This window comes from Sander lucioperca, chromosome 2 (genome assembly GCF_008315115.2).
Source record: "Sander lucioperca isolate FBNREF2018 chromosome 2, SLUC_FBN_1.2, whole genome shotgun sequence".
Classification (NCBI taxonomy): domain Eukaryota; kingdom Metazoa; phylum Chordata; class Actinopteri; order Perciformes; family Percidae; genus Sander; species Sander lucioperca.
The window spans coordinates 3008720-3152898 of record NC_050174.1 but is presented as its reverse complement, the minus strand read 5'-3'; the positions used below and the strand labels follow the sequence as shown (position 1 = coordinate 3152898).

Here is a 144179-nt window from a genome sequence, read left to right as displayed (position 1 = left end):
AAAAACTCCTACCTAACAGATATGAATAAAGACAATCAAGGGCTCTCCCAGAGATGCCCACCCAGTCTCTGAGCCTGTCTATCATGATGCAGTGATCAACAGTATTGAATGTTGAGCTGAGATCAAGCAGCACCAGGACAGAACAATTTCCAGTATCAGAGGACATCATGATGTCACTTGTATTTCTGAGAAGAGCAGTCTCCGTGGAGTGTTTCTGATGAAAACGTTACTGGAATTAATCGAGTATTTTATGTTTGTTTAGGGCTTGGGTAAGCTGATTTGAGAGAACCTTTTCTAACAGTGTGGATATGAAGGGGAGCTTTGAGATAGGTCTATAATTGCTGAGTAGAGATGGATCCAGGTTTGTTTTCTTAAGGAAAGGCTGAACAACAGCCTGCTTAAAATAAGAGGGCACACGACCAGATTCCAGACAGCAATTGACAATGGAGACCAAACAAGGGCCTACTGAACTGATGACATTTTTCAACACAGACGTTGGTAAAACGTCCAGAGGGCTAGAGGAAGACTTCATAGAGCGCACTAGATCAGTTAAGTCTTGCAGAGAAATAGGTGAGAAAAAACTGAGGATCGACAAAAGGGGAGGAGGAAGAGGAGGAGGGGATGATGCCAGACCTAACATCAGCGACCTTACCCACAAAAAATGATAGAAAATTACAGCAATCCTTATTTGAGTGAATAGGTACAGCAGGAGGGACCGGGCTGACGATACTGTTGATGGTGTCAAAGAGGACCTTGGAATTTCGCTTGCTCGACGAGATTAGATTAGTGAAATAAGATGCCCTTGCCTCATTTACCATGGTTTTGAATTCCATTAAAAGCTCTTTAAAATAAATACGATGAACCTGTAATTTAATGGATTTCCACAGGCGTTCCATCTTCTGGCATTTACGTCTAAAACAACGAATATCATCATTTAACCAAGGGGAGGAGTTACCAGAATGGACAGTCTGTGTTGTCAGGGGAGCAACTTCGTCTAAAATCACAGAACAGTGAGAATTAAAAGAGCGGATTATGCAGTCAATGTTGTTATCTGAGGACAGCACCACTTTGCTGTCAAAAGCGGCACAGAAATTTGCAGCAGTGAGGCGATTTACTATGCACAAGCATTTAACACGGTTATCAGTCAAACACTCAGTTTTAAACGACAAATTAAAAAGAACACAATCATGGTCTGTCAGTGTATCGGCCGCCCATAACACAGCTAGTGGTCAATATTCTCAGACCCAAACAAAGGCTCCTACCTGAACACAGTCAGTGTAAATTCATAGCCTTCTTAGAAGCATTTCATACAACTGACATACATGACATAAGTGCATATGTATGGATGTGTTCATTCATACATTCACTTATTCATTTTACGTCACAAAGTTGGCAACCTGAGAACACATTCGGTTTTACAGTTACTGTTGATGCTTTCAAAGCATCACAACTTTATATACAGTTTCATTTAAGAATCTACTTATAGTATGTCACTATAGATTTGTCCGATGTGGAACACATTTAATGGCTGATGAAATATTACAATACATTCTTAGATTGTATTATGTATCTTAATACATTAAAAATGCAGTTTAAGGCTGTCATGTCTAAGAAATAAGATATAGATGTTGAGCAGTCAGTGGTTAAGAGCCTAACTTACGTTTACCTTGGTTATGATAATGACACAATTATACAAACACGAGTGGCTGGTATATTCAAAGCACCCACTTGTCTAATGGAAAGCATTGCTTTTTCACTTTTACCACTCAGATGTAGCCTGCCGGTCTTAGAATCATGCTAGACAAAAAGCCAGCTTCTCTGATCTATTATTGGCAACACTCCCTATAACCATGATGAAATCAGTGTATAGACCATCTTGAAACAATGTGAACTAATGAATTACAAATGCAAACGTTCTAAGTTTTGTCACAAAAGATGCAATTCTCCAACAATTTCAAAGGTACGAATAATTTACGTTATATGCACACGTAGTCTGGCTCAACGCATGTACATTGATCCTCCTCTCTGGCTATCTCTGTCGCCCAGAACGTTTGATTGGTTTAAAGAAATACAAACAAGCCAGAGCTTCTTTTTTCCCCCCTATCCCAAAATAAATAGCTGGTTTAGCCAGACCATACAGCAGCGCTGACAGTGCTGTGGAGCTAGGTCTGGCAATGCGAGTGTGCACTAAGTGACTGTATATCAGATGGTAGAGTGGGTTGGATCCTGTGATTCAGCAGGGTCAGTGGTTTGATCTCTGGCCCCTCCAGTCCACATGCTGAAGTGCCCATGACATTGAACCCTTAGTTTCTCCCAGTGATTGTGTGTGGGAAAAAAAAAAGTTGCTTTAAACAAAAACATCTGCCAAACAAAATCAATGAGATGTTAAATACATGAGTGGCTAGTAGGTCTGAGGTAACTGCCAGCTACTGTGCCTGTTTGACCAAAAACATAATTTCCCACGCTGGTTATGACACTGTTATGTGTTTGCTTTTTCAATTGATTTATATATTACATAACCTTAGACATTCTGGCCTAAGTACCCTCGCAGATATTTTTCAGTGCCCATGCATGTCATATATTTCCAGTACACAACATAGCATTGTGCATTAGTGCACCATATCCATTGAATTGAAGTGGCCACTGTGTAATTTAGACCAAGCAAGTGGGTGTTAGTCATTACTCACTGCTGGGGCTGCTGTTGATTTTCTCTGTGTGGGTAGGGGATGTATATTATGAGATTACTGCACTGATCCTCACATCTTCACAGTTATAATTAATGCAGGACTGCAGGTTGGCTGAAAGCTTGCTGGTTTTTAGTCCATGCAAACTCTCTCATGTACCCTTGGACAAGGTACGTTATTATGCTTGTTCTTTGTCTCATGAGCCTCCTGAAGTCAGTGCTAAAGTCATTAATTATCAAGCTTTGTTTTGGTCTTAGACATCCATCAGCATGAAAGGTGATTTGATGTCCTAAAATTCAAATGCAAAAGTGAGCAATATACAATATCTGTGAAAATACACCAGCTTCCACCATGCATTTAAACATGTATCAAACACCGTAGTATTGCCATCACGACATAGCTGTGTTTAGTCTGACTGTTATGCTGGAGGAATAAGACTCAAAATAGGGGACGTTTTGCTTAGAGGACCAAGACAGATTAACTGTAGATATGTGCATGTGCCTTTTGAATCAATATTTTACATTATTCCCTTATTTTTTTTATAGTTTTGGCCATCATTTCTATTTGTTATTAAAACATTATACTTGCCAAAGTAAGAAGGAGTGATGGCCAAAACTATACAAATATGACCCAGATTGTATAAAACTGGAATTTGTCTTTGATGTGCAAGCATATAACCCTGTATACTGTACAAAATTGACTGAAGATGAAGCTCAAGAAATGTCCAAGTAAAAGCAGTCTTCTGCGACGCCACTTTGAGACCAGACAGCAGAGCCAGTACACTCACAGGTTGGTTATAACTTTCACATTGGCTCCTTGCCCCTTTATTACTTTCCTCAGCTTCAGCCCTGCCAGGTAAGTATGGTCTCAAAGCAAACAATACACATAAATTTCACAGGAGAGCTCCGCATGAGAAAACTGAAAGTAACTTGCAACAGACTCTGTTTGAGGTGGCCTTGTCCATCAAAATGACACATGTTACACAATCATAAAATTCCCTCATGGTTCAGGAGACAGTTATGGGCTTGGATTTCAGTATATGGCTCTATACTGCCTGACTTGCAATCAGAAATGGCTGTATCTATTTATCATGTTCTTTTTTTTTTAACTTGTGTGTCTGTTTATTTTAAGGTAATGAGTTTTTATAACCCCCCCTTGGGTTATTTTGTATTTCTTCTGCGTAATCTGTACTTTTTTTCTTTCTGTTTTATCTTTTTCCACATGTGCACATAAATAAAAGCTCAAATCACAACATACTGGAGAGCTGTGTAAAGAGCCAGAGTTGGAATTAAAGTTGACCAGGACTTTAACAAAACAATCATGATTTCTTGGGGAGAACCAGTCGGCGTCTCGCCTCAAAAGGGAGTAACTTTGGAATTTGAATAATACCTTTCTTCTGTATATGCACACAAACATACAGTTGTGTTCAGAATAATAGCAGTGAAAAAATGTGAAAAAATGTCTCAAAGGTTTGCTTTACTTTGAATCACTGCACTAATATTTAGTTGCATAACCATTATTTCTGAGAACTGCTTCACATCTGTGTTGCATGGAGTCGACCAACTTCTGGCACCTGTGAACAGGTATTCCAGCCCAGGACGATTGAACTACATTCCACAATTCCTCTGCATTACTGGGTTTTGCCTCAGAAACAACATTTTTGATGTCCCCCGACAAGTTTTCTATGGGATTGAGGTCTGGGGATTCGGCTGGCCACTCCATAACATCAATCTTTGCTCGCTTACTGGTGTGTTTTGGGTCATTGTCTTGTTGAAAGACCCATTTCAAAAGCATTTCCTCTTCTGCATAAGGCAACATGACCTCTTCAAGTATTTTGATGTATTGAAACTGATCCATGATACCTGGTATGCGATAAATAGGCCCAACACCACAGTATGAGAAACATCCCCATAATATGATTTTTGCACCACCATGCTTTACTGCCTTCACAGTGTACTGTGGCTTGAATTCAGTACATGGGGGTCATCGGACAAACTGTCTGCGGCCCCTAGACCCAAAAAGAACAATTTTGCTCTCATCAGTCCACTGAATGTTGCCCCTTTTCTCCTTTGGCCAGTCAATGTGTCCTTTGGCAAATTTCAACCTATTCAGTACATGTCTTTTTTTCAGCAATGGGACTTTGCGGGGGCTTCTAGCTGATAGCTTTGCTTCACATAGCCTTCTTCTGATCGTAACAGTACTCACAGGTATTTGATTTTTGTTGAGAGATACTGTACAAAGATGTCTTTTTTCTCAATCTGATGCTTTTGAGTAAAAGACTAGCACCAAAGGCAATTTATTCAGAGGTTCGTCTTTCTACATGGACAAAAACACAGCATGGGTATATCTGATGAAATCAAAAATCAACATATTATAATAAAAAAAATAGCATTTGTATAGTCAAAACACAAATGTGATACTATTACTGCATTTTCTGACACATACATGAGTCAAACAACATGTTTACACTCTTCTTGGATACTTAAAGTGATTATATATCTACCCACAGCTGTCTGTCCTCCATCCCCTCTTGCTGCTGTATTCTAATATCTCATTTGTCCACTGCGCCTGTCTCTTCCACTCCAGTCTTGTCAGCGAAAGGTCACTCTGGCCCTCCAAGCACAGTGCACACTTTCTCCAGGGAAATTAATGGTTTGAGCCTTCAAATGCTGCTTCTCTCTTTCTTTGTAATTTGCTGGCATTGACTTGGAAGATGCCTTTAAAAGGTAAACGTACACTCGGCCATGGATGGGCACTGGAAACAGATGAATTCCGAAATTAGAGGGTGCTTCTTTTTCTGTTTCTGTCTTTTTTTTTAACAGTACCGGTCAGTAAAAGGAGCAGGTGGAACAGATAGAGCTTTGCCAGATAATCTGTTTTTGTGTGTGTAAATCTTGTAATATTGCATTTGTGTGTGAGAGAGACTGTGTGTGCACATGCATCAGGAGCAAAGTGATTCCTTTTGATTCGATTTAATTTCACTGCATCCCGCGGAGGTGTCAGTGGGAGGTTTGTGTAGCCGTTGCGACAGCCAGCCACCCGCTTTCTAACGTTACGTTATTGATGATGTTCTCATCCTCCCAGACAATCACCGGGGATACATGGACAGACGAGGGAAATATGTCTTCATTCTCCTGTCAGGAAGGTTTACGGCAGTTGATGTTCAAACGCCTGGCATTGCCTCCTGAATGGAGGATCAGAAGAATGGTGCAGAGTTGTGGGAGTTTGTGATGAGGGCTGGTCGACCTTTATAGAGGCATAAATGTGGTGTTTTATGTTAATCAGCATGTGATAGATTGGGACACAAATGTCAAGGTGACACTTTTATACCTAAAAACGTGCACATAACAATTACACTTATATATATAACAATATCAACTCTTAATTGGAAAATGAAAAACAATCGCACATCTTGGAGCACAGAGTATACACATTGACATGAAAGACCCCTTTCTCCTGGAGAACATTGTCTTCTTCTTTTGCATTTTTTTTCTTCTGCTGTTCAGTTTAGTTATCTATTATATCAGGGCTAAATACAGCCTTGACTGTCCAGTTGTTACATTACACCTCAGCGGAAGTCTCCCCGGATCTAATAAATCACACATGCAGATACTAATGGAGGTCTTCGGACCATTTATAAACCATCCACTGGCAGGGGGAAAAAATAAAGGTTGATATATGTTCAGGGAGACTTGTTTTCAGACCTGAAAAAAGAGATTTTAATACAATTGAGAGCAAAGCGGTCAATTAGGCATCACTCAGGGAGAGTTGGGTTTCTGCCAGAAGCAAAGTTTTGTAAAAGGAATGAATCAGTCCCAAAAAGGCTCTTTCTGTCCAGGCAGTGCTGAAAGGGAGCAGTGCCATTGCAGTGTGTTAATACGCGGGGAAAATGTGGTTTTCACAACGGCTGGATTTTGAACATTTAAGTACATGGTCGGTATCCAAAGCAATACCAATAACCTACGTATCTGGAGTTTGAATGTCTGAATGAGTACGCAACTGTGAAATGTTTGGGAAACACTGCTATATTTCACATACTAGTGTTGTTTTTACTTCAATTTTATGAGCTCCAAAATGCACTTTGAACAAGTTGCCAAGTCAACTCTTTGTTCAGGATGAAGAAAACCAAGCAGAGAGTAACCATACACATTTACACCAACACTTACAATTTAAGAGATTGAAATGACTTGTCTACAGTTTAAAATAATAAATTCAGGAATTTGAATTTACGTACTTCGGATTCAGGGAGCTCCAAAAGCTTGCCCTAAAAGTTATAGCAGCATCTTGATCATGTTCTAGCATTGATAAATGTCGCTACAGATTTGCCATGTGGCTAAACCCCGCTTTTCCCCGCGTGTCATATTATTTTTTATTTTTTCCACACTTAAACTTAATCTGACTGCAATCTGAGAAGCACAAGGCTTCAATGGCCTGGTGATGGGGTCAATACTTGTGATGTGTGCAGTGAATCCAACATGGTGCTGGATGGAGGGAGTCTGTCTCTTTGTGGCTGCAGGCGAGATATGATAGATTGGAGACCAAACCGCAGGTCCTCTCAGGTCTCTGCTGGGTGCCTGGGGCATCTACAGTTCAAAGTCCACAGCACAAAGACATTTGAAGAAGACACAACGCTGGATGACTGAGATGCTATTTAATGCGTGTGAAAGAATCCACAGGGATATAGGGTTGGAAAGGTGAGGAGGAATGGAAGGATTGAGATAAGGATAAAGAAAGTCCATGTCTGTTAGAGAGCAGACTGTCAGAAGGCTCAAGAGCCAGTAAAGAAAAAGGAGGCTGAGTGAAAATGCGTCATCTTTTCATCAGGGTTTATGAGTTGTGCTGTGTGACAAACATCGTTTTTACACAACATGGACAGTACACTTGAGAGAACGTGGAGCCTGTGAGATTACAGTTTGCTCTACTGTGATTATATGGTGGAGAAATCCACTAAAGTGTCCCACTTCTGGGATAGAGATTAGGGATTTGTAAATAGGAAAATGTGAGTGAACCCTTTTGATCAGATGCGAAACAGTGGTCTCTGTGTAGAGGGCCATGTACCTCAGTGCTTTTTCCTGGTGTTGATCTGCTCCTAAGTGGATTTAATACGTGAACCTTACCATCCCCTCCTGTCACTTTGCACACACCAACACACATGCATGCACACAGTTAATGCAGAGGTTGTGTGCCACGTAGTCTCGCTTTGCCAGACCTTCCTGCACAGCGCAGCGGAAAACTCAGATTGGACAGATAGTCTAGCCAGCTGTCTGGATTTACCCTGCAGAGATCTGAGGAGCAGTTAACCATAGTCCTCATAAATCCACCGTTTTTACAGTTACAACACAAAGAAAGCGGAAGGTAACGGACATCTGGCCGAAAAGAGTGACATCCGGCGGAATTTCCGGCGGCACCGAAGCAATCCCGAAAGTGGAACGTTGTGGACATAGACTATGTGTCATGCAACACCAGGTTTCAACCCCTCTCCTGATAAACAGTACTTTCCCCCGACAGTAATCTCAGTTTCTCTAATCTGCCTCTTGGCAGGTATTGGAAGCTGCGACCAGCTATTACCAATATGCTCCCACATTCCCTTTCTCTTTCTGCAGTTAAAAAGCTGTAATGTAATTAATACTGCTTTAATGTGCTTCTCGGTCACAGTGACATTTCCCCTTGTCTGTATTCCATGCAGTGTATAGCTCTTTCCCACTCATGCCAACCTCAAACGGTCTGTATGTATCATGTCAGTACTTGTATCATGCACCGGCTGCAAGCCACTAAGCTGATAATCTAACTCGCAGCAGCAAATCCTATTGTAGCCATGCGATTGTAAGGGACACAAGTGAATATGCAGTGAAAAGTGACCTCTGTGTACTCTGTTTTGATAGTCATGGGGCATCAGTGATCAATAGTAGGCTAATCCTGAGTGCGGTGCCAGTCTTTGTTATTGACTGTGTAATGGAAAAAGTCTAGACAAAAAAAGCTGCTCTTGACCTCATTTTGGTGCACTGCAGTACATTTTGATAGCTGTAGCCAAATATGAAAGTTTATATTTAGATACAGAATGTTGTGCAAAATATTTCTACCGGAGAGGGCATGTACCTCACCTCTGATACATTCAAAAGTCATTGCTTGTATCAGCATGTTCCATTCTATACAGTGTATTGTTTAGGACAAGGGAACAGCATACAGCATTTGTCACTGAAGTGTCACTGGTGTATAACAAGCTGTGCTAACTGAAATCCCTCCTGCGTCAAAGTCTATGTTGGTTTAAACCTGTTCCACACTTGTCACCTTCTAAACAACAACCCTAATCTCTTTGAATAGAATTTCTTGACATGTCTCACTTATGTAACACAAAAGTCTTTGCATTTTCTTTTCTTTCTCACCCGTGTCTGATGCTGAGGTGGCAAAAGTGCAGACATTTGTTATTCTTTTTTTGCAATATAATTTAGTTGAAAAGAGAAGGTGCACTGGCGATCAATAGCAGGTCAGCCAATGATGGATGGCAGTGCGATTACTAATTTCAGTGCGAGACAAATAACTCTGTGCTCGGCCCTCAGAGCTGAGAAATGGAGAGAGAAAATGGCAGACCAAGCTACGCTGGGAGCTTCGGCTCCACAATCCACTTCCCTGTTCACACGGCCATTCATCTCCATTGCTTCTGCACTCCCAGCTTTCACTCTCACTCTCTAAAGTATCATAATGACTGCTCGGGTAATCACATGTGGGAATCTGTGTGTCTACCATCGCTGCACAGACTTTACCACGACTTACGCAGCTTTATCTTTAGTAGCTACAGGAAATAAGGTCAGCCCAATAGCATTTGATTTTCACTGTGCTGTGTGTTATTGATGCACAATAATGGGAAAGGTTAACAATGAGGTATCTGCATTACCTGCAATGATGAGACAGCCATTGATCCAATATTGGAAACCAATAATCCACTTCAGTTTTTGCACTGGTCATACATTTCAATTGGTATTATTTAACTGTTCAAAAAAAATCCCAAAAGAGTGACATCACAAATACAAACCAAAGATAATCTTTATTTACCTTCAAATCAGATTGATAGATGCAGGAGAGGATGAGAGGAAGGGTGGGGGACAGGATAGGTCAGGAGAGAAAGAGATGATGGGACGTGTGAAACTTTCCGGGTCTCTCAACGCTCAGATGAACTCATTAGAAGTTAATTAATCACATGTATCGATCCGTTGTCACTCTTCCAAGGCTCCACAGGGCTCGGGTTCTGCTCAGCCAGTTGAAATGCTGAGTTCCCTTGTCTCCCTGCCTTCTCAACTGGGCTGTGGTATTCGTCCTGGCGCCGTGCTGTGTGGCAGCGTGTAGCATGAGATGGCAGATCCATGCCTGCGATGTGGGACGACCAATAGGACTGAGGTCTGGTTAGGGTGAGACCTTAATTGAGTGTTAATGCAGTATAGATTTCCATAGTGTATCACATCATTTTACACCAAACAATCCATATTTGCCAGTCATCTATTGGGGGAGCAACAGCAGTTTACAGAAAGAAAACGCACCCTCTGGTGACAATAATGGACGTCCTGTAGTCTCTACAAATTTCAATAAACAATTTATTTCTGTGTTGTTGTTTTTTTTTTTTATGAGAACTGATTCTTTGATTTGACTAGCTGCTGGCTTTTCAGCATTAACAAGTGTACCTTCTCCTCATCTGTTTCTTGGTATAAATTAAAATTTAAATAATTGTCGATTGACACTGACAATTGTTATCCATCAACAGTGTCTGTTTAAAACAACGCTCCAGCTCCAATTGACGTTCACAGAGCAGAGTGTGTGGCTGAGTCTAAAAGATGTCAGTCCTTTGACTCCAACAAGCTTGGGAGTCAGATTGTGTAAGTCTAAACTAAACTAAGTCAATTGTACATAATTCACAACATAAGTCAGATGAATGAATCATTAGATAAATTCTCAATTGAGGCATAACACTCAGCTACTTAAAAAAAAAAAGGGCTGGCATTGCATGCATAATAAAGTGCTTACTTCTGTACTAACTCATTGTAGGTTGTTATATCTGCATTTTATACAGGTTATTTCTTAGCTAAAAAAAAAGATAAATGTGGGCAGCTTGTGCAGTGCAATCTTACCAAAACAGATAATATTTATAATAATATAAGAACTGTATCTTCCCTGGTAAGCAAATATAAAATGACAATAGCATTGCTCAACATCCTTAAAAATGCAATGTGCAGCTGTCTAAGGGATTATGTGTTAGTGTTAGTGATTCAATAAAAATACCATCCAAACAAACATCCCTTTACATAATTCACAAATGCCTGTCACTGTATTTCTTAAGAGGTAATAAAGTTATGTTTGTCTCAGTTCTCTATTGAAAATCCAATCCTGTCAATTTTATCAAGATGTTGCCCTCAGGTGTAAATACCACTTTAAACTGGTTTCCTTGACACTTTTTGTTAAAATATGAGCTGTGAAATTTCATTTTTAAACATAATAGAAAACTGGCAAATAATGTACCCGGTTAAATGGTCTTTTTATCCACGTAACCGTCATTGATTTGATTAAACCAGGCAACTAACAAGTTCAAACAGGAGTTCACATTATTCACACCCTGCAGTTTTTTTCATAGGTTATTTGAATTATTTTCTAATGTGGCGTGAATAAGATACACATAATTTACCAGTGACTAAATAATATATTATATATGAATAATACCTTGGGCCGGGGTTGTTCCGGTTAAGCTGCACCATGCCAATTCAAACCGTGAAAACATACGTTTTCACTACAGCCTGACAGCTGGGAATGGCAGGGCCAACCCATGACAGCCTCTTTTAAATATTGCAGGCAGAAAAAGTACAAACAGAAACAACCACAGTGACCTGAAAAAGGCTGCAGGCAACAGACAATTATATTTTTGACTGGAACAACTCCAACACACCATCAAGGTAAACAACTTTACCTTGCTGTGTGGTGAAGTGAAGTGAAAAAACACTGACACTATGACAGCACGGCTGCACTTTTCGAGACCCTGAAAAACCCTTTATCCCTCCACTAGCTTATTTCCTATAGGAATTGCTGTTGATCAATCAACCTACAGGGAGGTTTCACTTCACACTGATGTGCAGTCACATGCAGCTGATTAGCTCATCAGTGGTTAGAGGTAGAAAAGAGACTCAGGCAGTTTTCTTTTGTGCCAAATCAACTAGGCAACTTGTTTTCCCCAACACTACAGCCTACTGTTTTGTACATGTTTAGTCCTTCAAGATAATAAATGTTGTGGGTGCTGCATACATGGAAGTATCAAATGCAACTTACTATGTTTTCAAGTCCTCCAGAGCACACAACCATATACGTTGTTTATTCCCACCCTCTAACACGACCCATAGGAGCATTTCATTATAATTATCTCCCCTAGCAGTGGCAGAAAATTAACACGTTGTGTTGTGAAATGGTTGCTGTTTGGTTAGGTCTAGGCACAAAAACTACTTAAGTTGAGAAAAAGATCATGGTTTTGGGTTAAAATCAGTACATCTGTTACATTACATCACTTCCAGTTATTCACTGGGCCGCAGAACGTGACGAAGTTCTGTAAGTTTAAAAACAACTGAGTTTACTTTTATTTTCAAACGGGACACAAACCCTGGTCTCCTGGGTGAAATAGTGTCTTATTGTGTTAAATCCACAATTACTGAAAAAAATATTTTAATGTAATTCTGTTTAGCATTTCAGAAACTAGACAATCATTGCATTACTGAACTAATAGCCTAACTGCTAATCACTTACAAATTCTGGTCTGGATTATGTTAATAGCCGACTGAAAGTTAAATAAGATATTATAGGAGTGCGGCACAAACGAGACAGAGAAGTTAAATTCAGTTGAGTCTGTTTACTCCCACTTTTAATTCACAGCTTACAGCTTCAGGTTACATTTCCAGGTTACACAGCTAACGCTCACAAACCACACAGCCTCAAATAGTGTCCCCACAACACCCAGTGAGCTCTCTACTTAAAGGAGAATTCAGGCAAATTTTTACATTAATCTTGATCGCTATACTGCCCTACAAAGGCAAAAGACCTTAACTCGCCAGAGTGTGAAACTGAGAAAAATGACTTTAAAGTTATCTTAATGTCCCGACAATTGAGTTATAGGTATAATATTGTAATCTTCACATTTTGTAGTGTATACCTGTATTAATCTATCTTCAAAAAAATTTGAACTCAAATTTGACCTTTGACCCTTTTTCGGAAGTTACTGTATTCTGACTTAGCATTGCCCACAAAATGATCAATCGGTCATACCAAGGCAAGAGACCTTAACTTCTATTTTATAGCACAATGTTATGATAACAATGATAATTTTTACTTAAAATGTAAGCAATATTAATTCTATTGGACTCACTATGATAAAAATGGCTTCACATTTATCAACACCATATGAAAATGATATATCAATACGTTTTTTTCTGTATTTCATACTCATACTACCACACAGGCAGTCGCATGATTGATTCACACACTCTGACAGACGTCAGTATTAAGCATGAGAGTGTTTTGATGTTTTAATGCATATAAAGCATGTTCTTCTGTTTGGATATGAGGCACTAATTTAGACTCATTGCAAGAATGAAGACGTGAACATAAAGATGCCATCATTCACGTGCATATTAAATAGCCACGTTGGTTTGTTCTATTTCGTATAGGCTTCGCCCTCTAAGCCACGCTATTGGGTTTATCCCTTCGTGCATGCGCAGTCGTGAAGATTTTCTTTCCCGCCCTAGCGTGCCGCTCGGGCTTCAACTACGTCCGCAAATACTGTATATAAACAGAGCGGACCCGTAGCTCTGCTCCCACTTTTTCTTCAAGCTAGCAGTATGAAGACAAGCTCGACTTCCAGCGGTGTTCACCTCTGCCCCACCTGCCGGACTGGCTGCATCCTGCCGCCGGACCTCCATCCCCGCTGTGAGACCTGCCTTGGCGTCGCTTACGCCTCTTGCCAGTTCTGCATCCGCCTGCCATCTAAAGAGCTTAACCGGTGGGCGGAAGCTTTCTGGAGTGTCAGGCTCTCACCGACGCCTCCTGCCAGGAGCCTCCCTCCTCACGGGCCCCACTCTGGCTGCGCTTCACGGAGCTTCGGCCGTTTGTGGAAGAGGCGCTCTCCCAGCCCGGGAAACTGAAGGCTCCCGTCTTTTGCTACGCCCCGTTTACCCGGGTTCAAGGCGACACAGAAGCGGGCTTCCCTTCGGTCCCCCCTCTGGAGCAGAGTCTGATGTCCATCCTGCTTCCGAAGGCCACTTTTTTTTGGCCACCGGAAGCCTACGCCTCCTTCGCCCCATGGATCAGGTATGTGCTCAGGTCACTGACCGGTCACACCAGTGTGCGGCGCCTCCGCCATGGCCATTAGCCTACTCCGGGAGCTCTTCCTCCGGAGCTAGTCACGGAGATTGGCAAAGCTATGACCGCGATCCTCACCCTGACCACGGCGTCCACGGTGGCGTTGTCCAGAGTCATGGCGTGGCAGACTGTGGAGCCAGCGAAACATCTGGCTCCACATGACACAGCTACCCACTGACATCAGACGCAAGCTTCTGTACGGCCCCATAGCTCCTGATGGACTATTTGGGCCCCGCCTACAGACAGCCAAGTCCCATTTGCACCAAGCGGAACGATTTCGAATGCTCGGCTCTTGGAAGGCGGCTCCTCCACAGCAGCGCCGTCGCCATGACAACCGGCATGAAAGGAAGCGCGCCACAGCCTCTGCTGCGGCTGCGTTTCCCAGGCTTCGAGCTCCGCTCCTCCGCCCGGCCCCCCTCCGCAGCGACTGCCGGCTCCACATGACCAGCAGGCCTCTCGGAGCCGGAGGACCATGAAGGCGGCCCCCACCTGGTCTGACCCACCCCCGAGCCCCCCAACAAACAGCGGTGTCGGGGCGCGGGAAACGTCTGTCCACATACAGTTGAGAGATGGAAACACAACGGCCCTTTTAAGGGCCACCCACACCCATCTAAAGAGCAGTTTCCCCTCAGCCAAGCAGCCCCTGTTCCCATTGAACAGTGCGCTGACAACATGACAGTCGTTCCCCACACAAGTGCACACCAGCCCACCGCTGCACGCGGAGCTCCAACGCTCTCTCACTATGCAGACAGCGAGAGCGAACGCTCATTCACTATGAACGGTGCCGCTCAGTCATCCCTCTCCCCCCGGCCATGCCAGCGGGACGAGGAAGACAATGACCCGGTGACCGCTCCCGCCTCTCACGGCGGTGACCGGCCCTTTCGTCAAACAAACAAGAATGGCATGTCCCGCAGCACAGAGTCCATCAGCCTCTGGAATGTCTGTGCTGCTCCTTTAAGTCCAAGCGGCACCCTCAGAAAGTCAAAAAGTCCAAACGGCGTAATTACTGCTGTCTTGGGCACGTCAAGTCCACCTTGGAATAAATGCTGGTCCCTGCCAAGTGAGCAGAAAAATCCTGAATATGTGGAATTGGGTATCGGTCGGGGCGTTGTTCAGGCAACGAAAATCGCCACAGGGGTGCCAACTGCCATCCGTCTTAGTAACCATGTGGAGGGGAGAAGCCCAGGGACTGTCGGAGCGGCACACGATGCCCAGGCACTCCCTGACGATTGCAAGCTTAGCTGAATCAAGGCGCCGAGCATGTGCATAGACTGGGGATCCGGTGGTAGTAATATGGTGCTCTACCCCATGCTTGGCCACAGCTGCTGAAAACGTGAGTGTGGTGAGGTCAGGGAACTCTGCAAGGAGGTGTTGGTACACATCCCCTGCAGCAAGCACGTTAGACAGGCCGAGTGTCTCTGCCCCTCCTAGGATGCATGGGTATGTAGCAAAAGAGACGGCATCAATTAAGCGGCAGTTTGTAACATCCACCAGCAGCCTAAATGCACACAGAAAATCCGCACCCAGGAGAGGAACAGATACAGCGGCCATAACAAAGTCCCAGCCGAACCGCCGCCCGCCAAAACACACCTCCACATACCTGGTGCCGTAGGTCCATATAGGCGTGCCGTTAGCGGCATCCATTGGGGGGCCACGTCCCTTGGCCATCTTATCCACAGTCGCCGCAGGCATGATGCTACACTGAGCGCCGGAATCGACCAGCAACCGACGGCCCAACAAGAAGTCCTTAATAAACAACAGCTTGCTGTCCCCGCCAGTGCTCACAGCTGTTAATGAGCGCCGGCTTTGGCGTTTCACTGGGAGACAAAACTGCATGGCGGACGGCACTGCTTGGCCTTGGCTCCAAACCTGTTGTGGTAATAGCACAGTCCATTGTCCCGTTGGCGACAAGCGGCCACCGCAGCCGAGGTGCCAAACGTGTCCTCCAAAGGCGGAGGGAAAGTCTGTGCAGGAAGCAGCAGCGCATGCACAAACTGCTGCCGGTTTGCGAGGAAAATCCTGTCCACCTCAACAGCCAAGCCCCGGTAATCTTTGGTGGATGAGAGGGGAGAGTTGGCCAAAGAGGTACGCACAGGAGCCGGGAGCTGTCGTAGAAAAACATGCGTGAACAGGAAAGCGGGGTTTGCCCAGCCCAAAATGGCTAACATCCTCTCCATCAGCTCAGACGGTTTTCTATCTCCCAGGCCGTTACGTGTCAAAAACCGATCTGCTTTCTCCATCTCTGACAGCTAAAAAAGGTTCAGCAGGTACAATGTCAGCTCATTGTACTTGCCTGCAGCCGGTGGAGCCTCCAGCAGCCCCATTGCCCAGGCTGTCGTCAAGGCATCCAATGCTGCCACCACAAAGTATTTCGTAATGTCCTGTGTTATTCCTCTCAGCTGGAACTGGGCTTCGATGTGTTGAAACCAGGGCCGTGGGCTGTGGTGCCAAAACTCTGGCAACTTTACCGTTGTGGCATACATTTTTGCGCCGACATTAGCCTCCTTGTTAGCTCCGCTCGGTGCCGGAGCCGGCCCGGCCCCAAAGCTGTCAATATTGTCTGCTGACATGATCACGGCTCACGTCAGTGTCACCAATGTGGGAGTGCGGCACAAACGAGACGGAGAAGTTAAATTCAGTTAAGTCTGTTTACTCCCACTTTTAATTCACAGCTTCGAGCTTCAGGTTACACTTCCAGGTTACACAGCTAACGCTCACAAACCACACAGCCTGGAATAGTGTCCCCACAATGCCCTCTCGTCCCAGTGAGCTTCCTAGTTAAAGGAGCCACAGTCTCCAGTGAATGTCTCTGTATTGTGGGTCACAACAATATTACAGTTTTCTAGTGATGCATTTCAACCATTTTGAATGTTATATCTTCATTGAATGGCCGTTATCAGTGGTTATCAGCCTCATAGATACGGGTTAGAAGGTGCCTGCTATACCTAGTAGGTTCGGAAGGCAACACAACTACTTGGTTAAGTTTAGGAAAAGATTGTGGGTTGGGTTAACATACTTACATTCGTGCCATTCGTTTAGGAAGTAACGTAAGAAAGTTAACTTACGTAGCCTATGTCATTTAAAAAAAGGGTCATCGTTAACTTTTGGTTTCACACAGAACATGAACACCGGTCTCCAAGGTGAAAGTCCTGTGTTTGTTTAACACATCAACCACCCCAACCTTTCTCCTTCCTTCCTCCACTCTTTATACTATTCCCTACGATTGTCACTCTTCATACTGTGCCATCTTGCAGCGCTGCGGTCAAGCAGTTGCTTTAAGCGACTAATATTTACACGGATGGATGGGTGATCCAGTTTAACATGATGATGGCCTACTAAGGGCCCGAGCACCGACAGCGGCGAAGGAACTGAAGGAATTATTATTTTCTGCAAATGAATTGGCTTTTTGAGGGGCTTAACATATTCAAAAACTCACCAAAATTGGTGGTTGCATCAAGTCTCCTAAAAATGTACGTATTTTAAGGGTTTCAGGAATAGCCACACAAAAATGGCTCGCTAGCGCCCCCTACAAAACTTAACAAATTGAGCCCCTGCAGTGCGTTTATCGTAGACTCACAAAACTTGGTAAGCGTATGTAGCATGTCAAGACGTACAATACAGCTCATTAGAGCCATACCCTAAACCCAACAGGAAGTCCACCATTTTGAATTGAAAGTTTGAAATTAGTGCGATGTTGGCCATTTCCACATGTCGTACTTTAACGAACTCCTCCTAGAGATTTCATCCAATCAACTTCAAATTTGGTCTGTGCCATCTTAAGACGTTAAAGCGCGCCCATCAAAACAGGAAGTGGGTGTAACTTGAGTGTACATTGTCCAACTGGCTCGAAACTTTTCAGGATTCATAAGACTTTTTTACTGACATTTACTGGACAAAATTTACTCAAAGTAATAGCGCCCCCTAGTGGCAACAGGAAGTAGGCCAAAACGTCAAGGTGCTATACTTTAACGAACTCCTCCTAGATATTTCATCCCATGGACTTCAAATTTGGTCTGTACCATCTCAACACCTTAAAGATGAAAAGTTATTAAAAGAAAAACTTTTGTCAGATGGTGTGGACGTGGCGTGGTGGCCATTTTGAGCATTTAGCGATGAAAGAGAAAGTGGCTGTAACTACAGTGTACATTGTCATATCTGCTTGAAATTTCCCACAATCAACAAGAGTCCAGGCCTGAGGACATATACAGGCCAATATTGAGTTTTGGTCATAGTGCCCCCCGCTGGCAACAGGAAATAAGCCTTATATGGCAAACATCATCCGATTTACATGAAACTTATAATGTGTGGTCTACATGTGATACTGAGCCGCCCCCTATACTTTAACCATGCCCACTTACTCAGGCCACGCCCCCTTTCATAACATTTGAACCGTTTAAAGTAGAGTCTTGTGTGAGGTGTCATTGAACTCAGCAGAGCGTTCCTTATTCATTGGTGATGGTTTGGCCCGCCCCCCTGTGCTTAGCCACGCCCCCTTCATAAATGGTGACCCATTTAAGGTAGAGTCTTATGTGAGGTATCAATGAACTCAGCAGAGACTTCCTTTTTTATTGGTAAAGGTTTGGCCCACCCCCTCACTTTGACCACGCCCCCTTTTACAGCTAATGAACTGTATGACGTAGAGTCTTGTGTGAGGTATCATTGAACTCAGCGGGGAGTTCCCTTCTCATTGGTGACGACAGAGGCGCGAGGGCCTGTCCATCGCTGCTTGCAGCTTTAATTATTATTATTATTATTATAGCTCTCAAAATGAGAAGAGACAATTTATGCCAGATTTAGCTATTAGTTTATTTCCATTACACACAGAACAATCACCAGCCACTAAAAAAACATTCATTTACATGCAACACCATTACATAGTCTCTATCACACTAACAATTATACAGACAAATGTACAAGCAAACATCAACATATACATACCAGCACGTTAATCCAGCACAACTATAAAACCAATTTAAAACATGAATCATGGTCAAATTAATGTCGACCTTGGTTGTTCACCATGGGAAAAGACTGCAAGTGTGCAAGTTTTAAGCTCAGCTGGAAGCATATTCCAAGGTTTGATACAAGCAGATTTCCTGCAAAAGCAGTCTGCTGCAGTAGGATGTTTAAGTCTGAGTTTAGAGCAGATCATGTGATGACAATGGCTGGTTTTCCGTTGTTGAAAACCAGGATTGTGTGTGTATGTGTGGAGTGTGTTTTTGAAGGGGAAATTGCTTTTGTCTGCAGTCTGACCTCGCCTTGGTCCAATTCGCCTCAAAGATTTGTCATCTCTGTACAGACTGCAAATAGGTTGGGGTTTTGCGTTTAACCCCATTGTACTGAACCCAATAGTACACCACACATGCACACACACAATCTGGAGCATGAATGTATTCATCAGTTCGATTAACCATTCAGCAGTGTGTAATCTCTTGTCTTCGGAGGCTGCAGTGGGCAGGTGAGGGTCATTGTTCAAATTGTAAACAAACACAATATGTCCGACTGCTTTAGCCACTTAATTTGCTTGACATTCTGGCAAGGAGGGATGCACATTTTTTGCTAACGTTCTGTTGCACTGGGATAAAACTGAGTCTCCATCTGAGTGCATGTGTGAGTGGATGTGGCTGGAACTATGTGTGTGCTTGGTGCCCTTGGTGCCCTTGGTGCAAGAGCCAATAAGATTTCTTCTTTCCTTTTTCATGCCACTAGGAAAAACTGAATGAGTGAATGAAAACTTAATCTATTATTTGGTTTGGTTTATTTGGTTTTGCAACATAAAAAGGGACTAAGGCACCCAGCAGATGGTTTGAATCATGACAGGATTTAAAAAAAAAGTTAATCATCCATTTGTATTCTATTAAATGTTTTCAATACCAAATTGAAACATTAAGGCAGAAATAAATTGGCCACCTTTATTCCTCTTTCATCTAGCATAGCTATATATTGAGACCGGGATCTGTTATCTATTGGGCTTGTGATACCTTAAATGCTTAGTCACGTGTGCAACAGCAGCTGTACATAATTCATAATTTACACTAACAGTTACTGAGTGTCTTATTTAACCTGACCTAGCTCAAAATATATGTAGTGGCAAAACATGCTGATGATCACATATGGTTGTTGTTCATAACTGGGACTGCTGTTTAAGCGTTTAAGCACCTGTAGAAAGGCCTTGCTAAAAAAAACAATACAAGCCGATACCATTCTCCTTTACCTTGTGATCTATTTCAAAGTGTTCTCATGTCCACAGCGCTGGTTATACTTAGTGACTCCCAGAAGTGAGAGTGAGGGTGGAAAAGTGCTGAAAAAAGATATAATGTGTGATACATCCACCTTCCCTGAAAATAACACAGAATAAATGTTTCTTCAACAGCCTCAGCCCTAACTTGTATTAGTTATAGCATTATGTAAATAATAATAATTATACTGGCTTATGTCAGCTTATGTTATCTGAAGTCTTATATTAATATTGACAGTAGCCCACCAGGATATGTATTTTTTTCGGCTCCCTGCAAATTCCTTTGCATGTTAGTTTGTATTCCTGAAAATTCAATTTTGACAGCCCTAACAATCATTTTTACACCATACTGTATAGAAGAATGCACAAAAACAATTTGGGGAGTTGTTTAATTAAGTCTGATTTTTGACCACACATTTTCTTTGTTTTTCTTTTTTGGCTGGTTGGCCATCTCTGACCTTTTGTATGCTCAGTTACTTGTTCATTTAGGATAAAACCCCATCATACATTTGCACTTTGATTGCACAGAAATCTGACTGTAGTTAAAGTGTGAGATATGGTCTTGCTGTCTGACCCCGCGGTCTCATGCACTGTGGCATTATAGGAGAAGGTAAGAGATCTCAGCAGTTGTGGCCACCTGTGCTTGGCTTTGGGGGGTAGAGCCCTTATCATACTCCCAAGGGTGTGATTGAACCTCTCAACAGCACCATTGCCCATAGGGTGGTATGGAATGGTATGCGACTTTTGGACACCAGCCACAAGTAACATCTCGGCGATCAGACTGCTTTCAAAGTTGGCACCCTGGTCTGAATGTATACGTTCAGGGAAGCCGTACACACAGAAGAAGTTGTTCCAGAGTTGTTGAGCAACAACCTTAGCTGACTGGTTGGGACAGAGGTAGGCCTGAGCCAGCTTGGTAAAGTGGTCAGTCACCACAAGCACATCAAGGGATTTATTAGAGGAGTCCTCAGCTGACCAAAAGTCAATGCAAACCAACTCAAAAGGTCTGGATGTTGTGATGCTCTCAAGTGGTGCTCTGGCTTCAGGCTCAGGGGACTTGCTAAGCACACAGCGACGACAGCACCGCACATATCCTCTTATGTCTCTCTCCATTCCATGCCAGTAAAATCTCTGTCTTGACAGGTAGAGTGTCCGCCTTTGGCCCTGATGACCGGCCTCGTCATGCACACCTCTGAGGACCTTCTCTTTCAGCGCAGAGGGCACGACATACTGGTAAGTCTTCCTCTTTGTAATAGCATCCTTTGAGACAAGATAGAGCACTCCAGTCTTGATGGTAAGCCTAAACTCACGTGGCTGGATGGACTGTTGAGGCAGGAGAAAGGCTTGGGGAGGCGGGTGTTCTTGGTTCAAAGAGCGCCCTAGAACAGCAGATACTGCCTCTTGGGAGATGGACAGGCTCAGGGGTCCCGCCACAGCACTTCGGGAGGCCACAGTCGAGAAATGGGGCATCTGCAGCATGGCTTGTGGGTCGCAGGACCGCCGAAAAGCATCCTGCACACATTCAGGGTTGAAGGCGTTGGCCTCCTCCATCAGCGCACCGTAAGGGACCTTCGTGAGACGGCTGAGGGCATCCGCAACCACATTCTTAGGGCCTGGAATGTACCTTATTTCGAAGTCAAAAGGAGCGAGCTTCGCCACCCATCTCTATTCACAGGCGTCAAGCTTTGGCTTACTAAGAATGTAGGTCAGCGGGTTGTTGTCAGTCCACACAATGAACGTGTGGCCCCTCAACCAGTGGCTGAACTTATCACAAACGGCCCATTTGAGCGCCAGGAACTCCAACCTGTGCGCCGGGTAGCGGGACTGGGCGTAGTTTAGAGATTTGCTGGCGAAGGCAATTGGACGTGCTACATCATCACCTTCAGACAGTTGAGATAGCACTAAGGCCATTAGAGAAGGCATCGACGGAGAGCAGGAAAGGCCTACTGAAGTCCGGATGAGCCAGGGTGGCATTATCCAACAGAGCCTGTTTCAGTCTCCTGAACGCTTCACTGCACTCTGGCGTCCAGTCAGCAGAAGTGAGTTTCCTGGTCACAGGTGGCCTCCTTTTTCCCTTACTGTATCGTGGCTTCTTCGCTCCAGAGGTCAGGGCAAAGAGGGGCTTGCTGATGCTGGAGTAGCCCTCGAAGAACTGCTGGTAAAACCCGACCATGCCAAGGAATGATCTTATCTTGGAGGGAGATGGGATGTTGTTCAACAATGGCCCTGGCCTTCTCCGTGTCAGTGGAGATGCCATCTTTGCTCACAAAGTGGCCCAAGAACTTCACAGATGGCTGCATGAGGTGGCATTTTTTGGGCGCTAACTTCAGGTTGTGCACCCTCAGTCTCTCAAATACCATCTCCAGTCTTTGCAGCGCTAGCTGTTCATTAGGGGCAAACACAAGGATGTCGTCCAAATAGCATCTCAAAGATTCCGCAAGTTGAAAACATTTTAACTTAGGTCAGAAATTAATATGTTGGTTTAAACAACAAAAGTATAAAACTTCAAGGTTACAGTCAGGATTTTTTTTTCCTTCTAGGTACATGTTTATTTAGGATCCACACAAAGGGGTCTACATTTTTTTGAGTATGAGTATAGGCATAGCCCTCTAAGAGCTATTGCTACTGGGTTTATCCTTAGCGCATGCGCAGTCGTGAACATTTCTTTTGTGCCCTTGTGCCCTGCACGGGCCTCTCTTACGTCCGTAGTTGATGTATATTACAGCTGCGAGACCAGAGATCTGCTCCCAACATCAGCATTTTTCTTCAGCCAATGTTAGTGAAGCAGTGGGCCTGGATCTTAGAGGGCTATGCCTATACTCAGAATCTGGAGTTACAATGCGTAACTATCGTTCTATTTTGTATAGGCTTCGCCCTCTAAGAGCCGTTGCTATTGGGTTAAGGGGGAAGCTGATGTAGTCAATGCCACCTGTGACACCAAAATCCACAAGCAGATAGCATAGACTAGCTCCTCTTCCTTCTCACACTGTACAGTTTTTTTATGTAGCAAAATTATATTGTTTGCTTAAAATCCTGATAAGCTATCTCTATGGCTGGCCTGCTTAATGTTGTGAGGCCCTACAACATGGATTCTGAAGATGCTTCAAAATTAAGATTAAAATCATCATTAATTAATGCAAAACACATTCCTCATGGACACTCTGGTGCAGGAGGATGGAGACATGGCATACCAGATCTAATAGCGCATCACATGCCGTTAAGTGAATCATGGAGACACATCGCCAGAGGCGGCGCCAGGGAGGGGCTAGGGGGTGCTGTAGCTACCCCTAGGATTGCCATATCACCCCCTTAGCACCCCCAAGAAATTGCTGTGGTTGATTTATAAATAAATAAAAAATCGTTAATGTGTAAATAGTATAATTTATATTTGAAAAACGAATAAATACATTAATAAAACAAACCGATTATTTTTAGGCTAAAAAACACAGGTGATCGTATTCGGCCAAAGGGTGCAGCACACATTGAACTTTTGACCTTACTTCCGCAGTAACGTATTCACAAAGAAGAAGAAGAGCTCAATATTTGGAGCCGTTAGGATTACAGAAGTGATTCTAACGCTAGCAATTTATAGTTTTTTACTCCCTAAACGTCAAAGTGTGGAGACTTTATCAAAAGAGATATGGTGAACTTGTCACCAACCGGGATGAAGAAAAGCGACCAGAGGAAGGTGATCTGACCACGGCTGTGATTGCTGCTGAGGATGCTTAACGTCACCCTGCTGTACATGACATTAGACCAGGGGATTGCACAGCCAGGCCACAGTGGGTGAGTCAGCTGATAGGGGTCCATGCATGAACTTTACTCTTATCTCTGTCTCGTAGAAGAACATTACAGTGAACATGTGTTTTACAGAAATGTGGATAAATGGATCACCGAAAGTGATACAGTGCACTGGACATCGGTTTAATTTTAGCCCAGAAAACGCGTTCACCCTCAGTGGCTTATTTAGATATATTAAGTCACTACAGATATGACTACATTATTTTGACCATACGTGCATGTGTGAAAACTGTGTGAGGATACATGCGCGTGTGTGTTTAATGTGTGTGCTTGGCTATGGGTGGTGTATTTGGCCTGCTGCATTAATCTTCTGAGCCACAGTATGAGAACTGCAGTAATGATTGTTTGAACCCGGCTTGTTGGCTGGTATTTGAAATATGTTTGGTGGGCTAATCAGAGTTCTATGGTGCTGTTGTATCGGCAACTTTAAATCAATCTCTCTCGCATCTACGCGAGTGTGTGTAATGTTAGCCTATTTGTGTCAAGGGAAACTCAAAATTTCAGAGCACCCTCACTGAAACGTCCAGCAACCCCAAAGCACCAGCAAAAGAACATCTCTGGCGCCGCCACTGCACATCGCGCAATGAAAGCGGATGAAAAAAGGCACGGAGATGCCCAAGACGCTGTTGCGCAGATGACAGCCACTGTCATACCTCTGAGGAGGGCCGTGGGTGCTGATAACGCTCTCGTGGAGCGTGGCCGGATGCCACTCCCTTTAATACTAAAAGCGTGGGTGTTAACCTCACACAGCCGGTGAGACAGCCACTGTTACGAAAGAGCCGCGTGAGTGTTATATAGTGAACGAACAGCTGCTCTGTCTGATGTCTGCCGTGCGTAAAACATACTGACATAACGCACACACTGGGCAGACTTGGTGAGACGCTTATTCCGCTTCTCTGTTATGAGGCGAAAGGAAGAAACCCTCAAGTTAAGAAATTCTCGGCCGAAAATAGTTTGTTTTGACTTTCAGCATGAATGAAGGTTTTGGCTGTAAAGTAGCCACGCTCCTGTCCTATCTAATAGAAAAGCAGGACGGTGAGTCCGACAGCGCGCATAAGTCACTCACTCTCCTAGCTGACGTCAAGGCTATGAGGAGCGCTGTTGTCAGGAACATTGTTGTCACGTTGTCATTCTGAGAGAGATTTGTGCCAGAGGCTCAAAAGGGGAACCCCCGAGCCTGGAGGACTGGGATTAAATCCCATAAAGGTGCTAGCACAACAGATTTCTGTCGTCTGATCCCCTTCAACAAAAGCTTCACTAAGGGATGCGCAAAAAAAACATCTCTCTCCACAGTCCTTGTGGCACGACGAAAAAAGGCTGCAACATCCGCTTTAAAAACAGCCAAGTCATTATCCAGCAGTGTTTGAGGGTAGGTAACACGAGAGGCAGAGGACACAAGGTGGTGTCCGAGCCTTTCTCCACACACCGCGCTGGAAAGCGGACCGCCGTCAAGTGCAACACGCTGAATGAATAAGGCCGCTAGTCATTCTGTGACTAAAGATCCATGAATTCACATACAGCATATTGGCTCACACAGTGAGCTCTGCTGTTACAGATCAACATACCCAATTTAACCACAGGGTGGAGCTGTAGCTTAAGTTGCGCAACGAGACACCCTAACCTCTCCAAGTGCTCCCGTTCAGCGGCCAGGGCAACAGCCGTTAGCTTATCACTGCGGGGTGGGAGATCGCACAGTCCAGCTGCGACAGTGCGTCCCTGTGCCATATGGCAGCTGTCGTGATGATGACGTCCCCCCGAGTCGGGAACCATGGTGTGCTTGTGTGTTCTAGTGCCACTAGAATGGCCGCCAGGCTCTCTTCTTGAATGCGAGCCAGGAGCCAAGGAGTCTGGGGGACAGGGGGAAAAGCGAGATCAGTCTCGCGCCTTCATAGAGAACCACAGTGCGCACTGTGCATTCTCTCATGAGGCAAACAGATCCACTTTTGCCCTCCCAACCTGTTCGACAGCATCTGAACAAGAGAGGGAGCGTTGTGAGAGGGACCCCCGCGACATCAGGTTTCCCACGCGGTTTAGTAACCCCGGAGTGTACGCAGCTCTGATTAAGAGCAGGTGTCTACGTGACCACAGCAGCAGGCTCCTGGCTATTTCTAATAGCCGGGCTGAGTCTACCCACCGCTGTCACATTTTCCGTTATTATCGACACGTCTACCTGACAGACTCAGAGCAAAGTGTTTCAGCACTTTAGCACCGTGGCAGGCTCCAGGCAATGTGGAGAGATGGAGGATTTCCCCATCTCACTCCCACAACCTGGGACTCGGACTTGCCCTGCCATCCAATTAGAGATGCATTTGTGTCTGTTACGTGTGACATCACCCTCCCAAGGGAAACCCCTGACGATAGGGCACGGGGGTTTACACTAGGCCAGGTTTGACTGTAGAGAGGAAGATATGGTCAGCATGCACCTCTTGTGCCGTGATGGGTCAAGGCGCACCCCCCCCCCGTTTGCTCCTGTTTGAGGAAATAAGGGGAGTAAAACCTGTTGTTCTCCTCCTCTGGAGGGATACGGGAGATTAGGCTATAGCATATTTTTCCCACAGCTACGCCAGCTCTGACATCAGAGCCGTTACTGAACTTGAGATAGCTTTATGTTTTTACCACGCCGGTAAGAACCGGGGGAGGGCTGGCGAATTGCAGTGCATAACCGTTTGTGATTAGCTTCAACATCCATGTGTTCATCATGGGTAGCATGCTTTTCCACACAGCAGAGCGTTTCGAGAGCGGGCACGCGCATGTCAATGTGTTTTCTGTTTACATTGCAATGAGTATCGTGCCCTCCCCACCGCTGTGTGAAGCAATTTGTTCGTTTCTCACAGGGGGGGACTCTCACCAATCCGCGTAATCAGCTGGGAGTTGGAGAATAACTGAGTAGGCTATAAACACGCATTTGAATGGGTGTTTGCTTCTGTTAATTCTGTGGCTGGGCTTCTGCTGGGCTTCGCCTGCGTTACTGCATGTGAGCATGGCGGCGAGCCTGTCTGTTTGTGTGAGGGGAACGTGTGTCTCAGTGGCCGCAAGATGCTCAGAAGAGACAAAAGCGGACTGACCGAGAGGAAACCTAGGCGGCACACAGGTGCGCGCGGTCAGTGAATCGAGCATGGAGCTGGTCCCGGGGAGATGGCGGTGTGGACTTCCGTCGGCCGAAAAAAGGGGCCTTTGGAAGCAGGATGGAGGCCAGGCTCTGCTGCAGTGGCGGAACTGCTGAGTACTCCGTTTCCGTGTCGCCTTGGACCCTGGTGAACGGTGCATAGTGAGACAATGGTGCCGTCCGTCTCCCGGGTTCGGGGAATGCTTACTCAGCATTCACACAGGTCGAGAACAAAAACCTTAGCGGTGGGCAGGGAGCCCGTCTGATATGGAGGAAAAAGCCGCTGGTGCGGTGCTCCCCTTCTTCCGTAATCCTCTTCTGTTTCGAGCTCCAGTTCTCCCAATGGGGAACCATCTCAGGGGGGATCCAAGTCAATGGACTCTTGCCTGCCAAAGAGATCCCCTTCCGGGATGTCTGGGTGTCGCTGCTGGTGGTATCCTTACCTTATCCGACTGTCCGCCCGGCTGCCATCATCTGCCGCTTCAGTTCCTCTGTTGGTAAGTGGGCGCAGAACTGCTGGCGGCAGGTGGGGTGCCAGCCCGGCAAACGGGGCTGAGGCACGCCTCGCAGCTCTGGTGACAGGATGTAGCCTGTCCGTCAGTCGGTACACAGGCGGACACCGCTGTTCTTTGAAGTCTTCAAACTACTTGTCGCTGAAGAAAAATAGAGAGCAGATCTCTGGTCTCGCAGCTGTAATATACAGTAACTGTGGACGTAAGAGAGGCCCGTGCAGGGCACAAGGGCACGAAAGAAATATTCATGACTGCGCATGCGCAAGGGATAAACCCAATAGCAACAGCTCTTAGAGGGCAAAGCCTATACGAAATAGATGCAATAGTTTCAGAACAAGTCTCTCTCGCTTGTCTTTAAATCTGCCAATTTCCTTCTAATTTTAGCTTCCATTTCTCTAAATTCAATCATATCTGCCCCGGATTTGGGATTATAAAATAAAGATGATTCAGTGTTGTTATACAAGCGCTACAATGCAGCACCTAATATTCTCAAAGTCAAGTGTGTCTTTCAGAAAGAATAGAGGAATAACCACAATGATATAACACACATTTACTTTTTTCTTAGCAAAACAAACTAGGAAATATAAAAGATCAGCTGTAGTTTTAATAAGAACTGTGCGCTGCTCATTTCAACACAGCTGATTGCTGAATCTGCCAGTGCTTCAATACTTGTCAGCTAGTGACCCATAATCCTCGCCACAGAGCAGGAAGTGATTACATCACATGCAGCTTGCTGTCACAACTGATTTTAAATTATGTGTAAGAAATCTCATATTGTCTGACACTTTCTTCTGTTACTACTAGGCATGGGGAATAATGTAAGCCTAACTAGTTTAATGTCAGGGTTATTAGTGACTTTAGGGTTAGAAGTCACTGGGTTAGAATAAAAGAAAATCTGTTTGGGAGAGGAAGTTGGGTTGCTGGGAATGTACTGTATCTCTCCCTCTAAGCTCTCAGCCTCCAATCACTATACTTCCCTTGGCTCTATTTTGGTGTCAAGCTAGTTTGTAGTCCACTCTCAGCCAATCCTCTTGTGGTTAGGAAATGCACTTCTCTCAAATTACATGCATGGATCGTGTTATTTCTTCATCTTGCTGATTTCACTAAATTCCAAAAGACTAGGCTCCATTAACTCTTCATACTATTTTCATTGGGCCATTAGTTTTGTGCTCTAACCTTGAAAGATATGTTAGTTGTACCGAGTCTTTAAACCCATTACCTCGTTGTCTACTCTCACTTGACTGATTAATCCTCCTCTGTCTCCAACTCAGGAAACTCAGGTTGCTTATTCCCAGGTATCCAGGGGTAACTGGCCTTGAGGCAGTGCCATTTCCCTGGCTCTAAATAGCCAATTAGCTTAGACCTTGGAAACCACAGTAACGCAACCATTAGTAATTAGCCATTGACATTTGGCTGTTGTAGAAATGGAACAGTAGCCTGATATTCAGACTGAATGGCCATCTCTTTTCACTGGGAAAAAAAATTGAGAAGAGGGTGTTGATTCAGAACTCTGGTTTATAGAATAGTTAAGGTGTGGCCAGTGCGATGGATCAGTGCTTTTTCATCAATGATTTTAAATCTTTATTTTTCAGTGATTCTTGAAAGGATTTCATTTCACAAGATCATTCAAGCAATTCAGTCAGTATATACTCTGTGGATTAAGATAATATATTCCCTTCTTCATCTTTTTTTTTTCAAATCATTTTTGTAATCTAAACTGATGGAAGTCACTAAGTATTTTGAACACTGAATATAGTTCAATGTCCACCACTTCTGTTGAGATTACTGTACAGTGAAGAACTTAATTATATCTTAAGTATTTGATTTCTTGCATGTCTTACAACACCACTATTCATATTAAAATAGAGTATTAAATACACTGTATTTCAATATCCATGGTATGTCTACTTCAAACAGAATATGCTAAAATACATTTATATTTGACATTTAAAGGCTGCATCTAATGGTTATTTTCATTATACATTAATCTACCAATCATTTTCTTGATTATTTGTTTATTTTAAAAGATGTCCTGAAATAGTGAGAAATGCGTGTCAAGATTTCCTTAAGTCCAAGGTGATGTCATGGAATAGTTTTGTCACTCTAAAATGAGTCCAAGTATAAAGATTATCAGTGTATCAACCATGACAAAGCTGAAAATCCTCACAAATACAGTAAGAAGCTGGAACGAGGGAATGTTTGGTATTTTTGTCAAATGATTATTGGATTCACCAATTAATTGTTTAAGATTGAATTTATACTTTATGAATTATGTATCCCAAAAAGATATCTGGATTTATTTTTCCTTGTCTCATTGGCCACCTTGGAATTCTTGCTAACAGCCCAATATGATATCCTCTGTAAATCTCTTTTTACTCTCAAATACTGCACTGATCATATACTAGTTCCATTGTCTTGTGGTACAATGGTAAGAATCTGATTAAAGCTTAATGCATAGTTGACATAATGGGATCTAGTTAGCCGGTCACCATTATGACTGCTTTTCAGCATAATTTCCGCCCTATATTACACTATGCTTTCTTATACACAATGTAGATCATCATCTGCCTGTGTGCCAGTTGACGCCCAAGGAATGCAGGTACGCTACACGCCAATAGCGTTTAGCTCTCCAATGGTGGTATAGTAGTTTTTATTTAGATTAAAATTATCTTCCACGTGACTTTGTCTTTTCTGTGTCACGGCCCTTTGATGGCAAAGAAGCAGCGTTATCAAGAAAGCAAAAGGAAACTTTGTACTTTGTGATTCGACTGCTCATGACTGTTTTCCAAGATGGCACCCGCATGTAAACATGAACACTACTGTCTTTATAATCTATCTTTTTAATAAACTGTCTGTACACTTACAAAGTTCTCAATGCTTCGGTTTACATGTAGGGACCCTCATTATGCTACCGTTGAATTGTGGTGCTATTTTGAGCCTTGTTAGTGGTACAAAATAGCGATTTACCATCTGCCCCGAAAACTAGCGTTAGCAGCTAACCACCGGGTTTGCGGTAGCTTCTTTAAAGCTAGAGACACATTTGATTAGCATGAAAACAGATCCCAGAGAACATTTGACTCGGTACACATATGTTATTAACCCTTAGCGTAATTTTGTGCCGGAATTGTACTTAAAATATATCAAGTAGCATAGATGGGGCTGAAGGGGCTGTGCGTTTATTGTTGCCATCAGAGTACTTGTGTTCCTGTATACTCTGCATAGTCCACAGGAGGGATAGTGGGTATTAAATTAAGATGAGCAGCAGAAACCCTGTCCCATTAGCTTTAATGCAATAATAATGGTTGTAGCTGAGGCTAAGAGACAACCTGTGTTTGTTCTTACAGTTCAAATAGAAGGCAGAAGAAAGAAAAGAATTACATTTCAAGCTTCATCTCTAAGGATAGGTGAACCCAACGTTCAGTCAGTTAGTCAGGAGTTGTGACACGCTGGATAGCGGTGTGAATCTACCTCAACATCAACATCCTGCCTCTGACCTACATTCTCAGAGATGGACAATAACAGCTGTGAGAATATTGTGGAATTAAGAGCAAGCAGGGCAATTTTTTCAGGATGTCCCATCTGTGGGTATATGCTCACAGTTCCTCCAAATCTCCCAGGACAATCACTCATATTACTGGAGGCAGAGGATGATTTTTGTCAGGCATTTAATTTCTCAATAATACATCTATTGTTATTTTTGCTATTCTATGAGCAGAGAGGTTTGGAGGCACAGTAAAATATGTCAAGCCTTTCAAAATCTATTTTTCATGAGATTCATGGCCTTCAGAGAAAATTGCTATATATTAACCGTTCACTTTGGGACACAGGTGTTCAAAATAGTTTGGAAGCCTCAGGGTAAAACCTAATTGCACATCAACAAAAACATGTGACTGATAAAGTCAGTACAGTGCTGTCACCATGGTCCATATCTGAATGGGTTATTTCTGGGAAAAAAGAAAGTCTACATCCAAGTACCTGCAGTTGCCGTTAAAAGCTTCCTAAGGAACATGGGCATTTAAGCCTGGGTTAAACAACTCCAGATATTTTAGAAAATCCCCTCCACTCATACTGTCTAATAATGCAATTGCTACCAATATTTCAGTCTGACCGACAATGATCTATAGTCACTGTAAAGAAAATCAAATTGCGTTTGGGAATTTCATTGTGGTTATGTTTAACCGCATGGGTGGAGTGAAGTACTACAAATTATTTAGCCACATAGCCTTAACCTGACAGTACACAATGTTTTACTGTAATGTTTGACAATCAGTTTGGATTTTGGCGATAACCGTGCTACTAAATACACAATACCATACCACAGAGTGTGATTTTCCTCTCCATAAACACTGATTTCCAACATGAGTATTACTTGTTATTTCTGAAAGTATACCTGATTTAGATAATGTAAAATTTTGGGCTGTTTCCAGCAGAGCATGTGTAAGGGGAGCCACAGTGTAGAGAATAAGTAAGCAAGGAGGAGAGAAGGATACAGTGTAGGAGGTGCATTGAAAATGCCAACAGCTACAGCCTCATCTGTAAAACACCCAGATGGCATTTACCTGACAGCAGGGCAGTGGACAAGTATAGAGCATTCGCCTCCCATTGAATCTCAATTCCTTGTGTTTCCCTCCTCCTTCTTGTCCTCTTTGTCTTTCTTTTTCTGTCTGCACCAATTGCCTCTACCTTCATCCTCTCCTGCCTCCCCTAAACCCCTCTCCACCCCTCTGCTACTACTCCTGATCAGCTGCACTGCAGGCTAGGGCGCTGTCTTGTGCAAGACATGTGCCTGATAAATGAAGTTCTAGACATCTGCCACAGAGGGGGCCCTAGAGCTCATGGGGGGCTAAATCACCACCATTGATTGTGCAGCTTCAACGCACTGACAAAAGGCCATGATCACTCATCTTGTTAAAAGCGGATTATCGGACTGTTTGTATCTTGTTACACCCATAAAGATTTTTCTTCCTCCCTTTTCTCTCCCATTTTAACACATTAGCTGTTTTTCTTTGGCCTAATTTGCTGAACGGATAATCTTCCACGTTGGGTTTTTGTTTCCATTGGAACTATGGATTATAATGCTGTTTAGTATTGTCTTCAGCTGAAATGGCTGACAGTGTGAAGATGATGCTGATTCATTAAGTGGCTGCTTTGATTTTCGGGCTGGCAAATAAGACTTGTATGGTGGGTGTGTTGTTTAGCTATTGGCCTTGTCTGCTTTTTGTTGCAGCAGAGAGATTATCTATTCTTAATCTTGGTGGTTGTCATAGAAGAGCGTTTTGTTGGATCCAGGAGATGAATTAAATCCATCCGTCCTCATCCCATTGTTCCAATGTGCTGTAAATGTGCAGAACTCATGTAGGTCATGTTTTGGACATCTAAATGCTTTTAATGTTTGATTTATGTGTGTATTTTAGTGTGTGAATTCATAGTACATGTATTTCCTTTTAAAACCTCTGTAAAGTGTCTGAGTGTTGCAAAAAGCGCTATATAAATAAAATGCATTATTACTATTATTATTATTAAATGGTATCAGGTACATTTTTATCTGCAATGATTAACATATGTATTGATAAAGTAACCACACTTGAAAGTAAAGAAAAAAATGAGACATGATGGTGTGCTGTTCATGGTGCAGGATTGAGTCATCTGCGTAAGGTTTTATAAGAAAATTAGACATGAATGCGCGTGCTATTCCATCTCTGTCATGAACGATTGTGTCATCTGCATAATGATTAACAAGCTGCCCAAGACAGGATGAAAGCACGCATGTGAAAGTGTGTGCATATTGGGAAGCAGAGGTCTAATGACATATCACTGCCAAATCCTAAACTTGCTGGTACAGAACCCATTTACCTCCTTGAGGTCTTTGTCCAAGCTGAGTCCTCAACGCAGACAACATAAAAATGAATCACAGAGAAAATGGAACAGCAGCAGATTAAAGCTGTTTGTGTATATAAATCCATTTTACAGAAGTGTGAGTGGCTGCTCCGTATAATTACAATCTTTGCTTTCACTTATCGTAAAAAATAAAAATGTACAACTAAAAACATTGTTTAGCTTGGGCTAAATTCCGTACATTGCACAAAATCAAACAAAAGTGGGATGTTATTGGATGGATGTCAAAGCAGTGATATGAGTTGCCACACTGGTTTCATTTTAAAAGAGGGAAAACAACCAAGCTCATGAAACAGAAGGCTGCAAAGGCGTCATTTAAATATGTCAATAGTCTTAAAGTAAATGTAATGAATAGTGCTATTAATCGTAGGCTGAAATGGCCTTTCTGCACCAGAATACTGTCTGAAGTATGTTAATATAACATAGCTCATAACATATGCATGCAGTGCGCACAAACAGAATGAAATGCAAAGGCTAAATGGACATTAAATGGATAACCTCTTCAAGAAATCATGGGAAAAATATACATTTCCCATACTGATAAGGTTTATGGGATGATTGTTAAGTTTTACTTGCTACATGGCAGCCACATATCTATCTTTTTGATTTATTTATTACATATTGTATTTGTGTTGTCAGTTTGATCAGAATCCAATGATACGATGTGTTACCGAAGACACATCAGCCATTGGTTATGGTTGTATTGTAGTAGCAGATTTGCTGATGTCAAAAGCCATATACAGCACATGGTGAGCAGATATGAATGTTTAACTGTTTAAAAGTGTATAAATATGTACATGCAGTGATAGAGGGTTTGATGAGAGATAGAAAAGCAGACAGTGGCAGGAAAGTTAACCATGGCAATTGTGTAGTGTTGCACCCACTGGTCAACCTACTGCAGGCTTGTCTCGTCTACTCTAGCCAGGTTACAGATGTCTGAATCACCACCCACAATTCAAATGTTGATTAAATAGTTCTAGTGAAAATATGTTTCTCTCTTAAACTCTGTGAAAAAACTCAAATTGGAGAAATAGAGGTGGTTATTACACCACCATGAACACCGGAATAAGTGACTAGACAATCAAATCAAAGGGAACAATGGGAATTTACAGAGCTGGTGCTGAATCACCACATGTATGCCTGATGATATTCTATTGTTCATCTGCAATGAACATTTTCATTCATTGAACATAATAAAAATGTAATTTCCGGAAACTACAGTATGTGAGGCGATGTTCAATGATGCATAATTGTGTCATTTGTCCCATGATATATGGCTGCCATTCCCAAGAAGGTTGGAAAGCACACATGTAAGTGTGTGTGTGGTAGGGGTATAATGACAGATCAGTGCCAAATCCTACACTTGGCACAGAGCCCAATTACCTTCTCAAGCTCTTTGTCCAAGACGAGCACTCAACACAGACAAATGACAAATTAATCACATAGAAAATGGAGCACCAGCATGTTGAAGTCACTGGTACACAAATTCATTGTGGTGGAGTGGAAGTTGCTGCTTCATCTAATTACAACCAATGGAGGTTATTCCCTGCTTTCGAGAAGAAAAAAAAAACCTCAGCAGCGCTCTCCCTCAGTGTACCTACTGCATCTACAATGTCTGAAAATATGTGCGAACAGAGAGGATATCCAGCCCACAAACCCTCATTCTGCTGCTTAATCCTAATGACATCCAGTTAGAGGCCTCAGCTGCTGTGTCAAAGCAACATATCATTTTCCGCTGATTGTGATGAGGGTAAAACCATTTAATATAAATTACTATCATTCAGAAGGGTTATCAGCTATTTGTGAAATATTCCAATTTTGTCATCCTGACTCTAATTGTGATTGAACTGCAATTTGCCTTAAATTGTTTGCCTTTGATTGGCTGATTTCTTGCTTACTTATTGCCTTTAACAAGCCCTTAACTAGGCTATTAAATGTTACAAAAGCACAACATCCACTCTGCCACTCCTAACTATATTCATATTATATTAATGATCTCCTGAGTGTTTTTAGATAATTATAATTGCATTTAGACATCTGAATAAATGCCATCTCCAAGTTTACAAATTGCTGAAGATGCTGCCACTAGGGTCTCAGCTATTGCCATCTTACAGGAGAGATTTTGAATGTGTGTGCCCCAGAGGTGTGGACTCGAGTCATGTGACTTGGACTCGAGTCAGACTCGAGTCATGAATTTGATGACTTCAGACTCGACTCGACAAAATGTACAAAGACTTGCAACTCGACTTGGACTTTAACATCAATGACTCGTGACTTCACTTGGACTTGCACCTTTTGACTCGAGAAGACTTGCTACTTCCCATGAAAACTGGGGAAGAAAATGTTCACACGGCCGCGCCGCTCTCAGTTTATCTGCATCTCTGAAAAAAATGTGCACCACCTGTATGCATGCAGAGAGCACGCGCGCTGCCTGCACGACATCCAATCACTGTAGTCCCACGTTGTTTTGATTCGACAGCATCTAAGCAGGCACATTGCAAGACAACCAATGAAGCACAAGCAACAACGAGCCAGTTGGCAAAATGATACCGAAGATAGTTTCGTTTGGCTATAACAATTACGAGGTAGTCGACAAAAAAAGAGTTGCAATTTGCAAAACATGCGGGTCGAAGATTACAGACGGAGCTGCCACAACGTCCAACTTTGTTCGACACCTGAAGTTGCACAAAGAAAGGTAAGTTTTGAACGAATGCTAAGCACCTTATCGGATGTATGTACCGTAACATACTAGCTGCTGCATATTTACTGTATCAACGAGACAGTAAACGCACGTCTCCCTTGCTGGTTCATGCTTACAAAAATAGGGATTTTTGAACCCTGATTATATGAGCTACATGAGTGTAGCACACTCAGATGGAAAACCTCGCCAACATCATGTCAACGTCCGTTTTAAAGTAACGTTACCATAACACAGTCACAGTAGATCCACCATTAGCCTTCCCTTTTCATATCAGGGGTTGTATTCGCTATAACTACCGCCTTGCTATATATTATCACGCTTATTACATGGCTACCTATCAAATAAATCATTACTTTGACACAAAATATTGATTTAAAAAGGAGTTTATTGATTTAAAAACGATTGTATTGCTTCCGCTAAACCGAACTGCGTCCATAGCAACGCTCTGTTTTTCATGGCAACGGTCTGTTATACTTCGCAGCGGTCTGTTATCAAGAAATAACAGGCCGCATTCTACATTGGAATTCAACCAAGCCATGCAATAAAATAAAATAATAACGATTATAGTAGTAATGTTCAGAGATGCAATAGATTATTATAGTGCAGTTCTTAACTAATGGGAATATTGTTTAGCTTATTTTTGGTTTAATTTGGTTTACTTTAGTTATTTAATTTATTCAATTATTTTGTTTTGCTATACTTTTCATGCCAACTTGCCATGGCCCCCCTAGCACCCCCTCGCAGCACCCAGGGGTCCCTGTCCTCACTTTGAAAACCACTGCTATAAAGCATATGACTTCAGTTTCTTGAGAGAAAGGGCTTTCTTATGACTTTTGAAGCAGTGAAAATATTCTTAATATTGCATACACTGAAACTGAAATGACTTGAAATGACTCAAAACTAAAATGGTAGGACTTTGGACTCGACTTGAGACTTGTTGGCTTTGACTTGTGACTTGACTCGGGACTCGAGGGCAAAGACTTGAGACTTACTTGTGACTTGCATAACAATGACTTTGTCCCACCTCTGGTGTGCCCATGAACAAAAAGGCAAGTCAAACTGGAAGAGCTCAACAGAATTGCATTATTGATGATGTGTTTTCCCTGCTGTGTCTTGGGAAATGAAAACCTCTTTGGGGGGAAATATTTGAATTAATGGTACTGACTCGTGGCATATGGAGTCAACCGTGCCAAGAATTATGTGAGCCATAGCGACACCTCTTAAACTTAGTTTCACAGATACAGATGCTGCGCTGTTGTTTCATGTGATCCTGTGACAAGGTTTTCCACTTTTTCGCAATTTAAGAAATCATTGCATTTATACAATCACTGAGTGTCAACTCCGGGATGCGTCTATGACTGGTTCACAAGGGTTGAGCTTTTCTCTGGTACAATAGTCAAGGAAAAAGTATATTGCAGCAAAGGAGGACTCGCAAACACAAAAAAATCCACATTCAAGTCCCTTCACATAGGAAAATTGATCCACATTTCCACCACGAGTAATAGTGAGAACTCTTTTTGAGAGCCGAAGTCCTGGCGTCACGTCCGAGCTAAATGTAACTCAGTGCAACCTCTCGTAACCTTTTCTTTCATCCATCTAAAAACAAGAAGCGTTTTGCTGGGCTTTACTTTCCATATTGTAAGTCAATTTTGGTATGTACTTCAGTACTACTTACAATGTCTATGGTGTATGGGAAATGGTATTTTTTAAAGACCACTAAAAACAGAAATAATGAACAATATTAGATTATTATTATTATTATTGACATCCTAATCTAGACATATGGAGTGAGCCACTTAACTGTACAAGCTGTATTTTTAGTTCTTTGCATTCATTTGCATACAAATGTCAAAGGTATATTGAATTGAAAGTATGAGGTTCCAGTTTAAAAACATTAGGTGACAGAAACATTAGGCTGTGGCAAAAAGTTGATACAGAATCAACTTTTGGAGAAATGCAACCCAATGTCACACTGCGGTGGCCAATCACGTAACCTTCCTGCGAACATACCAAATTCATGGAGTGGGGCAGACATGGCGACACAAATGGGTTATTAAAGTGACACTTCCACACCACCGCTCAACCCTGCGCTAATCGCTGCAATGCCGGATTTGGTGTGAATGCAGCCTTAAGCGTGATTTATGGTTCTGCGGAGGCTACACACAGAGCTTTCGCCGTAGCCTACGTAAGTGGTCTGACGTTTATACTTGTGAGAGGGTGTGTGCGTCGTACTCTTTAAGGTGCTCATATTATGCTCATTTTCAGGTTCATCATTTTATTTAGAGGTTATATCAGAATAGGTTTACATGGTTTAATTTTCAAAAAACACCATATTTTTGTTGTTTTACACATTGCTGCAGCTCCTCTTCTCACCCTGTGTGTTGAGCTCTCCGTTTTAGTTACCGAGTGAGGCATCACACTTCTGTTCCATCTGAGCAGAGTATGAGGGGCATGCCACGCTAGCAGCTAGGTGAGCATTATAACACGTGTGTTACAACGCACGTTCGTCATGGAAGTAAAGGCTGGACTACAATAGAGCTGTTTGAAGCAGTTTGTGAACAGTGTTTTCTGTTGGAGATGGTAAGTCCCTTTGGGGTGGACTTTGGACTTTTTCACTTTGTAAACCTATTACGTGCACAAAAAATATATATAACACAATAAAGGAAAGGGATAAAGCCAAAAAGCATAATATGAGCTCTTCAAGCGAATAGCAGGGTTGGCATGTGTGTGTGCGTAGGGAGTGTGTGTGGCGTAGAGCGAGTGAGAGAGTGATGGCATTTAGCTTCAGAGCTAATACGGACTCTAGAGGTATAGTGAGAGAAACAAAGTGTCTCCCCTGTGCTTTCTGACGAGGGTGGGGAATTTGTAAAAGGAAAAGTTAACCCTGTCCTTGATTTCATGTTGTTTATGGAGAAGGAGAACCGGGAAATGAGTAGGGGGAAATGCAACGCTACCAAGCCACAGCCGAGCTACGTGCGACGCCGCGACGTGTAGTTACATTTTTCGAGAAGCATACATCAGGCTACGGCGTAGGGTCTGTGTCTCCACGTACCTACGTACGTAGCCATGATGTAGATTTAACACAGAAGCATAAATCATGATTTAGTGTGAGGGTGTCAGCGGAAATGACAATATACTACTGATAGAGACATGTTGATAACTTCAGTGGGGCAGTAGTACTGAGAAGAGCAGCGCTTGTCTGATTTATTCAGAAGAGTATATGTGAGGCAGATTAAAGTAAAAAACCACCAGATTAAAAGACTGCTATCCCAGCTATAGCCGAGTTCTTATTAAGAACATGTGACGGCTTCTCTTTTTAAAGGGAGAGAGTAATATGTTTCAAGCCTTCTGACTTGCCATCAGACATGCAAGTTACAAAGATTAATGATTTCAGGAAAGATTTCGAGTGAGAAAAGGAACCAGGGATTGCAGCAATAGGGGGCTTTAAAGCGGTTAAATTAATTTGTGCCCCCCTACCAAGGTCTATGGAACAAGAATAACCTAAACTGGTTTTCTTGAGGGACTGACATAGAGAGGCTTGTTTGCTGCTTTTGCTAAGCCCATAAAATGTTCACAGTGGTTGTCAGTGTTGAACACTCACAGGGGTTTTGCAAATCACTTCCTGTTTTGCTTAAACACGGTGAGACATATTGAATATGGCTCACAAACTTGAGTGAATTAAGCTGCTGTGTCATTTAGATGCTTGCTCAAAGCTGCAACACATTCCTCTGTGCCTGTGCATGAGCACTGAAACCAAGTGGGGAAAATAACTATTTAAATGTGCCTGCAAAACAGAACAGCCAACCAAAATCCACTTGAATGTAATGCATCGCTGAAATAAAGTGAGAGAATGCATCCTGAATGTTAACTGGCAGTTCGCCCACATTAGGGAAATATCAGAAGAAAGATGGTGGAAAACCAAAGGTCTTACAAGCTATGTGCACTGTCCATGTCTAATTAAAGAAATTGATGTGTTGCAGTTTAATTGCTCAGGATCTGTATCCATGCATAGATAACAGGATCATCCAGTTTGTATCACATACATCACTTTGATGTCAATATCGCTGTACTGATTCGTATCAAAGCATGCCATCTTTCACAAGACAATATCTCCCAACTATGTAAGCGGCTTTGAAGTTGCACCACCTGCCCTGTTTCATCACTGATACCATCCGACAGAGCTGGTGCTGTTTTGTTACCAGCTATCATGTTCCTTTTGACCCTGTTTTCTACGACTCCTGAACCATGACTTAGAAACATACCCGATAGTAATGTAGCATATAACAGTTCACTGGAAGTACGTGGGGACACGCATCATGGTTTTTCAAACAGCCACACGTATAATCACAGACAATGGAATATTCCATTCATATCAATATGTCAATGCTCCATCAATTAAAGCTATAGTGTGTAGTTTCTGTCTCCCCCATGAGGAATTGGGGGAAAAGTAATGACAACAAAACTGTCGGAGCATCCACATGATACAAGCCTTCCGTGATTGCACACCACCCCCACTCCTCCTCTAGGCAGTTTCTTTGTAACCAAGGAGGACAAAACATGGACTCTTAAGAGGTAATTATCTTCACTTGATTTTCTGTGCGCGAAAGTTGCTGGACGACACCAGTTTCTGAACATAGCCATACTGAGAAATACAAAAGGAGTTTTGAGGAGCTTAATTAGCTTTGTATCAACTCATTTAGCAATGGCTTGGATGTAATGGACGTTCATTGATATAAAAAAAAGTCACGCACTAAAGCGTTAAAGGATGGATTACCTAAACTATTTGTATTGTTTTAGTGCATCTCACAGGCATTATGATTCATTTTCCTGGTTCAACCTATTCTGGCCCAACCAAACTTAAATGGTAAACCTTTCAGTTTGACTTGTCTAGCACATGTTTAGATAGTAGCATTAATAATAGCATGCAATTCATTTAAAATATGCCACTGCCAAATCCCTGGTACTAATAATGTGGCCTTGGGTACATTGGCTTACACATGGCACCAAGCCATCGTTATTTCATCTTGTTACTGTGCTTTTCCTGCTTTAACATGTCAAAATGTCTGCAGGAAAAATAAAAAAGTATTTTGAGCTGGACTGAGGACATTGAATTTTAAAGTGCTTACACTACTGTTAAGGATCAAAGTCAGTTGATTCACTGAGCAGTTAGAAAAACATTTCAGAGTATGGGTGACTTACACTCTTGTCTACAGGATGACCTGCAACCTAAACAGCTACAAAAAGCAACCCTGTCTTAGATAAGAACAAGACCACACTATCCTGTGAGTAGTAAGCTGGATTTGGGGAAAATGGCATCGATCAAATAAGTTAAGGCCATAATTATGCACAGCTCAGAAGTTGCGGAACAAGCTAAGGTAAGAAGTGTTAAAGCGCCAATGTCCAGTTAAACAAAAAAAACTTCTTCATTCAGCTTGAATGGCTGATTGTCAGTTGTTAACAGTTAAGTCACTGGCTTAGTAAGACTTCTTAGTAAAAGATTTGTTAATTAGCAATTCCATTTCATTTAATGTTCTTCCCTAAACCACATATTTAACTGAGTTTTTACCCGATTGTTGACTACAGACAAACTCACGTTTCTAATTATCTTTGAAGGCAAATTTGCAGAAACATAGTAAAACAAACAAATTACCTAGAATAACCCCCAGACTCAATCTGTAACGACCTTAGACACGACACTGGTGGACTCAAATGCACGACTCAAAACAGTAGAAAGTTTAACAAAAATGGTTACTTGGCAAAAAGTAACAACGAAAAGTGCTCACTTGGAGGATCAAACAATGTCACAAAAACTACAAACAAAACCTGCTTACATGAAAAGCTGGCTAGAAGACTTGACGACACTATCACATGGACAGAACAAGACGAACTGGCACAAGACAAAGGGAGACAAGGACTATTTATACATGAGGTAGGGGAAAACAGGTGAAACCAATCAGGGGCAGGGTAGACAATCACAATGGCAGGAAATTCACACAGAGGGAGGAAGTCAGGGTCTGAAACGAGAGGGAAGGTGAATACAAAATAAAACAGGAAGTGCACAACAAGACTAGACATGAGTGACTTAACATGACATAACATAATCTATCCTACCCAATAGTCATCCATGGTGCATCAGCGCTTTCTTCTTAACCTGCGTCACGCACATCTATCAGTTAATAACTCCCTATCTTTGCTAGAATAAAATAACCCAAAGAGAACATTAGTTGCATTTTAGCTAAAGAGCACAATTGTGATCATGCTGATGATATCATAGTAAGACCTAAAAGTGACAGTGTGCTGCATTGCATTCTGGGCTTTAGAGGAATGAAGAAATGATGATTTCTGCTGCTTCTGTGGTGGAATTCTTCCTGTGTGACAGTCAAAATTATGACACCAGAAAGAAAACGTTGCTCCTTGATAATGAGGGAATTACACCAAAGTCTGATATTTACTTTTAATGTTACAGACAAGAGGAAACATATTTTCTTCCATTAAACTCTATTATGAATACATCCTGAAGTTGTTGGCATATCATTCCTTTATTATTGGTTATCCCTAGTAATAAGAAAAACAAAAACATACCACCAGATAAGAAAATACACCTAGAAATTGAAACTACATTACCAACAGCTGTATTTTACCGGTGATAACATGTGTCACAGCAAATTGTTCCTTTTTAAACAACCAGAAGGTAGGGCAGATGAGGTGTGTGTGTTTGTGTAGCATTTCTTGGCTGGCAGGAGGAGTTGCGTAACACCAATTTAAGTGGGTGGTGGTGCCAAGCCGCGAGCACATAAGAATTAGGAGAAACTCACCCTACAGAGATCTGGGTTAATTAAAACTGTTTTGGTGAGCTTGGTGACCTATGCAGCGAGATGCAAAGAGATGCCAGCTCCATCTGTTTAAGCAACGATAAAACTCCAGTCCACAGTCAATGACTCGGCTGAATGCATCAATGTACAGTAAATGCAGGCGGATTGGCAACAGTTTAACATCATGCAGCCAAGCATTGCCCCTGTAAAGTGTAATCAGCATGAGATTATGTCGGGTTTTTGGGGAGGGAGATTTTCTTTATCCAAACTGAGGGTCTTTAAAGAGGGACATTTGTGATTTTGGGCCATATAAATAGAATTGACTTGACATTAAGTATGGAAGTTTTTGTAGAATGCAGTGTAGATTTATGTAATACAAAGGTTTACCTTGGGAGGGTAAGTATGTACTGATATGCAGAAGTGGAAAAAATATTTAGATTCTTTACTTACTAATTTTACTTAAACCTCATAAGAATTATCAATTAAATGTTCTAAATTATAATGTAACCGTATATAATCTAATTATAAGGTTCTTCTTTTGACATATAAGGCCCTGCATGGACTCGCATCACCTTATTTATCTGAGCTTATTCACCATAAACACTGGCACGCTCTCTCCGCTCCCGTGATGCTGGTCTCCTGGTCATTCCCCTAGTAGTCTATATCCTTGGGCTTCCTTTGTGTTGGCATTTTAAACTCCGGTCAATTTATGAGGACTAGGTTTAACCTTTTTTCTGATCCTTGCAAGGTAAATCTGTCCAATCTGAGTTTTCTGTTGCATGACTAAAACAACTTTTAAAGGTACACATGTTCCACCAAAACAAGTGCCTTCCGAACATTTTGCAGCGGCACTGCAGCTTTTTTCCAGTGCTTAGCACCGCCCAAGACGATTGTGATTGGTTTAAAGAAATGCCAATAAACCAGAGCACGTTTTTCTCCCATCCCCCAATGCTATGTGGAGTAGCCAGACTCTTCTCCAGCGCGCTTTGGAGGAGGGTCTGGCAAAGCGAGACTATTCCCCTAGTAAACAAAAAAATCAGTTGGTTAAATAGAGCATTCTCCTATCATGCCCCTCATCTTTGGAATGGCCTCCCACTACATGTTAAAGATGCTCACTCAGTTGACATTTTTAAATCTAGATTGAAAACCCGCCTCTACTCATTATACTACAGCCAACCATAACACAGCTATGGAGGATATATTTATTCATAATTTAAATTGAAAGTCCAAAGAGAAAACAAAGCGAGATCAAATTAAAAATATTATTATTTTACTACGCTACTAGGAAAAATCATGCCATAATTGAATTTAAAAAAGAAAAAGGAAACTGAAAAAGCAAAGTTGAAATGTAAAATGATAATTTGAAAATGTAAAGTGCAATGTAAAAAGTCAAATTTAAAATGCAAAGCTTAAATATAAATGCTTAAACTGAAGTCTTTGAAATCTTTTATTGATTGAAAATCGCAATGGAAATAAGAAAAGAGAAACATCAAATATGAAACTCAAAATGTGAAATGGAAAAGCTTAAATGGAAATACTTCAAATAAATAGAAAAAAATAAATAATTTTATTTTAGCCTTTGCACTTTATAATTTTCAATTTGAAATTTGAAATTTTATCTTTTGAATTTTACATTTGGCAATTGCCCTTTGACATTTTAAGATTCACCTTTTCCATTTTGATTTAACATTTGGCTTTTCCATTTGGACTTGACAGATGTCAAAAGCGGAGGCGTGGCCCAAAGGCTGGTGGGAGGGTCTGAAACGAAAGGGGTGCAGAGGCACCTTATGAACAGCAGGGGGAGCTGACTGCTGGGAAGCACACTGAGTTGAGGAGCATCTAGCTGCAGCCCGCGGGAAGGCGGGGCTTGACATCAAGCCAGCCTGGTAGCGAAGCTGATGTAGCCTCTTGTTTCACATTAGATGACAGAAACTGATGATGTAGGTTAAACACAAATGACATTTCATGCAACATGTAGTTACTGTAATTGGGCCTGTGTACTTTTTCGTTCATTTGATTTCCGATTTTGAAACGATATCCAAATTTGAAAAATCATTTTAAACCTTGTTAATATTGGTGACAATGTGTTCAAACGGAAAACAAGCCATATTTCAGGAAATAAACTTGATCTATTGAGCGACTGTCTGTGAGCATCACTGACTGGCCGGCGAGCAGGCGATCCCGGCCGTTACCAGGTGGCTGTCACGTCAGACTGGAGCTTCTCAAATCTGACAACATCGCAGCAAATGTGCAATTGGCCATCAATTTTTGTAAAACTGCCCATATTCAAATCCTACACAGTTGATTTCTCACATCTCACATTCACGTCTCAGAAGTGAATTTAGTTGTGAAATAGCAGACGTTACTGCCTGTGAGTGTGGCGGTGAGCCTGTCTGTGTGTGCGAGGGGAACATGTGTCTCAGTGGCCGCAAGATGCTCAGAAGGGACAAAAGCGGACTGACTGAGAGGAAACTGCTCTGTAGGAGAAACTATGTGGCCCTTAAAAGCGCCGTTATGTTTCCAACTCTGAGCTGGAGTGAGACATGCGTTCCTGGCGCCCCGTCACTTTCACTGCTACTGACGCCACTGTTTGCGAGTTGGCTCAGGGGTGGATTGGACCAGGTGGGTGCTGCCCCCAGGGCCTTAAGGCCTTATGTTTGGCGGGGGATACCGCCGTGGGGGAGGAGGGTGGTACGGTGGAGCTAGAGCTGGGGCTTGGGGAGGCGCAAACGCAGCATGCGGGGTGCCGTCTCCTCGAGCTGACATCTTGATGACGCTATTGTGGCTGAGGCACCGCTCTCCAGGTGTGTTTCCGCATCCCCTCCACCACCTATAGCTCGTTGCTGTCCAAGCTGTGGTCCAAACAACCCACCAGGGGCAATGGGACCGTCCAAGAGCACACGTCTGGGAGTTGTGACCTGTGCAGGCAGATGTTCCGCTGTGACATGTGCAGCCAGATGTCGATATAACTCCGGGGGACAGCCAAAAGCTTAGCGGCAGAGACAGCAGAGCAATTTTGTTCTGCGCCGCGGTGACCTAGGCAGCACACAGGTGCGCACGGTACTTGAAGCGGGTATGGACCTGGTCCCGGGGCACGCCTCACAGCTTGAGCGGAGATCTGGTGGCAGGATGTAGCCGGTCCGTCAATCAGTACACAGGCAGACACTGCTGTTCTTCCAAGTCTTCAAACTGCTTGTTGCTGAAGAAAAATAGGGAGCAGATCTCTGGTCTCGCAGCTGTAATATACAGTAACTGAGGACGTAAGAGAGGCCTGTGGGCCATGCAGGGCACAAGGGCGTAAAAGAAATCTTCACGACTGCGCATGCGCGAGGGATAAACCCAATAGAAACAGCTCTTAGAGGGCGAAGTCTATACGAAATAGAACCACTGCTCTCTCTCTCCCTCTCTCTCTCTTGGCCGAGACACACACACGTCCGCAGCGTGCAGTTCACTATGGCGCTGTCTCGCGCAGACCACTCTCTTTCTCTATTAAAATGAGTCGGGAAGCAAACAGAAAAACCTAACTTTACTTTTAATGATATTAAACAAAGAGAAATGTTCTCCCTTCGTCCTATAATGATCAAAAATCGATGCTAGAGTATCCTACTTCCTTGTTTAGTGCATTTAATAAAATGCAGAGGAGGAGAAAATAGCATCTGTCTTCAGAAAAATCATCTGTTGAGTGTTTGATGGTAATTTATTTGTGCTTTAGAACATAATCAATGTGAAACAATAGTAAAACAAGATTTATTTCTCTCTGTACAATGACAAATTCAAGTACAAAACTTTTGGTCTCAACAGTATCAACTACTGCCAGAAAACGCTTAGTTATGTTGTAACCTTGGTTCTTTGGTGAAGAGACTCTCTCTCCACCATACATATTGAATAAGTAACAGCGTAACTGTTAGTTATACAGGAGAGAAGCCAGTCAGTTGAGTTTATGGCAAAACCTTTTCATTTTCAAATTGCGATTGAATAAATTACTAGTTTCTTATTTCTTCATTGAAGTTTTCTGTAAAATAGTGTTAAAATCTCGTCTCTTCTCAATCTCGTGAACCCAATCTTGTGTCTCGTCACACCCCTAATAATTACTGATGTTAGAGATATAAGCTGCATCTTAACCTTTTACTATCCCACTCATGGGATGCAAGCACTATGTAGAGCTATAGATAAAACTTGTCTTTTCAGTAATTGTGGTCACTTTTAAAGGAGAATGCAATGTCGAAAAATGATCCTGTAATAAAATGGAAAGATTTGCTCAAGTATGGCACTTGATATATAGGCTGCTTAGTTACTTTCCACCACTGTTGATAGAAAACTGGGTACAAACTAAGAAGGAAATTAAGGAAAATGACTTCATTCTTGAGAATAAAAGTTAAAATGTGCACTGTGAGGTGCATGATTATGGGAGGTATAGGGAATGAAATGCTGCTGGGTTATGATGAAAAGTATCTAAATCTAAATCTGTCTGTTTGCTACCGTCGGGAATGTGATGGATCTTGTATTCTGCCCTGGATGAAGTCAATTTTAGAAGCAGTCATAGGCATATATCTGTTGGATCTTTCTCACACATAAACACGTTCCCACCTTGCATCATTTTCCCTGTGTCCTTCAGGTTTGCTTGCTTCTCTCTTTGCAGCTCTGCTACCTCTCCTTTCTCACATACATTCTCTTCCCTGTCTGTCGGCCTCCCTCCCTCTCCCTACGCAGCACGCAGTGTTCTCTCACATACATTCTCTCTGTCTGTCTATTTCTGATTCTCTCTCTGATCTCTATCCTCCTGAGCATGTCTTGGAGGCAGATCGGCTGCAGCCAGCCAGGCAGCTGTGTGTTGTTGGTCTTGTGCCATCACCACGGCGCTTTGGCTAACCCACTATCTATTTGTTTAGAGGAATTAAAGGATGCACTCTCTCCAGGGTCCTCTGGCCTCCGAGGTGCCAGAAGGGGCCCATATCAGAAATTGCACTCAGTAAACACACACACACACACACACACACACACACACACACACACACACACTCAGAACTAGATAGATAGAGCCGGACTCACAAAGAGGAAAAACCTCTTGATAACCCATCACTGATCTTTGGAATGATCATCACATTTGATTCCCCACCACTGACCACTGCATCACGTCGCAGGACAGGGGTGGGGGTTACAGATGTGTGCTTTTGAGGTAGTTTCACACGGATGCCATTACACTTACTACTTGACTGCCTTAATTTTTTTCCTCTCTGTGCTCGTGGGGGACCACAGGAATGATTCAATATCCATTCTGACACGCAGTGTGCACTGCACGTTAATGCAATCCATTTTCTATTTTCTCTAAACGCTTTTAGTTACGGTGCAGTGGGGAAATTGGTTTCCCCTTCCAGCTGAATCATAGACTGTATGCATATGTATAACATGGCGCGACATAAATATGATTTGTGCAAACTTAAGTGGGTGAAAAAAGTAGTTCTGTACCATATCTGTAGCTAAATGAGCAAAATGAAAGTGGCAATCAGACGCCTAATATGCTTTGACGGGCCTGGCTTGGAAATTGCCTCACTGCCTTGCCCCAGCTTAACTTAGATGGGTCTTTTGAAGTCGCTCAGTGTTTGTTTGTTATTTTCAATGTATGGACTAATGCTTTCTGCATTCCTGTAACTAGCTCAGTGGGTGGGAAGAACCTCATTTTCTCCTGTCCGCTCACCTTGACGATCACAGTCAATGGGCTCAGCATACAGGCATGTTATTTGCTGCTCCCACACTGTGAGCCACGTATGCAGAGCCTGCTCAGCTGCTGGTGGGCAATGAGCTGAAAGCACAGAGGCTGATATCTGCTCGCCTGCCAGCAACTCCTCAGGGAATTGCATCACTTATAAGCTTGCAAAGGTGAGATTTAATTCTGACAAAAGACTAGCAGAAACAACAGGTATTGTAATATTTGGCCAACTGGCGCTACTAAAACATGTTGGGAAATAAAGCTGCATTTCACATGTGGTGCAGAGTAATAGAAAACACAGCTACTAATTAGCTGCTATCTTGTTAATTCCAGAAACTACACTCAATATGTGATCCCGCTGTTCCTTGAATAAACTTATACCAGTGAAGGCTCCAGTGAAGTAGGCTTATGCTAAACTTTTTCAGCACTCAACAGTTCACTAGAAAGTAATTATGTTGTAAATTGGTGAAAAAGAAACAGCCATCTATATCCATACAGCTGGAGAGAAAGGGTGAGACAGAGTGCTCGGCACTGACTGATCATTATTGATGGAGATTCACTTTCACTTAGCAACCGGATGACTGGCTGACTGCTGATGTTCGGAAAGGGAGGACTGCACGTGAACCGCCATTGGCTGGTTTTCACGGCTTATTGAGCCAATCAAGGTGACTGTGTGAAGGCCTGCCGTCGGGTGCCACTGAAACCTTTAGTGGAGTCTTGGGTGAAATTAGGTCCAGTTCCACTACACTCACACCCCCCCCCCCCACACACACACACACACACACACACACACACACACACACACTTCAAAGCAATGGTTTTGAGAAAAGTAGCAAGATTAAACTCTCTGTCAAATCAGCATTACACCTCTCTAGGGAGAAGTGACTGACTGTCACAGCAACGGACATGGCTTATTTTTAGGTTAATTCGAAGGGGTTTCTATCGTATAGGAAAACTTTTACCTTCAGACATCCTAGTATTTTTTTCTTCTTTTATTTCACCTGCAAGTTCTGTAAGTTTGTCTATCCTCTTATTGCCGCGAGGAAAAGCCAATCTCCACTGGGAAAGCATGTGCATAAATCATGTGGATGTATTTACAGTGATGTATTCTCCTGCTTGTGGTGTCACGCTTCACAGGATTCCAGTATGCTGCATTCTCATGAATATTCACGACTCATTCTATATTTGATCTTTATTAACTCTGTTAGCTGCAGATATACTGCTCTAAAATTCACGCTCTTCTTTCTATCTTGCTTACACAAAACTGTGCTCGCTCGTATTGTTCATACTGTACACAATTAGTGTCATGCAGAATCTTTCTCTTTGACTCTGTACATTTGTATCTGCATGTGCTCCCAGCACACTATGCCTTCTTCACTGACTGAAACTTTCTGTTCACCTGTTGTGTGCATGACCAGTGTGCGTGCTTTGTTGCCATCAGCATGTTGTTGTGCATGTGCCTGTGCAGGCCTGTGTGTTCACTGTGCACCAGAGCATTAAAGCATCTCTAGTCATTATTCAGTCACAGGAACATCCCCGCTGTGAGTTGTCCACACAGGTGAGAGGCCCAGCTGTGCAGGTTTAGAAGACTGTAAGCTGAAAATACTGTATGGTATGCACGCAAAGTACAGAACTGCACCCTGAATGTTGCACGCAAATAGAATCCTTTCATCAACATTACATTCAACCCAGAGTCAGCATGTTTAATGCACTGAGAGAAATAGAGACACAGGCCCTCTATTTTGGTATTTTTATTAAAATTTTACAGGTGGCTGTGATGGCCAAAGGTAATGATTCTGATGGTCATTGAACTATGTAAAAATCCACTGTACAGCTAGGCAGTGAAGGGATATTAAAATGTATCATTTTTCGAAAGGATTATATCATAATGAAAAAGGTCAGTACAATGTACACTTTTGTTTTCAAATGTTAAATTAAGAAAGGGAAAAATTAGTAAAATGTTACAAAATTAAACATGAAAGAAATGACTATGCCCCTAAACTGTAAAATGCCCTTGCTCAAATTCGCTGAAATAATTGTGCTTCCTCGGAATTAAGGTTTTTACATTCTTATTTCTTGTTTTTTTTTTTTTCTAATGTTTTAAGGTTATTAATAACAAAAAAATAATTGTTTTGTTTGTAGTTTTGTATTTAATCCTATTTTTGTTGAAGCTATAGTGCGTAGTTTCTGTCGCCCCCATGAGGAATTCTAAGTAATGACAACAAAACTGTCAGAGCGTCCGCATGATACAAGCCTTCCGTGATCGCGCACCACAACTAAAAAATTAGGTATGTCATATAAATTAGGTTTATTGACCATGAATTTAAAAAAAGTGTTATATATACTGTATATAATACGTGACAAAAAGCATCAAAAGCATCAGAAAAAGCGCCAAAAACATCACGGGAAAAAAGCGCCAAAAAAAGGTTTATTTTTTTGACCCGGAAGGACAACAAGTTCATGGTCGACAGGAAGGGTTAAGGCAGAACCTCAGAACGTCAAGGAGGGCAACAGTGATTATGATGTAGGGGTGGTTTGAGACCACCCATCCCGATGTGCAGCTATGTCATGTCTTTGCTGCGAGGGAACCCTCGCATTTCACACCTTCAAGCATCTTTAATTAGCGTCACTCACCGGGCAACAAGAATCTTCCCCAATGCTGCAATACTTAAGCCCCCCCCCCCACCACCATCACGACTTGCTACCACCACCTCTGAGTCACAGATACTGACAATCTCAATTTACCTTTCCACTCCTGGCGGGCTAGCTGTTTTTTTGTGCGTTGCCAAATTAAGGACCTGGGAATTACTCTCGGCGCGGAATAATGATGAGGCGGCCCTTATCAGGATATGGAAGTGTGTTTATAATGAGATCGTAAACATATGCTCGTGCCAGCGCAGCACCTACCCATCAGCTTAATTGGCTCGATGTGGAATCTTGGCCCTCGTTGGTCCTCTCCAGAGGAGGAGGGGTATGTGGAGGAGGAAAGTGCGGAGGTGTAATGTTACATTCTGCAAAGCGGATTTTATGACTGGAAACACACAAATGCATTAGTGTAAAGACCTCCACACAAAGATGATCCTGTATGATCCATACGTGTAAGTGTGTGTTTTTGCCGAGACACACACACACACACACACACACACACACACACACACACACACACACACACATTGCACCAACCAGAGAATGCATTAAGGCTACAGCAGGTACAATATTTGGCACCTGTGTGGACAATATTGAGGGTAAACAGACCCATTGTGCATTGTACTTGCCTTTGTGAATCAATGTAATTGCAAAGCCAAATGGGGTGCAAAATATAATGAATTGGCCCACCAATTGACAAAGTATGTTTCTTAGCATAATGAGTCTCGCCGAGGCTGCATTTGGTCCAGAAGGGAATAGAATGAACAGAGGTTAAATTGCCCTAACCTCTGTCTGTTTAGGAGCTTGTGGGAACAATTTGGCAGGCTGAAATAATTGAAATGCCCTTAATTATCACTCTGCTCATCACACATGCGTGGAGACACGTATGTACACTGGAACACAGTTATGCAAAAACTATCTGTCCATTTATTTACATAACATGCTTATATATCTATGAATGAGACCAAAACAAAAAAAGGAAAACACATTTATATATTGACTGACTCATTTGAGTTGCTGTAGCATCCAATGCTGACATGTGTATGCTTGCTACATGATATAAATATTAATGTTAAATCAGGAAAATAAACAATAATTTCATACACACACTTGTATACTGTATCTGGCGAGCTTCTGTCCACGTAATTAATGAGGATCATGCTGCCAAAAACTGAGAAGTGAATTCAAATGTACTTTCAACCTGACAAATTAAAAATTCCAATTTATGCTCTCAGCAGATGGACCCTTTGCATCTTCATTGCTCATCTTTGGCAAGCTGTCCACTCCCTTGCCGTGCTCGTTGCACAGGCATTTGCGGTCCTTTCCTGCACTGTACAGCGGGTAATCACACATGATGGTGTTCTGTGCATTACAGTATAGACAGATTATACATGCAAGCGTGTCATAGCTCCCCTGCAGTGGCACTTACAGTCTAAGAGGTTAGCTCTGCTGCACACAACTAGTACGTAGCTTGCAGCCATCCATATAGAACGAAAGCTCATTACAAGGCCGAGAAGCCACCACCTGCTAGTATCGACAGATATGTGATGGGCCTATGAGCGCAATCTAAAGTGTTAACTGCCTGCAAATGTGCCGTAACGTTTTATTGCACATAAGCGTTGATTTGGTTAATTTAATATTATTCTTCATTGTTTTAATAAACTGGGCTGGAAATATAATCTATTTGAGCAGATGTGTTTATCAATTACAATTAGTGGCTAATTATTCATCTGAAGATTGCACCAAAGACATTTGCGTGTTGGGTGTGTGAAAGGATTTGCCTTTCTAAATGGAAAGAAAATTGCATCCAAAACAACGAAAAACTGAGTCTGTGAAATAAGTGTATCATCAATTTTCTCCACCCTTCAATATGTAAGCATTATATTGCTAAATTAACTCCTGCAGTAGTTGAAATGTTTAGTCATAAGAGCAGTAAATTCAATCTTGCGGCTATTGGTGTGCTGTAGGTGTAACCAACCGTGAAAAGTTGCTCCACTTGCTTTTCCGATTCAGACATTATGTGTGACTATTTTCATATGTCTATATCATTGTATTGTACATGCTTATGCAAGCATGTCATTAAAAGCCACAACAATAAAAAGAGCCTTATGTCACACTTATGCACAATTGTGCTCCTACACCCCTCCCGTCACATAACCTATTTTCCCTTCTAGCTCTTCCATTGTTTTACACATTGCAATAATCCCTCTTTGTGTGATATCAAATAAAGAAGCAACATTCTTTCAAAATGACATGTTATTGCTACTTTTAAAGGGAATGCTGAGCATATGAGATGTTACAGCTGCAAGAGACACTGTCAATGTAGAGTTTACGACAGACAATAAAAAGGTGATTGAATAGATGTGTAATGAATAGGTAAATGAGCGAGGTTGCCAGAGGGTGCACTTGATGAATGTGAGTGCTGAACAGAAGAAATGATCACAGGTCTTTTTTTTCTTTGAAACTCCATCATCATATGGAGATGCATGTAAACCTTTTTACAGCAAGCTTGCTAAACTTATTGCTTTTTGCTCCACCCCAAAGAAACAATCTGCTTGTTGCTATAATGCATTTAGCTTGTATCTAATCACCCTGCTGTGGATGCCAACCGGGGACAGCTTCTACAACTAGCTGAAAACTAATCAGATGCGGTCACAACAGGGTGTTGATACAAGCTACCTAATAAGCTGGAGAAGCAGAAATTTATTTGATGCATCAATATTGAAATGATCAGCTCCAAGTCAAAATGAGTGCATTGATGAAGTGTGTACTCCGTTCAGTTGAGAGAGAGCCAAGTCATATTAGGAACACAACCAGCTGTTCCCAGCTGTTATTACCTGAGAGCTTTGGGTATATCATAATATAGTAGTAATATCATAATCTGGCATATTATGGCTGCCACAAAGTTTGTCATATTACCTGATGGAGTGTTTTTTACAGTTGCCATAGAAGTTCTCACACTTAAAAAACATGGAGTGGACTCAGATGTTTTTAATAAACTGAATCAACTGTTTGCTTAGTGACATTGAAAACACTGTCCAATCCTGTGTTCAGTACCAGCTGCAGACTTGACGGCTACATAAACTTACAAAGGTCTACATAAAGGAATAAGAACCTCTTTCGCATTTGACTAGGGAGGAAATATAAAAACATGAATGGTTTATTTTGTCCACTTTTTTTTTTACTTTGAATGACTATGACATATTCATAAACATATCCTCAAAGCCCCAGAGGCACTCTTTCTGTATTGATGCTCATCATGATCCCTTTGCTGACAAGTGATATAGACAAAGAAAATGGATTAGAAAGCAGAAGAGTAGGACAGAAAGAAAGAAAGAAAGAAAGAAAGAAAGAAAGAAAGAAAGAAAGAAAGAAAGAAAGAAAGAAAGACAAGACATGTTTTTTGCATTATAATCAGATTGGTCCCATACAGTATGTAGATGACATGGTTACCCGGTTTCACATAAATTACATATTATTATTGTATTGATTTATTTAACATATGTAACCCTGGTTACACAAATGCAAATAAAATCTACACATATTGTTTTTGGATTCATTGTTTACATACAAATATTAGTGCAGTTATGGTAAGCAAACATAAAACACTAGCTTACGTGGTTTTAGTTGAATACTGAAATAGTCAACATTGACTTTAAGCACAAGTGTATGCATGGATTTTTACAGTATTTTTCACTTGCAGTATAAGAACACAATATTGAATTGTAGAAAACGGCACCAGTTAAAGTAAGCCAGGCAGCAATTACATTTCCTCGAAGACATATTTAGCAAAACTGTAGAATATAACAATATATTTTTAAGGCTAAGGTTATTTTGGACATATATTTTGAGGCCATAATAAAGATGGACAAATGTGTAATATGTGTACAAATAATTAAAAAGGTCAAAGAACATCTTTGCTGAAACGAACGTGAAATGTCACACACATCTGCAAAACAGCAGTGCCTCTGGCCTGTCAGCAGTTGGATCAACTTCCATTAAGTCCTCGTTTGTTGGCAGTTATTTGCTTTTTTTTGGATCACCATTTCATTTGTCAATCAGATTTTTCATTGGCCGGCCACTGGGGGTGGCTGGGAGGCTGGGAACTGTGTGTTAATCAATCCGACATGAACGTGTCACTGCTCTCAGGCTTCGATCACTGTCCCCTGGACCACAGGAGCCCTTCTTACTGGTCATAGCGACTCTTATTAGACACGGAGAGATGGATTGTGGAAGTTTGTTTGAGAAAGGAGGGGAGGGAGCGGAGGATGGGTGAGAGTAGAGTTATATGCTGAGGGATACAGGGGGATGAAGGGAAGATATGGAGAAATGAAAAAAATACAGAAAATGAAATGGAGGAAGGAGGAGGATAATTATAATGAGACCAAGATGATGAAAGGAAGGAAAGCGACGAATGACCACAGGGTGAGGTTTTGATAGAGCAGGGGAATATTGCAGCAGTGGCCACACGTAATCTGACACACACTGATGCATATCAGATGGTGCTAAAGTGTAATTTAGTAGGTTAATCAGTTTGGTTATTATGTTGTAATGTGGCTTTAATATAGATAGATATTGATCATAATTTCCTGGGTCAATTAAAGAGACATTAAGATTTTGCCTGCACCATAGCAAAAGAAATTCATAATTATCTGCAGAGGTGCAGTAGATTACTGATCAGTACCGACACTTAATGAAATTACGATTATATTTGAACATTGATAGCTTTCACTTTGCAGCCTCTATTGTGGTTTGGGAGAAAAGCTCCAGCTAACTAAGTCTTTCTTTCAAGGCAGAAAACACAAAGAAAAACCTAAGCAATTACCTCCTTTTGACACGTTGTTGTTGGATCTTTCTCCTAATTAGGCAGCTGACTCATCTCTGGTAAGAACATAACTTTATTTCTTGGATGTTAAAACACAACTTTTTCTGTGTCCATTACAGGATTGTGTAATAAATTTTTTTGCGCAGGTCGTGCTGTGTAGGTAAAGACTATGCGGCCTGGAGTGTGACACCAGAATAATTATAGACTTATTCAGTGTTATTTTCAATTAATGAATGGTTAATTAAATAGCTAATTCAATAACATTTACATTTAAATAATGCATCAAAAACTAAATGAATATATAATACAAATATAATGTAACGTGTCATAATTCAATTATTTACTGTAGTCTTTAAATCATACATTTTTTCTTTATCCATGATTAATTAAAACATAATTTGTTAAATATTTTCTCTATACTAATTACTTTTAAAGTAATTAAAGTTAAAGTTACTCTGTGAAGTTTTCTTGAATGCAAACAGTGAATGTTCACATACAGACACATTGTGTGTATTCTAAAGCACTAACAAATTATAACCATTTCCTTCCTCATAAAACATTTGCGAAGTAATCTTTTCTGTTATTTTGAAACCTGCATTGTTTACCTTCATGTTTGCATCGGCTAGAGTCTCCTTTTTCTTCTTCGTCCTTGGCAATAGTTATTGCCACCAACAGAACAGTCAGCCAAGTGCACGTACAAGTGCGTCCTCGTGCATACGATATGGGTGCCCACTCATATCATAGAAATATTGCTCTACAGCCCGGCTAGGGAACCTTTTAATTATTTTTTTTAATAAATCAATTGATTTTTCATTTTTAAACTCTGCAAAAGTTTATTCCAGTGGCACCATAATCCAGATTGTTCGGAAAGATCTGCTGGTCAATAAAGGTTAAATGTGACACTTTACTAAATGCCACCTGATGCAATCTAATCGAAGAAGCTCGTAATTCGCAGCCAGTCTGCTACACTTCGATCTTAGCTCAAGCCAGGTGAGCCAGGACTGACTGACTTCTTCATGCCACATTATGTCTGAGCTGATTACAGGCGCATATCTGACATACTGAAAATGCCACCACTGTGTCAAGAACAGGCCTTAGTAGAATACTGAACATGCAAGTAATGATGAAAATTGGCCCGAAGCTACCCTGCAGGCTAGAAAAACAGACGCTGCGTCTACAGTCCCCAATCTCCATTATCTATTGAGATGGAAGAAGGGCAGAATGGTGTCAGGAGAAAAGAGTTGGAGGCCTCTGTTGGATCAACAGTGATTGACTGACTCATATGTGGCTGAATGCTTGGATGGTTAATTCATGGGGAAATTGAATAATTGATTTGTGGAGTAATTGTTTCATACATTTATTAATGATGTGGTTTTTATTTCCCACTGCCATGGAGTCAAGGATGTTACTAGGGGAAAAGTGTTTGTTCACTCAGACATGGAGGAATAGATAGCATAAGGCACAATCACACATACAGTAGAGCTGTCAGCAGCATGACACCTTGACACTCAACACCTCTTTTAGAAATAGATACAATCTCCCAAACCTTTTTTTTCTCATCCTACACCTAACCCCTCTCCTCCACTGTGTGATGAGTAATGCCAGATGATGATGCATCACTTTGACACCTCACAGAATCTAAAGCCGGTACTTTCACCAAGCTAAACTTTGACACAACATGTGGCCTGGCAGTGTGCCAATTGTGCTGTTCATATACAAATGTTCTGTTCATCCTGAGGCTGGTAATGAGCTAGTAAGCAGTGGAATCCTCAACGGAGCGTGAGACGGAGATGAATCCCTGGACTTCCACACAGCTGCGGGATAAACCTGGCCTTGCTAAGACACCCACTCCCATCTGCACCATCTGCTTTGTAGCTCAATAGAAATCCCTACCACCCCTCCACACCAACACACACACACACACACACACACACACACACACACACACACACACACACACACACACACACACACACACACACACACACACTCACCCTTCCTCCGCCCACCCCCTTTCTCCTTCTCCTCCTCCTCTCACCCACGCTTGCACACTCCTGACACTCACACACCACTGATAGTGTCAAATGCTTAAATGCCAGACCACCTTCCACCTACCGGCTGCATCCCACATGCGCAGAGGAAGTGAGCGGAATACAGACATGCCACCCCTAAACACACAAACATGCACACGTACTCAGACAGACACATACAGTAGCCTGCTGTCCTGGAGGAGAGGGATAATCCCTTTCTTTCTCTATGTCACTGTTCTTCAGCTCAACTTCTTCTACTTCACTGAAGTTGAGGCAAGAGATGACCTTATAATCTGTGTAACTTTTTGTCAGGTTACTTCTACATGCCACAGCTTAGTTATCCATTTTAGACCCGTTGTTAACATTTTACCGATGCTGTGAAAGGCATTGTTTTGTATTTCTACAAAGAGTTGGGGTCTCTTGTTTTTAATTAGTACGCTACATAATTCGATAATTTAGGTTTCTGTTTTGGGTTGTTAAAATCCCAGAAAGCTAATTACCATTATCTATAATGGGGAAATGAGGTGTTTCTACCTTTTTTCTCCATAGGGGTCACTGCTTTTATTTATTTATTGACATTTACATTTATATACATTTATCATGCTAACCGAACAATACACATTAAATTTTCTGGATCAATAATCGCTAGTGCCTGAAAACAAGGCAGACAGCCGTAAAAGAGTGAAAGTTGAATATTTTCAAACACTCACATGCAAAAAAGTTGTTCACCAAACATACAAATTAAACATTAATATTTATGTTTAACAAAGATGTGGAGTGAGACAAAGGGTGGATTACTGAGGATGAGGAAAAGAAAACATAGCATACACGTATGGAAATATGTGTAGTATGAAGTTAGAGCAACCATAATTTAAGAATCAGTATCCTTTTATGCAATGTACTGTATTTCAATCAGGAGAAACTCATTAAGTGAACAATTATTCAGTAACACCCGCGTGGATAAAATGACAAAGTCTTTGGCGATTAGACCCATCATGACGTCATCATGACAGAGGGGTAGAAAAGCCGTCTCTCGTTTATTGGCTGTGTCACAGGTGATACCCAATCAGCATAATGTGTCTGTAAACTCGTGGTAATAAAAACGGAGCGTGCTTGCGCACACAACATGGTGTTCAACGCACCCCTGTTTCAGTTTCAAAAAACGTGTTGCTACGTTTTGTCGGGACTGAGTGTGGCCCAGGAGAGAAGGAGAGGGTTTGTGAATGAGTGAATAACAAAAGATAGTCTTCCTGGTTGAACTAAGCTTAATAAGGCTGAGAAGGATATGTGTGAATGGTAAGCATGCTGTGTGTAGGATGTCCTAGAAGTGATAAAACATTCGTAAACATTAGGTTACACCTATGTATTTGGCAAAGCAACAAAGCCCAAGCTGTAATGTAGATAATATGCTCACAGGTTACAACAAGCAAATGCTAAAGTCCTTGTTATAACCTTTAAATATAGCGGCACCCGTGAATTATGAAAGTAACATATTTTTTATGTGCAAGGTTTATATTATTTATTTATGTTGAGCTATTATCGCTTTTGGAACAAAGTTGTGTGTCCAACACCTTTTTTAATTTCTGCCCACAAAGTTTACGTTGCTGCAGGAAACATCTTGACGTCCAGTACCCAGTTCTCATGATACATCTAGACCTGTCAGATGCCAGCAGGTTTATTGAGGTATCTGAGTAAATGTGCTGGCTAAAACCCGGAAAGCTTTAGTCTATGTTACTGATTTGACAAGGTTTTTACTTGGCTAAGTTCACCAGATAACTCAGTAGACATGCTTCTTGAAACGGCCCTGGTTTACAGAATATTATTTCCTGAACTGGCCGTAGGTTGAATCACTTTAATGTATATCATCTGACAATGGAAAGAAGCAAAAGTAATGTTAATTTACAATCAAGAAACATATACGTGTGATAGATTCTTTTACATGTGGCAGCTGGTAATGGCAGGGAGGGACTCCCTGCTAGGTGTTACAATTGATGAGATTAATCGTGTGTGTGTGTGTGTGTGTGTGTGTGTGTGTGTGACAGAGGGAGGGAGAGACGACGTAAGAGGCTGACGGACTAGAGAAAACACTGTATATTTTTATGTGAAGCGGGTTAAGAGAGGGAAATTGAAAAACAAGTAGGTGAGAGGAAGTGTGTGTGTGCGAAAGTGAGAGGGAAAGGAACCCTTGCTGAGCCAGACAGACTTTTTATATCTCCCTCTAACACCACCTCAAGGTTGGCGGAGGTTGTGACTTCTGAGACTGGAACCTGCGTCGAATACTACCCAGCCAATATCTGCTCTCCTAATATCTGCTATTTTTTTCTATCTGCGCTGTGTCCCACAATCCTCAGCAGTGATTATACAACTGAAAGGGAGCAGGAATTGAGATGATGGGATAGAGAACTCGATGAATTTATGTTTGAGCATGCGTGTCGGTGAATATTTTGGGGCTGTGTGTGGAAAAAGACACCGAGGCAGATTTGCAAACAAAGACAGATGCGACTCAATAGTCGTGAATGTGTTTGTTTACATTTTGAAATAGTCTCGTTCAACTCAGCCACACCTCATCGCTCCTTCCCACTGGAGCTGCACCAGCGTCAGGAGAAATTGCCAGCACAGGTTCTTTGTCAAGAAGAACTACACGGGGGGGGGGGCAACCAGAAAAGCACTAAAACAGATTCCATCTAGGATTGTCTCTATATGTCATTGTCAAATGAGCTGAGATAATAACCATTGTTGCTGCCTTCTTTGTGCCCTTTGGGTTCTTTTCTATTCTTATGTGCCACATAGCACAGAAAAATAGCATTTAAGGAACCAAGAAGGCCTTTCTTTTCTTTTGTTTTTCTGCATTTAAAAGGAGAGCAGGATCAGCTCCAAGAAAGTATCCCCTGAAGCATGTGTTTCTATGCTGATTGAATAAGTGATTGAAGTTCATCCAGCAGATTTAGTACTTACAGCGGTCTAAAAGTTTCATTGGCTACAGGCCAGGCTGTAAAAACAGTATGCTCAACAGCTCAAGTTCTCATTAAACTGTGTTGAAAGCACATGAAACATGAGTAGTATGTATCTGTCTTGCTTATGTGGGCTGATGTATCTTATTATTCTCTGGGCGTGTGGCAAAATAATCAGTGCTTCAACTGTTTGATATGACATTATTCACAACCCACCACTTTTCCACAGTGAAAAATAAAATGCAGGTGAAATGCGATATGATGTCACTCATGAATAATAATACGGTTGTACTTTTAAGGACTATATTTCAACTTGCAATAAGAACTAGATGACAGCTTTCAGCGTTTCAAGATTACTTTTTGACAAATAGTGAAAAAAGGGGGAAAAGGTTCACTTTGTTGCTTTGACAAAAGCCTGGCTTTGCTACTGTGTGGCATATATTTCATGATTTCATAGTGTTTTTCCTCTTCCATGCTTCTGATGTGTAACTTACCAATCTGAAACTAAATAGTTGGGATATTTTTTGTAGAAAAGCTGAGCCTTAGTACTCCTACTTCAAATTAAAACAGGAACCCAATCAACAACAATCACATTAGTCATAGTTAAAATTGCATGATGATATGTACTTTTCTTTTTTTTTATTTAACCTTTATTTAACCAGGTAGGCTGTTGAGAACAGGTTCTCATTTGCAACGGTGACCTGGCCAAGACAAGCATAGGTGTGGAAGACAACAAATAGTTTCACATTCAATACAGTACAAGAACACAGCATACAATATGCTAAATAAAGTGCAGAATAAGTGGGCAATTACAAATGCCGGCACGTAGTGAGGTGCAAGTAAGTCAATGGATATGCAATATACATAAACAGAGAGTCTATATCACTGCTGAGATGGTGTAAAGAGTCAGTAAACAGTTAGTCTAGTGGTCTAGTTAGTGAGGTAGATCAGTTATAACATAATGTATATGAATAGACAGTCTAGATAAATGCTGAAGTGGAGTGAAGAGTCAATCTACAGTTAGTGCAAGTTGTGGTTTAAGGATTAAGTGATGTAGATCAGTAATAACACAGTAAGCAGTAATCAATCTATATAAATGTTGAATGTAGAGAAGAGACAATATACAATTAGTGCAAATGGTGGTCTAGGTAGTGATATATATCAGTAATAATACAATATGCAAGAATAGACCATCTGTATGAATGCTGAGATGTTGTAAAAAGTCAATGTACAATTAGTGCAAAGTGTGGTCTAGGTGATGATGAAGATCAGTGATAACACAGTATACAAGAATAGACAGATTATATGAATGCTGAAATGTAGTAAAGAGTCAATATCAGTAATACAGTTTTTTACGATTGTTTACACACTAAAATAAAAATTTCCACACAATTTGCAAAATTCTACTCCAATGAGCAAAACACCTCCACAGATTTGCACAACATTACACACAATGTCTGCTTCACCCTTTTTGCAAAACATTACACACAGTGATTTGTAAAACTCTACACACATCTTCACACTTTAGACACAGATAAGGATTGTGAGGTTACTTCCTTGTCATTACAAAGCCCCGGATTGCCAATGACCACACTAATGAATAGTTACAGAATTCTTGTTGCTTTTACAGTAGTTTTTCTTCAGAGTCAAAGTGTATGTATTTCATCCAGTAATTTTTATTTGTCTACAGATTGTATTTGTTTTATTGATTTCAGTGTTGGTTGATTACTGTCACTGATTACGGAAGAAATACTGTAAGTATTGAAATAAATACTTGAAATATTCAGTCTGGAGCATCAGTGTTGTGCAGTGCTTGGTAAGTTTATAGTAGGCCTATTTGTGTACATTCTCACTATATCTCAAACTAATCATGAAGAATGTTGTGGGTTTGTCACTATTTTTTTTGTCATCTAAATTATCCCTTACATAACAATGTGTGGCCAAAAATCTAGCACATGCTATTTCCTAAAATTAGTTTTTTTACAAATGTGTTTTTTATTTATCACAGCAGTGTGAATCTGGCTGCAATAGTGTCTGATCATTGAGGACTGTGTTGGTTAAATGAAAACTAATAGCATTTTCACAAATATGTGTATATGTTTTGACTGAAGTGTGTTATTTTGCAAACAATCTAGGAATTATGCAAATTGAGTGTGGTGTTTGGATAATTGTGATTATATTTTGAAAAAAAGAACCCAAAATTGCGTGTAAACAATTGAAAAAAACTGTAATACAATATGCAAGAATAGACAGTCTGTATGAATGCTGAGATGTAGTAAAGAGTCAGAGTACAATTAGTGCAAAGTGTGGTCTAGGTGGTGATGAAGATCAGTGATAACACAGTATACAAGAATAGACAGACTATATAAATGCTGAAATGTAGTAAAGAGTCAATATAGTCAATATATAGTTAGTGCAGATTGCGGTCTAGCTAGGGAAGTAGGTCAATAGATGTTCAAAAATTGTGTGACAACAAAGGTGGGAAGAAATAACGGTTGACCATACAAGGGCAGGTGAATAGTGCAAACTAGCGTAAACAGATATAATGTAATGCAGGTGAAGATGTGCATCTGTGCAACTATGCAATGGGGCACGACAGAGATAATGGAGGAAAGGTGTGCAAAAACAGTGGCCTCATGGATTTATGCTTTAATGCAATTGTGCTGCTGCAAAGTAGAAGTCTACACATTACTGTAACATCATCATCTGACATTTTGTTTTTAGACCTTTGAATCACTGTTAGAATATTTTCATCTTCACCTTGCCAAAAATGGGATTAAACAACAATGAAATACCTGAATTCATATTTCAGCCTTTTTTTTATATATATAAACGTGCAGTACATGTCGCACATGCAGCATTTACAGTGCTAGATCTACTATGCAGCTTCCATCGGAAACACAATGCATTCGATGCAGAAAGTGAGATCAAGGGGTGAGCTGGCCAACATTGGAAACAGAAGACTGAGAACAATGGGCATGAGGGAGGTCTGTGAAAGTGAAATTGTTTTCCAGAGACAGATTTGTAAACCGCTGGAGCAGCTTGTAAGCAGCTTTCACTCAGACGAAACAATACCAACAGCGGCAAATGTATGCCTGCTTTCGAGACGTGTGTCCTCTCTATGGATGAACAACTAATACTTTGTGTTATTTTGCATTTTTCCTGATAGAAGCAAATCATCCCTGCTAGAAAGACAAATGTTATGTACAGTATGTGCCCTTTGCTGCTCGCTGCAACCTACAGCGTGTCCCAGAGCAGTGTGGGTTTAGCATTGACTTACTGGAGGGAGATAGTGGAGCCACGTGGGGCCCGCAAGGCTATAATGAGGATCTTCACCATGAGTGATAATGAGTGCTAAGGTAATCCTTGCCTGGGACCACGCACAAACACACAAATTAACAAACACACACCACGCTCGCACACAAAATGCCACTAAGATACTTCACAAACACACATCCAGCCCCCCTGCACTTTGCCTGTGTCTTATCAGTCTAGCTACAGAGCATGCAGGGAAATCAGAGTCGCACAATCTTGCCCCCAGGAGCCACACTTGTGGCCCCCCAAAGGCTGTTATGATGATACTCCTCCTCTTCTTCCCCTCCTAACAGCTTCATTCTTTTATCACACAGGTAATCAGACAGATAGTGGTGCTGAAACCCTTCTTCCAGCTCAGTGATGGGGACTGCGGACCGAGGACCTCGCTAATGCAACCCCCGAGCCTGGGCTTCTTAGCTGGAGCCATATCTGAAAGAAAAGAAGGGGAGATAGAAGAAGAGCATGGGGGGAGAGAGGAAGGAAAGATGTGTGCTGGAGGGTTGTGGGTTTGTGTGTGTAGAGCAGAGAGAGAGCACAGTAGAAAGCAGTTGTTTTTTTTTACAACCGTGTGTGTGTGTGTGTGTGTGTGTGTGTGTGTGTGTGTGTGTGTGTGTGTGTGTGTGTGTGTGTGTGTGTGTGTGTGCGTGTCCGTGTGTGTGTGTGTATGTGTATGTGTGTGTATCTTGTTGAACTATATTTGTGGGGTCCAAAAACCAGGAATACAGTACTTGTGGGGTCCGGACAGCTTTGTGGGGCCAAAATGCTGGACCCCACAAGTTTAAAGGGCTGTTTGAGGGTTAAGACTTGGTTTTAGGATTAGGGTTAGAATTAGGTTATGGTTAGGATTAGGGTAAGGGATAAGGTTAGGCATTTAGTTGTGATGGTTAAGGTTAGGGTAAGGGGCTAGGGAATGCAGTATGTCAATGACGGGTCCCCACAAAGATAGTGACACGCACTATGTGTGTGTGTGTGTGTGTGTGTGTGTGTGTGTGTGTGTGTGTGTGTGTGTGTGTGTGTGTGTGTGTGCGTGCGTGCGTGCGTGCGCAGAAGAGACACTGTAGTACTTCCGCAGATAAAAGGAAGGAAAAGCGAATCTTTCTCCCATGTGTCATAAGTATGTCCCTTTGAATGAGAGTTAAATCTATCAAGTGAAAGTGGAAGAGCTCTCTCTCCACCCCCCCCCCTCCACACCCCCCACCCCCCTGCTTATTCTCTCTCTCACCTCCTCTTGCTCTTTGATCTGATTGTTTCTCTCTCTCGCTGGACCAAATCAATCTGCCACCCACAGGTCATGCCATGACGGAAAGACGGTAAGGACACATGTTTGAGCTGTGTGTGTGTGTGTGTGTGTGTGTGTGTGTGTGTGTGTGTGTGTGTGTGTGTTGCCTGAGTGTCCCTTCACAAGCACGACAGCAGTCTTCCCGCTATGCTTATGAATAAAGATGATATTAATCCTTAAAACATGGAGGAGGGGATTACAGTGTTTACTACGATGCATGTCTGTGGAAATGGAGTGATCTCACCCAGTAATGGTGGCATGTTTGGACTTCCAAGAAGCATTATGAAATGGCAGAAAAGAGAGGGAAAGACAAAAGAAGAAAGAGAACGAAAGTGTTTGCGTGCATGCTGGCTGTGTGTGGGTGCGTAGCTGCCATATATTCTTTAGTAATTCATGGAAAATAAGAAACACATCGGGTATTATGGCTCTATTTTTTTATCACCAATGGTCTCAAAGTTATTGCTGGTGCTTCCATGTGTTTAAATTTGCCCAAGCAACTTGCCAATCTTCTTTCGTCTTCTCAAAATCCTCATCACGATAAGAGAATATAGGGGAAGGAAAAAAAAAGAGAAGCAAAGCAACCAATCTCCCAAAATAGGTCAGTTTGAAAGCACAATGAATTTTCATACCGTCTTTTAAGGGCTTTTTAGGACTGAGGATTGTGGAGGAGAAGAAGCTGCTGAGGATCTCTTTCTCACACACACATACACACAGCTGGGCCGAGGTTCGTAGAAGGGCCATGAAGACTACTACTGCCCCCTAGTGTTTGTCACTGGGATAACATGTTTTTTTCCCACTTGGGCTTGCATCCAGACGCTCACTTCTACTGAGCATTTGGCGAGGCAAAGACGTGTGGGTTCATCTTCCTCATATGGCCATTATGATCACAGCTTCAGTGAAGATGTGGGTGTCCAAAACGGATGAGATGTCCATTTGTTTCCCCTTCACACGCCCTCTTTCTGCAGTTTCCAGAATCGGAGCCTACACAAGCACAGGGGAGAGGGAGAAATCAATGAGGATGTGCCACATTTGGCTCTCTTATCCAGAAAATCAGTGCTCTTACAGGCTGCCGCATCCCGCTAAGCCTGAGGTTGTGTAAGAATAGGGAGGCGCTCTCTGACTCATCATCTTGAAATAAAACAAGCAATTATTCATATCCTGTTTGGAGAAGAATCAACTAAGTTAATACTGCTGACACGGCTCTTAGCTCACCTCCAATTGCTCTTCTTTTTAACTCTATTCAATGTTTCTACTGTATATAGCATTTCTCTTCATATTAAAATCTTATGATAATGGGAAATCAAACCTGTAATTTAAGTGTCAAATCAGTTTCATTCATTCAAGACGCCCATTTAATTACTTCATATTTATCGTGTTCTGAAAGATTTTTATTCAAGCTATTCTTTTTTAAGCTATTCTACTGAAAAGATGTGTCCAGTTAAGCATTTATATTTAACTCGAAGGGAACAATATAATTAAAGTGGCTATTATCAATAGTTTTATATTGACAGTGGATCACTTGACTTCCTGTACATACAAGTTCATCATCATTGTGATTAATCCACATGGAATTATCACCTGACTGTGCACTTACCTCAGCTCCATGTAGTATTTTAGCATCATTGAGCTTATTGTTTTGGTTTTACGCTCCACTACTTCACTGTTTTTGTTCACTCTCATTGCCTTCATAGTGTCATTTCCATTCACAGCATGAAGCTGTTTTCAGCGAGAAAAGCTCTAAAATCCCTGTACCTGTTAAAATAGTTGGACCGAAAAGAATGCTAAGAAGAGAGTGAAAACTTACACAATCATCAAGTGGTGAGATACAATTCTGTGAATTAATGCAAATGTGGCTCCATATCTGCAAATAAATCAGTTAGGTTTAAAGAATTTAAAAAAAATTGTCATTTAAGTTTTTGATGTACGCATGTGAAGGGTTTTGTTCGCTGTAACGCATAATATTGAAAGATATTTTTGTATACTTATATACCATATTAATGTAGACACTTAAAAATATCAACATATTGATTTCAAGTATATATTATTGCATTAAGTGGCCGGTTCAACCAAATTTAAATACATATTTCCTGACTTTCCTCTAGTAGTATCTAGCCATGCAGATTTTGTCCAGGCTTTTTGAGATACCTGTCTGTGAAATTTCTGACATATTTTTTAAAAGCACAAACTGCCAGATATCTACTGAGGTTAGTGAGAGAAAAAAATATGATATGGGTGAACCAAACCTTTGAAGACACTGAAAATAATTGGAGTCTAAAACATATATGAGGCTGATGAAGCTGTATGTCAAGTGCCAATGTAGATAGTAGTGTGCTTTATATGTAGCAAGGCGAAAAGCAAGGATGTGGGAGTTGGAGAGGTGGATTAGATTTCAAATTTTATTTGCCTTTACTGACCATAACCACGATCTTTCCCGAACTGTAAGTGTTTTTGTTATAAAAAGCTAATCATACCTTAACCATAGTTTATTTGCCATGATCACAGCACTTTCCTGATCTTAAAGGAGAAATCCAGTGCAAAATGAACCTAGGGGTTAATAACACATGGGTACAGAGTCAACCGTTCTCTGGGATATGTTTTCATGCTAGTCGAATGTGACCAGTTTTAGCGCAAACCGCTAATTAGCTTATAACGCTAGTTGTCGGGGCACGCGAAAGTCAAAAGAAATCGCTATGAGCTTTCATTTTCTCAAAGGCAGAGCAGGATACCCAGAGCTTGTTTTACACCTATCGCCATTTCTAGCCACTGGGGGACCATAGGCAGGCTAGGGGAACTCACATTAATGTTAAAAAACCTCATAAAGTGAAGTTTTCATGCCATGGGACCTTTAAAGTGGCCATATTATGCTCATTTTCAGGTTCATAATTGTATCAGAATAGGTGTACATGGTTTAATTTTCAAAAAACACCATATTTTTGTTGTACTGCACATTGCTGCAGCTCCTCTTTTCACCCTGTGTCAGGTTTCTGTTTTAGCTACAGAGTGAGACCTCTCAACTTCTGTAACATCTTTGTTGTCTGTCGCACATGTGCAGTAGCTAGGTAAGGATTACATGAGCTAGCTAGCTGTTTCTGCAACTTCGGCCTGTACAAGGCACGATTAGTCGGGAGACTTCTTCTAAATGAGGGCGCACTTCCAACTTTGTGTGGAATACCTGCAGAACAGGGACATGTAAGTAGTTCTATACAATTTATTTTGTTACGTTTATTAGTTACGTAGAAAGCCGTGCAGATTTTGAACAGCTCACCCAGAGACTGAAGGCAGGACACATTCAGAAACCCGTATCTCACCCAAAATCGCATGGATGTTTTTTTTTCAAAGTTTGTATGCGTGTGGAAGCACCAGAGACACAAAATAACACCCCAAATCCCAGAAAATTAGTTTTTTTCATAATATGGGCACTTTAAAGAAAGTATTACAGTTTTTATTGTAGGCTTGTGGTAGTAAAACATGCAAATTTGTTAGTTGACATAACCTGGCAATTGCAAGAGCTGCCATATTTGCTCTTGGTTAAATTACTGTATACTCAGCATAATTAACATGTATGTAAAATCAAATGTATTTGGTAGAAAATAGATTTGTTGAGATTGTCCTCACCAGAAGAAAAAGAGAAAAAAATGCTTAAAATGACAATTGACTTGTTGTGGTCATGTAAGTCACGACCTCTCTCAGAAGCAAAGGCAAAAGTAGTGTGATTTTGTTAACTTATTGCCTATAAAAAATCAAACATTTACTATAGAAATGGCTGGTCAGAAAATGCTAATTAGTTTTGTCATTAGAGGGTAAAAAAATACACCATGCTCATGGTGGATCATATTTCCTTGCACTACTCCTTAAAAACACAGCACACAGTTGTTTCCCCTCTATTCCTCTTGATGGAAACAAACTGTTGTTGGTTTTGTGGTTCTATTCTACCTGAATTCTACCTGAGATCTCGTGGGTCCTTGTGACTTCAGCTGTCAGTCATGGCCACAGCCGTTACACAACAAATCCGGACCTGGTGGGTGTTGAAGGACGGCGGAGCATGGAGCTGATACGCAGCGGAGCCGGTCCGTAGCCGTTCCGCATTTTTGTGGAAATCCAAGGTTACTTACTTACTTACTGTTTATTTCCATGGAGTCTGGTGGGTTTAGCAAACGCAATATCGTGGATGTTTTTATGTTTAAAAAAAGGATCTTATTCTTTAACAGAGAGGTCGACCTCCTTAGAAATCCTTGTGTTGTCAGACACATCTGAGCCTGTCAGCGGCAAAACGAGCACTTTTGTGAAGGTAAATACAAGCTGGACAATTGCCCCATAACTTACATTGTAGCTTGTTTCGCCGCTGCCGACTGCAGCTATCTTGTTTAATAATGGACCAATTTCAAAGATTGTTGTTCCCATCAGACACTTAGACACAAAAACATAGGGAAATAGGGTCCAGGTTAAAAAAAAGGTTGTTACCCTCTAAATTATGAGGACTTGGATTTGTTCTATCAGATTTTTGTTTATTGTGCTTTCTATAAATTACATTAAAATTAAAAAGGTATTTCCTAATACTTTTTATACACACAGAAACATCCACACACTGCTATGCATACGTGTGTGGGTATTTGTGGCTCTCTGTCTGTTTCTCTGCATGTGTGTAATTGGATATGTGTGTGTATGCCTATAGAAAGCAGCATGCGACCAGGCAAACGCAGCATGGTGCTCCTTGGTTTGGGGATCCATTTGTCATGCCAGAACAGTAGGAGGAACATTTACCAGACCAGTGATGCTGAGATGATAGCAGAGACTAGAGCAGTCAGGCTGGTTTTCTCGCTGCTCTGCGTTGAGCAGACAAACAACAATCGACTAGATTGGTGTTTAGATTTGTTGTAGATATTACTGAGGAAGGCAGCTGAGCTAAACTAAAGTAAACCATGTTAAACTGAACCTGTCCCAGTTCCATCTTCCCTTTCTCTTTCTCACTGACATTTATTTAAAGTGCTGATTTGTCTCTGGGCTGTTATTTTTTTGAATACACAGTTCTCATTGGTAGATTACACACCACCTTGCATGTTTTGTATTTTCTATTAACCTTAAAGCAGCAATTTATTAAATTGTTGTAATGGTTCCAATCCTCAAATGGGACTTTTTGTTATAAACCAACAGACAACCAGCCACAGTGTTAATTTTATTCCTGTGCTAACTCTAGATTATTTTCTAAGCAAGAATGCTACTGGGACATGTCTGACTTACGTGCAAACTAAAAGGGCTACTAAATTATAATTTGTGCTATAAACCCAATTCAATTAACAAACATTTCTCACCATGGGGCAAAAATGTCCTCTCAGTTGTAACTCTGTGAAAATAGGAAAACCTGGAGGATATGTGGCAAAGAAATAGCGGCTTGCACACTCTCCGACCTGATATATTCACACATATCTACTGTACTGTATGTTTTTGTAGTTCAAGAAGATTTATGTGTTACCTTTATCCTGGCTTTATTGTGCATACGATATACCCACAGACACATACAGGCAGAATTGAATTCAGATGTATCTGCAGGCAAGCGCAAATAAACACTCAACCAAGCGTGCACACACACACACACACACACACACACACACCAACATGGTTTTCTTCCCCAGGCATTAGGTAGCCAATCCATCCTGTGATGGGTAATTGTTCTTTTTCTTATTAAAAGAACAGGTGGCCATGAGATAGCAGTCTCATTTCTCACCACTGCTGCACTCCATGAGTTCAAACTAATGATCAAAACATTGAACCGTTCCAAATCATCTCTCACACCAGACTGATAGATATGGGAACTGATGAGAGGAAGAGTGTGTGTGGGTGCAGGTGTGTTTGTGTGAGCTTATATTTGAGCCAGTGTGCGAATGTGTGTATGCATGCTTCCACATCTATATGTTTTCTGTGTTTGCATGTGCACATGTGGTTATGCATGGGTGCCTTCATGTTGTTGTGTGGGGGCAAACATGGGAAATCTAGGCCTTGAGGGTTAAATTCAAGCATTGGAACAAGGTTGTTTGGCCAGCGGCTGTGACGGATGGCTTGCTTTGCTCCTTTTCCATACTGGTGGTATTCTCCAAATACCCAGACACACACACACACACACACACACACATACACACACACACACACACACACACACACACACACACACACACACACACACACACACACACACACACACACACACACAAGTCCTTTTCTTCTTATTTTTTTAGGCTTTTTCATGTCATGGCTAATTTGTGCTACACTTTGCTTATCGCTATTAAAGGTAAAATGTGCATCTCAAAGAGAAGAGATTAAAGCAATTAAATGATCTATTATACATGGGGGCCATTCGTTGCCACAGATCAAGAGGTTTAGGTGTTGGGGGAGAATCGGCAGACTATAAGAAGTTGAGACAAGATTCATTTTGTGTAATCCACCTTTACTGGTGACTTTGAGGGAGAGGATTGGGAGGCTGCTGCCATGGCCATTGTGTTTTTAATTCTCCCTGGAGCGCTTTACTCGCCTCCGAATGATATTACTAAAAACACAAACCAGTCATTGATGACAGACTGACTGGAAGAGAATTTTTTTTTTTATTAATTGTAAGGTTGTGTGAGGCGTGTGATATGTTATTTGTATTTTTTCAGCCCTCTCTGTCACAAAACCTGTGATAAGTGACAACTCTCTGCCACACACATCCACTCCAAAGAGATTTGGCAGATTATTTCAGCGAGTTGTGTTTGATAGCACACTGATGATAGCGACCGAGGCGATGTAACGCTTTGGTGTGTGAAATAAAAGTGTTTTCCGTCCTGCACACTTGACAGCATGCAGGACGGAAAACAAACTTTCCATCTTCCATGCCCCCCACCCCACACACACACACACACACACACACACACTCTCCCTCGGCTTTTGATAATTTGTGCTTCGTTCTGCCACTCTATTTAGGCAGATGAGATCAGTCATCGTCTGTCCCATCTGTTGTGTTTACGACTCATTTGTTAACTCACTGGTTCACATCAGAGTGTACTGCGGCCAGGGGGATTCCTTCAGTGCAGGACTGGGTCCAGGCTCTGAGGTCAACTTAGCTCAATGATTCATGACATTTCTCACTAAGTAGCTGTGATGAATTACACATATTCCATTCATTTCTGACCATAATGAAAAGCAAAGTATTGGGAAAATGCCACGTGAGAGAGCCAAAAGGAGAATCACAGACAAAATGCAAGTTTTGACATTGCTGTTTTGTCAGATTAACCAACTATTTCACTACGTGTGTGATCTGCTATGTTGTTACCCAGAACTTGCAAGTGCTAATTTACCAGATGCGGTTTTCTTGTGGTTATTTTCTACTACACGAAAGTTGCAAACATGAACTTGACAGGACAGGTGGTGATGTGAAACAAGCCGGCAACAGTTTTACATTATGTAGATGAGCAGTACAGACACAACTGGAGTAATTCACAGTCTAAAAAATAGAAAAAATGTCTCAAAAAAAGTCTCATGATTTGTCCATCCATCCCTGCATCCATTTTTTATTCCCCGCTTGTACTAAGTCTGGATCACAGGACACTTATAATAACCATTCATTTTGTTATATTAGACCATCTTGCTTTTAAAAGTTTTATAGCCTAAAATATCAATAGTAAAGAGCTAATCCTCGGTCAAAGGTAACATTCTGTGCAAAACAGTCAAAGCTTCTACAGCTTCAGCAGCTAACAGCCCTTCTATACACACAAAAAAGAACGAAAGCAAACTAGTATACATGCACAACTAATGTTAAAGACTTACATAAATGCATAAACAATCTTTTGTTGGTGTGACGCTGGACTGCAACAACACCAGCAATATGTACAACACCCATACATAAATGTATACATATGCACACAAACTAGGAACTTTGGAATCTCAGAGACATTTTTATATCTCATTTACTTTTTGCTTCATATGTATTGTACAGACATGAGAATATGAATCTATCTATAATAACTACTGTGACAACTATTTGTGGTATATTCAATAATTAGCACCCAGTGCCTGGTTTGTTCCTCGTTCGTTCGGATTACTTGGGATTTTTTGTGTTCCTTATAGTAAAGTGCTGCGAATTAGGCCTATCTTACTGGGAAAATGTCAGTGTCTTGCAGAAAGTTAACAACCTCCATTCTCCTTGTTTCTCCTTGTTAGACATGTGAGCCAAGTTAGCCTCAGATGTTGTTATAAAATATTGACAACGTCTCTTGCAGCATTTTCACTGATGCCAATATACTGAGTTATACTGTGCTTGTCATTCTGACTGGCCATGTAGAAATAATGTTGTGATTATGTTGCAATGTTGGGAAATACTGTCTACTGCTAGTTGTCTATTGGATTTTCCCTTCATCTCCATTGTATTGAAGTCAAATTTGTACAGAAGAAGTTGGAACCAAATGATTCAAACATCTCACCCAACCTGTCATCACGCAGAATACTTAAAAGCAAGCACTTAGTGAGTGAGTATTACAACCATTGCTACAGTTATTTTATAGGAGTACACTGATGGACTATCGCTGATTATTCATCTGTGCTGAAGTGAGAAGATGCACTTGCTGATGTAAATATTAAGGTGGGGTTACAGGGTAAGCATTGTGCTGACAGATGAAAACTCCCTCTCCACTTTTGCAAGATTTGTTTTTATGAATCAGGCTTCTACTGTATATTGCAAAGATAATTCCACCAACCTTTCTCAGCCCTTCAAGAGGGAAATTAAGTTTTAACATCATCTAATTGCTGAGGGTATGATTGCAGCTATTGAATTGAATAAGCATGGGCACAGTTTTCTGTTTTGTGCACTGTGAGCCAGTAATCTTTCAGTTTGATACAAATACCCATTACTCCGGGGCAACTCAAAGCATTAGCACTCCTTTTCTATCAGTTCAGCACACAAACGCTTAGAGATTTAAGGACCGGTGAGTAGAATTTTAGGGGGATCCATTGGTGTTTTCATTAATCACCTGAAACTAAGAATTGTTGTGTTTTCATTAGCTTAGAATGAGCCCATCAGGTCTATAAATAGGGAGCGGGCCCTGTTCCACGGAGTTTGCTGCATTTCACAAGCTCTCTTAGTCTAATAAATACATGAAAAAACAACTCAATTGCCAAAATCACATAAACACATGCAAAATAGCCAACCAATCGCCTACACAGGCCGATTTACTGCTGTGGGTGTGTGCTTTGTGGTAACGTATGCTACTGGGTTAGCTGCTAACGCGTGGAGCGACACTTGTTCTTGGTTCAGGGGCTGTGTGCTGTACTACCATAGACTTTATGCTACTGGGTTAGCAGCTATGAGAGTCTGTTTTTGCACTTCGGCTCGTTCCTCCGCCTCGTTTCCACAGTTTTGTTTTGTGTCTGCGGCTCAGCACCTTCAGCGGACACGCCACCAGCGTCACTCAGATCAGAGAATGCTTATTTTTTCATGATTGAATGAATGAATGAAACCTAATTTTAAATACTTTTTTAATCATTCAAATTTGGCTGGTTGGTTAACAGAACATTTATATTTGCTATACCCGGACTTTTAGTGCTTGTTGGAATATGCAGCAGCAAGCCAATCCATCCACTGTGCTACAGAAAAGCAAAATCTTTTCAAATTTCTAGACCTGAAAAAAACAATGCTCAGTATGTTTTCAAATCAGGGCCTGTCACAGCATACTGTATGTAGCTGTACTTTAAAAAGCCCTCGAACACCCGAAGCACGCCTTGCAGCTTGGGTGGAGATAAAGCGGCAGGATGTAGCCGGTCCATCAATCGGTACACAGGCGGACAACGCTGTTCTTCGAAGTCCTCAAACTGCTTGTCACTGAAGAAGAATAGGGAGCAGATCTCTGGTCTCGCAGCTGTAATATACAGTAACTGCGGACGTAAGAGAGGCCCGTGCAGGGCACAAGGGCGTGAAAGACGACTGTGCATGCGCGAGGGATAAACCCAGAGGCGGACTTTACCATTAGGCAAAGGTCGGCAATTGCCTTGGGCCCCGAGCTACCTAGGGGCCCCCAAAATGCCCCATTAACTTATGCTTAAGGTTTTTTTTTTTTTTTTTTTAACTTTTCGCAAATTATATATTTCTAAAACTCCATTTGCGAAAAATGGCATCAAATCATTAGTTTCGCAGACCGGAGGGGGCCCCCCCACCTCACTACATGATTGGACTATTCCATTATCTCACTTACTGCGCATCTGCGAAAGTGACAAGGCTGTTGTCGGTACACGATCCGTTCTGCCTGCACGATCCGTTCTGCACATGCGCAAAATGTTCGCGCATGCGCGGTTGTACGAGGATTTACGACACTGCACGATCTGTTCCACGCTTCCGGTCGACAGCCAAGCTAACGTTAGTTTAACTAACAGCTAATTCGGCTAACTGCTAGCTGAGACAGCATGTAATAACTTTAAAAGACCCTCAAAATAAAACTTGAAAATAAACGTTGACATATATAACAAACACCTAACATATATAACAGCTGTTACGTCAGTTCTACTTTACTTGTGCTCATTTAAAATACAATCACTCAATACTTGTCTTTATTGTTATTACTGTGAAGTCTTAATTTAGCTGTAGCCTGCTTTTCCCATTACGTTTGAGTTAACGTTATTTTAGACTGAATCTAGCTGTCAGCTAGCGGTTAGCCGAATTAGCTGTTAGCTAAACTAACGTTAGCTTCCCGGTGGAGGCTAGCCATAGGCTAGCGTGGAACAGATCGTGCAGGTCGTATGGATACGTAAAACAGTATTATCTTGCGCATGTGCAGAACGGATCGTGCAGGCAGAACGGATCGTGTACCGACAGCTGTAATGCGCCAAAATACGGAGAAAAAAAAGTGACAGACAGACAGACAGGGTGTGTATGTAGAGTGACAGACAGTGTACAGAGTAGAGCTATAATGAAGCCAAACTACCCAAGTGGTGCTGAAAAAAGGAGGAAGCGGGAGGAAAGCAAAACGTTTTTAAAAAAATTGCCGAAGTTAACAAAGTTTTTTGTGATGCCTGCCGCTGACAATGACAACAACGCTACAACCCATGCCACAACCACCATCACGACCGTTAGCACTGCTGCTAGCGAGGAGGAGCTACCTGTTGCTGCCGACAGTGCCAGCCCAGGCTGCTCAAGTGATATTGCTGCTAACGTTATGGATATGGAATCAGTGATAGCAAGATTTGCTGAGGCCAAAGCTCGCAAGGTCAGATTATAGCGCTTTAGACATGACAATACAGACACACACAGACACTCACACACTCACTCACACACAGACACTCTCACACAGATACACTCACTCACACACAGACACTCACTCACTCACTCACTCACAGACACTCACACATAAACACTCACCCACTCACTCACTCACACACAGGCACTCTCACACAGATACACTCACTCACACACAGACACTCACTCACTCACTCACTCACAGACACACAGACACTCACTCACTCACACACAGACACTCTCTCACACACACACACACACACACACACACACACACACACACACACAGTCTCCTCCCTCTGACACTGTGTTAGAGAGAGGAGACTGAGAGAAACTCGAGGTTTCTTCTCTCTCATTTCCTCATTCATTCATTCAGTCTGTATCAGGCGCATTTTAATGCAGTTTGTTATCTGCATGAATAAAAACTTAATACATAAAACTTATTGTTAGGCAGATTATAAAACGTTTTTTTCTCAAACATGTCATGTCCTTTTGTCGACGATCCCGTTGATGAAAAAGCTGTATTACTTCACAGAGAGTTTACGTCGAGAGATGATATTGAGTCCCGACTAAATGTATTTTAATTTCCACATAACCAATTTGAGAGGTATTTTTTTCACAGTCCATCAGATATGTAGATACCTTATCCGTCCTCATATCACTAACATCCACCATCGTGGACATGCTTTAACATCCCAGCAGATTCTTTGTGTCGCATTACGTTTTTTGCAAACGGCAGTTTTCTTTATTGGTGATGCAGATCATACTGTAGGCTAATAGGAAAGCCACTCGTCAGAAAAGTGTGACCCGCTCTGAAACGTTTTTTTAAAAGTTTTTTGTATTGTTCCCTGGACACAAACCAGTGAGAGACATAAAAAAGAAATAAATGATTATAAATTATAGTTCTGTTAATGATCATGGTGCTGCAGCCTCAGAATGGGATATAGTAGTAGCCTAGTAGCTTACTTTTTTGCCAGTAGGATTGCACCCAAATGAAATTATAGGTGTAATACAATTCCAGTTTTCACTAGTAGGCTAATATTATAAGTTAACTGTGATTAAATATGAAATTAATACACTTTTAATGCTTACGCATTGACTCGAGCAGCAATTTTTTCCCACACCAATTATCTCTCTTTTGCAGCAGCAGCCGCCGTCTTACTTTTTTAACTAAATACATGTTCAAACTCGCTGTTTGTGCGCATGAGTATTTCCGCCGACCCGTTTGTTTGTGGTTGTTACCATGGTGAATCGTAGAATCATGGCTCCATTCATGCTGCCTTTTTATTGTGGTGGTGCACGCGCGTGAACCTACTCTGAGTTGATTGAACCAACTCATATCAGCTGTTCTGGAACCGAAAACTCTTCCCATCTCAGGGTAAATCAACTCAGACATCAGGGTTAGACTCAGAGTTTGTTAAACCTTCTACCTGAAACTGACCCCCGAAGTCTAGACATCATTGCTGTGTGAAGACTGCTGAAGAGAAGTTACAAGTAGGACTTTCTTAGAAAAATAAGGATTGACAAAAGGGGGGAAACATGAGATGTAGAGGGCCCCATGTCTGTGTTTGCCTTGGGCCCCAAAATGACTAAATCCGCCCCTGGATAAACCCAATAGCAACAGCTCTTAGAGGGCAACAATCCAAGACATCCATGGGGGGCCAATGGCCGAGGAGCCCAAAGAAATCAGTTACGTATGCCATCCTTCACATCTTGCATAATACAATGTCAACATTCATTACGTAAAGTAAATTATCCCTGGCTGATTCTATTACATGCCTGTGTGCTTTAAAGTAGGGAGACGTAATGATAAGTCCTAAAGAATATGCTTGTTTTGATTGACTTGGAACTGTGTAGAATTTTTCACACTATAATGTGTCCTCTAAATCATCTTTGCAACTGTAGCTAACCAGGAAAACTCCAGTGTCCATGTATACCCAAAGGCACACCTTGCATCAAAAGTAGACTTGATTCTTAATTAAACCGATAGAATACAGCAGCAGTGACAGCTCTGTGGCGCTTTGCCTCAGTAAAAACTTAACAGCCACTAAAGTTTCTTCTGAGTAATGATTAATGCATCCAATTTAATTGATCTGTATTGAACGCAGCATCATGGGTAATTAAATCATGGTCTACAGAGCACTGACTGCTCTCATAAAATGACAAGACCATAATTACCATTAAGCTTGGTTACCCTCTGACTGAAAAATACTAATTGTGTATCAATAACCAAGTGGAAGATTAAAACCCAAAACATCTCAAGCTGTGCAAATAGCTCACAGCTACAGTACAGCAGTCAATAACATCCAGTTCACAAATTTTAAGTAGAATTTTGCTATTCATACAGTGCATATTTATTCATTTTGCAATTTCACAGGTCCATAAAGACATGTCCAACCAACAAATGGAATTACCTGCTTTAAAAATATATTTACATTGTCAAAGATAAAAACTGCAGTGTTAATCCATCAAAATGCAATAACACCAAACGGTAACTTACTTAACTTATTATTCCCTTGCATATTATCTTGTCATGAAAAAAAAAAAAAAACAGGCTGCCAGACTTGCAGGCATCTCTATTAAAAGGAGATTCACTCGCTGAATACTGAACTGAACTGTATGTTCTCTTGTAACACCTCAGTGACCCAGAATATAGCTTCCTCCAGTAAATACAATAACAAAAGCATTGCACTCTCAGAAGAAGAGGGATGTGCTGTGAGGAGCCATTTATACTTTCATATTGATTCATAAACAGGCATCATTTTCAAACAAGCAATACAACCTCAAATACAGCACACAAATATACAGTGCAAAGAAGCCTCCCCGGGGGACTCAGTGGCTGTCCAAGAGTTTTAAAAAAATCACGATATAGGAGGAGAATATTGATGTTTCCTTTACTACCATTTAAATCAAGGCTGTTTGTTTTATTATTGTTGTCCCTCTCCAAGATGAATAGGGTGATAAAAAGAGATGCCCGCCCAGGTCTCGTCGACATTTTAGGGAGTCCTTTTGGAGCAGTAAAGATGCCCACTTGATGGATACCAGAGCTCTATAGACAACGGGAAGACAAAATGAGGAATGCTTATGGATGCAGAGGCGGATAAGGAAAAGAAATAGAGAGAACATGGGCAGTACACAAAAGAAAGGATGGGGGTGAAGGTTGGTTACATCAGCGAGGAACAGAATGGAGAAAAACAGCAGTGCAAAGACAGAATAACAGAGTGACATGCCAAAACAGTCCATCAGTATTAAAACTCCAGGACAGGGTAGAACAGGAGATGTACATCCAGGGAGAGCTTTACAGAGGGAGAGACAGAACAGACAGCCACAGCAGCAGCCTTCAACTAGAGAAGATACAAAATAAAATAAAAAACACGACACATTGACACACTCTTTGTCTCTTCTTCTGTGTTTTCAGTACACTGGTCTGTAGAGAAGCTCCCCAGAGGCAAGTCTGCGTTTCAGCTCCTTCCACAGCAGCTCCCTCTCCTTTTGGGCACCCTTCATGAAGCCTCGGTTCTCCTGGGCTCTCCGAGACAGGTAGGGCATTACCTCATTCACCGGCCCATAGGGGACGTACTTATAGACGGGGAAGCCTGCCTGGCCTGTGGTTGAAGTGGTATTGGAGAAAACAAAAGAAAAATGGGCTTTGTGATATGGATGGAGATGATAACTGTAGATATTTAGATTTTTTTGTGACATTTCTCTATTCCTGTGCAAATACTGTCTGTGAGTATCTGTGATTTTTAAAATGTGATGTTTGATTGATTGTTACAATTTCAGTTGTTACAGTTTCAGGTGAACATAATTTGTACAGGTTACTTTTGACAAGCTCCAGAGAACACATCACAAATGGACGTCATCTCAATTGGCTTCCTTCACTGAATGATTGCTACAATCCTTCTAATCGGGCCGGTTTGCAGCATTTGCACAGGCACCCTCAGTTTGCTGCATTTGAATTAGAAGAGCTGCTGCTGTCTGCCAGTCAGGCTCACATACTGTGACTGTTTTGCCAGGGCTTACTCATTGAAATAAATGTCCTTTCATCTAATCCACAATTACTAGCAAAGCATCAAAACATGATACAATAAAACAAAGTCATCAACAGAACATTCTGAGCTACAGCCATGGGTGGAATGCAACTAAGTACATTTATTCAAGTACTTAAGTACAAATTTGAGATACTTGTACTTTACTTGAGTCTTTTCTTTTCATGCTACTTTCTACTTTTACTCAACTACATTTCAGAGGGAAATATTGTACTTTTTACTCCACTACATTCATCTGACAGCTTTAATTACTAGTTACTTTACAAATTAAGATTGTTGCACACAAAACACATGTAGTTTATAAAATTGTGTTTTATTATAAATTAAACTACCCAACAATATAAAGGCCTACAAGTACAGCTGAAATTATAACCGTTAGACAATTTAACACAAATGTTTTGATCGTTTCCAAGTTTCTACAATGTGAGGATTTTTCTGCATTGAGTACTTTTACTTTTAATACTTTAAGTACATTTTCCTGATGATACTTACATATTTTTACTTAAGTAACATTTTCAATGCAGGACTTTTACTTGAAACCGAGTATTTTTACAGTGTGGTATTAGTACTTTTACTTAAAGTGCTCATATTATGCTTTTTACTTTTTCACTTTCCTTTATTGTGTTATATATCTTTTTTGTGACTGTAATAGATTTACAAAGTGAAAAAGCCCAAAGTCCATCTTCCAGAGAAAACACTGTTCACAAACTGCTGTATTAGGGGTGTGCAAAAAAATTGATTCACATTCGAATCGCGATTCAAGCTCTACCGATTCAAAATCGATCATCATAGAATTCCAAAAAAAAATAAATATTAATTGCATGTCTACTGCAATCACATGGGAAAAGTAACTACATTTACATACTGAGAATCTTTTTTTTTTTTTTTTTTTTTTTAAATCGAGAATCGTTTTTGAATCGAATCTTGAGCCTAAAAATCGATATTGAATCGTGACATTCTCTGAATCGTGCACCCCTAATCTCTATTGTAGTCCAGCCTTTACTTCCGTGACAAACGTGCATCACTTTGTAACACACATTATAATGCTCGCCTAGCTGGTAGTGTGGCACTCCCTCATACTCTGCTTCTGACTGGCACCTAGCTACTGCGCATGTGCGACTCCCAACAAAGATGGAACAGAAGCACAATGTCTCACTCTGTAGCTAAAACAGAGAGCTCAACACACAGGGTGAAAAGAGGAGCTGCAGCAATGTGCAGTACAACAAAAATATAGTGGTTTTTGAAAATTAAACCATGTAAACCTATTCTGATATAACTTCTAAATACAATTATGAACCTGAAAATGAGCATAATATGAGCTCTTTAAGAAAAGGATCTAAATACTTTCCCACCACTGGCCATAGCATATCTGAAAACAATAGCATGAAAACTGAAGTCAGTGATTGTAAATAATAAAGATCTCAACTCCGATCTGCTTTATTTTATAAAACAACTTCTTTATTGTTTCAAGATTCAAAGACACAGCACTGACTGCTCTATCCCTCGAGAAAACAGCAAAGAAACACGTGTGTCTGTTTACATCAATACCGGTCAAAAGCATTTCAAGTTGAGCCTCACACTGACAGACAACTCCCTGCCACCGCTCTGTCTGTCTTTGACTGACAAAGTGGTGCGAGCCGGCACCAGCGCTTCGTTAAGACAGCTTGTCAATACTGAGGTGTCTCAGTTCATATGTCACGTTACGGGCTGCAGACTGACTTTACATGTGCACTTCATGCAGTCCATGTGGCCTGTGGGGTATATATGTGTAGCTGAAAGGTCTTAAGTGACATAGCTGAGAGTTATAGGAGAAGGTAGCGGAAACAGATCCTGCAAAGGCTAAATTTAAACTGTCAAATCATCCTCAGGTAGGAAAGATCATGCCTTGGCATTGCTGGTTGTGTGAGAGAGTGTGTTTTGTGTGAGTTTTTCTCACCCAGTGGAAAGCTGATCTGGTCGCACATGCCCAGTAGTTGACCAAAGTACACCTTGTTCTCTGTGGGTAAGAGACCCAGCTCATTCATTCTGAATGAAAGAGAGAGAGAGAGAGAGAGAGAGAGAGCGAGAGAGACACTTATTAAAATAACTTTTGTTTTTACAGATGCAAAGCTGAATAAAGAAAATTAATTGTAAATGGGTTTTGTCAACAGTGTCTTTGGATATAATTAGGGCCGTACCTCCCCAAGGTGTGTTTCACCGTGTCCTCATTATGGGAAGCCACCATAACGTTGGCATTTCTGTTAAGCGCAATCTCATCCAGCACATAGTCCAGACACCTTACACAAATACACAGACACAGCCAAATGCACACAAGTACAGCAATTTAACTTTATTTTCTCCTAAACTACTCACTATAAAATATTAAAATATGTAATATGTATATACATTGTTTCATAACTCATCCAAACAAATATTTCTCATTCGTATGTAAGATTTATTGTGTGGTGCAGGACTATCTTGACACAACTAAACAGTAAAATTGTCCCTAAATACTCAAAATATTTACCATAAATCTCTAGAACCTCTGCATTCTGCTTTCCTGCTAGTGTAGCTGTGTTAATATGCATGTGCTTTATCACCATCTGCATATTTTGAATCCCACCTCATGCTGTGCTGTAGCCCATCAGCTAAACTTTGTGTCTCTAATATGTTGATGTTTACCTCAAAATCCAATCGAGTGCTTGAGGGTGGCCTTTGCTCTTTTTGTGCAAAACAAATTGATCTCCACAGGGTGAGTTCTCGGAGCTTGCCTTAATCCAGGAATGTCAGAAAATTGCTACACAGTACCCTTGGAGCTGGGTGGTATTCTGTAACTTGCACAAGGACAACTCAACAGGGTGGAAAGCTTGCTGACACAAGATGTTAAACCCAGAAACTCCAATTGAAGGACCACTTCCTTTAAAATGAAATCCTTGTGCTGTCCATTGCAGCAGATTTGTGCCTTGAAGGTGGCCATTTTAAATCTGTGAACCACATGGGAAAATCAGGGTAGCAAAAGTTTTTTTTCTTCCCTGTGGTGTTTTTGTGCAAGACACCTCAACTCAAAACTGTCTGCTATCTAATAGCAAAAGGCTATAGTAGCAGACAGCTTCTCTGTGTAAATATGAAGAAATGAAAGCTTGGCTAAAACAGATCAAACCCTGCAGATGCAGATTTGGACAGCTGTCAACAGTTAATAAACAAAGAAACAAGCCTTGACTCTTACCTGTGGTACATTATATTGGTAGACTCATAGTCAGGGTTAATAGGGTCCTCATAACCAATGTCTTTGGCCCTCTCTCGCTCCTGATACATGTAGGCCCCACGCACCAGCTTAGAAGCAAAATGCCAACCCTCACGTCGAGACAATTCTACATCCATGGTTACATTGTCGTAGGCCTCCTGCAGAACAAAAGAAGAGAATGATTCACTCTATAGCAAAGATAAAATCAAAACAAGTCCTTAAAGTTTAGATACAGAAATGTGCAATAATTATTTTATAATTACTGTAGACCTAACTAGACAGCTATTACAGAGCCAAATGATGTGTTCACTTACAGTGCAGTACAGTTAAATTATTCTTACATCACATATGGGTCTACCTATTCTACCTGATGTGGCCTAGGCCACCTAGCATATCAGCCACCAGACACCATCAGTGCTACTTGCAAGCAAAATCAAAGAAGCTATGGACGACAAAACCAGACATGAGTTGAAACAGGATGTTAATCACATGACTGAAACTGCTTTTTATTTGAAATGGTGTATTTAAAGAAAATCAAAATAAAGCCCCCAAATTCCCTCCAACATTATCCTCTTCTTGGCCATGTCACTGTTTCATCCTCAACACAGCTGATTCAGTAATCTCTTTACACGTTGACATTTGGAGTTACAAGATTTGTCCCAGCATGTTCTTCTATCATTAGAATTAGAACGGTTGTGTCTGCATGCTTTGTGTGCAGACAAATTGTTTACACATTCCAATCTCTGGTCTTTTTCGCCAATTGTGGATTCTAACCTTGAGATAACACTGGTAGGTGTTGAAGATGACGGGCTTTTCTTTGTTGTAGATCCTCTGCATCTCTACTGTCAGTCTGCTGATAGCCGGCTGGAAGTAGGTTTGCTCTGCATCCACCATCAAGCGAACACCATTCTCAATTGCATGCTGGAATAGAAAAATTATGTAATTTATCACCTACCAGTGTGTATTATGCTGATGTGCACGCTAATGTGATTAAAATAGTTGCATGAATGAATCATTCAATGAATGTCATTACTGTTTCTTTCTAAAACATACATTGTGACTTTCAATACAATACCCTAGATTTGTTATTGCCTTCATTATATGCTTACAGTGGTCAACAGCACTGCAGTGGCCTTAGTCATATTAAAAATGGTACTGCTGTACAATACGGTTTAACCAATAAAAGATGCCACAATGTTACTACACATTTGGTTAAACTATAAGTGCTTGCCCCTTGCACGTTAACAACAAATTACTACTAAGTGGGTGTATATTTGCTTACAGTGATCAGTGTGAGTTTACCTTGACTAAGATGTCCATGCGCTGTAACATCCTCTTCATTTGTTTCTCCTCCTCTGTAGTGAACTTCTCCAGCAGAGGCTCCAGATCACCTAGCTGGACAAACAACCCAGGAGAGTGTGCACCAGGAGATGCTAATTAACCAAATATCACACAGCATGACCCCTATTAGGGCTTCTTACTTAATTCATCCTTCAGCTGTCTTTATTCCAAGCTCAACTGATACGTCGAGGGTAACATGCCCAGATGTTGTAAACATGCAATTAAACCATGCCTTTCCTCAACTCAGAGCCAAGTGATTCACACTTGAAATCTCCATTATCCCAGTTTTAAAACCGAGACAGTTTACTTTAAATGTACTCCAAATTGGGTGTAACTATATAGTAGTTATATAGTATATATATATAAAACTATAGTTATATAGTTTTATAGCTATGGGTGTAACCCTACAACAATCTAAAATGGCAAATTTGGGGGCTGATAAAAGTACTAAATAGCTGTGGTGTTTCTAGAGCTGCAACTGACCTAATTAGGTTTAAGGTGTGGTTAAGGCAAAAGGAGCTCAAATAAACAAATGAATTACAAAAAAACTGAAAAACTAAACTGTACGGACAAAACATCGACAGCGAGGTATAAATTAGTAACATTTTTTAGATAACATCAACCTTTTACTTTAGTTACTGCCAGATTTTTCTGAAATGTATTTGTCATGAATGTGTCACAAGCTTGTTCACATAAGCGGAAACAAACACATTAACGCGACATTTAGGTACAATCCCAATATAAGACAGACGTAGACAGTGGCTGTGCATTTCACTGAATTGCTTACATTTCAAAACCAGTTCAACAAGTCTCCTGCCTGCTGTATACACATTACATTTGGAAAAGCAAGAAGTCCCTCAATTATTGTGTCCAGTGAGTTTGGGTCTTGAATTATACTGAAACGTTCTGGGATATTATTTTAACTCCATTTACTGACAGTACATTGGTCTTTCAATGTTTTACTCTACTGACCTCTACATTTGGGACAACCAACAGGTCCGATATCTTTGTTCTGTCGTCTATTAGGCTGTTCCAGTCGAGCATGTCAATGGTTCTGTCAAGGCAGAAAATAGAAAGGTACAGTGTTATGGCAACAGTGTATTAGTGAGTGTAAAATATCACCAGTATCTTGGTCATTTATTTTATTATTTCCATCACTGAAGCTGAGCATGTCCTTAAAGATAGAAAGAAAAAAATGTGACTTCTTATTCCATCTGTATTGTCATTGTATATTCACTTATTAATTTCAAACAAATAATATGTGGAACAAGAAACAGCCAGACAAATATATTGTACAATACTGTGCATGTAACTGTAAAGTGATTTGAATATATTTATTTTGCATATTGGTGAAATAGTGGTGATTGTTTTGTGATTTAATGTTGTGAGTAAATACAATGAAAGTTTGGAAAGTATTACAACTGCAAAAAAAGCAACAATGACATTGTTTTACAGATATGTCGGGGATATTTACGGTTTATATCGGTAATCTGCATGTGTTCATGCTTACCCTAAAGATTTCTCTTTACTTCCAGTAAACCAGCCATACAAGTCACCTTTTGCACCCAGTTTGGTCAGGAATTCCTAGATGGACATAAAGATATAAAGTACTGCAAGGCATAGTGTAGCTTTAGCCTCATATTGTGTATGAAATACGTTCACCAGGAGAAAAGAGAAGGAAACATTCAACCTGCAGTTCTGTCAGCTCCAGCCTCTGCTCTAACGCCTCTATGCCATCTTTCCCCTGCTGTGAGGCCAGAAAGGTGAAAAATCGCCTCCATTTAACCAGGACCTCTGAGAACTGGAGCTTTAAAAAAAAGCCTGATGTCAGTTCACTTCCACAAGAGTATCACCTAAATGAGTGCATTGACCTCTCAATCACCCCTTACTGCCTACCAGAAACTGAGGTCGTCCTAGAGCAGTCATTTTGATGGCAGAAAAACCATCCATTGAACTCCCACCTAAAGGTCCAACATACTTCAAGTCTTTAAATAAATCAAATTGAATAAAGACAAAAGTATTATCATGATGGTAGTTTAATTTACTTACCAGATGCTTTGATACATCTGATGAAGGTCTCCATATGCTGGTCACATTTGGCCTCATCGGCGTAAAAATACGTGCGTGCTCCGGTTACACCCTCGCGACGGTCCCCGAACTGTTTGTGTGCTTTGTATTTCTTCTCTCTGTGGTTCTCGCCTGGGGCAGAAAACAAATTTGCATGTCTATTACTTCTAATTACATCATATACTGTGTCCACAAATGAGAACAAAACAAGGCATCTTACCTATGCTCTCTTTCTCTGCAGCGGATACACATGAACTAAATTAGAAGAAATACAAAAAGATTAAAAAAAAAAAAAAATAGTGATAAGTAAACATTACAGATATTAGTTTTATCAGAAAAACGTCAAATGTCTTTTGTTCAATTTGGGAACTGAGCGCTCTTTATGTGAACATTTTGGCCTTGTGGCGCTGGCATGCCAGAGGCTGATGTTGTGTTTAGTGACCCTCTATATACCGAACTGTCCTGTTGTCAGCCTGCTGACCCTCCAGATAGGGCAGTTGTAGCGTCACACCACACTTCATAGGGAACTGGGGAGCTCAAATGGATGACTAAACACTAAGCATGCTTGACATCAGGGACGTCAATAGAATTCAAAGCCAGGAAACTGAAGGGAGTTATATAACATGACATGGCACTTAGCAGGCCCTTCTATTGTAGAAATCGGCATTTAACTACAATGTATGCATTTGACACTGACTTTGACTCTGAAATTGTATTGTCTTACACACGTTCAATACTGTTTTCTTTATGTTAAAAAGAGTAGTGCAGAAACCATCAGTCAAATAATTGATTAGTCCATCGAAGGAAAAATGTATTGTCAACAGTTTTGATAATTGAATAATCATTTGTCATTTATTAAGGACAAATGCCTCTCACAATGTGAGGATTTGCTGCTTTTCTCTGTTTTGTATAGTTAGATGAGTATTATAGTAGTAGTAGTAGTAGTAGTAGTATAGTTAAATGAAATCTTCTGGGGTTTTGGACCATTGATCAGAACTTGGGAACACTGGGAACTTGTGATGGTCATTTCCCACTGATTTCTGACATATTTTAGGCTAAATAATCATTTAATTGTAAAAAAATAAATAAATATATAAACAGACAAATGTGTCTATAATGAAAGTAATTGTTCCATACAGCCCTAAAAATAAAACCAATCTCAGAGTTTTAAGTAGCATTGATCATTTGGGGTAAGTAACCATGTTATCAGTACTGGTTCCAGTTGAGATTTATAAATTCTGTTTCAAATGCTTTATGTGTAATACTGCCAAAAATTCAAATTGTGTTAGAAGCACAGATTATTGGTAATCTTTTGGCATGAAACGGGACATTTCAATACAATTTGATTACTGTCACAACTTATTAGTTTTAGCCAGCTTCATTAGAAACATTCTGGCCTTCAAAACCATGCATTAATAAAATCCTAACTGTAAAATCAGGTATATATTTTAAGTTCAAATAGCCCACGCAACTGTAGCCTGGCATTGCTCTAAACATTAAGCCAGGCCTCTGTTCCTTACATCTTCTGTTGCAATGAACTAATGTTGTTGTTGCTACAGTATCTTGACAGATCATTGGAGTGCCTGTCAAACCCTGCTGTCTGAGATCAAGCTGGCTTAAAGTACCTTGTACTCCTTTATAGTTTGAGATGTATGTTCACCAAACAAAAGCTTTCTAGGCTGAGGTTTGATACTTATTTTGATGGTTTCAAGCTTACATCCCCAATAGAAAAAAAAAAAAGTATATATATATATATATATATAAATCGTGTTACTGGTAATATGGTATAAAAAACACACTGAGAAAGATAAAGGGGTGGAAAAAGTCATTGCAAAGGGCTTGCCTATGAGCTTTATCGCCTCCTTACAGAATGTGATAACACATTAAAACAATAAAGGCCATTCTGTCTGGCACAAGCTGACATTGCAGTCAGCTGTCACTCTACGTCAACAGACTTAAACACTGGATACTTAAACATACTGCCTAACAGCCCTATTCACTATGCCTGACCTTTGAAAACAGATGTTGTGTGAGATAAAAAAGCTCAGTCTTAAAAAAGGTCAGTCATTTTTGAGTATTATGTTGATGCTAAGTAAATCTGACAATTATGTTTCTATTTTTCCCTTCAATGAAACAAGCATAAAATATATATATAATATATACTGATTTGACGATGAAGCAATTCCTAAATGGGCCAAAAAGTCCACATTTTATTTTGGACTACGAGATGTCCTAATTACTCATAATGCATGAATGCCCAGAGCTACAAGTAACATTGCTGCTGCCTCTGCCCAGAGAGACTGCTTGCATAAGGTCTGTAATGTCATCCAAGTTAGCTCACAGATCAAATAGCCACTGCCTTGTGCTACCCATGTGACAGAATTCCTAATGAGTGAGAAATTCTCTCCAGCCAGCCAATCCAGAACGAGGGGCCATGTCATAGCCAGCAAATCATGCAGTAAAGTGTGTTTACTTCCTGGTTGTGAGGCATACTATTGATCCATAACTGACTGTATGTTTGTACACCAATGATTCCTGCAACCAGGTGTTGACAAACACACTTGAAACACTGACAATATAAACTCAAAAAAATACTCAAAATCTACTGAAATTTGTGTTAATACTGCAACTTTCATACTCCATCTCTTTCTGCTCGGCCTCCTCCTGGCTGATGTCTTCCTCCACGCTGTAGTCTAGGACAGAGCCGACGCCGAAGGCCTGATTCTTCTGGATCAGCGGCCTGATGGCCATGTGGTCCTCACCGGCGACAAACTGGCCATAAAATGTCATCTTCATGAACTGGTCGAAGGCTCTCTGGCCCAGGATCTTCTTACCTAGATCCATTATCTGAGCAGGAAGAGAGAGGACATCGTACATAACAGCAGGTATACTGTATAATGTGCCTATAATGTATTCTACATGTCATTTACCATATTTTATGTGAATCATACTATCCCAGACAAGACAGGCTGTAGGCGGGTTTTGAAGGCAAAATGTTTACCTACAGACTACAAACAGTAGCATGTGTTGATCTTTCACAAACAAAATAATTCAAATTATAGTCTTACCCTCAAGCTAACTACTGCATGAAAGACTAAAACAGGGAAAAGTATGAAACATTGCAGGTTCACTGAAAATCTGAGTTATGCCAGATTATATTACTGCTTCACATGAGCCAAGCTTTCCATTGATTCCAATGAAGATGTGAGTGTGAAAGGAATAAACCTGCAGTGCTTGAAGTATATTAAGGCACTATACCACCATGCATCACAACATGGGCTGAAAAAAATTGCCTTGTTTGAAGGGTAAGTGTGTCTTGTGGTTAATCCGTTTACTGTGTAGTGACATGACCAGATGGATATAAATTAACTGACATCAAGCCTACAGCTAGCATGGAGAGGTTGCATGCTTGGAAAAACAGGTTGTAATTTAAGAAGTGGAGGTTATTTAAGCCTAGGGGTTATAAGCATGAGGGGCAGACATATACTGTAGGTCTATAGGTTCAAATTTGACATATAGCTAAGTTTGGTTTTAACTTGAACACCTCTCACAAAGAGGCTATCTGTGGGCCTATGTCAAATGAGTTTGACCTATTTGCATATGAAATAAGACTTTAAAACTATAAAAAAAAACAAAAAAACAACTAAGGTTTAACAACTTAAATATGCCCACCACTATGCCAATTTTTCTGGCGTCTCGTGCCTTTTGTACTCACCGGTTTTGATGGGGACTACTTTTCCCCGCCTATGCTATGCCAAATGTCATATAGGAGTAAACTAAACGCTAACCTTTACTATATTGTCGTCATTAAGTCACCTAAAACAACATTCATCGTTATTGGCCGGGTTGCAAGGTAAGATAGCACCTCAACAACGTTACCTCTTTATTCTTATCAACCAGGAAGTCATAGGAGCAAAGTTTGAAAACCACCAAACTTCTGAGCAGCTCTAATGAGTCTTTGCTCTTGTAAGCCCCCTGTGCCTGGTCAAAGTCTACGGAGACCTCATTAGCAGCAGCGGTGGTGGTGGTTCCGTCTCTCCCTCCTCTCCCCGGCTGTCCGGGAAACTCCATGTTGACCGAGTCATGTTGAGCACCGTCGTCCTGCGGCTCCGTCTGGGTCGCAGAGGTCGAGGACCGGAGTCTTCGGCTGGAGAGTAACCGCTTAAAGGGAATGTCCGCCCCTGCCCGTGTCAGGGCTGGCACGGTTTTTACATGAAACATCACCGTGGAGGAGGAAGATGTCAGCGAAGCGGTGAGGGTACGCAGACCATATGCCCGTGCGAGGCCAGCTGCACACGCTACAGTGTGAAAGATAGGAAGCCAAGCAGTCACATTAGCATCACTTGGTTGGTGGAAAGATTGTGACGCAAGAGTTGTTTACATCATACGTAGGTAAAGCACGCCGTTTTTTCCTCTTCCCAGTTTCCGCAGATTGCAGTGGTGGTTAATTATAAGTAGGTCTACTCCTCGTTATAAACAATTGTTTGTTGGTATAGCCTACTTTTTGCTGAGCTTCCCTAGAATGGCTCAGTTTTAGGCTTAAGGTAGGCCTATAATTGGATGGATGGATACGGGGTGATGGGAAATTGCAGTGTTATAGGCTACAGCCACATGCATGGCTACAGCAGTGTATAAATCACAAAAACAAACGAGATAAGGCATCGTTAAATACACTGTATTATAGTAACGTAATGATATATTTTACAAATGGGGCATTTTGTATGACGAGTAGGCTAACTACTCTTGTAAAGTAGAGCTACATTGGGTAATTGTAGGCATACCATGGATGTATACTATGAGGCTACCTTGTGTTATGTAGGACCTAAATTACACAACTGATTGTTTTGACACAATCATTTCAGAAAGCTTGAAACATACACTACCGGTCAAAAGTTTGGGGTCACTTAGAAATTTCCATTCCACATTACAGACAGAATACCAGCTGAGATCAGTTTTTTTAATCAGGGCAGCAGTTTTCAGATTACATTATGTGCTTACATAATTCCAAAAGGGTTCTCAAATGTTGTACAAAGAAGTGGCTGATCTTTAATGCAATATCTACATTGCCCATTATCAGCAACCATTCATCCAATGTTCCAAAGGCACATTCTGTCTACTAATCTGATATCATTTTAAAAGGCTAATTGAGAAAACATTGGAGAACAATTTTGCATTTTTGTAAGCACATAATGTAATCTGAAAACTGCTGCCCTGGTTAAAAAAACAATGCAACTGATCTCAGCTGGTGTTCTGGAGTGGAATGAAAATTTCTAAGTGACCCCAAACTTTTGACTGGTAGTGTACCTCACTACTGGGATTGCCTGATACAATATTCAAATCAGTCACATAATTTGCCCTTACATGGTGGCCACATAAGTAAAAACTGACAACTGAGTACTTTACCTTTCAGTGTAATTCGCAAGACAAATAATCTCATGCTATCTAAGTAATTGTAGGACCAACAATTCACCTCTGGAACATGCAGGCCTGCATGAATTACATAACTTAAAAACCATGTGAATTACAATAAAAAACATCAGAAAGCATTGTTCATTATAAGTCAGTAGTTGTCTAATGTTTAGCCATTTACAAAAGACATGTCAAACTATGTGAGGTCATAGCAGTTTTCTGTTTTGGAATTTTGGCAGTGGGTCTTGTTGACATGGATGAGGGATCATTCAGTAGAACTGAATTACAAACATGTCATAACATTTTGTAGCGAATAACTTTATTTTGGTCCTGAACCCCTTCAAAGACCCCTGACAATCCACAATGTGATGTGCTCTAGTGAGAAAAGAACAGACCCATCAGGGCACATGCATTGTGCAACCATTCATGGAGAAAGGTGGACTGCGTGTTACAATGCATCTGATGTAATAATGTAATACTTGCTTTGCTTTCAATGGTTAAGATACCTTGCACTTGTTGTTAATTTAGTGCAGGAGGGGCCACATGCCAAAATCACTTCGTTGGTGTTAACAGATGGGGGAGCTATTGTCTAACGTAGTTATTACACTGCAGCCCCCTCCACCCCCACACACAAAAGCACACACTTTCCCCATGCATCAATTAAAACACTACCTTAATTAGTGTTTTCTAAGGAGGTTACTGCAAATACAAATCATTTCTACAAATCAGTCATTTTAAATTGGACGTCTGAAAGATGCTTACAGTACGCAACTATGAAAGATAATAATGATATTAGTAGCAATTTTCATTATTAAAAAGCTATGCCTTTTCCGTCCTAATCGCCCACATTAACTTTTGTTTGTTATAATTACGAAATGGGCCACAAGACATTGTTTTAACCTAGGCGATTAAAGCAGACCCTGTTGCACACAGGCCTATGTAGATTTGGTGGCGCACGCATGGCACACAAAGCCAAAGATAGAGTAACAAATCAGGAATTTCCCTCCTACCACTCCTGAGAGCGCAAGAGAGGACAAAAGTTATAAGCGCTCGTCCTCAGAGAGGAAAACGCGAAAGGCAGCTAATTCGCCTTCATTTTTTGCAAGACTATCAACACATCTACACGTTTCGACGCGCGTTGAGGACATTACGGGAAAAAGTTTTAATTTCATTATGACTCTGGACCCACGAGCTTTGCATGATTGCCTATTTCAGAAACATTAATGGAATAAACGGCGCATTGGAGGAGAACAGCGTTTGTCAAGAATAGCCTACTGTGATTTGCAAGTTTTGGTTTTATGACTTTTTTCCAGCTGTTCGGTTGGGATTGCTGTCGCTGGTCACTTTTTTGCTGCTGAGTTTCTCGATGGCGTAGGTGGTTGCGAGAGTTTTAAAAGCACCTTTTTGGACAAGGATTTGATATCTACCAAGCAGATAACCTATGTATGGATTATATGCGTTAAACAAATCGGAGGGTTTAACAAAAACAGTGAAAAACAGTCATAATCATATTTCGGAGAAGGGAAATGCGGTGTGAAAACGGCGTCTAGAAGGATGCTGCTGCTTGTACAATGGAAGTGAAGAACTCTTTTGCTGTTGTTGCGGTGGTTTGTCTCTTATTTTGCTCCAGTTTCAGCCAAGAACTCAACCCCAAAGGCAGGAATGTATGCAAAGCACCTGGGTAAGCACCAGTGCAGAATAAAACAGGTTAAATATGTAGCCTATAGTTTTTTTTTCCACTTGTTGTTAATGCATATCAGCTTGTGACATAGTTTGCCTCATTCTCCCTTCAGCATTCGGCAATTGAGTGACTTTCTTCAAAACAGTCTAGGCAGAGTTTCAGTTGCACTAAAGCATGTGGAATCATCATATTCCTCAAGTCTTTTTTATTTGCTTGAAGAACAATTGCGTTTTCAACACAGAGCACAATAAATTCATAACTTAGTGTTGGAATAATAACTTATGCATGAATAACGGTTCTCACTAAAGTAGAAAAGTCGCTAGCCTGTATCTGAAATCCACCACTGACTTCATTCTCTAAACGTTTATTTTACTTTTACATCAAGCATTCGTATTTACACTGATTAGATTATTTCACATTCTTTTCTACGTATAAAGTGTTCCCAGTCCGCTGTATAGAAGGAGGAGGAGTCAATTGAAGAAAGCAGCTAAACAGATGTGTACATCTGGAACAGGAGTGTTTTCATTGCTCTTTAGGGGGCGCTCTCGATGACCTGAGCAGGATTCGTGGCACCGTGACACATTGTGGTTGATAATGCACTTTTAGAAAAAAAAATTAAGTTTATAAAATGTTTAAACGAACACATTTTGGTTGACAATTGATATTTTAAGAATAAAAATCAATTATGTGAAAAGTAATAGAATACTATTCTTGGAATACAAATATCTAGACAGCTCCTTCTCAAAAGATAAGATATCCAAAAAAAACATTTCTTGATGACCCCTAGGATTATAGCTGAGCCTGTAAAGTGTAGAAGAAAAACCAAACCCATGTCCACAATTGCTGACTACAGCATCCAAACTGATGGACCGATGTCTATGAATTTTGAAATTGTGGTAGCAGAGAAACAGCAAATAGGCTATAGTCCAGGGCTCATTCTCCAATATGTCATAAAAGATGTGTGATAAGAATTCAGGTGCTTAGTATCTTTTGTTCCTTGTATCACAAGCAGTCAAAGTTTTTTGAGCAAAACTGAAAATAGCTTATCTAAAAAGCCACATGCTGCATATTTCCGTGCAGTCACAATGAAATGTGAAGTAATCAACAGCTGCTCTTCAAAAGTTTAAGTTGTGCTGTCATCTCATAGATTGTTCTTTGCTTCATGAGCAATAAATTGTCATTAACCCAGTGCCTATTTTAGTGCTTTGTGAAGTTTTTAGTGTGATATATACAGTACTCATATTTACTGCTCTACAAGTTTGACATTTTGCCCTCCTTCCAGTATTCAACATTCATTGTAGTAAACTCACCACTCACTTGTTTTTTCTATTATGCCCATTGTGTTTTTATTTTTTCTGACTTGAACGTGAATCTTTCAGCACTAATGAGTTGTTAAATGTTAAAGAGCTTCTATTGGATTTCTTGGCAAAGCTAGTTGATGCATTCTTTCTGTAATAATGAAAGGCAAACAGGAGTGCAGCTATGCTTCTAAACACCTAATTGATTCTACACAACAGTGAATGCAATCTTTGTTTTTAGTGCTGACATGGATTGGCTGTGTGTTATAGGTCAACAAGGGTCAACTCCATACATGTTCACCGGGGTTCCTCAACATTTAGAGCAGCACAAAGCAAAAAAAGTTAAATCCAGTGCCATATTAATGTACATAAAATGGCAAAAGGCTTATTAAGAAATGATCCTCCTTCCATTACGAGTGTTAGCATACAGATCTGAGACCTGTGATCTCAACCACGCGCCTATTTTGGCAGCATCAAAATCAACGTGGTCTCTGCTCATTGATTGAAAGTAAACTGCCATCTTCAAACACTTTAGGGGAAGCTGACGTGTTGCAGGGGGCCCCATAGAGGTCACAGGCGTGGGAGGAAGAGGAGACACATCCGCCCTTTCCAGACAGGCCTAAAACGTGGCTGCAAAATATCGTCTCTGAATATTCACATTTCCCCAAAGGCTTAGGAAACCTAAAGAAACTGACAAACTACAGATTCAGAGGTTAAGGGCTTTTGAGTGTATGTACAGTACTGTATACAGATGGGAACGACCCACATTCAGATCAGTATACAACCATGTTCTAAGCATGTGCGTCATGTACAATGCCCTGCATACGTTTGCAGAATTTGGCATCAGCCACATCAATAAGAACAGTGAGATCAAAGAAGCATGCTTTGGGTGTGGATGCTGCTGCTTTGATATGTGTTTGTTTCACTGTATTTAAGCCAGGTTCTTTACCATTTATCCCTCATTCTCAATCTCATGACTTCTTTTCCAGATCATCAGGATATGTGTGCTGCAGTGGATGGGGGCAGCTAGGGGATGAATGCCTGACACGTATGTACCAAACAGAGATCATTTATCAGTACATGTCATATAGCTCATTGTTCAAGGCAGTTGAATAATACGGCCTGTTCTTGTTCACCCAAGCTCTCTGCGAAGGCAACTTCACCTGCAACGAAAATGAGGTGTGTGTCAGGCCGAATGAATGTCGCTGTCGTCATGGATACTTTGGAGCTAGCTGTGACACTAGTAAGGGATTGCTTATATATTTTTTATCATCATTCATACCTTTTTCTTCTCGTCTGCGGTTTTAAAGGTCAAATAGAAATATTTCACTTGTTCAATACCAAGTTTTAGCTCTCATTTAAAATCTAAAACACCAGCATGATTTCAAATTATGGCACTTTTTTAGCCATGCCACCTGGGAATGGCAATGTTCTATCTGTAGGTCCACCTCTTTGTTCATAACTATTGGATAGATTGCATGAAATTAGCAGATGTTAGCTCACATGCTAAACAAAGACGGTGAGCATGGTAAACATTGTACCTGCAAAACATCAGCTGTCGTGATTATGTTGCCATGCTGGCGTTTAGAACAAAGCACTGCTGTGCAACCTCACAGAGCCACTAGCATGGCTGTAGAGACTCTTAGTCTTGTTGAAGGATAGTTGACAAGTCAGAAGAAATTTGCCCATTTCCTGATTACTGCACTGTCTTTTAACAGAGTGCCCTGCCCAGTTCTGGGGCCCTGACTGCAAAGGGAAATGTAATTGTTACCCCAACGGCCAGTGTGATGACTTGACCGGGGAGTGTACCTGTAACCACAATCGTTGGGGACCTAACTGCGAGAATGCTTGCTTATGCCAAAAGGGCAAGTGTGACCAAGAGACGGGCAAATGCACATGCCACCCTGGTGTCTGGGGTCCCCAGTGCAACAACAACTGCTACTGCAGCATCAACTCTATCTGCGATGCAATGACAGGGCGATGCATGTGCAACCCTGGTTGGACGGGGAGGAACTGTGCAATCCAGTGTAACTGTAACAATTCACCATGCGAACAGTTCACTGGACGCTGCCTGTGCCGGGAGAGGCTGTGGGGTCCACGGTGTGACCGTTACTGCCAGTGCATCCACGGCAAGTGCAATCAGGCGGACGGCTCATGTACCTGCACACCAGGGTACCGTGGGAAGTTTTGCCGGGAACCATGTCCTGCCGGGTTCTATGGTCAAAACTGCAGAAACAGGTGGGGAAAAAATATTGGCAGAGAGCAGATGTACCATATAAAAAAACACAGGAATATGCAGTTTTACCGATGCCTAATGTTCAGTTCCCTTGTCTGATCCATATTATGGTGCGGTTTTGTAGTTTTATTAGGAAATAAGATTTGATATATGCTGCAGCTGATAACCCTTAAAATATCTGACAGTGTTACTTAATGGAGCAATAATAAAGTGAGATTTGGGAGTTGGTATTCACATTATACCATTATCATCAGCCAACATGTAAAAGCAATTCCGGTTAAGTGCTTTACCTTCCATGGACTGTGACATTCTCACACAATACAGTTGCTATAAACTGAAAAGAACACAGTTAGAGTTCAATGTTGTGTATCTGCCTCTTTAAATGATCACTAAAGCAACCATTTAAAACATACAAATACAGATTATTATGGGTTTCAGATCCTTAAACTGTTTTTTTTTGTGCAAACAAGATAAAATGAGATTTATTTTTTTATGTTTTCATCCATAGGTGTGGGCACTGCAAGGGCCAGCAGCCCTGTAAGGTGACAGAGGGACGCTGCATCACCTGTGACAGAGGCTGGAATGGAACACGGTGTGACCAGCTCTGCTCCAAAGGCTTCTTTGGCGAAAATTGCCAGGACGTGTGTCCCACCTGTAAAGACGGCCACCACTGCGACCCCATTCATGGCAAATGCTCTCACTGTAACGCTGGCTGGATTGGGGACAGGTAAAACAACATGCACAGTACAATTTAGAAATGTGTAAAATAAGAAAAAAAAACATATGTTAAATGTAATGTACATATGTTAAAAAAAAATGCAGTATATGTTGTTGTTGTTCCATACTCTGATAATACGTGTGACTCATACTGCTAAGCTTGAAAATGACTGTAATCACGGCCTTCCTTTTGTGTGTGTTAGGTGCGAGGTGCGCTGCCCAAACGGCACATATGGCGAGAACTGTGAGAACAACTGCAGTCACTGTTTTAACGGCATTTGTCATGTGGTCACCGGAGAGTGCTTATGTGACCCGGGATTTTATGGCACCTAGTAAGTCATAAGACACCTCATACCCAAAAAAAGAGTCATGGTTATGCTTAACAATACATAGTGAAATGGTTGATGGCTTTCTCACACACATATATCTTGGGAATATGAATGAGTGAACATGTGTTTTGAGGCATATTTTTTACAGATACTGATAAGGAACACTTTTGAAATAGAAGAGTTAAAATTCCTACAAACTTCCATCACAGAGGATTTTGCCTGAAACAAAACACTGATCCCATTTATGCAGTTTCTCTTTTTCTGTGTCCTATTTCATGCATCTGTCACTTTGAATGAACATTAAACAGATGTTGTTTTTGTCTGTACTCAAGCTGCAATATGACCTGTACACCTGGCCAGTACGGAGTGAACTGCAACCAAACCTGCTCTTGCAATGACAAGAACTGTGATCCTGTGTCTGGTGCCTGCTATCTCCGTAAGAAAATCTTTTTTTTTTAAGAGCAACCACATGCTTTGTAGTTATGCTTTAAAAGGGGGTTCTGTGAACAGCAGTAGTCAAAAACTAGTGTTTTTCTTGTATGTTTTTCTTTTCTATACATAAATACATATTATCGAAAGGGAATGGACATTGGACATCTGGAACAAGAAATTATTGATACAAAACCTTTGGTTCTGTATAATTCTGATGTTAAAAACTGTAATTCCATTTGTACTTGTCATTTGATGTGAAATTTCCTAATAAAAAGATAATAAAAAAAAAAAAAGTGATTAAAAAAAAAAAACTAGTGTTTTTCTAAATAATGTACCTTTTCTGAGATTAACAACAGCTATTTTCTACTTGAACTACACATACACAAATAATTATAACCCCCTGAACTGTTTGTTCAAAGAGCCAGATGCCACTAGTGCTGCCTGCGTATTAAATGTCTAATAGTTGGCTGTACACACTGAGTACCAACAAACACATCTATTCAGTTCAGTTTGTGTAGTGGGAGAGTTAACGTAGCGAGGCCTTGATAGTGTTTCCAGACCCAGACCGGTGTCCTTTTTATGGCTGTGTTTGTTGGCTCAGTTCCTGTCCAGCCAGAGAGAGAGAGAGGGAGAGAGAGAGAGAGAGGAAGGAGGAAGAAATAAAGAGGGGGATGGAGAAAATATGAGAGAAAAAGAGAACTTGGAAGGGAGACAGAGAGTAGAGGAAAAAGTGGACTGCAGGCAGGCAAGAAGAATATTGTTGTTTTGGGACACAAAGTTAGCAGGGATTTTGGCAAATGGATGTGATGGGCGGCGAGATGTTGGCCAGTGATATCATAAGACTTTGTCACTTTTACCTTACCCCCCACCAAAACCTTTTTCCATTCTTTATCCATCTGTGAGCACAGAGCAAATGACAACATGCCACGCCCAGACTGCCCAGCAATCCATCTCAGCCTTATGTGACAGTGTAAAGACCTGAGGGCTGCAGCTACTTACCCCTTAACTGATGGTTTGCTTCTCTTCTGGTGTCATCTGTCCTTGCAAGCGCCAAAGCTGTCCATGCTTACGCAATACAGCACTTATTATCTTTGGGGTGTATCCCACTTGAGGAGGGAGGGGTGCTAATAAATCATAGATGAGTTGTGGTGACGTTAAGTAAAACGGAGGTGAGGACAGGAAGTTGCTTGCAGGAAATCAGCAATGAAAGCGTAAGCGGTCTTGAGTGACATAAGATTAATAGTGAATTATTTATAGTGAATTTCAGCCTGTTGCAATATTCCTCAGAGATGCTTCATGTCAAGCAGCTATTGAAAATCAATTGTTTCTCATCAAAGCTAACCATCACATTAATAAAGATTATAGACAGTTAGCTAAACCCTCTACTCAAGTCATATGCTTTCAAGTGTACAGTAAATCATAATAATTTGCTATGCACTACGGTCTCTAGTGTTAGTGATGACAGAGAGAGAGGATTGTTGAAACTGGCATTCAGAGTTTTGCTGGGCCAGTGTGGCACACCCAGAATTCCCTGCATCTCTTCTTTCAGAGCCCAACCAGCGGATGGGTGTGATCGCGGCTGGAACCCTGGTCTCCTTTTTACTGATTGTCCTGCTCTCGCTGCTGTGCTGCTGCTGCCTGTGTCGGCACAAAGACGACCACAAGTGAGTGACAGATAGGTGTCTTCACCTCTATGGTCCACGATTGGGCTTGAGTTCCTAGTAGGAGGCTTGCCCCCGGTTATGAAAATAGAGATAAATATTTTATTTCTACTCTCTCTCACAGGTACCAGGGTGTTAAATGAATAAATGCATTTCAATTGTATTTTAAGTACTTTCATATATTGACATTACAGTGCGAGTAGCAATGTGAGCGGCCCCTGAGCCCTGAAAAAGAGGCACGGGGCCAGGTTTAATATGCCTCTTTTGAATGATTCATTTGGATTTCCATGGCGTCATCCCTTTTCAGTCCTAACCAAGACAACTCTACCAACAGCAAAAAAGCCAAGCGGATCCTGTGTGGACGATTCAGCCGAATCAGCACTAAACTTCCCCGTATTCCACTGAGGCGACAGAAACTGCCCAAAGTAGTCGGTAAGCCCCAAAACTCTTTCTCATATCCCACCACAGCGCTGCCAGAAGCTGCTGTGTTTTATGTAATCATCCTCTCTGCTGCTCGTACAACACATTCTGCTAAAGCCGCATCACTCATAGCATCATAAATAGCCAATGCATAATTAGCACAGGTCATTAATGTAATGATATTCAGATGTTGACATGGAGGTGTCAGATAATATGATAACTGTGGCTTCACTCGCTATCAATGCTTTTATATAACTTCAGCTTAACACAGCATGGACAATGACAACCGTGCATGGCAGTCAGAGTGAGCATTTTACTGTACCTTCAGTGCTACCTCAGTCTTCCTCTTAGTTGATGAATAGGGTTGAAAAGTGTATGGTGACTGCCAGGCGAGTATGGGGTTTCATTTGAAAGGAATGCACTGGTTTTAGAGCCCCTTATTATTCTTGGCACCCTCAAATGCCATGTGTTCATATTATTACAACCCTAAACTGGGCCTTTTTTTTTTCTTCCCGTTTTCTTTACTCGTTTCCATTTTTTTCCATTTTTTTTCTTGGGCTGAGGAGGAGGCTGTGTTATTAAAAGAAGGCCAGTGGTTGTCGGGGGGCCCGGGTGGTGGTGAGTGACGCGCTATCAAAGGCCGCTCTGTTTGGGTGGATGCTGCAGCTCTGCTGCTCCATGCGGAGGTCTCGTGGTCTGTGACAGATCTGTCTGTGACCCCAGTCTTTTTTTATAGTAGACAGAGGAGATATGATGATCTTTTAAACCCCGCCACACAGAGTTTAACATGGCTGTTTTTGTTCAGGGTTCTAAAACAAGATTAACAGTTTGAAAATATACATTTATCTAGTTCTTTAAAGATTTGAGCGTTTGTACAAGGAGATAGTTGTCTTGTTGTCCCCCTGTCTTCCCCCTGTAAGCTATTTTATATCACTGTACAAATTATTGTTCTTCATTATGACAACACATGCAGATGCAGTGGGTGTTTTGTCTGCAATACTTCAATATGTCATAACATTATTTCAATATATCATACCAGCAATATTTTTCTGCATTTCACAATATATGGAATTTCCAATATTCAAAACATGGACATATTCTCCGTACTGTACAGATCTTTATAGGAGCCCATTTGTATTAATTGTGCAAATATTTTTATTTACTAATTGAAGTAGGAGATTAATAATGTTTGGCGCACAACATTGACAGAATATAGGGGTGACATTTGCAGTAGTGCTAAAGCAATTAGTCAACTTATGTACAAGTCCACTGACTGAAAGTTAATGTACAACAATTTTCATAATCGGTTTATTATTAAAAGTCATTTATCAAGAAAAAAAGGCCAAACATTCCCTGGCTCCAGCTTGTCACATTTGCTGCATTTGCCAGTTTGTCATTGTGAATCTTTGGACTGTTGGTCTGACAAAACAAGCCATGGAAGTGGGCTCTGGGAAAGTGTAATGGGAATCTTTTTCGATTTATAGATCAAATGATTGATTGGGTGGGGGTGGGGGGGTTCAGTGTTGCACAGCAGTTTCTTAACTTTGCCTCAGCTTAAGCATAATTATGAAGAACTGTAATTTGATTCTTTAAAAGGGCTCTGCTGAACTCAGCGTGCTGTGGAAGGAGTTGATGACCTGGTTTCTTTTCCATGTCTGAGCAGCATGTGCCTCCTCAGTTATCCAGCTGATTCTTTAAGCTAGAATCTGTCTCTATTATGCCTCGGTCAAAATACAACACTGGGACAGAGTTGCCTTTGTCGTCACATTGGGGGACATTAATACGGATGTTTGTGAAGAGCTTGACCATGTGAAGCAATGTGCCAGAGGCATATAAAAAGGAACGTCATCTTAGCCAAATGCCTTTTTAAACAACAGATCTTTTTCACATCTTTACTGTACATAAAGATACCGGGATGTGTTTACACTGTAAGCAAAGTGAAAAAGATCAATTTTTAGGCTTTTACTGTCAAGAGTCTACAAGTTAGAAACAGATAAGACTACCATGTACCAATTCAATTTAAGACCTCAATACCCAGTCAAATCTATTACAGAGAGTATGCGTCTCTCGTGTCCTTGCTGGTTTGTCCTATCCAAATGTGTGCTACTCTGCTTTCTGTTGGCCTACCCACAGAAGCGTGGTCTGCCAACATTTAGAAACTCAAACTCTGACTGGAGCTACACAGTCCTGCGCACACACACATTCCAGAGGGGGCCCAATGGGGCTGGAAACAGGAAGTGGTCAAATTTACCCCAGCCCGTGTCAGAACTGTGATTTATCCACACCAGGGTCAGTGGCAACATATGTGGCAAGACCAAATGAAAAAGGAACAGGGGGAAGTAGGGAAGGAAGTCAACAACCTCTGTTAGCATAGTTAGCCTCAGAGAAATAGCCACATGAACACACTGTCACCTATTCGCCTCTTGGCAAAACTAAGGCTATTTGCTTGTAGTTTGGCATTCCATTCTAAGCATATTTACTCCACGCCCAACAGATTCACGTCTGTCCGGCATTCCTTGCATCCTCTGTGTGCAAATGCTTCCCCACGGGTAAGGGCTGAGAGCAGCTCCACCTGCTTTTTTCGTCTTTATTTATCCTGGGAAAGTTGGCTGGGATTGCAAATGTGTTTGCAACAACACTCAACTTCACATTCATGCTATTGTGACGTACCAAAAGAAAACTTTCTCACACTGGAAAGTTGCTCTTGAGTGCATGAATTAAGATGGAACAAAGGAGAAAGTTTTAGGAATATTTGCAGATAAATGTGATCACTAATTGATTTAAAGGCTCTGAGTTGGCCATGTTGAATGTCACTCAGTGTACTGTATTTGTTTTAGACTCTGCATGCAATCCTGTAAACCTGTTTCAGACTGAAGCCTTGTTTCTTGTTATTATTGGCTAGTAATCCCCGTTCTATGCCCAGATTTCCACAGCTGGACCAGGCATTTGAACTACCAACCTGCTTGTCCCAGCCTGGCTCTCTAGCCTTTAGACTACCTCTGTCTCAGGTCTGTTAACACATCCCCCCACTGAGCAACTGTGGTGGTGGAGCTCTGCAGCTGGGATGTGTCAATAATGCCCTGTTGTGCGTTGGCCTCCATGTAGGCAGGGATCACAGTGGCGTCCAGTCTGGAGAACAATCTGCCCCACTAGACCCACAGTCTGGAGGGAGCAGCTTTCAAGGGCAGCAGTTGTATCCAAGTAATGTCGCAAAATACCCATGTGTTAGCTTGTTGACTAACTTAACTGAAGTCTTTGCATAGGTTAGCTGCTCTACATTCCTAAGTCCCTCATAGTCTCTGCCGATCTGCCTGCCGCTGTACAGTAAAGACCCTGCACATGGGCAGAAGACAGAGCACATACCCTGTCTTATTCATTTATTTATTCCTGTGCAAACTATTATTAGTCATCCACACCTTTGTAAAATATTTTTGCTGGGTTTTGTGTACATCATATTATTATTAATCTACCACATCCACACGTAGCTGATTTGTTTTCAGTTAATCCACTCAGAATAGTAGTGCCATGAAAGACTTTGGAGTCATTTTTGTAACAACATACAACATTAACTACACATGTAGAGAGTGCAGGGTAACATTATTCTAGTAAACATGATATCCTTAAATAATCACATAAATGGGTGCCCTCAGATGGAAGTCCCCTCAACGCAGTAACACTTGTTATTTTTTGTCTTTTTTTTCCTCCTTTTTACACACATCTGTACTTGCTTATTGTAGACATTTTGCACATGTGTTGACATTATCCACCCTACTAGTAACACAAAGACATCAGCCTACCAAACTCAAAACATGGAGTTCAGACATTTAGATGACTTGTTTTGGATAAATGTAAGAAATAATTTTAACTGATAACAATGTTTTTAGATGAATGTAGCATTAAAGATTCAGCTAGACTGTAAACAGATATTCTATCTGAGGTTGTAACGTACATTAAAACTATAATAACTATAATAAAGAAAAAAATAGAAAACTAGATAAAACTTAGCAGCCTCAATAAAAATAAAACAAATCAGGGTCCTTGAAAATTGCTTTGCACATACATGATGGTACACAAAAAAATGATGTGGCACACACAAACACACACACAACCCCTATGAGCCAGTTCCAATTTGACCATGACTAAATCTGGTTGTTGTTTGAGAAAATGTTGAACGCAAGAAAGTCACAACACATGTGAGGAAAACTGATGGACACAGGAAGCAAGAGAATAAACATCAGACCGGTTTATAATGAAAACTAAACCAGTCAGATCAGTTTACACATTATTGTGAGAGGAACCTCTAAACAGACCATCCGCTAAAGTTGTCTTGCGTATCAAACACCAACAAGTGCAGTGAGAATGTAAAACAAATATGTGTGAAATAGCTTCTCATACTCTAATATTACAAATTAAAAGAAAATGCAGTTTTTCCTCTAATAGTGCCTCTATAAGTCACCAAGTCTGTACAAATCCAGCAGTAGATCACTTTTTTAGTTACAGTCAATCAGTGTTGTAATGGAACGAGGTACAAATACTTTGTTACTGTACTTAAGTAGAATTTTTACGTATCTGTACTTTACTTTGTTATTTATATTTCTGGAAACTTTCACTTTTACTCCATTACTTTTCCTAAATGAAATGAATACTTTTACTTCACTACATTTCCCCCAAGCATCTTTGTTACTCGTTACTTGCAATTATTTTGTACGTTGGAGTGAACAAAAAATAAAAATTTCTATTAATAAGTTTCTATTTTGTCAGACTTTGAATTTAATGTTTAAGAAGGCGTGAAAACCCTGAATATTGTACTTTACTATAAGGAAGCCACAATAAAGTTCATAATCAAAGTTTTTCTTTACTTTTACTTCTAAAAAGTAAGTACATTTAATATCAGAAAATTACTTTTGATACTTAAGTAAAGTAAATATCAGATACTTTAAGACTTTTACTCAAGTAATATTCTAAAACGTGACTTTAACTTGTACCAAAATCATTTTCTTGTAAGATACTTGTATTTTTTTCTCAAGTATTGCTTTCAAGTACTTTATACAAGACTGCAGTCAATCAACCAACGCTAAGGAGCTAGGATTTGTTTCCTGGCCAGGGTCCTGGTACAGTTAGGGGATTTCTTCCACTTAGGGTTTATCTGAGGTCTAAACAACTGGATGGACCCATTTGTCATCGGCATGTACACAGGGGCATCTGATGTGGTCGGTCATGTTGAGTTAACGCCCAGTAAAGTTTAAGCCAAAACTCACATAAGTATCCCTCAGACACCACAGCTGTCCTGAGATTGAAGGCTCAGCAGAATGCTGCAGTGTCTAGGGAAACTGAGAGACAGAGACAGACAGAGAGAGACAGAGAGAGAGAGAGAGAGAGAGAGAGAGAGCAAGAAACATGATGTTAAGGGAGAGGATTCTATGGAAGATGATGAAAGAATCAATTTGCTCAACACCTAATACTAGAAAAGAACAGATTAAGGTATGGCATGACATCATCATCAGTACAGTTTAAGGGTCAATACTTTATCAGTTGTTGTTGTTGTTGTTGTTGTTGTTGTTGTAATTACAGATTGTTAATTGTCACTCCATACATGTTAAAGGAATAGTTCACATTTTGGGAATACGCTTATTGTGTACAGGCTAGCGGTTGTACAGACTACCTGTTTCTCCTTGTTTCAAGTATTTATGCTAAGCTAGGTGAGGCATGTACTCATTAGCTTCGTAATTAATTCGACGATATTAGTATCAATATTTTCACCCCACTCTCAGAGAAAGATTTGTATTTCCCAAAATGCTGAACAATCCCGAGAAAATTGTATCTTTTTAAGCGTTTTATTTATTTATTTATTTTTTATTTTTTTGCTTTATTCTAACTTCTGTTTCATTAAATTAGAATGCATCTAATAGTTCACTTACTCTTACACTTACTACTTATTTAAATAATTTCCCCCTGGGATTATTAAAGTATTTCTGATTCTGATTCTGATTCTGACTCCTAAATAATGTATTCATCATAAATTAATGAATCAGTTGTTTGGGTCACTAAGGAGCTGCAGACCCACCAAAAACAATGCCAGTAGTTAGGGGTTTATTCAGAATTTCTGTCTCATATGATGGTCAGAATGCTGTTTCTTGTTTGCCTTTTAACCTGCTCAGAATAACACTTTGGGCAAAACTTAAATCACTTCAACTTTTGACAACAACATGTACAAATACTAAACAGGTTACAAAAGTATCTACACTTGCTTCCAAAACCCATAATGTTGGAGCATTTGTTAACTCAAATTCAAAGCCAAAACCAAAACCAATAGAAAAACAGTTTGTCCGTAGACTCACTTAAACCAACACTTTCTACAGCACTCTCTGCAGCAGTTGTGAGAGAGAGTGAGAACAGACTGTTGTTCTTGTAACACGGTACAATACCCTCTGGCTGACCTTTTGGCTTCTGCGTTTGTTTTCTGTTCTCAGTAGCCCACCATGACCCAGAGAACACCTTCAACTGCAGCTTCATCGAGCCCCCCTCAGTGGCCGAGCAACCCTCCCCCTCCTCCTGGTCGTCCCAGGAGTCTTTCTCTTCCTTTGAGAGCGGAGACGAGGGGCCAGTTTACTGTGTGCCCCATGAAGGTGAGTCATCGTAATAAATAAACAGTTTAGTTATCTCGAATGACGCACATAAATCCCTAATTTGTCTTTGGCATGTAGGAGACTTTACACATACACATGCTGATAGACACAGGTTTCTGAAGAAGTCAAGATCCCCAGTGTGACCGTTTAGTGACTCACCCACTTCTGTAAATCTCATTAGGGAGATAGTTTCTTTATCATATGCCATCTAGGCCCAGGTTTTGCACCGAGACGAGGAGAGTATAAACAGGAAATGGAATGGCCAAGTCAGCTCATGGCATAAATCCAAACAGTGACTAACTCCTTGAAGTTTGATGGAAAACAGCCATTCCATCAGTTTCTATTCTAGAAGTCTGACTGTGCGAGTTAGGTTTTGTTTTGGGGGACTTTTCAGTGTGCTTAGTGATTGATGGGTTTTCAGTGCTCTCTTACTACTTTGGTTTAGTTCTCATTCTTCTAATAAATGGTTCAAGGGTTTTGAAACAATTGATTTTGAGTTAAAAGCTTCGGCCACAAAATAATTGCTCCAAACATCACAAAAGGGTTTTGAATTAGAGTTGCACCGATAGGATCTGTTGCATTGGAGCCACTCCAGTCTCAAGTATGTGTATACAAATTAGCAAATGAAGTGGTACAGATATCTTTAAATAACATGTGTTCATGCTTTTCTGGTGGGAAGAAAAAAAAAAATTCTCCAACAATGAATTGCTGCTATTTGTGAAGGTCACAGATAAAGCACATTGTTAACAAGTTTCTGATTTACAAGATGTGTATTATGTTTTCTACAGACAATACCTCATTTTTGTTTGATTGTCCTGTATTGCCAAATTTATTTACATAGCTCAAAATAACATATTTGCCTCAAAGGGCTTTACAGTCTGTATAGCATATATGACATCCTTTATCATTAGACCCTTGATTCAAATGAGAAAAGTTGGCTAACATTAGCAAAGATAAGCCTTCATAAGCCAGTTGCCATACCATATAATGTATAATGTGTATGAATATTTAAATGATCTGATCTCTTTAACAAGTCATCTGTATTGGTTTAAAAAGAAGTTAAAATGTACTTTAATTTTGAACATTGGATAACAAATTTTGACTAATACCTGTTGATCTTCCAATAATCCACAGAATCCGTGAACGAAAGCAAAGAGAAGCGCAGCCCCAGCCCAGCAACAGAGAAGCCAGAAGCTGTGCCTAATGAGGATGATGCAGGGGAGTACACCTCCCTGAAAGACACCAGTGTCACAAAACCAGAAGGCAGTGAGCAGCCCCTGCTCAAGTCCTCTGACAGTGAAGGCTCCACCAGTGGCTCTGAGTCCACTACTGCGAACCTCTACGCTCGCATCGCCCGCCTCTCCAAGCAGTCCAAGGAGGATGATGGCAGCGGCAAGGATGGGGATGGCACTCCTACACCAGAGGCTAAGCGCAATGGAAAGCCACCACCTTCACCTGGCAAACCCAAACCACGGCCACCAGACCCATCTACTAAGCCCAAAGTATCGTGGATACACGGAAATACTACAGGGTCTCCCCAGCCAGAGCAACAGGGGCATGGGGGTATTAAGGCACTTGCAGTGCCAAAGGAGAAAAATAGGAACTCCAGCGATGGCTCAGCCAAGAGCGAGGAGCGGCAGAAAATGAAGGAGAGGAGCCGTGAGCAACAGAAGAAACAAGAGGGGAAGGAGGCAGACGCCAATGGCTCCCCCAGCAAACACAAACCTCTGCGAGGTAAGAAGTCTGGGGATGAGCACAGCAGTCACAGTCACATGGAACACATCAATGGTGTGGTTCAGAATGCCCTCAAGAAGATAAGTAGCTTCCACAGCTCCTCATCTGAGAAAAAGAGTGCTGACAGTCCAAAGGAGACCCCCAAGGAGCCACCTAAGAGCCCCAAAGTCATCCACCATCATATGAACTCTGAGGCTGCCACACTCCTGGCTGCTCAGCTCAAGGAGAAAACCCAAAGCATCAACAGGAATGAGGGGACAGGTCTTACAAAGACCAATGGCCTCTCCACACCCAAGGGAAACCGTGAGAAGCCAACACCTCCACAAAAAGCCAAGAGGACCCCCTCCAGTGGATTTAGCCAGCAGGGCTCCACCAAGCCCCTGCTGCCCACCTCGAGCAGCCTCCAGAAGATGGTGGCACCCATCGCCACCGACCTCGGGACCCCTGAAGCCAAGAGCCCGGAGAAGCAGGACTTGAACGGCTCAAGGCCAGGGGACCCAATGTTGGATCCTACACCAAAGAAGACTCCCATAAAAAAGCCACCCAGGAAGAAAGGCAAGGAGGGTACGTTGGATACATTGGAAAGTAAAACACCCCAGCAAAAGACAGCCATTATGCCACCACAAGTAGTGAAATAAGTGTTTTTAAAGACAAATGACCAATGTTTGTGATGGATTTCAAAGAGACTAAAATGGATTTGTTGGAAGGTGAATCACATAGTTTTTTAAATCAAGGAATTTTAACAGGTTCAGTGTGAGTGTGCTGCGACTCCAGGACCAGTCAAGAGTGAGAAATGCATTTAAATTGAGGACGCAGTTGCGTCATATAGGTGAGTTTCTATTATAATGACATCTATACACCATTGTATTTCATTTCAAGAATCCTTTTTTGTGTAACGACTATGTCTCAGTCTCACACCACAACCTGTGGTGAAGCCGGACACAACTGTGAGAACAGTGGTGTACAGACATAATCCATAGTTCATTCATCTCTATTCCTCTGCAGTACGTCCACCACTATATTTATATATGGATTGCTTTTGAGGTTGCATAACTGTAATTTGCTATGCAGGTATCGGAAAGATAGCTATTTTTTATGTACGCTCTCCAAAGGTACTAAGGGTACTAAAAATAACAAGGAAATTAGATCCTCTGACGATTGCAAGTTTTGTTTGTGTTTGTTTTGTTCATGGACCAAAATGCAGAAATACAGTTCAATACCTGAAGCCACCCACTTCATTTTGTATGTCTAGGCACACTTTTACAATTCCAGTGTGTTTTGTTGGATAACTTGTTTGGCAAAGAAAGTGCCTTTTTAAGTTCCTACTAGAACAGGTTTCAGGTTGATATACCACGTTATAAGGAATGCTTTTCTTTAAACAACTATATCTCACACGTCAAAGCACAAAGGTTATGCTACATTTAGGACTTAATTGTCCATGTGCTTGTAAGTCACCTTAAATTCCTCGCTGGTCTCAAGGCTCTTCCCTACAGAAATGTTGCAGTTTTGGATTTAAAGACTTAGCTCTCTATTTGTCCAACTCTGTCAGACATGGTTTGTTGAAACCCAAACAAGCTCTTTGATCTTTCTGCAAAAGGGCTGTTTTAAACCTCTTTCATACTTGGGCTAACACCAAATCACCAGAATGTGCTCTTACTGTACGTTTTATTCAGTCAGCTAAACCACTAAACCAAAAATGAAATCCCAAGCTATCCTATGTCCTCACTTTATGTCACGCTCATAAATCACTTTAAACTCACTTACTTTCTCAGCAACATCTGTAGTTTCCCTATGCTGTATTCAAGAAAACATACTGCAGGGCAATACATCTTTAAACCAGAAACAATAGATGATAGCGTGTTTTAATGTCCGTAAAAAGTAGTAATGACTGTTACTAGTATTCTCTACAGATCAGACTACAGAAGGAGACTGCCATGTGTCTTTATCTGTTCTTTCAGTTTAGTCGAGAAACTAGGTCAATATCGCCAATTGAGCTACTTCCATTTCTCATGAATTTGTTTATGCCATTGGGGTATTGTGTGGAAAAATCTTGTCAGGGATGGTTTGTCCCTTAAGGAACATATTATCATAAGCTAGTAGACTAATGCTGAAGTAAAATGGTGCTTTAATTTCATTTGTTTTACGGTAAGACTGTAGGGCTAAATGGTACCGTGCCTTGGGTGTTAAAATGTGCCTCAACTGTGGATCAGTTTAAGCAAAAGAAGCCATGTTTGCCTTAATGTTGTTGCCAACGTGTATTTCAAGTGTTGATCCTAACAAGTAAACCAAAAAAGGTGGTGAGGTGGGATACTTAAACTGGACTAATTCAGTTTGAAGAGGAAAAAGCTTTTTACTAAAGTTATTGGTGAATAGCTATTTTGAAAGTAGCATTCAAAACAAGAGCTATGAACAATGCATGATATGTATGTATGTGTGTATGTATATTAACGTGCCATTGGTATGTTTTGGGCTGAAGAATATTTTACATTTACAGCTAATTTGAAAAATTGTCTTTTTTTATCAAGGTACAACACATTTCTTTGGTTATTTTTTCAACATTTTGTACTTGTATACATAGTGTACTTTTTATTATCTTTGTAAGCTGTGCTTATATGACCTTTTTAAGTTCTTTTCTTTTCCTTGGTGTCAATGAACTGGCTTTCATGTTGTATTTGCTTTTCTTTGGTATGTTGCTTATTTTGAGCTCTGAAGCAAACCTACGGTATGAGTACTTTCCATCTTGTAAAGTTTACATTGGCTTTGTAATTGTTCTCTGTTGATGTTATTGTTTGTGTAACACTTAACTGCATGACGCAGAGTGTAATTATATGGCATTAATAGCTGCACCGGATATCTGTAACCTTCTTGTTCCCTCCAGTTGTTGTTATTGCCTCCCATAAAAAAGATTAACTCATACAGAAAGGATTGTACAATACTACTCTGATACCACTGTTGAAACAATTGCATATACTTAAAACCATAACATTGTGTAATTATGAAGTGGCAATGTTTATCTGACTGGCCCGTGCCTGTTTTTATAGGTGTACAGTGCATTTTTGTAAAGAAGGGCCTGAAAAAGCTGCAAAAACATTACCAACTGTAAGGTATATTTTGTCTTTTGTGGTTTTGTTTTTAGCAACATTGATTTCCATTTGTGTATGGTCATTGAATTGTTATTTCCTCATTTACTTCTTTGGAATAAAAAAGCAATACATGTAGCTCTAGTCAAACAAGAACTTAAAAATCCGTCCTTATTTAATCGCTTTACATGACAGTCATCATATACTAATTCACTAACACCCCATTTGTTCTCAATCGGGAATTGGCCTCTTCTTGGCATCTTCTCCAAATGTCTTATTCCAGTGTACAATCAAGTACAACAATAATATGGTGAAAAAGGATGTATTGGGTAATAAACCACATAAATCTCTTATTGTATTCTTCAAACAGATTCATTTGAATGCTGATTGATATTTGACCCTTTCCTGTGACTCTGGGCTACTGGGCTGCAGAGTCCCAGGAACAAGACAGGAGTTCTCCAGAGTCATTCGGTCACAGCGGCTCTTCAAAGAGCCTGAGGGAACCAGGGAACTGTTCATTTGGCTCCTTTAGGATGGGGGCACAAGAGCTCCTTTCATGAGGGGAAAAACAGTGGAAACTCTGTGCTAAGGAGTTAATCACGCGCTGCATATGTCCTCTTTTGGCGGAGGAATATAGCAGGACTGGGCCTCAAGGCAATGAAGGAGCATGAATGGATGGATATAAGGATGGATGGATAGGTCATGTGATGGGTAATTGGAACCAGAAGGCGAAAGGGATTTGTTTTAGGTTCTACACTTTTGCCATGGTGTTCTACCTACTGTGTACATGTGTGTAATTCATACAAAAATGTTGAGTTGTATTCGGATTTTTCAGAGCTGTCTGCAAGTCTGAATTATGATCCACTTTTGGAATCGTCAGGGACTTGCCTATTTTGATTAAGGCTTGTCTTGATGCTGACAACAAATGAGTGTGGATCTGACTTTTATCTAAAAAGATAAACACTTTTGAAAAGTTTGCTTAAGATGGACTGTCTATTCCTGTTTTCTCTAAAGCAGTACAAACAATTTAATCAACAATTTCCACATTTTGAAAGATATAAACTACTGTTTGTTGCTGTTTTAACTATGGCCCAATGCTAGCACCATAGCTCAAGGGGTGGCAATGTCGGTTGTGCTACCATTGTGGTCTAGACGGAAATATTTCAATAGCTATGGGTTGTGGGATGGATTGTTATAGATATTCAAGGCCCCCTGGTGATGTATCATTATGACTTTTGTGATCCCCTGACTATGTCAGGAAATGTCTCAACTTCTATTAAATGAATTACCATGAAATTTGGTTTACACATTTATGGTTCTCACAGGCCGATTTGTAATAACTTTGTTGATCCCTTAACTTTTCATGTAGCCCGTCATCAGATTGGTATGTAGTGTAAGCTAATTTATTGAGTTTCCTCTTAGCGAAATGCTCTGAGCGAATTTAAGTTGGGCTTTTATTGTGAAGGGTAGACTTTGAAGAAGTGAAGCTGTAGCGTTATGCGCTACTGTTGTTTTTATGGGAGTTAATAAAAGTGATGACCGAACCTCCTAGTTTTGTTAAATTATACTTGCCTATAGTAGTTAGCACGCATTAGCTCGGAGGACTAACTTTGCTTGTTTACTTTTGTGAATGTCTTTGTTACCCTGAACGTCCTACCAAACGATAGTACACAGTGGCCTCCATGTTTACTTCCGTACGTCAGCGTGCTGCGCGTGACGTCTTTTCTTTTGCGCATGCGGGTCGGACATCTGGAGTGCCACTGGAACGACATAGAATCCTGCCTTTTATAGATAGATTTAAGAAATGGCTGACATCTCTACGGCCAATATCGCCAACACTAAGCAACTCACACCAAAACAAAATAACCTAGATTAATAAATAGCACTACAGGTAAGAGGAAAAATACGTATTTTAGATTTTGAGGTAAACTGTCCCTTTAAGTCTGACTCAACTACCACAACCTTAATGTCTCCAAATCAATCTTCCTTTTAACTCCCATGCGGACTGTCAGCCAAACCCCCATAAACCCCCAAATCATTTTATTTTTTATTTGACAATGGCTCGAAGTCTGATTCTTTGCCAGGATGGAAAGGAATGTTGACACAACTGCCTCCATCTGCCCGTCCTCAACTTGCAGATGGAGAAGATTCTCAGCTGAGCATACCAACACATGGTCTCTGGCTTTTCATCCTAAACATGTTGTGGGAAAGTCACAGCATTTCAATTGATTGAGCATGTGTACGACATTTGATGGATTTCTGTGCCTGCTGCTTTAATATGGATTTAAATGGGAGAGGCCTGTGTATGATTATGACACTTTTGCCTTTTCATATCCCCTTTGCAGTTAGCTAAGAGAAATATTTTATAAAATATTTTGTTTGTTGTTTTATTGACTTGCTATTGAAGGTTGACGTGCGAAATATGGCACTGCAACACAAAGGAACACAAAGGAGCAACTATACAGGATAACGCAAAGCTTGGTCAAAAAGTCAGGGTTAGGAGTGTGGGAAGGGGGTTCAATGACATGTCGGCTTCCAGTCTAAACATGACTTGGAGCAGGGGCGTCCTCAGTGTGCCAAGTCTATAGAAACAGCGAGGCTTTAAAACTCAGGCCCTATGAGTCAGCCAAAAGCCCTGGACTCAAAAAACCTATTCCAGTCCCTGTGTTCCATGGCAACAGGAACAGATTGGAACCACATCTGGTAGCCATTTCAGTCCCTGCAAGGAGAGGAAGAAAGAAATTTATGAGTGAGGGGGAAAAAGACAAATATTTTCTGCAATGCAAAGCAGAAAGAAAGTGGAGTCGAGTTACACTTGAAAAGGCTTGAAAATATTAATTCTTCCGAGGCCTCAGTCACAAGCAGTTTTTCATGCCCATGTAAGTTCAGGATAAAGGACTAAGCTTTACACCATTTCAGTTGAAATCTCGTAAGAGGCATTCAGTGGAAAGTAACTTCTAGTAGCATGCATGGATAGATATATTCAAGACTTCATGTGGTCATAGAGAGCCCTTTTACTGTGCCGATCCCCTTATTTGTTTTGAAAACCCATTGCTGAAATACTTGCGTTATTCATGAACTTTCAAGTTATTTCTTGAAAAACCTCAATGTAACAGAGAGTCTGAGGTTTTGACGTTTACAATCGAAAAGTAGCTTTTTGTTCTTGTGTTCAAACCACCGACTGTTTCACTGTCTGACATAGATATGTATCTGTTGCAGCACGGTTTCCTAAAGCGCAGTCATATCCCTGGCTGATTCATTGCATCAGACACGGCCAGAGGAGATTTGAAAATGCTGTTTTCGTCTCTTATCCCTGTCGACGCGCTGTCTGCGAGAAACACTGTCTAATTGCAGTCCTCCTCACACGTTAAATGTTGTTTCTCAGCCCTGTGGAAATGCAGTAACTACGAAATGACATTTACTGGAAATGGAGCTAGTGCTTTTCTTGAGCCAAAACCACTGAGAACTGAGGTCAGCGCACAACCAGAATGGGGAAGAGGAACAGCACCAGCATTAACTGTGTGTTTATAGATTTCCAGTGACATCTAATCACTCCGCGATTTATGACCATCATTATAATAGACCCGAAACTCCCTTGCAGTGCCACTGAGCAAAAAAAGGCAACTCTTAATGCACAAATTAAGAGCAACCACACAACAAGCCGACCTCCCAAACACATGCTCAGGCAATCTGGTGTTCTGAAACTAGGTCAGTAAAGTTGAAACTGAAGGAGTGTCAGTTTAGGATGGATAAACTTGTCAATATTGTGCTTAAAGTCAATGTATGAGACTAAAACTGCTATTTACCTTAGTTGAACCCACTTTGCTTTATCCATCACATGTCAAACTACTTGGAACTGGAGCCATGGATCGTTATTCTAGCAGTGTTAGGACATAGAGCATCTGGAAGACACATACCCAAGTTCTGTAAATGTGGAAATACAAATGAATATGAATAGCCAGAAATGTAATTAAGCCACAGTTGTTCTTTCTATAGCTGGATGGAGACTTTTCTTTCTCTTTTTTTCCTTTTCTTTCACATGGAGGGGTGTGCAAAAAGTTGTCTAGGAGCTTCAAATTGCCCTGGATTTTTCCCCCTTTGTCAGCATAATTCAATGCAATGAGTGTATTAGTGGAGACAATTTGGATGGCTAATAGAAAGCAGATCAGTCAGCTGCTCTTCCTTTCTTTTCCTTTCTTTCTCATTCTAGTTCTTTTTTTTTTTAAAACCTTCTCTCTTTCCCTCATGTTTTTTCTCTGTAGCCTATTTTCATTCTCCCTCATTCACTTATTCCTAGCTCTTCTCCTCCCCCCGTCCTATATTCCCTCACATACCCATCCATCCGCTATCTGTGCAGTAAAGTGGGACTTCAGACTCCATAATGTGGCTTGAGGTTTCAGCTTTCACATAATTCCACAGGCTGATCCAAAGTTTTTTTTTCCCTCTCTACTTCTCACTCACTCCAACCTGGAGAGGCAGAGAAAGAGCGAGAAAGAGAGAGAAAGTTGTGGCCTTATTCCAGATATTGGGATAGAAAATGATCACAAGACCAAAAGTGTCTGCCCAAACCCAAGGAAAATAAGCAGATGGCTTATGTTTTTATACACTGAACCCCAACTGTCCCGACAATCAGTCCTGTCTACAACTGACAAACTGTAGCTTGCAACAGCTTTGTTGTTTGAGAGGCAAAATTTCACTCCAAATTTGTTGCCAAAATCAGTCACAGAAACAGAGTTACGATGCAGAGTTACTTGCCTTTAGCCTGCAGGACCATTTCCCTATCTTTCAAACCACATCAGATTTGCTTTATCATGTCTTTGTGACTCAGAGGCCGGGTCAGAATTATTCACACTATTCTTATCTACGTCCTCTTTGGTTAGACACACTTTGATAACAGCCTAAAAAAGGCAGAGCAGTTGCCTTTACTTGTATGTATATGGATATGGATACCTGGGTGTATTTTATTGTATGTGGTTGCAGTGCACTGGCATGTGAAGGGAAGTGTTGGCTGTATATTTACCGTCACTGTGGCTGTGTGCTGGTGTGTACCCGACCCTTACAGCCCTGTTATACTTCACAGAACAACACTGGAGCCATTATAGGGAGCCATGTGTTTCTGATTACCCAGGCACAGATTAGAGGGAGGGGAGCAGTGGTTGCTGTCTGCTTGCCCCCCGGCTCCTCTGATGTGGCCACCAACTGGACATCCATCAGTGCAAATCCATCCGCCACCCTCGCCCCCTTCCCACCTCTGCGCCAAACCTTCACATCTGCCACGATGTCACCACCAGGCCTAACTATCGCCTTATTCTGTTCCCCATAAAAATATGCAAACACTGGAATCTTTATCAGTGAAAGCATTCCTACTTGACCTACATATTGTGCCAAAAGCACCAAGCTGTCACTGCTGTATTCCTAACAAAAAGTGCACACGTTTCTAAATCGTAAACACTGTTGTGGCTCTGGCACAAGAGACGTATTGTGTTTGTTGTTGCTTCAGCATGTGATACTTATTTGAACTCCAAAAGGAAATTCTCTTTTGATTCCCCCCCCTCTCTAGGGAGGTCAGAGGTCAGGGTCAGTGACAGAACAGCATCACAGAGAGTGTGAAGAATCAATGATTTGCAGGACACTTCCGCAGGGTAACTATATGTGGGACTGAAGGGACACTTAACCCGTGGTCAACCGGCCACCCAAAAAAACACAAGCTTTCTTCACATTCATCAGTGTCCTACAATTGTCAAAATGTGCTAATCCTTACTGTACTACATATACTTTTTGAATATTACAGCATTTAGCATTTTCTGTCAATAAAGTTTAAGTTGCTGCAGGGTTTTTTTGTGGTCTTTTCAGCAGTGGTCATAATCATTGTCAATGCAGCCAGTTTCTCATCACCCTTTATGACAAGCCAGATGGTGTTTAAAACAACTATGTAAAAGCTTTATTGCTTCAGCCTTGTGGATGCCAATTGCGATTATAATTATTGGGATAGTGAGTTTGTGCCAACTGTTGGACCGTGGTGTGAATTTCACTACTGTATGGGGTGGTGAAAGAAGTATTTAGATCTTTAGATAGGAATAGTTCAACATTTTTGGAAATTTGTTTATACACTTTCTTGCTGAGGGTTAGATGAGAAGACTAATTCCACCATTATAACTGTTATGTATAAAGCTGGAGGTAAATATGGCAATTCATAGTTTTTATGTAGGATTGTGTGCAGGACTTTTTCTTGTCCGGTGCAGTGAATTCCTATTCCTTTTTATATCAATCTTGTCATCTAACTCTTGGCAAGAAAGCTAATAATGCATTTCCCAAAATGTATACTTCTTCTGTAAGTAAAGTAATATCACAGTGTACAAAGTCAAAATGTGTACTTATGTACTGAATATATTATGGTCAAAATGTATTGAAAGTGTCTAAGGTACTCATTATTGTTGTAGCTGGTTAGGGTGGAGATAATTTTAACTATAGCCTCCCTATAGGCCGTAATCTCAGTAAAAAGCAGCAGCCTTTTCTCACCTTTACCATCAACATAACAAAAACCCTGCAAACAAGTCACTGGCAGCAAACCATCCTTGTCATCTGTTCCTGTACAACACAGATCCTCTACCAAGGCCAGCAGCATCTCGCAGCCTTCTGCCTCAGGAAAATTGGAGCCACTTATTTTAGGTCGTAGGTTCAAGTCAACCGCAAGCTAAATCAAACTCTCATTTACTACATGAGCTGTAAATTTGCTCACGGTTAGTGTCACACATAGACATATCACTCCATTCCTCTGTTTTTATTGCTTCATTTAATCGTTCTATGTATAAGCTCTCCATAAGAGAATAATACAATGAAAACACAGTCACTTGTAGTTTCCATAACCAGATGCAATGTTGTTTTATGTACTGTGCTGACAAACCATAACCTCCACGAGGTTATGGCCACTTACTATACAGTATACAGTGCAGCACACTCATTAGCATTGTATTTTTGAATTTATTTTTGTATTTTTTGAATGAAGCCCTCCACATAGCCCTCACTTCTTTCAGCACTGCCTCTCTTCTTTATAAGCAGCAGGCAGACAGGCAGACAGGCAGACAGGCAGACAGGCAGCAGGCTTCCCCCCAGTTGCCCGAGGCTCCAGACAGATGAGCACACACGCACACACACACACACACACACACACACACACACACACACACACACACAGATAACTGTTTATACCCAAAGTTAAATTTTGTATTCATCTCCCTTGGTCATCCTTAAACATATAAATACATTTCCCCTCTAAGGCACAGAGAAATAGACATCAGAGCCAAATATTTCTCACAAATGGCCATGCAGACACACAAACTAATGTCCCACTGGCTGGTAGGCAGCATCCGGTGCTTTGGAGAAACAGGAAGTGTGTGTATCTTTATAACAAGCTCTCCAAGGGAGGCAGGGTTACAGTGAGGTGTTTAAGTGTTTGATCTTTTGCCAGCTGCAAGTGTTGCAATTAGCAAAATCATACTGGAAAAAGTTGCTCAGTACACATTTTGTAAATGTCTTCATCGTCCAAGTCTCTGTTCCGTAACCCTAGTTATAAATGACTGCGTTTTCCCCTTTATCAGCACATTAATAATAACAACATCCCCTATTTGGCATGCACCACATGATGTAAGCTGAAACATGCTGAATGTGAACACATATGGTATGCATCCACACATATAGACTGAGGAATCAGCCACAGCGAGATCACCCCACCCCCACGGCTCATTGTGTTTTCTCTCCTCTCTCATCAGCTCTTTCTTTCTCTCAATCAACTTTTTATGTTCTTTCAGGCCAAACATACATTGTGAGAAACCAACCCGGAATGGAATTTTAAAACTCAAAGATGCAAACGTAAAACCCCAGCAAGAGGAGTGTACAGGCCCGTGGATTTACGATGGCTGCCAAGGGGAGGAAACCCTGTTAAAAAAGGGGACTGTTTTACTGCCATTTGACACATAATCTCAAACAGTACATGCAGAATGCAGGGCTGAGCTGCAGAGCTCTGTGTCTGGAAAAGATAGAGACAGAGAGATGGTTTTGCTTCAGCATTCCAGGCAGGAATGGTTTATTTTTGTTGGAAACATAATTGTCTGTGGTTTGGATTTTGGAAGTACATTGTACCTGCCAAACTGCCATAAAGTGTACATGTGGGTGTTGCCGCCCTCTTGTGGTGACCTGACGTATTTGCTTTTTCACAACAGAGGAGTTGAGTAAACTTGGAGGCGAGAGATGTTTTCCTCTTCCAGGGTGTTAACACAAGTGCAAATGTGCTGTGCTGTCATGAGGTCTGATTTCATACATGAGTACAATGGAATTAAACATTACTTCTAATGCAACTAAACAGTGAGAAAGAAATGCACTGGAGGTTTGCCATAATGTTTCATTGTATCTGTTGCTGATTTTGTCCGCAATACTACTTTAGAATATACAGAATGCAATTATGAAAATGTAACAGCTGTATTGTAAGATAAACATTTTGGACAAAAACATGAAAAATGGGATGTCATTAAATTAGGTTCTGCATACAGAGTTTAGAGTTAACGGAGTAGTTTAATATTCTGGAAAATATGTTTATTTGCTTTCTTGCTGCATTTCTGTGCAGCGTCTCGGGGGGATCACTGTGCCTGGCTGTTTGGCAAGACATAGGCTACTTACATAATGTAACTTCCCGTAAAAAAAATAATATTTTTTTCCATTGCTGTATGTGTGTGAATTAAATAAACAAGATATGAATGTTAATTAGAGAAATTTATTTTTGAACTGAGCCTGGCTGGTTCTTTCCCCATGTTTCCAGTTTTTATGTTAAGCTAACGGCCTTAATAGAAATGAGAGTAGTATCAATCCTTTCATCTAAATCTAAAAAATAAAACGAATAAGTGTATTTTAGCAAGTTAAAAATGTAGGCTACTTAACTTATTATACTAACCAGGGCATAATGTTCACATGTGTTTCAGACTTCAAAATGAGTGGCCATTTTTGGTACTTTGCTGATACAAAAAGTACACAAAATGGTTCTTGTGAAAATTACTTTTTTCTAAAATATACATAAAGTGATATGCAAATTTCACCCAGTGACCCATCATTTAGGATGTTGTCTTCACCACTAGTCCAAAACAAATCTAAGAGTTTTAGCTAGAGAAGGTAATATGTTACTCTAATGAAGTTAGAAGTTTCGAAGAAACGATATTTCTAAATAATTATTTTTATTGCAAGTCCTTTTTTCTTTCTTTAAGGACACCTGTACAAAACCAGTATAGCTAAAATTAGCTTTTCAGCAGCTATGAGAGTGTGGCTGGTTCTTAGTGGCCCTCAGCCACCTGCAAGTTACACTGTATGGGAAAAAGTGATAAGAGAACAGATGTTCTGTGGACCCCCAATGACATCTGATGTGGAAGAAACTATAAACTATAAAGCCAGGGGCCTCTTCATGGCCTTTGGAAAATTAAAAACAACCTAATAAAGAAGAGCTGACAGCAAAAGAACAATATGTCTAACCATTGACCTACTTTTCAGATTACAAATAATTTGTGATAGAAAAACACTAAGAAAAAGTAAGTACGATCTAACACAGGAGGGCACTGCCCCCCAACAGGAATGTGCCATGGTCTTGTCCACCTTGAGAAACTGTTCAAGTGGATTAAAGGGTTATATATTGTCGGTAATAACTTAGGCAAAAGCACTCAAGGGTACTAATTTGTCAGAAAAAAATGTGGGCCTTCTTGGTGCTCACTTTTGCCCTCGCTGTTAGAGCATCAGACACTAACAACGACACAGCGGTTGAAGAAAAGCTTGATATAGCCAGAGGTAAACTGCTGGTGAGTACAGATAGAAATCATTTATGTACTTTAACTTCAAACTTCCAATGTGGCTATCTTGTCATGTCCTTAAAATGTTTAGGAATTTGTGATAGGAACACAGTAGCCTAAGTAAATAAGCAAATGAGTAAGATGGGGGGATAAGCCATGTGCTGTCATTGTCAGTATGCATTATGTTGAGATACGAAACCTATTTCTTGCACCTTTTATCCAACAAATAACAAAGCGTGCACAATGCTATTTGTCATGCTGTTTTAACTGTCTGTCATTTTTCCTGCAGGCTCCCAGTGTGGTGGGATGAGGCATAAAGAAAATGCCCGAGCTCCATCATTTTCTTCTGGAGCGCTGGGCTTTATAGTATCCTTTTACTCTTCTGTTCCTCAGGCTGGTTGTTAAGACCTGACCTTTACAAAAAAAGGAAGAAAAAAAAAAGACTTTCTCACGACCTCATTTATACACAAAACAATGTTTTTAGCAAGTTGCCAAGTCCGGTGCCAGCTCTGTGAGCTTTCCAAAAAAATGTGCTCTTCTAAGTTGAAATCATGTTGAGTGAGCCTAAAAATAGCAATGTGCTTTATTCCTCACTGCCTACCTGTTGTTTCCCTTGATCCGTTCTTTCCTGTGTAGCCACAACTTGGAATACGATTCATCGGAGGAGAAGAATCCCCATCTGATACTCTATAACGAAAAGGACGAGGTTGTAAAGGTGAGATGTGATTTCAGGGATCTTTTACACATCCACCTTGTGATGGGGCTTATCTAGGGAGCTCCAGGATGTCAAGACAGATTCATGTAGGGAAGTTTTATGACTGCTGCACCTGATATCGGATCATCTGTCAGATTTCAAGTCACACAGACCGAGTGTGTTTGAAAGAGCGAGACAGAGTTACAAAAAAAACAGACGGAAAGAAAGAGTGAGAGTAAGAAAGTCTATAAATTAGGGTTTCTGACAGCTGAGCAATATTTTCTGTACTGAAATAGGACAGTTGGTATGACTAATGATATGAATTTGAACTGAAATTGTTTTTTATGCCCTGAAATTACAACTGTTCAGTGTTTCCCACTGACTTTTATTTTTGTCAGAGTAGAAAAAGCCTGTGAATCTGCAATCAAGACAGTAGGAGACAATTAAACTCTCCACTGAAACCAATACTAATTAATTTAGCGTTAGCCTCTTCCAAATGCGCAAAGAGCCCCTGCTGTGATTTAAAAGTAAACATACTTTACTGCATTTTTGGGGTTTTCACCTTTATTTTTCCCTCATAATGCTTTTTTCATTTAAGTTTTTATTTTGTCACATTCAGGGTCTATTGTTTCTTGTTTCCATTTATTGGATAATGTGGGCGGCCTTTGAGAATGTAATTTAACTTCATATGAAGATGTATTTCAGAGACTAAAATACTGAATAATAAATGAAAATAAATGTGCAAGGAGGGACCTCTATATCAGTGACTGAACATGTTTTAACAAAAATCCAATTTTGGGCAACCAAATTAATGTATCAGAATAAAAAACATATACTTCTCTGCCTACATCTAATTGACACTGCATTACTGCTTTTAAGCCTTTATCCATGTGTCTAAATGCATGTGTGTTTCCTTCCCGACACGTCAGACTGTTCCTGTGAAGAAAATGAAGGCAGACGAGATCAGCAGCCTGTTGGACTCACTAGGTTTCTACAAGAGGTCCCAGAAAGGGGAAGAGGTGCCAGAGGAGTTCCAGCATTTCCCCCTGCGCACCCCTAGGGACGAGCTGTGATGACACCTTGTGGCCGAACTCTGCCGCTGCACCCCAGTCACATTAATGACGAGTGGGGCCCCAAGGCCAAAACGATAAGCCAGGCACCATTCTGAGGACTCGCTGGCAGGGTGCGGCGTGCAGTGTGTTAGTCATTGCTGTGTAACTCTGTTTATGTGCTTTAAATAAAAAAGGCCATAAAACACCACAACAAATGGATCGATGCATTTAATGTCCCTGATGTCTCCATTTAATTTAAGCTACTAGTCACTTGGAATGGTATACATTAAAACATAATGCAGAGAATGTGCACACACTGAAAACAGACATTTGAATGAGTTTTATATGTATTTGGGAGAACAATTCTATTTGTGTGCAAAAAGGGAAGATTAGTATTTTCCTAAATGAACATGCATTGTTCTGGTTTTCATTTTGGTCCCTTTATTTCTGTAAAGCGTTAACGAATGTTACATTCTCTAATTAGATAAACAAATTTACTGGGCATCATGAACGGCCGCTTGCTTACTTACTAACAAACTGCCATGCGGCTTACTCAGCCTAATCCTCAGCCCGCCTACCTCACTATAATCTGATTAGTGGAGTCTGCCAGCATGCGCCTGAGTGTGTTCATTTATATCTGTGCCTTCATGCATTTGTGTACTTGTGTGACTTAAAACAACAAGATTTGGCAGGAACACAAACACAGTTTTAGACCATTACACTTCCTGACTCCTTGGCTCCGTCATGGTCACCAGCTCTACCCACAATGCCTGTGTTTTACTCACCTGTTCCCGAGAACCTGCAGATGGGTCTGGCCTATATGGGAGGCTCTGTGTTCACCAACAACAGGACAGCAGACAGTGACTTCACCAGGGAGCAGGAGGACGCGTCTGGTTGGTTACTGCTTCCATAGACTGTTTACGACTATAGTTTACTGCAATATAAGATCACATTTTAGAATACATTATCGTATAATAGTGATAATGTATATGGAAAAGATGTAAGTATATGTAACTGAAACAAGTTCTGATATATAAATCATGTGAGGGGTAGACAAAATAATGTAAACACTTAAGAACAACTACGTTTAACTTCACCATTGTAAACATTTTTAATACTGTTTCTATTGCCATATTATGTTATATTTTTATAAAATGATGCTCCTGCAATTATCGATGTATGTTTTGAACATTTTGCTACCTGTGTTATGCCACTAAAAGTCACACGCCAAGGTTTTGCTGTCCAGACCTCATTTATAGCTCACAAATGCTGCTTACTGCTATTGAACCTATGATCAACCTTTGCGGTGCCCCTTATTTTGATTAAAGTTGCACTATGAGTTCCTGCATGGTTTCAGCGCAATTTCATTTTTGTCTCAAATCATAGGCATCTCTCCTTGATCCGCTAGCTGCCTGCCCCCTGAATACACTGTGAAAAAGCCCGGTCTCGGGAGACAACAACACAGGGGTCGTAAACGTCAAACAAACACTAGAGGCACAGGATAGCCACCAAAATACAACAAAACACTCCAGCCAATCACCGACAAGATGGTTGGGGGAGGGGGTGGGGGTTAGTGACAGTTAGTCAGTTAGTCATGACAGTTACGGAAACATGGGGGGAGGGGCGAGCTTGCTCTGTTTTGTTTGAAATGTACTTGTAACGTCAACAGAAGTGACCATGCAGGAACTCATAGTGCACCTTTAAGTTTGATTCAAAGTTAAGTCCCTTTTCACGTGTACATTATTGTGTCTACCTTCTGTACACAGACAAAGCATAGGCTACCCCTGAAATCTAAATTGTGGAACATTGTATTAGATGCAACTGCCTGTATTGTGCAAAGAAAACATTATTTTTGTAAGTGTGTGTTCATAATAGCAAAACTTTGGATGTAATGAATATGAGTGTTTATACAGTAGACTTGTATTTGTCTTGCAGTGGTCAACGAGCTGGTTTCTTACCTTCCCCTGCAGATGCTTCTTTACTTCAACATGTTTTATTTTCCCTGTTGGTGGTTTTCTGCTGTTTTCATGTTGGAAGTCAAGGTCAGTTGGGTGGTAGGGAAGCGATACCATTCATAAGACAAACCTTAGATAAATCCTTTTAAAAAGAGGAGTCATTCAATCAACTCACAGACTCTTGGTCCATAGCAAGGTTAGTGTTTTCAGAATTGATAGATAATTCATTGGACAGTTTGGATGACCTGCATGTTGCATCACTAATGTCATAATTTAATGTATTCAGAGGTGTGTTGAATTTATTCAACTTCCACTGTGTCAAATTGGAAAACTAGTGACTTTGGCGCTGTCTAGTGGTAGCAGCAAAAAAGACTCCATGGTAACCCCCTCAGATCAAACCAAAAAACCACGGAGTGAAAGCAACACAGCCTACCTTCACCGGGATTGTCTCATCTTTCTGTAAAGCCAAACTTGTGCTATCAGAATCATTTGAAAGATGTTAAAATCACATCATACTTTCATAAGTGTTTTTATGTATGTTTGCCCCCTAAATAGCATACTGTTTAAAGTGTTTTGAACTGCAAGTCATACCTTCCTGACAGTCCAGCTCTGCTTTATTTCCAGTTCTATTATCTTCCCGGGTACTACCAGGCTCTGCTTATAACCGGGATGATCCTCCTCACAGTCACTGAAGCGGTCAGACTTTATCTGGGCTACATTGGCAACCTTAAGGAAAAGGTAATTCAAACCACAATGCAGAGCTCTTTAATAAACTTGTCTCCATAATAACACAGCAGAGGAAGGGGCTGCTTAAGTATTCTGTCTGCATGTGTAAACAATCAGCTCTTGGCTACAACTGTCTATTAAGTTTGTGTGTGTGTGTGTGTGTGTGTGTGTGTGTGTATGTGTGCGTGCGTGTGCGTGTGTGTGTGTTCAGGTGTGTGTGCGTGTCGTTGCTTTCGTGTGGATACAAGCGAAGCACTTGATGCCTGACTGCTCTATCTTTGCATCGCCTCCATCCACTAACCCAAAATTCTCCTTCCCTCCCTGTCATCAGGTGCCAGAGCTGGCAGCCTTCTGGCTCCTGTCTTTCATGTTTCAGCTGCCAGTGCTGCTGTTCTTCCTGACTGATGAAGGAATTATCATCCTGCCTCTAGAGAGAGCTGTGCACTCCCTCTACCTCCTCTTCCTGCTCGCCCAGATCCTGGCTTCCTTCCTGGCTCTCAGGACCATGACCCGAAAGCTCACACTGCTTTTCCATTTGCGCCAGTTTGGCAAGGTGGAGAGCTTTCGCCACACAGGGCTGAGCCCTGTCTACGGGCTGCCCTACCACCGCAGTGTGCTGCCCATGTCACCCACCCATAATATGTACCATTAAAGTCAAAATTTCTTTTTCCAATTAACCTTAAACTTGTCTCTCTAATTTACAGTACTGCATTATGCAGCATTATGTGCTTCCCCAAATGCCTCCCTGCAATTGCTGGAGAACAGATGTGAGTTTGTTATTTGAAATTGTGAGCATTTAAATACAACTATCCAACTAATTTGTAAAAACTGTGTTCTGTCAATCTATATGTGACTGCATTGCATTCTGGTCTTTTGAGGCCACTGTGCAGAAATGTATGTGTGCCATATCTTCCTGTATGACTTCTGATCATGTGTGTAAAATGACAGCTCTAGAAAGAACACAAAAAAAAATCCTGACATTTGCTGTTGTTTTAAAATGATGAAAAACATCAGTTTTAGCCCCACTCTAAATGTCAAAACCTGACACCATGTCAGCCAAAGTGTCATGTTGCAACATAAAAACACAGCAAAACACATCATCAAAGAAAAAAAAAAATGGCCTCAGAAATACAAGGCAGTACATTGCCAGTAGCTGCTTTTATCAAACAGTGTTATAAAGGGTTTCATTTTTTTCTCTTCTTTAATGATGATGGATAATGGAGGCTGGAGTGTTGGTAGAACAGAATTGTTTTTACCAAGGTAGATTCAATTGTCTTCAGCCCATGATACAAGATTAGTGTTTACCAGGTGTAGAGTAACCTGTTGTTTTGATCCTGGAAGGAACAATGTGAGACTTACTTTAAATTCTTCCAATTTAACTGTAAGTTGTTCCTACAGTAGGCTATATGATATTACCATTACAGTTTGATGAGTGGGATGCACAAATCAAATTTCTTAAGGCTAGCAAAGTGAAAGAGTTAAAGCCTGACTGCAGCAGAATTGTGTTAAATATGTGTGACCACACAGTGGCAGTCAGCGACCAAAAGAAGGATGGCGAGCATTTGACCATGCTGCAAAGTCCAATGAGAACAGATTATAATGCTACACATGTCCTGATCAGGAAAGCCTCTGGCAGTATAATAAAGGTTATGCCTATCCGCACTTGAATATGATGATGTATTATTTGATGATCTATAACTCCTGCTCGTGTCAACATGGAAATCGATTTCACATTTTGTTGTCTACACATCTTATCCCTCTGTTTGGATAGAATTTAAGTCACTATAGATGTCACACTTGTTTTCACAACAAGCTTACAGCTAATGTTTGGTGCTCTATTATTCCTTTGCTGGTGAGAAATGGTTTAACATGTAGTGCACTAAGTAGTCAACAAGCTGTGAGAGTCACAGTTTCTGTGATCCAACATGCTTATTCCGCTCTACTTTACATTCAGAAAACAACAAGCTGCAGTGGCTGCTGCACTGTTCATGGAGAACAGAAAATGGGAAAAAAAACCTCAGTGGAGGATGTAATGCAGGCCTATGCTTACCACTTCATGTGGAAGTAGGTGCTCAAAAGGAACGTGAGGTCACATATTGCTGCAAAAAAGAAACGTGGAAAACCTATTTACTTTTCTTATATTTATCTATTGATTTTCCTTAGAGTTAAAATCTGAACACTGAAGGGGTTGAAACAAGTGTACCTTAATCAAAGTGGCACCAAACACATACAAGATCTTACATGATGCCATTACCCTTTAACCTCAATTTAAAATGCTTAATCTATCTTGAATTTTACCTGTGTGACCTTGTGGCGTTACTGGTGATGAGGCAGCTCGGTTTGGTGCTTAGCACAAAGATAAAATAACAGAAACAAATGCCAAAAAAGGAGACAAAAAACAGTTTACTAAGTGGTTCTAAACAGGAGGTACTGTATCGGGAAATACAGCAGACATATGTATTTCCTCAGCCGGCACATGCTTGAGTCTTTTATGAAAAGCATGCAGATACACACCACACATATTTACACATATAAAGTTGTGCCCCTAAATATATTTACATATGTACTTAAATATCTGTGTAGACACACATTATACACATATTGTGAGTTTCATTTAGTCTTGTATCTGCGACCAGACAGAAGTAATGTAACGAGGTAACTGAGTGTGTGTGTGTGTGTGTGTGTGTGTGTGTGTGTGTGTGTGTGTGTGTGTGTGTGTGTGTGTGTGAGAGTGTGTGTGTGTGTGTGTGTGTGTGTGTGTGTGTGTGTGTGTGTGTGTGTTCTTGTTTAACTATATTCGTGGGGTCCAAAAACCGGGAATACAGTATACTTGTGGGGTCCGGACAGCTTTGTTGGGCCAAAATGCTGGACCCCACAACTTCAAAGGGCTGTTTGAGGGTTAAGACTTGGTTGTAGGATTAGGGTTAGAATTAGGTTATGGTTAGGATTAGGGTAAGGGTTAAGGTTAGGCATTTAGTTGTGATTGTTAAGGTTAGGGTAAGGGGCTAGGGAATGCATTATGTCAATGACGGGTCCCCACAAAGATAGTGAAACGCACTATGTGTGTGTGTGTGTGTGTGTGTGTGTGTGTGTGTAATTTGCTGTGTATGTGGTAATCATAAAAATTTTCTGAAATCTGAAAGTTATGATGTAAGAATTTGGCAGGAAACATGACATCACTTATACCTCTTTGAGGTTTCTTCCTTAGTTAATCACCTGATTTTGTTCACCTGCCTGCCCAGCTGGCCCTTGTCCCTCATTACCTCGTCCCAGTATATAAATGCAGGGTGGTTTGGCCAGTCTGTTTGTTGTCTGTCTGTACCTGTGATGCCTTATTACTGTTGCTTTCACTTCTTTTGTTGCCAGCTCAGGCCACTTTTCATGTCTTCACTAATAATCACCATCATATAATATATTATAAACCATGGAAGCATTTGCAGGGTTTGGTTGAAAGATCACAGTGCAGACCTTGTTTAGGTTTGGCTTCTCCAACATTGAGAAAATGCTGGTTTTTTTTTAATCAGATCAGATTTTAAAGATTACTTTACACTCCATAAAATGGGATTTACAACACACAACAGGAAAGAGTACCAAGTGATGGTTTGTCTTTTTGACTAGTCTTTCTGTGCAAACAGAGGTAAAGCTGTCCAATAATGGCAGATGTTGAGACAAGCAAAGTGCTCATGGAAAAGTCACTTTCAACATGTGTATCCTCTCCAGTAAAGCCTAAGAGAAAACAAACGTATGCAGACAGACACTGACAAAATGAGGCGATTGTGAGAAACACTAGCTCTACTAAAGCTGTGAACATTAAAGTGATGATCCTCTCAACCTTGTTCTCATTAGTTAGCAGTAATTATACCAAGGAATCCTAATTAATCCTATACCTATTGTATTGATTTGCTTTAAATGCTACTCAGAGAATTGTTCAATATTTCGTCTCTTCTCTCTTACAACTCTATATGTATATTATTTACGGTCAACAGATATAGTGATACAGTCCTGATGCCAAGCTTATAGCTCTTTTAAAGTGACACTAGTCTGACTGATGTTCTGTATTTATTGCTTTTACACTCCCCAATCTCTCTACTGTACGTTCACCAGGATGCTCTGACTCTTTCAGCTTCTCCTGTATCCTGTTTTAATGAGTATGGACTATATTGTAGGAGAGGAAGAAGGTTAACCAGCTGGTGGTGAAAAAAGGAATAGAAATTCCTTCTGGAGACACAGTGGTCACATCTGAAGCAGCTTCTCGCACCTTTCGCCTCATCAAATTGCCTTTCTTTGGTGGAGTGTGGTGAATAATAGCCTTGGATAGACTGGGGACATGATGTTCTCTATCTCACTAAACACATTTGTTTCCCTCATGCTTTTTAGCATCCTTTAAAAATGAATTCTGATGAAGTTTTATTCTTCACGTCTTTTCCACAATACAGCAGCGTAGCGTGTCGTCTGCTCGGGTACGGTACGGTGAGTCTGTCGTCACCATAATTATGATTTGGTGCAGCTCAGAGGTTATCACAAAATGTGACCAACAAGCATGTGCTAAGCACCAGCTGGTAGAAATATGGAAGACATCACAGTGACATCCTCATCCCTTATTTCAGTAATCTTTCATGGTGGAAAGCTCACTGGCCCTGCCAAGAGCCTGGATATGTTCCTGTCCCCTTAATCCCAGATGGCTAAACAATGAGCTTTAACCCTCACAAATTGATTGTAGTTTAGCTTCATTCACAAACTGTGATGACAAATAGCTAATACACACCATGATTGTTTAAAGGACTAGTTCACTCAAGAAAACATTTTTTCAATTAAAGTACAAGGCTGGTGATATTCTATATTTTTTCTTATGAATTGATCCTACGAAGTATTTCCTGTAAATAGCCAAAGCCTTATATAGTTTATTTATCTGTGCCATAGAACACCATTGTTATCAAAAAACTTTTAAAAACACATCAGTGAGCCACACCGTTGCAGCTGAAAATAACCACCCAAAATGCACAATTTACTCCTCTTTAATTAATGTTTGCTTTTTTAAGCCTTTTATTTTTTTTAAACAAACAATATATTTGTGACCTGTTTTTTCTAAAGATTTGGTCTTGTCTTGGTCTAATGGGCATGGGGTGAAGTACCAGAAAATGCTGCATTCTGCAAATTATTTTATTGTTGTGAGCACCATAATTGGGTGAATGCTGATTCAGCAGCATTCACAGTATTGTTATCCGATTCTTCATTCTTCAACTTTCTTTGGTCGCCTCTAACTTCTGCATACGTTCAGCTACAAAAAACATTAAAATATCAAAATGTTCAGCTCTTTAAGCATATGATGGAACTTCTTCAACATTTGTTCTGCTATTTATACTTACTTTGTGTGTGTTTTTTTTTTTAATAAAAGTCAATGAGAGCAGGCTTCAAATCATCTTCTACTTCAAAATGCTACTCCTACTTCATAATTTCACCTACAGACACCAATCATACTTTAAACCATTCACAAAAACGTCAGCTATTAGGCTCTATCTCGTTAGTTTGATATCTTTAACAGTTGTTGTGAAAATTAAGTTTAAGTTTAGTGTTCCTTTCAGGAAGTTTATAATGGGTGTGTATTGCATGACTTACAGTGGGTGATGTCATCGCTAGAGCACAGAGCCTTAAAAAAATCATCTTAGTCCCTTCTCTATAATTTGCTCTCACACCCACAATTTTTCCTTGTCATACAACATACTGTACATCAAAATGTAGGTATGCTTGTCTACTTTCAGCCAATGTAGTGTACACTAGCTAGAGTCTGCAATTTGAGCATAAATAAATGCTGCAGGTCCTCAGACCAACGGAGGTGTCCGAGTCTTGGTTCCCCTTGGTAACCCTTTTACCCAGGAGGCTGCTGTTTGTGTCCTGAGAAAAAACAAAAGTCAACATAGATATATTTTAACTTATGTAGGTAACTTACGTTAATGTAACAAACATACATTTGTTTTAACCCAAGACATAATCTTTACCTGAACCAAACCAAGTAGAGTTGTTGCCTAAACCTAACCAAGTAGTGTTGTGTGAATTCAGAACGTTAACCACGTATTCAAGTCTATCGGACGCTGTTGGTAGAGGTTAGCCTTCAGGGCTTTCTGCCACAAAGGCTCTGCAGCCCCCTGCTATTCTATCATAACCTGTTACCATTAGCAATTAATGGAACATACTTCTAAGAACATCCTGTATGCCTCAGGTGCAGGCCTGCAGGAAGTGTCATACTACAAGCCAACCGCTAAATCCTCTGGGACATTGTTCAATCTTTCTTACTTATTTCCCCAGATACAGCTGATAGAAAAGGACCTGTTATCTTCAAATCAATAGCAATATGATAGTTGATAGGAACATATGTATGGCAACATTATTTGATGCCATTCCTATGACCCAAGCAAATCGCCTTTTATGGGTACGGAATACATATTGTCAAATTACTGACTCTAAATGATATTGGGCAATACAATTCAAATCTCATTCAAACGCCACTTGTATTGTCTTCACCTTTTATAGCCAGCAGGCTCTGTGGAAAATGTGACATCATACTGGCAGGCAGGGAATATTGAAACTCAGACTGAAATTGGTAGCTGGATATTTTCAATTTGGGTCTTATTACCTGGGTAAGGGGGAATGGCAGGGCAATTCACTTCTCCTGGTGGTTTAAATGGCCACTTACCATACAGTACAGATTAATATTTTATCAAGGAGTGACAGTATAATCTTCAGAGCTTGGTAACACAGGAGAATGTACTGCCTTCAGAGCAAACACTGCTGTATTCTGTTTATGGGTGTTATATTTTTTATTTCGCTATAATTTGAGAGTGTTTTGAATAGAGGCATTTGCATGTTACCTGAATTTGTTCTTTACATTAGAGGGAGGCTTGTTTTACTCTAGGAGCTGGAATTCTAACATTTTGAAAAGCTCTGGCTGGGTTTGCCACTGTGGTGTATATGCAGGAAAATGCATACTTGATTTTACAGTCTAGCAAACTGGAGGCTATAAATGTTGACCTGAGATTTAAATGATCCCTGAATTCATAGGATAGGATTTTGTCCATGTATCTGTAATATGGTGAAACATAAATCACAAATATGCATGATGACAATATGAATGCAATACATCTGCCTTCAGTCAAAGGTCCATTTACTTTGTTAAACATACTGTATTTCCAAAAGTCCGGAAGGTAAGTTCAGTTTACATTTGAAAGCCAAACTAATAAACACATTTTGTCAAGTCAAGAGAATTCATATCTGGAGAAAAACAAATTGGCCTCAGAGGGCTTTACAATCTGTATAGCCTGTTGTAGGCTATACAGATTGTAAATCCCTAGACCTTCAATTAGGAAAACAAACTCGTTAATAAGGGGAAACACAGACATGCAATACATACCACATCTACAGGGTAGACAATAGTACATTTGCAATATGGAGAGACAAGATGTATATTGAAAACATACATTAAGCTATGGATCAGGGAAGATGTTTAGGAATGTCAAAGTGCCACCAAAAAAGCCACGACTCCACTCTGTCATTAATGAAAATAGTTAAGACCACTGTCAATATAGTTACTTTAATTCTCTTCACAGTGGTGCCAAATTTTCCATAGTCTTTCAAAGTCTGACCTGACATAAGATGTGCAGCTCTGTTGATCGGTCGCTAACTACAGGTCTAACATTCTTTTATTAAGTAAGGAAACCGGCATAGTGCACATTGATAAGGAATTTTTTGTTGTCAAATGTCTTGCGTATTGGAACCAATCAAGCTACCAGCTTCAATCGTGTTGTTGATCTATGTCTATAAAACATTACAGTACATGTTTGAGTTAATAAATGAGGAAATAAAATGGAACATGTACTGGGATTGATGCACAGCCTTCCCAAAGTTCCCATGAAACAGAAACATTTCTAGGCAAAATAAAAACATATCTTTCTCCACTCCTGCTACAGCTATTTTCTAATCTTCCAATCTAGCCAGATCTCTTGCCAGCAAACATAGTCAATCCATCCATTCATCCATCCATCCAGCACTAGAAGTTGTAAACTACTATAGATAAAATGTAACTACATCATAAAATCCATCCATCTGCCTGTCAAAGCCCTTGTCCTTGGTAAATTCTACAAGTAGGAGTTATTACTGTAACACTTCTTAGTGGGAATTAAGGCCAATCTGAAACACAGCCAAATCAACAACAACACAATAGACCACCTGATATATGCTTTAGCTATAGTTGATATTAAGCATGTTATCCTGCAGTTAAAAGACAATTAAAACAATGTGTTTTAACAAAATGAGATACGTTGCAGAAAGGAACTTCATGATGTGCCAAAGAAAAAAGCATCCCCATATCCCGTCGTTAAGTGAAATTCAGTGGAGTCACTATTTGCCTAGATGAAATTCTGGTATTGGTCATGGTCACTGGAACACAACTGATGGATGAAAAGCAAAATAGTGCCTACAAATCTGCGACCAAGCATTTCATCCAAAGAAACCTGGGCTTTTGTCCCTTTTGGCCCCCTTGGTCATGAATTGATCCCAGACTAGCCAACTAGGTTGGTAAACACAAACATGCTGTTGTGGATTCACTCAATTTACATTACATGAGTTCTAGACACTGAATTCAAAACTGTTCTCAAGTATCTCTGTTACCTACAGAGTTGCCACTGTGACACTATTGTGAAAAATAATGTATTGCTTCTTTTGCCAAGACTGATTTAATTTGTAGAAATGTCAATAATTCAAGGTTTGTGAGATAACCCACAGTGAGCATAGCTCAACCTATAGGCCCTAAACGAACAGTTGACAAAAACATCGTACTTGAGCAGGTGTGAATTTGTTTAGCCATTTACAGTATCTGATAATCAAAGGGTATGTCATAGAGCTAGCAAGTGGGGGTTAACCAACTCTCTCAAGGACACTTCAGCCTGACACTTAATGGATCTACAGTAACCTTGGCTGTTGCTAGGACTGAGCACATAAACCATCTTTCTTTCATCAGTTTAGAAATATATCATGAGTCCTGCATCAGGCAGGTGCTCGAGTCTCAACTAAACTGAGGCCTGCTTTTGAGAGGCTTGACTATATACTGGCGTGTTTTTTCTCATGCAGATTTCTTTACTTTTGTCAAATACAGGATAATGATTAATACCCAAAGGAGAGCACATGTTTTAAATTGACAATATTGTGACTTATGTTTGGCTAAGTCAGTAATGTAAGCAAACTTAGGATAGATATTGCAAGGTTACTGAATTAGTTTGCTGACTTTAGATGCTTCTCAACCTATGCTACTGTTACATCGCCACCTTTTAGCATGGCACAGAAACATGACAGTGGTTTTCTCGTACAAATAATACAAGAAGTAAACATATCGTCCTGTACCTCAAAAGGACACTTGTTTGTTGTTTCCCAGTCTGGCTCAAAAGATGTACATTGCTGGGATAAACCCTGACATAATCTGGCGGATGTCCCTCCACTCTCAATATCTCTGCTATCAAGGTTTACCACCGCCCAGACGGTTGTGATTGTTTCAAAGAAATACAAACAAGACCAGAGCATTTTTTTCTCATATCCCAGAATAGATAGGAGGTGTAGCCAGACCATTGTTGTTTCCCGCTTGCGTGGTCCCACACTTGGATTGCTATGACCTGCAATGGGAGGGTGATGTGACCGACAGGGGCTAGCTGAGCTAGCACTATGACTAGCAGGCTAATAGCTAGCATGCTTACTGCTGGCTGACCACTACAGACTGTGTGCACTGTTATTACAATGAGAAAGAACAAAGGAGGGTCAAAAATCTTACATTTGTCATATTTATTGATTCTGTCATACAGAGTTACAATGTGCAGGTAAACTAGATCATCACATACAGTAATCTAACTTGTAAATGTCAATATTTGTGGCATCTGCTGTTAATCTATGATATAGACAATTTATATCATTATGGTACATATTTGAATCATTTTGAATCTAAGTTCTCATACCTCATATTGCATATTCTGTCTAAACCTTCTGCCGTTTGTGGATTTTGATTTACGCTTTCTTTGTTCTCAAAAGAAATTTTGATGGAATGAATATAAATAGGAAGGCTCCTTTGGGCCCTTCTATTAAACAGAAGAGTTCCACTTCCAAGCTGGGATTAAGCAGTCGCAGACCTGCCAACCGTTGATTCAGAACAGAATCCAATATCCGTTTGAGGTGTGTTTTGACAAAGTATTAAAGCCTTTTGGTCTGTGAGATTACAGGAGGATAAGAGCAGTTCCACTAATTGATTAGTGAGTGCAAATACACAAAAAATAATAATACTTTTTTGAATATTAACAGGAGAAATATGTCTCATTACCCCTAACTCCCCAAAAAGTACTCTCATATGAACTCTATTTTGTGCATGTTCTGGTGTGTTTGTGTCTTTGTCGGGGGCAGAAACGTTACAAGCGGAAGCCACTGAGCTTCTGAGAATTCTCCACAGGCGCTTATGGGAAAACATGTTCTAACTGTGATAGTTAGCCGGATGATCAAGCTGCCTTTAAGCTGACAAACATTTGAGGGAAAGCATGGTGAAAGAGTGATGCCAGGCTTTAAAAAAAAAAAAAATACAACTATTTTCCAGCCTGACAATTCGTCATGTGAAGCCCAGCAGATAAAAAGCGGAATTAAAAATCAAGATATAGAGATTAAAATATTACAATTTATGATCAGATGAGGGCACAAATTCTATCTCATGAGGCTGTATAGTTTCCAAATATTAATGGTTTGTTTTTATTCTGTTACTTCTGAATCAGGCCACTAATATTCTGACCACGAAAATGTTTCAGAAAAAAAACCCAATACATTATATTCAATGGCTATTAACCTCTTCTAAGCCTCCAGTAAATGCACCTTAACCATCTCATGCATATTCTTAATGCTCTGCTTAGTATTTTCTACCCATGGGCCAGCGGTAGACTCCTAGGGAGAGAGCAGCTTCAATTCAATTAAAATTGGAAGTTCGGTGACTCCTGATCCAATCAAGCTCATGGCTGGGGTCCATGACCGTGACGTTAATGATAATGCCCCTGAAGACAATTGCAGAGACAGACAGACATAACACACTGGAATCTGGCAGGCAGTGATGGAAATGTATAGCACTGAAATAATTTAAACATACAATATGTAACTTTCTGCCGCTAGGGGTCTCTCAACCAAAACAATGGATTGTAAACACAGACTTTTGATGACGTTGGGAAGTTGCATGGAATTATGGAAGTTGTAGTTTTTATTCTTAAACACCTTCGCTGGTTAGAATCATAGACAGTACAGTACAATGGACCAACAGATCCCGTTGCTCTGGACGGAGACCAGTGAAGGATATTAGAAGCACTTTTCTGGTGATGGCTGAGCGTTACTGCACAGCCTCCAACTGAGAGAGACAACATAAATGTGACGTGAGCAACCTGTCTGAAAGTTGTAAGTCTTCTGGTAGCTGTGCCAAGAGAAATCATCCCCAATCTTGCAGAGACGGAGAGCGTAGGTATATGTAAGGAGATAACATGGGCACAGGCTAATTATTGCTAACTAAAATGCTAGTTAACATTAGTAATTAAACTTAAACAGCTAATGTAAGTCAAAACTGCCTGTGAGCTTCTCCTGTACTGTACGGTAATTCCTCTACTATGCGACAGTAAGTTGCGTGGTTATGACACAATCGTTAGCCTATTTTTACAAAAACGTCTACTACGGAGCCATAACGTGAGATAGGCTACAAGCTAATGGAGTCTTTTATACATTGTTGTGTTTCTTTAGAAATCAACAATGGGCAAATAGAGTCTTTAAACGCTTCAGATGTAAAGTTATTTGCTGTCAAAGTGACGTCAAAATGAATGGCAGTCAATGGAATGCTACCGGCGGGTGATCGTTTGGTAGCATCAAAATGGCGCCATAGGAGGTTTGAGTTCTGAAGCGAGGCTTACCTCCTTGGTTAGAATAGGCTCGTTCGAGATGAGCCAGGTCTGCGCAGAATCGATCCTGACTTGATCCCGACGTCACACGTGGGCAACGATAACCTCACAATATCAAGGCGGCCGCAGTTCTGAGATGCAGGCAGCGCAGTTGCTTTTCACTGACTGCAAGACCTAGGCCAACCCAGGGCATGCTGGGAAACGCCGGCCTCTCAGCTGATCTAACAGCTGATTGGTTCAGAATCGACTCAACATGATGACGTTTTATATAAACTTTCTTTTATTTTGAATTGGAGGGATTTTAACAGCTATTTGTCTGATTAAAGGCTTCTTGTTCAGCCTGAAGGCTGCTGGAATGGGCTGGCTTGACAATGGATTTTTGTCACCGCCCCCTGCTGCAGCCACCTGCTCTCGTCCACTTTACAGGCGAGGCGCAGTTCATCTCGAACGAGCCTAATCATAGACTGTTAACAGTCTATGGTTAGAATGCATCTGTTCACGGAAGAATGTACCCATTCAAGTTTATTCATGTTACGTTTACTAATGTTTATTCATGTCATTCTAATAAAATAGCTGCATTTTCCCCAACATAATTACGTTTTTCTTGATTCGATCTGTATTGGTAGCTGACCAGTTAGCTAGTGAGCCAGCAAGCAAACATTAGCCAGCAAATCCACACTATCACAATATATTTCACATGTCAATGTCACCTTTTGGATGGTTTCAACACCGGGCGGACGGGGTTTGTTGTAACGCTAGCTAGCTACTCAACGAGGCTGAGAGAAGGGTTTGGGTGGGGATTACCGGGAGAATCTCCGGGACGGCGAGGACGTTCTATGGCCGTTGTCGGCAGCAGGAGATCTCCCAGCTGCCCGGAAGGATCTCCCCCTTCACATTTCTGTAATCTTAACTATTTGTTTTGGTGCTTAACCCACCTTTTGTTGGGTTAATGTAGCTAACTGCTAATAAAATAACAGATTTCTCTGGGTTTGAAATTTGGTGGAAAAATTTGGGATGAACTCAAAAAAATATATAACATAGGTATGGTCGTTTTTAGACATTTTAATGTAGAAATGTTACATATTGTACCTTTAAAAGAACAGTGACACCACTAGTACGTCTATAAGTCTTTGCTGCGTGATTGCCAGATGTCTAGAGACTGCAATGATGATGTTTCAGTTTGAGTAGAAGGAAAGGTTGGGGAGAAAAAAGAGCTTCCCCCAATGCTGCACTGTGTGCTGCATTGCACCGTCAGGCTGATGGAGAAAGAAATGCAACATTACCTGATGGCAAAAAGACAATCGACTGAAATGTTTGAAATTATTTTGTGAATAATGATATAGAAATGTAAACAGGAAAGAAAAAAGGAAAAGGCACAACAATGACAGAAAATAATAATTGCAGATCAATACAGTCTCCATAAATGTCGTGTGTGACTGCTTTTTGGGTTGTTGTTGTTGTGCAGGACTTGATTTGCTATTGGGGTTCAAGTTGGAATGTTAGCCACAGAATTATCTAGGGTTAGGGTTTAAAAGAGTTAATCACCGATTTAGCTTTGAACTCCTATTACATTGTCTCATGATGGACTGTTCATCTTACACCTCTGACTGAACATATACACTTCACATTTAGTGTCTACACCGGTCACACAAAATGATATACATTTCACTCAGACTTTACCTGTGCCCCAAAGTGTCTTTTCAGTCTTCAAATCACTTCCTTCTATTTTATGCTCACAATTGCAACACGTGTGGGCTGTCAGCACTGCCAAAAGGCATTGTGTATTTGTTTTGGAGATTTTAGGTTAATGGTGCTTTTAGGAACTAATATAAGGGGTATTTTTTTATTCATTTTGTGCTCATGCACAGAGATAAAATCATCTTTTTAGCTGCTGGCTGTTATAAGGAGTGCTGTGGTCTCATTGAGGATTTTTCTATTAAAATATTAAGTACATATATAAGTGAGGTTGTGCAATAACCACTGTACATTTACAATTTGTGGCTGAAGCACACATAGTACAAAGCCTTGTATCTGTAGTCACTTTGTAATCCTTGTGTGACCACCTCCTGCAGCACCACAGCCTGACACCTCTGCAGCACAGAGCCGCTGAGCCTCTGAATCTGCAGAAGTTGGATATTATCCATCCCTGCAAAGGGACCTGACTGGGTTGATGGCCACATGCTGGCAGAGGGTCACGTCTCTCTAAATGTTGAGATCCAGGCTTCCTATATTTGAGTTATTACAAACTGCCCATAAAATTGATTAACCATGGCCTTTCGCTTGCTGTGACCTTAAGCTTTCAATTAAGAGCTTTGTAAAGGTGAAATGATTAGGCAGTTTTCCAACTAGATCTCATTAATGTACAAGAGCACCTTTCAGCCTTTTGTGTGAATGCAAAGTTAAAATACCTCATGCACAAGCACTGTTGCTAGGGTTTACAACTTAAATGACTTAAAATCAGACCTTTAACAGGCCAGTTGGTTGCATGACCGCAACCCTAATCTGAAAATAAATCAAACATTTTAGACCACAGGACTGTTTTTGATTGTCATTTTTCCTTACTCTCATGTAAGTTTATTGCACCTTTGCACCTTTGCACCTTATGGCTTTTTTGAAGCCAAAGACACAATTTTTTTATACTATTTGGTCTCTTTGATAGTTACCCAATTTCTTGACTGGTTTCCAAATTCCATTAATGTTGAAGCTAAAAACTAGTACAAAGATGGTAGAAGTCGGCCAAAATTTTTCACAGCTGCAGCCAAAGTACCATACATATATGGTCCAAAATATGGCTGTGGCACCTCTATAGAGGAATACACACAAAATACTGCCTGTAGCGTCAGTAGGCTTGGGTATCGAGTATTGATTGGAACCGGGACTAGCTTTGCGATTTTCCCGGAATCGTTCAAAAGTTTAAATTTCGATTCCTAGTTTCGATTCACAGTCCGCCGACCGGAAGAAGAAACCGCTGAACACCAACGAAGAAGCGTCCACCGGAAGTGTTGGCATAACCGAGCGGGTCGAACATGGATAGCGTGCGTCGGCGGTCCAAAGTGTGGCTTCACTTTTCTAAACAGAACGAAATCTCGGCAAAATGCAACATTTGCGACAAGATTGTTTCGTGCATAGGAGGGTGCACATCGAACATGATAAAGCACCTCCGAGTTCATGGAGTAGAAATAAATATGTGCCCCGTCTTTGACGTGCTGCGCCGACCGTCCTCCGCTGCCTGTTCCTCTGGCTCTGGCTCCGACCCCAGCCTGGCACCGCAGTGACTGCACTGCAGTCCGAATCCGGTAAGTAAAACAATACATATACAATAAATAATGTCTTGCACCAACATTGAGGCAGCTAACAAATTATCCCACGTATTTTTTCATAGACAATTTACGACCTGAGATTGCGAACGTTAGCCAGGCTGGTGACTCCACGACTCTGTGTTCTGTGTTTTCTCCACAGCAGGAGATACTATCTGTCCAGAACGCTCACGCATCCTGCCTGAGAAGGCAGATATGGTCATTTTCCTAAACAAGAACTGTTTCTGATTTTATACTGTACCTGCTGCTAATCTGGACTGGGTTTTACAAGTTGTTTCTTATTGTTTATTTGCTATTCTGCACCAGGTTAGCCCATCAGTGGGAGCACGGTAACATGTTTAAGTACCTGCAGCGTCATACACTCATGTGTAAATGTGTTTTCATGAGGTTTTCAAAAATAGAGCTCTCTTGAGGAAAGTGTACCCCTGTGAAAATATATTCATAATTTATAATATTTATATTCAAGTTCATAGATTTGATATTTATATTGTAGTTGAAAACAGCCCTGTGAGAAATTCATAGTAAAGTTCATAAAAAGTTCATAGAATTAAAATTGATGGAGAAGGTCAGACTATTTCCTTCAGAAAGACCATTGGTTAGCTAGCTCATTTAAAATATCCTAAACTTTTTTGACCCTGCCTCTTAAAAGAATTGGAATCGAGAATCGTTAGGAACCGGAATCGAAACAAGGAATCGAAATCGGAATCGGAATCGTTCAAATTAAAACGATACCCAACCCTAAGCGTCAGTATTTTAGCTCACTCACTGAACTAAGAGAATTAGACTTTGAATTTGGAAAATTCAACTGACAACAACATTTTTAACTTCCTGCTGAATCAGGTTAATACTAATACAAAAGAAAACACAAATACCATTTACTTATGTCATGGAGCACTGCTTAATAATGTACTCAAGGGTAACAAACTCTTAGAGAAAATCAGCATTGGTATGGAGTAATCTATTGAAATACATGAACTTAAATAGAAGCACAAAGGGCGCCTGGTTAGCTCACCTGGTAGAGCGGGTGCCCATATATAGAGGTTTATTCCTCGGGACAGCGGCCGCGGCCCTTTGCTGCATGTCAGTCCCCCTCTCTCTCCCCTTTCAGGTCTAATCGGTCCTATACAAATAAAGGCCTAAAATCCCACAAAATAATCTTAAAAAAAAAAAAAAGACACAAAAAGTGTTAATTGGACTTTAGTTCCTCTTGCCTCCTGATCTCTCAGTAACCACA

General features: G+C 40.8%; 4 protein-coding genes across 7 annotated transcripts; 3 read left to right on the top strand and 1 right to left on the bottom strand.

The window, feature by feature from the left end:
* Positions 1–79465: 79465 nt before the first annotated feature.
* Positions 79466–92264, bottom strand: prodhb (proline dehydrogenase (oxidase) 1b). Of its 4 annotated transcripts, XM_031305325.2 has the most exons (14): positions 91689–92237; positions 90448–90656; positions 88030–88064; positions 87792–87941; positions 87639–87703; positions 87433–87549; positions 87253–87326; positions 86715–86796; positions 85704–85796; positions 85176–85322; positions 84384–84559; positions 83356–83454; positions 83115–83203; positions 79466–80734 (listed from the first exon to the last, which is right to left on the bottom strand). In XM_031305325.2, the coding sequence occupies exons 1-14, from the start codon at positions 92028–92030 to the stop codon at positions 80544–80546; spliced, it is 1869 nt and encodes a 622-aa protein (XP_031161185.1). In that variant the 5' UTR covers positions 92031–92237; the 3' UTR covers positions 79466–80543. The 4 variants fall into 4 exon arrangements, 3 of the variants coding, with proteins under 3 accessions (XP_031161185.1, XP_031161190.1, XP_031161187.1); XR_004105983.2 differs by lacking the exons at positions 79466–80734; positions 83115–83203; positions 83356–83454 and adding exons at positions 83560–83729; positions 83840–84141 and having other exon boundaries at positions 91689–92264; XM_031305330.2 differs by lacking the exons at positions 83115–83203; positions 83356–83454 and having other exon boundaries at positions 91689–92244.
* A 1933-nt stretch (positions 92265–94197) lies between these two features.
* On the top strand, positions 94198–113783 carry scarf2 (scavenger receptor class F, member 2). Its single transcript, XM_031305324.2, has 11 exons — positions 94198–94899; positions 97187–97245; positions 97339–97440; positions 97916–98435; positions 98942–99160; positions 99354–99482; positions 99812–99915; positions 101461–101575; positions 101907–102004; positions 108463–108618; positions 109753–113783. Exons 1-11 carry the CDS (start codon positions 94790–94792, stop codon positions 110988–110990), a joined length of 2850 nt encoding a protein of 949 aa, XP_031161184.1. The 5' UTR covers positions 94198–94789; the 3' UTR covers positions 110991–113783.
* Positions 113784–123062: 9279 nt separating this feature from the next.
* On the top strand, positions 123063–125224 carry selenoe (selenoprotein e). Its single transcript, XM_031305632.2, has 4 exons — positions 123063–123265; positions 123546–123622; positions 123893–123971; positions 124880–125224. The coding sequence occupies exons 1-4, from the start codon at positions 123158–123160 to the stop codon at positions 125021–125023; spliced, it is 408 nt and encodes a 135-aa protein (XP_031161492.1). The 5' UTR covers positions 123063–123157; the 3' UTR covers positions 125024–125224.
* A 241-nt stretch (positions 125225–125465) lies between these two features.
* zgc:112294 (transmembrane protein 17A) lies at positions 125466–128718 on the top strand. The gene is made up of 4 exons (XM_031305019.2): positions 125466–125895; positions 126938–127044; positions 127582–127695; positions 128015–128718. The coding sequence occupies exons 1-4, from the start codon at positions 125769–125771 to the stop codon at positions 128333–128335; spliced, it is 669 nt and encodes a 222-aa protein (XP_031160879.1). The 5' UTR covers positions 125466–125768; the 3' UTR covers positions 128336–128718.
* Positions 128719–144179: the final 15461 nt, after the last annotated feature.

What these genes read in the sequence shown, in the direction of transcription:
- prodhb (XM_031305325.2), bottom strand. Translation starts at nt 92,030, where the DNA reads ATGTTTCATGTAAAAACCGTGCCAGCCCTGACACGGGCAGGGGCGGAC. An exon ending in GCCGAGCAGAAAGAGATGGA is followed by an intron (nt 88,065 to 90,447) that starts GTATGAAAGTTG and finishes CTTCTAATTTAG; the next exon opens with TTCATGTGTATCCGCTGCAG. An exon ending in GCATGGACATCTTAGTCAAG is followed by an intron (nt 85,323 to 85,703) that starts GTAAACTCACAC and finishes TTTCTATTCCAG; the next exon opens with CATGCAATTGAGAATGGTGT.
- scarf2 (XM_031305324.2), top strand. Translation starts at nt 94,790, where the DNA reads ATGGAAGTGAAGAACTCTTTTGCTGTTGTTGCGGTGGTTTGTCTCTTA. An exon ending in CCGGGATTTTATGGCACCTA is followed by an intron (nt 99,483 to 99,811) that starts GTAAGTCATAAG and finishes TCTGTACTCAAG; the next exon opens with CTGCAATATGACCTGTACAC. An exon ending in GAAACTGCCCAAAGTAGTCG is followed by an intron (nt 102,005 to 108,462) that starts GTAAGCCCCAAA and finishes TTCTGTTCTCAG; the next exon opens with TAGCCCACCATGACCCAGAG.
- zgc:112294 (XM_031305019.2), top strand. Translation starts at nt 125,769, where the DNA reads ATGCCTGTGTTTTACTCACCTGTTCCCGAGAACCTGCAGATGGGTCTG. An exon ending in GGAGCAGGAGGACGCGTCTG is followed by an intron (nt 125,896 to 126,937) that starts GTTGGTTACTGC and finishes TTTGTCTTGCAG; the next exon opens with TGGTCAACGAGCTGGTTTCT. An exon ending in TTGGCAACCTTAAGGAAAAG is followed by an intron (nt 127,696 to 128,014) that starts GTAATTCAAACC and finishes CCCTGTCATCAG; the next exon opens with GTGCCAGAGCTGGCAGCCTT.